Here is a 133,812-nt window from a genome sequence, read left to right on the forward strand (position 1 = left end):
AGGAGGTATGTTATAGTGAAGAAATAACTTATTTCTTCACAATAACATCCTACATTCTGTGATTTCAAAAAGTGTATTTGGGTAATTTCTTACATGAACATATTAAAAAAATGTGAATATCAGTCACGCATGAAATTATGTGTACAAAGTGTACATCAACGATATGTAAGGACATTTTTCCTATTAAATTTTTTTTTCCTTTTCTAATGTGTTTTGATGTAAGTTTATAAAAGATCAAAACTAGTATTTACAAATGTTGGACTTGATAAATTATCGATCATCCCAAAAACTTAAACTTACAAAAATGGTGAATTTAATCACTTAATTAATATTTAAACATATAAGAAATGATAAATTTCAACATTTAACCAATATTCAACTAAACCTTGACTTAGGGGACCAAACCCTCACTATTCTCTAAAATGGAGATAATTCATTTTAAGGTGAAGATTTATTATTATTATTTTTTATTTGTAGAGAAAATGGCAACTTGTTATTGCTAAAATAAAATAGTTACAAGAGAAAAAAAAAATGCTGAAAAAGAATAGTCTCTCATATAAAATTACAGCGAAAACCAAACCAAGATTTGAGGAGAAATAGCATCACAAACTGTAAACAAATCCTATGCTCTCCAAGAAACAGTATTATAATTTGATCCACCTCAATGACACCAAGTCCACACAGGAGAAAACCATATCTAGGAAAGAGAAGCCCACTCCACATTGAAGACACAAGAGTTCGATAGACAAGAGGAGGATATCACTCGATGCTTGAGATCCATTGTTTTTGTGCTAAAAGAGCTTAGATCCAGACTGTCGAGTCAAATCTGGGGCAAAAACTCCCACAAGAGCTTTAGAGAGTGTGACCTGACTGCCACCAACGAAGGACATGCATTCAATCTAGGCCAGTGTAAGACCTACGGTAGGGACGAAGAAAAGCACCACTAAGGGCAACGAAAGATCCATGAGGGAAATTGAAAGGCCTTATAAAAGAGAAGACTGAGACTTCACATTAGAAGTGGCGATCGTGGTAGAGGTGCTAACATGAGTTGAGAGCCTCTCTCTCTCTCTCTCTCTAGAAGTTCCAAAAATTTCCATCCACTAGTTTTTTAATTTATGATGGAGATGTAGTATTTCACAAATTTAAAAATGAATGTGATATCGTTTCTAAAATAAATAAATAAATAATCCAATATTGTATTTTTTGGTGGGATGAAATTTTAAATTGCATGACACCATATAAATTATTAGATTATGTAAAAGTAAAACTTTGTCATAAAATGGAAACACTGTTTTAAATCAAATAGAGAGAATCTTTTTTCTAAAGTGGTGAGAAGGTGAATAGAATTGAGATAGGTAAAAGTTACCAATGTTAGCCTAAAAGATGTATATTTTTATATATATAAAAAAAAAATTAAAAAAAAGAACAACAACAACTGCATACATGACATGTGTCATTCCCCTAATATGTGGCATAAATTTTATGTAAAGTCTTGTTTATATCGAAATATGTTTCTCAATATCATCCGCTTGGACAGTTGTGTAGGAAAGCATACGTTGAAGTTAAGGCTTTATACTTTTTTTTTTTTTTTTGAATATTACACATTACAATTTTAAACTTTCTTTTGCTAGATGAATAATATTTTTATAATGATGGTGATAAATTATTGAATATCTTAAAGCATAACTATTAAAATATTGTAGATTTAATCATTTAATCCAATAGATATTATTACCCTAATAAAACTAGAAGATCCTAACTCTGAATTACCATTTCAAACTTTCATAAAGTTCTGGCAAGCTAGCCATAGTTTAATTCAAGCTGATGTGATGATTAGAATGCACTAATGACGAAGGTAAGGGAATCTTTACCCGGAAGAACTTCCAATAGAAAATCTACTTTGCCAAATGTAACTTTTATGCTTTTGTTTTTGAGCAAATTTTAGAAAATGTAGCAAGCTGCTTTACACTCATTCCAAGTATAAGATACTCCTAAACATGCGTAGTTGATAGATTAGTGCTTTAATCCTAAAGTAATGAAGAAATCTTCTTTTTTTTAAAACAATTTGTGATCCTAACATATATGCTTTCGGCCCCATTATTACATGTATTTCATCAAATGCTAATCCCGATCAGAGCCCACCATATCTTGTTTGCTGTTTTAGCATACTTGGGGGGTGTAAATTTCATATTTTTATATTGGGAATACCTCCATCATTTCATTTGCTTTAATCACACCCATTTTATGCCTAATGGCCCTAATGGGTGGGTACATTTCTATTGTCTTTTACCTGTTTGAAGTTTGAACTTAATCGACATGCTTGCATGTTGTTTGGACTTTTTGATAAATGCAATCTATTTGACCTCATACGTGGCCCAATAAAATTTGCAAATGTGGAGGGCCTAAAAATGAAGAATATATATATATATATATATATTTATATATATAAAAAAAAAAAAAAAAAACACACACATCCATATTCGTAAAGTTTTGGTTTCAATTTTGACGAAAATGTTATTTTTGGTTCAATATTCTGGGATCATTGTTAATTTGGTTATTTTTATTTTCAACTTATAGTCAATTTAGTATTTACATTTTGGTAATAGTTAAATTAGTAATTGTTATTTTCAGTTTGTAGTCATTCTAGGTCCAAATCTTGGTTTTTTTAGTTGCTAAGTTGATATGTGTGTCTACCAGAGTTAAAATATTGGTAAATTTGATTTGTATTTTTGTGTTTGATTGTCAACAAAATGCAAGAAAAACTGTAATTTGGAGATAGTGACTAAATTGACTACAAGTTGAAAATAACATGGACTAAATTAATTGCTATCAAAATGCAGAAATGAAATTGACATTGATCCCAAAAATGTAGGGAACAAAATAGTACTTTTGGGCTGGAGAGGGTTCAAATAAAGGAGGAAAACCATACAATATTATTAAATCATAAGACTCATAGTGCTGTAATTTTATGAAATATGCACTTCTATATCTTTTGATTGATGGTAAAAATATTCATACTCAACAGTTTTTTTTTTCCCTCCCTTTCTTAAGATAATTTTAGCATTAATAATATTTTTTTAGCATTAATAACATTTTCAAAAAGAAAAAGTTTGGCTCCAAACTAATTTCAAATTATCTTATTCTAACCTACTATGTGTTTATGGTAATTGAATTGAGAATATCTATGTAATTTTAATCATGTAACTTTTTTAACGAGTCATATGACTTATATAAATAGTACACATTGATAATTTTATAAATAGTCATATAATGAGTTGGAAAAAATATCTCTAAACCGGTTTTGAGCCTATTTTTGTCGTTTTCAAAACATTATTTTTGGAAACCTTTTACAGGTATGGATGACAAGGGTAGGTTTGACAATTTTCACCATATGAGTAATTATCAGGAAGGAAATTACCATATGAGTGATATGACCCCAAATATGATAGGTTTAATATTTTTAAATAGTTTTTTTTTTTTTTTGGTAATCTTATTTTTTTTTTAAATAGTTATGGAATGAATTTGAGGTTAAACTTTTAAACCCAATAAAATTTGAGTTTTTTTTTCATTAAAAACAAAAGAAATTTGAGTTTTAACTTTTAACAGCCAATTTGATTATGCTTTTAAAATTTTAAAATATTCCTACTATTAATTATTACTTCAAAAAAAAAAACTTATTAATTATTACTTTTTTTTTTGAGAAGATTATTAATTATTACTTGAATTTGATTTAATTATATTTTCAGGGATGGACCCATGTTAGGGTAAGGTGAGGCCATGGTTCCTCTGCCCAAAATTATATATATATATATATATATATGTGTGTGTGTATAAAAATTGGGTCTCAAAAATTACATTAGGCTATCAATTTAATCAATTGGCCTAGCCCCTAGAGAGGCCTCCTTTATTTATTATTTATTATTATTTTTTTGTTGGCATTGCATTGCATTCTCTTGTTTTACGGACTTAATGAGATCTCTTCTTGACGATTCTATATTTCAACTAGGTTGGGTTAGGTTTTTAATTTTATTTCAATTTTTTTTTTGGTTCTTGTTTGTAGCTAAGGAATCCGAGGAAGACTTATTGTGAGATCTCACTTGGATCTTCACTTTTTTTTTTGAGAAGTGACTAGTGAGATTTATTTATTTATTTTTGAGGCTGAGAAATGAAGAAACTAACTTGGATAAAACTTAAAACTTAAAAAATTTAATTAAAAGTACTCCTTTTTCCTTTATCATTCCATTTTTGGTTTCGAATGGCGGCAATTTACATTGAACATTCTAATGGTTCTACTTATCAGATTTTCATTCTCAAATGAATTTTAGTGCTGAAGTAAATATGATAACAATTGTGGGGCTAGTTAGTCAAAAGGTACTGTTAAAACTATACGTATTGGGCCTATGGCCCAGTCCGAGGATATTTACTTGTCTGAAGATGGTCAAATAATGTTGTTATGGGAATGATAGAAGAGAAAGAGATAAAGATTGTACATAATAGTCCAAAAGACGTCCGAGGAGAAAAGTCATATCATAAATGTGGATCCGAGGTTAGTAGGAATGTCCTATCGTCCTGAACATCCTTCAAGGTTGCATCACAGTTAGAAGTCAGACATTGGATAAGAGAGGTGTAGAGAAAGGCAACAAATATCTACAAAAGCTGCTACCTCCACATTAAATGCATCCCAGCTAACTCTCTGGCCGCATTAATGTGGAGGTGATACCTGAACAGTGGTGAAGCAACCTTACAGCTGCTTGTTGAAGGTTCTGGGAGGTGTTGGATGGGACAAGAATGAGTTCCTAGAATCTAACCTACACGTATATGGTGGGGATGATGCCAAAAATTATAATATATAGCCTGAAAAGGAGAACAAGGGGGGGGGGGCATCGGAAAAACAAGAAATCTTTGTAATAACCTTTTGAACTCTTGTAACATTAATTATCAACTTGACATTATAACATGGCTCCTCAGATTGTGCCGAGGACAAATTTTCTTACCTTACTTGTGTTTGATTCTCTTAAATAAACAATTGTTACTGTATTTCTTACTAAATAGAACTAGTTCTTTCACCCACACTTTACAAATTCATTGTTTGGGCTCGTTGGGCTAAAACCCAATCCTAAATTGGGTCCAATCCGAATTCAGTCCTTACAATTGGTGCCGTCTGTGGGAAGAACTTAGTCTATTTTGAAAGTATTTCGGGTGCAACATTTAAGATGGAAGAAGCAGGTCCACACCAGGCAATAATAGGTCCACACCAGGTGGATGTGAATCTACACCAAGCAGAATCAAGGGGGTCTCAACATAGCAATCCGTGTAGGAGCCTCGATCGAAGAGGAGATCGTGAGGGAAGTGTGCACGCAGTGCATATTAGTAAAAGCCAATCTCGAGGGAAGAGCCGTGTTTCCTATGCAAAGAACAATAAAGATATGGAACGTGAGATCGATGAGTTAAAAAGGGAATTGCGCCACGCACGGCGAAGACGTTTATCACCCAACTCTGAGCTGTCCTCCAAGGAGGTAGATGGTGCTAGTTATAGACAGAGGTCCAGAATTCCGCCCAACGAGTCTTTCTCCTACGACTAGGAGTACCGCCATAGACATAGATATAAGAGCCCGCCTCGTAAAGGCCTGGGGAACGATGCCATGATTAAGGAGTTGAGTCAAATTTCTAAATCACCCTTCACACAAAACATAGTGAGGCTTCCTTGGCAATTCCATTAGCCCACATTCACCATTTATAATGGTCGAACAAATCTGGTGGAACATGTCAATCACTTCAATCTAAGGATGGTAGTTCATTCCAAGGATGAGGCTTTGATGTGTAAGGTCTTTCCATCTAGTTTGGGCCCCGTGGCGATGAGGTGGTTCGATGGTTTAAGGGTGAATTCCATTGATTCCTTTAAGAAGCTCACTCGGGCCTTTGGCGCTCGCTTTATCACTTGTAGTAGGGTTCCTCGGCCTTTGAGTTCCTTATTGTCTATGTTTATGTAGGAGGGGGAGACTCTGAAGACATATTCGAATAGATACTAGGAGATGTTTAACGAAATAAACGGAGACTATGATGATGTGGCCATTAGTACTTTTAAGGCCGGTTTCCCAGCCGAGCATGATTTGAGGAATTCTGACTGGTAAGTGTGCGCCAACTTATGGATTGAATTGACAAGTACAAAAGGGTAGAAGAAGACCAGCTGCAGGGGAAAGGAAAGGCTAAGGTGATCCCTCAGGAGAGGAGGGATTTTAGGTCGGACCGGTACAATAATAACTGACCTCGGAAAGACTTTGTTGGGCAGCTAGGATCTGCTAACACCTAGGTGGTTAATGCTGTGTTCCGAGAACCAGTACAACAGGTTATGGAGAAGATTAAAAACAAGCCGTTCTTCAAATGGCCGAACAAGATGGCAAGAGATCCTATGAGGCGTAATCAAAGCCTTTATTGCCAATATCATCAGGACCATGTACACACTACCGAGTTCAGAGTTTCGGGGAGATGCATCTTCAAGACTCCCTCTAGGCACGATAAATGTCATATTTGTTGCCCCAGGGAGGATCGGATCTTACCCCTCCAGAGTAATGTCAGTATCTCGTTACCCAGTTAAGGAATCCATTTCAATGCCGAAGAGAGTCAAGATGGGCATCCCACTGGTGTTAGGTTTTTCAAATGAGAACAAACTTAGAACCATACAGCCTTACGATGATGCTTTGGTGGTTACACTTAGAATTGGTGGGTACGATGTGAAAATGGTGATGATCGACCAAGGCAACGGAGTTGAGATTATGTATCCTGACCTATATAAGGGGCTAAATTTGAAACCTGAGAATTTAACAGCCTATAATTCTCCTCTGGTGAGTTTTGAAGGTAAAATGGTCATTCCAAATGGTCAAATCAGACTACCCGTACAGACTGACTCAGATGTGGTGGAGGTGGACTTCATTGTTGTAGATGCTTTCTCTCCATATACGGCCATTATGGGCAAACCCTGGCTTCATACTCTGGGAGCTGTCTCCTTCATTCTTGACCAAAAGGTGAAATATCCCTCTGGGGGCCAGGTTTTGGAAATATTAGGAAGTCAGTCTATGGCCAGGCAATGCCTGGTAGCGACCATCCAACATCGGCCTAAGGCTGAAATCTCGGCCACTACTGAGAATGGTTTATAGCAATTAGAAACTCCGGCGTTACTCTTCAATAGACCAGTCGACGAAGCGAAATGGAAAAGGTAATTGTTGGTGATGATCCGGAGAAGTTCTTTTAGGTTGGGGCTCAACTGCCTCTATAGGAGAGGGAACAATTGGTTGAATTTCTTAGAAAAAATGTTGATGTGTTCGCGTGGATCGCGTACGAAGCCTCGGGTGTGGATCCAAGTTTCATTTGTCATCATTTGAATGTTAACCCTTCCATCACTCCCAAGAGACAGCCACCTTGGCGTCCGTCTAAACAGCATGCCAAGGCTGTCAGAAATGAGGTAACAAAGCTCAAACAAGCAGAGGCTATTAAGGAAGTTTTCTATCCTCAGTGGCTAGCTAACACGATGGTGGTGAAAAAGAAAAATGGGAAATGACGTATGTGTGTGGACTTCAAAGATCTCAATAAGGCTTGTCCAAAAGACCCTTTCCCTATGTCTCGGATAGATCAGTTGTTGGATACGACGGTAGGCCATCCTCGGATGAGTTTCTTGGATGCCTTTCAAGGATATCACCAGATACCACTAACACTAGATGATCATGAAAAGACAGCTTTTGTCACTCTCACTAGAAACTATCATTACAAAGTGATGCCCTTTGGTTTGAAAAATGCAAGGTCTACTTATCAACAGATGATGACTAAAATGTTCGAACCACAGTTGGGCAGGAGCATTGAAGTCTATATTGATGATATGGTGGTAAAGAGTAAGGTGGTGTTTGAGCATGTGGGAGACCTCACAAACATTTTTGAAATTCCGAGGAAGCATAAGTTGCGTCTGAATGCTTCCAAGTTTCGTTTGGTGTAGGCTCGGGTAAGTTTTTAGGCTACATGGTGACTCATAGGGGAATTGAGGTGAATCTTGATCAGATCAAGGCCATTAACAGCTTGCAACCACCTTGGAATCCCAAGGAGGTCTAGAAATTGACCGGGATGATTGTTGCTTTGAATCAATTTTTATCTAGGTCAGCAGATAAGTGCAGACCCTTTTAACTTTTGCTGCATAAATGGAAATGATTTGAAAGGACCGAGGAGTGTGTTGTAGCATTTTAACAGCTTAAAGAGTACCTATCTCGGCCACCCATCATGTCCAATCCTGAGATGGATGAGGTTCTGTTTGCCTACTTGGCGGTAGCCTCTCATGCGGTAAGTTTTGTTTTGATACGAGTAGATAGTGGCATACAACGGCCAGTCTATTACATGAGCAAGTCACTTCATAAAGCCGAGGTGCGTTATTTAGCGCTGGATAAGGTCATCTTGGCAGTAGTGCATGCTACACGAAAACTTCCCTTTTACTTCCAGGTACACACCGTGGTTGTCCTAACTCAGTTTCCACTCAAGTCAATACTTCGGAGCGCGGATTATACCGGGAAGATTGCCAAATGGGACACGATTCTAGGAGCTTTTGATATCAAGTATATGCCTCGGACCTTTGTAAAAGGCCAGGTCCTCGCCGACCTAGTAGCCGAGTTTGCTGAACTTCCTGAAAAAGTAGAGGTAAAGCAGCATGGCATGGATGAAAAATCGATTGGCCTGATCTCCACACAAGACCTTTCACCCTGGAAAGTATATATGGATGGAGCAGCAAACCAGCAGGGATCAGGAGTGGGGCTGGTTCTGGTATCTCCTGAGAAGATCACCATTGAAAACAAGACCTTTCACCCTGGAAAGTATATATGGATGGAGCAGCAAACCAGCAGGGATCAGGAGTGGGGCTGGTTCTGGTATCTCCTGAGAAGATCACCATTGAAAAATCATTGAGGTTGGGGTTCTCGGTTACAAACAATGAAGCAGAATATGAAACTTTGTTGATGGGAATGGCGATGGTCCAGAAAATGGGTGGAAAAGCAGTAGAAATGTTTTCAGATTCAAGACTGGTTGTAGGCCAAGTAAAAAGGGAATTGGAAGCCCGGGATTCAAGAATGCAGGAATATTTGGGTCAAGTTAGGCGCATACAAACAGAATTTTAATCTTTCGACTTATTGCATATTCCTAGAAGTGGAAATATCCATGCAAATTCCCTGGCTACCCTTGCCACTTCCTCGACAAAGGATTTGCCCCGAGTAATACTTGTCGAAGACCTATGCACCCCTACCCCAATAAAGAGAAACTTGCTCTAAGTCCATCAAATCAGGGTAGAGCCGAGTTGGATGGATCCTATACTGCTATTCCTTGAAAAAGACATATTGTTTGAGGAGAAGTCAGAAGCTAAGAAAGTGTGAAGGAAAGCACTTCGGTTTTGGCTGTCCAAGGACAAAAAGTTGTACAAACGCTTTTTTTGTGGACCATATCTGCTTTGTGTACATCCCGAGGCATCAGAATTACTCCTGGAAGAACTACATGAAGGAACTTGTGGAAGTCACACATGAGGAAGATCTTTATCTCACCGAGCCATTACTCAAGGATACTGGTAGCCAGGCATGCAAAAGGAAGCACAAGAGTATGTTAAAAAATGTGATCAGTGTCAGAGATTCGCGCCAAACATTCATCAGTCCGGAGGAGTTCTTAATCCTCTTTCTAGCCCTTGGCCTTTTACTCAATAGGGCTTGGATATTGTAGATCCTTTCCCTAAGGTAGTAGGAAACAAAAAGTATCTGCTAGTTGGTACAGACTATTTCACCAAATGGGTTGAAACTAAACCTTTGGCTACTATCAGAGATGTTGATGTTAAAAGGCTTATCTGGAAGAATATCATTACTTGATTCTGGGTCTCCCATACTCTCATCTTAGACAATAGTCTTCAATTTGACAGCAAAGCTTTCAGGAAGTACTGTTATGATCTGGGGATAAAGAATAGATATTCCACTCCAGCCTATCCACAAGGAAATGGGCAAGCTGAAGCTGTCAATAAGGTTATAGTAAATGGACTTAAAAAGAGGTTAGACGATGCAGATGGAAGATGGGTAGAGGAATTACCACATGTCCTTTGGACGTATTGAACAACACCTCGCCGGTCAACGGGAGAAACCCCCTTTTCAATGACATATGGGGCCGAGACTGTAATTCCTTTAGAGACTGATTTCCCAACACTAAGAACAAGTGCATTCACTTCGGACGGCAATGATGAGTTGGTAGAAAAGAGTTTAGATTTGATTGAAGAACGAAGAGAGAATGCAATGGTCCAACTGGCCTACTACCAGCACAAGCTCAAGCAAGGTTATGATACCAATGTAAAGCTAAGGCCGTTAGCAACAGGAGATTTGGTATTAAGAAAAGTTTTGGGTACTGCTAGGAATCCAACCTAGGGAAAGTTAGAACCTAATTGAGAAGGACCATATCGCATCACTTCGGTGGCAGGAATAGGTGCGTACTAATTGGAGAATCTAGATGAAAACTGTATTTCATCTTTGGAATGTAAACAACCTAAAGAGATATTATTATTAATAATAAAAACAGCCCTGTTTAGTTCCTTTTTAATTCATTCCAATCATATATCATGTGTTTCCCTAAATAGAAACTAAGTCATGTCAGGTTCCTCAGACCACAGACTTAGTCGAAATTAATACCCATTGACATCTATTGAAGTATTAAACAGAAACTAAGTCATGTCAGGTTCCTCAGACCACAGACTTAGTCAAAATTAATACCCATTGACATCTATTGAAGTATTAAACAGAAATTAAGTCATGTCAGGTTCCTCGGACCACAAACTTAGTGAAAATTAATACCCATTGACATCTATTGAAGTATTAAATAGAAACTAAGTCATGTCATGTTCCTCGGATCACAGACTTGGTGGAAATTAATACTCATTGACATCTATTGAAGTATTAAATAGAAACTAAGTCATGTCAGGTTCCTCAGACCACAAACTTAGTGGAAATTAATACCCTTTGACATCTATTAAGTATTAAACAGAAACTAAGTCATGTCAGGTTCCTCAGACCACAAACTTAGTAGAAATTAATACTCCTTGACATCTATTAAAGTATTAGACAGATATAAACCGAAGTAAGTCCATGAGCATCACTTAAAGCATTTTAAGGTGCCCTGGACTTGACTGTTATTTGGCCAAACGTTTGAATATTTTCTCAAAGTTAGAAAACTTGTTAGAGTTGATAGATTCAAAGTATGTCTTAATAGTACTGTGGATTTAATAGTCTTGATCTACTCTGAGTCTCAATTAAAAATATGTAAAAACTGTGTTTTCCCTTGTGTAAGCAACTTCGCACTTTTATGGCGTATGGTTATGTTCAAACAAAGAACAATTAAAATGAAAATTGCATAAATAAATAAAAATAATAATAATAACCCATATAAATTTGGAAAAGTAAAGTGCACAATTCATTAAAACATATCTTAAAGAAAGGAAATTCCATTACAAAAATTGTAACTACTGATGGTTTTTAGACCCCTTAAAACTCAATTGAATTAACCTAGGTAATTAGTCAAGTTGTTACTTAGTCCAATTTAACAAATCTAGGTTATCACAATCACAACAATCATATCATGCATAGCAGCGGAAAGATAAATAACACAAAGATATGATCACCCAAGAAACCAAATTGGTAAAAACCTGGGGAATATTTGACCTAGTTATTCTCAAGGTAAACTTGAATCCACTATCTTGAAAGAATCGAAATTCATACAATAAGACTTACAAGCCCCCACGCTCGACTTCTTATTACTACCCACCAGTAGAACTTACTGACACGACCACGTGCAAGTTCCGAATCCACGGACTCCTTCTTTCTTGGATTCACCACCAGATACAAGCGCACCTGCTTGTGTTTTCTTTAAGCTTCAATGGCAGCAACCGAGTTGATCATCAAGGTGTAGATAAAATATCCTCATTGAAAACCCTAAGTTTGTGTAAAGCAAAGCTCCTCTAGATCTTACAAGAGATTTACACAAACAGCAATATGAGCAACACTAAAACGTGGTTAAGGTTTGTCTTTTATACTTAGGACAAATTAGAAAACCCTAAACATTTATAACAGCTAGGGCTAAGTTGGAAATTTGCAGAAAAACGCATTCTGCTCGAGATTCGATCAATCAAGCCAGGCCGAAATGCACAGTAAGTTCTGCATTAGCTTGATTCCAACTTTACATAAAATATACAACTTTGAGCAAGACTAAACACTTCTAAACACATTGTTTTGATCATGATTTGCCAACAATACATATTAGAGTTCTAAATACATAAATGCCTAAGTTTTTAGAACCTAACAAACTCCCCCTTTGGCAATCCGTGACAAAACACAACTAGAAGCTCAAAGTTTACAAAATAAAGCCCTTTACACAAATAGTGCTCATAAAACAAACTCAATCCAAACTACTATCCATAAGTTGCAAGTGTAGACAGTAGCTCAATTGAATTAACTTGTACATTTCCTGAAACACTAAACAAAATGCATAACCGCATGTGTGAAAAATTACAAGTAAACAAAATAAATTCTTGATTTCAAACAACACACAATAAAGACATATATTAATGAAAAAATCATAAATATAAATCAATAAACAGTTGAAAACAAGAAACATATAAAGCAATAAAAGAAACACTCCCCCTAACATGAATATCCCATCAAAAATATGGCAAGAGCCAAAAATATAAAATACAATGTGAAGTACCTAGATACAATCTAAACTCCACAAGCTCCAACAAAAAAAAAACTCTCCCCCTGAAAACAAAAACTTCACAATGTACTCTCCCCCTTTTTGTGACGGAATGCCAAAGGGCAAACAAAATCCATCATCAAAAGGGAGGTGGTGGTGAAGAACGTCTAATCTCTGCCAACTCCGCACGCAAAGCACGGATCTCATCGAGCACGTCCACCAAAATCTGTCCATGAGCCACTTGAACGGTCAAGATATAATCCAACGTACGTCGAATGTCTGAATCATCCGAAGTAGTCAGTGGAGGAACATCAGTATCAGCAGCAACAGCACCAAACGTCTTAGCAGAATCAGCACCTGTAGAAGAGGGAGGAGGGGGAACAGCACCAGATGACACACCTCTAGGATGCGAAGGAGCAACTCTTAAGTGAGCAGTCCTCTGTCTAAGAAAGGTGATACCTATGGGAGCAACAACATGAACAAGCTCACTAAAAGGGAAACCATCTAGACCCAGAAATAGCAGAATCCTATGAATGAAAATAGGATGAATAAGCGCATGCCCTACAACTGAACTCCTATGAACCTCATTCAAAGAACGAAGGAACAGATGAGGGAAACTGATAGACGCACCAGAAACGAACGCATACAAAAACACACATCGCTCTAGAGGGATGGTGTGAAGATGAGAAATAGGCCACAGCGAATGACACGCTATCCTAAAGAAAAGATAGACAGTCTCGGTAAGCTCAGCAGAAGTGATCCGAGGATCAGAACCCTATTGGATAGAAGACCCAGTGATGTATGACATGACAACATCTAAGGGAGGAGACTCATCATAGGGATGAACAGGCTCCCTAACGACCAGAACCCCAAGAGCCTCAACCACTACCCCAGGGGTAATGGTGAACTCAACACCTCGTATCCAACTCCGAATAAGGGTGTTAGAATCATAGATGTGACAAGAGAGATTCGAGAAGAACTCTCTAATCAGGGCAGTCAGGGGTGGATGATCTACCTCTAAGAGAGACAACCAACCTCTAGACTCAAAGTTAGCCCTAATGGCTAAATCAATCTCATCTAAAATCATAACACGCTCAGCCCAAATCTTACGTTTACAGTTCAAAGTTTCAAAGGCCTCTCTGCTTTCATCATTCCTAAATACCTCACTCCTAGAGGGAGACTCAGAGGAAGTGGAGGGGGTCCTATGGGCTCTAGTTTTCCTAGGCATGGTGCTAGGATAAGGACCAAAACACAAAGGAACAAAACAAAAAAAAAAACACCAAGGGTAAACTACAAGTTAGCACAAAAAAAATATAGAACAAAAATCTATATGATGCATGAACAAATTAAATGGCATGATGCATGTCCTAATGGAGTGCAATTAAGTTCAAATAAGTTCAAATTCACAAAATTGGCTTGAGCATAAAGTTTCTAACACAAAAACCCCAAAATTTTTGAAAAACCACTTGATCAATTTGAAAGATATTGACTAATTGATCATCACACAAGATAGATTTCAGAAAATAATGACCAATTATATCAAATCATCAAGCCAATTTCATCAATTTAGACAAATTTGAACAAAATCCCCAAATCGGGTTAATTACAAGCCCTAGAATTTTCAATTCCTCAAAGACCACAAAATTGATCAAATTAAACCACAAGGATCATGATTATAACATCCTAACAAAAACCCAATGATCAATTTCACAAAATACGGTTTGAATCATCAAAAACCCCAAAATATTGCTAAGTCCGAAAATAACCCTTCAATGCATGAAAAAATGCATGTAAATCAAAATAAATGAAAAAGAGAGGGTACAATGGACATACCGGCTTATGGAGAGAAAAACCTTGCAAAAAGATTGACCGAAAACGACAAAAAATCTCAGTGGAGCCTTGCCAAGTCGAAGAGAGAGAGGAAAGTTGAAAAAGTTTTGAAAAAGTAGTTTGAACAAGTCAAATCTGAGTTTTAAAAAAAAAAACTGATTCACGAGTTTCGATTGATCGAAAAACAGTTTCGATCGATCGAAACAGACAGAGACTCGTTAAAACAATTTAAAAAAAATTTCGATTGATTGAAAAATAGAATGGATCAATCGAAACGGGCAGAGACTCACTAAATTTGAGGAAAAACATAGTTTTAGAAAAAAAATTTAGGAACAGCTCAAAGCATTGAAATTGAGGAACAAAATGCATGAGTATGTGATGATATAATTTTCAAACACAAGAATTTAAGCCCAAAATTCCCAAAATTAAAATTTCTTGCATTCTCCATAAATTTTTCAAGCATCAAATTAATTTTGCACAAAATTCAAAGTATTTGCAAAACTTGGTTGGTTAGACCATAAACACACACAACAACATGTACAATGTTTAGCAAAGAGTAACTTGTGTAGTGTGTGCAACTAGCAAAAGTTTGAGATACATGTGAGGTGATATGTGAATAGCAATCAATCATAAAGTCTACAAAATTCATCACATAAAATTTAAAAGAGACTATCACCTAAAGAGTTACATCATATAACTCCCACATCTCCTAGAACATAAGCTTGCAATCATGTAAGTTTTTTGAATTTTGCCTCATAATATACACACTAATTTTAATTCATTCAAAAACTTATTAAAAAGTCAAGATAATGTACACACTAATTTTAATTATGTGATTTGGCATCAAGCCTAATAGTACATACCAATTTTAATTATTAAGCAATTAAACCGAGGCTACACCTTATGTTCTTTTTGTGCATGTGCTACACTTTCTCGAGCACAGAATCTTACGATATGCACTAAGGTGTTCATGATTGGCTAGTGAACAGTGGTAAGATGATTATTTATGCCTTTCTCTAAAAGTTCAAGTCCGACAGTCAAAAAGACATGTGACTTCAAGATCAAGACAAAGTGATCAAAAATCATAAACATCTTTCCCACACAACATGCACTACAAAACTTTAACTAGTAATGTGCAATAGGTAAGCTCATCAAACTAAACAAGGTACAAAAGACATGTTATGTGAAAATAAATTGACCAACCTTGTTCTCAAAAACCAAGAAAAATAGTACAAAACACAATTTGCTTCCTTTTTCCCTTTTTTTTTTTTTTTTTTTTTTTTTTATATTAAAAAAAACACCTAGAATGAAATGTATGAATGTTATGCAATGCAAATCCTAGAAAAGAAAAAAAAAAAAACAAAACCAAAGAACAATGGTCACAAAGGGTAGAGTAATGAAGCACAAGGACCAAGTCAGGAAAACTCAATTAGTTCGAATCTTTTGCATCCAAAACCTTTTAGATGCACCATGAGCATTGGAGTTCTTATTCATATGGGAATGATTACCAACTCCAGGATTGGAATAAAGGTTTAAAACTTTTACCAATTCACCAATGAGTACTATAGGATCTTGTGCTTGAGGTACAGGTACTTTTGGTTTGTTTACTCTCTTTGCAGCTTATAGCTTGTAACAATTTGGACGTATGTGTCCAGACTTTCCACAAAAATTACAAACCCATGCAGGTTTATCATGTGTTTTGTCCTTAGATAGGGTAGGCTTCTTAGGCTTAGACTTTTTCAGATCAACCCTAATCTTCCTAGATGATGAAATTTCTATGGGTTTGACAACCTCACTCACAGGGGGGTTTGACAGTTTCACTCACAATCTCACTCACAGAAAATTCAGAAGAAGATGAAGGGACAAAGTTTGTGGAATGGGGAGCAGACACAGAGATGCTTTCAACATAACCTAATCCAGATTTGTCAGAATGAGACTTTTGAACACTCAACATTTGATCAAGTTTAGAACTAGCAGATCTAGTAACAAATAAATCAAGTTCCAAAGATTTAACTTTATCAAGCAAAAGCATATTCTTAGTTTTCACATTGTTCAAAAGTTCATTAGCATCAAGTAGTTTTACAAGCAAATTTTTCTTATCAAGCTCAAGAGATTCAATTTTCTTCAAGCTAAGTTCAACATTCATAGCATCTTTTGTAGCAACTTTGCAAAGTTTATTATAGGTTTCTTGAAGATCTGCATCCTCAGAGAGTTCCCCATCAGAAGGGTTCTCTTCAACAGATATGCTCTCATTGACTACATCAGTAGCAGTGAAAGTAATGAAGTTTCCATCATTGTCACAATCAAACTCATTATCAGAAACTTCACCATCACTAAGGGTTACAGCCATAGCCTTACCCTTAGACTTCAAATAGGTAGGACATTCAGATTTCATGTGACCATACCTTTGACATCCAAAACACTGAGGACCCATAGAATTATTAGAAGATTGACCTACTTTTTCTCTAGGTTTATCATTATTGTTAACCTTAGTGGGATCATTCTTTCTAAAGTTTCTAGGTTCAGCAGTGTTCGTGCCTCTTGCCTTTCTGTTACTATTCCTGAGAAAGTTTCTAAAGTTCTTGGCAAGGTAAGCAATCTCTGTAGTAAAGAGCTCATCATCAAATCCACCACCTTCAACATCATCAACTGACTTAAGAGCCATTGATTTGGATTTGGTAGTTTTGGGCAGGTCCAACTCATAAGATTGAAGAGATCCTACAAGTTCATCAACAGGGATGGAGTCCACATCCTTGCTTTTAGTAATGGCAGTCACCTTGGGTCTAAAGTTTTCAGTTAAAGATCTAACAATCTTCCTAACAATTTTAGGTTGATCATAGATTTCACCCAAGTTAAAAGCAGAATTAACAATATCATTCAATTTAGCATAGAATTCATCAAAAGATTCATCATTAGATATCCTAATGCTTTCAAATTTAGAAGTCAATTGCTCCAATTTATTGATTTTGACAGCCTTTGTGCCTTCATGCATAGTCTGGAGGATATTCCAAGCAGTATGAGCAACCTCAACATTGGAGATTCTCTTAAATTCCTCCATAGAAACAGCGTTAAAGATAGCATTCATAGCCTTGCTATTGAACGCAGCTGCTTCTTTTTGAGAAGTTTCCCACTCACTAACAAGAGTAGTGGGCTTCTCCCATCCGTATTCAATGGAGTTCCAGACTCTCTCATCAATCGATTTCAGAAAAACTTTCATCCTTACTTTCCAATAAGCATAATTATTCCCATCAAAGTGAGGAGGAATAACTAGAAAGTGTCCGTGTTCCATGACAACAGGGGTTAATGATCAACTCAGTGATCAAAAGATCAACAACAAGAGAGCAACCTGCTTTGATACCACTTGATGGTTTTTAGACTTCTTAAAACTCAATTGAATTAACCTAGGTAATTAGCCAAGTTGTTACTTAGTCCAATTTAACAAATCTAGGTTATCACAATCACAACAATCATATCATGCATAGCAGCGGAAAGATAAATAATACAAAAATATGATCACCTAGGAAACCAAACCAGTAAAAACCTGGGGAGGATTTGACCTAACTATCCTCAAGGTAAACTTGAATCCACTATCTTGAAAGAATCGAAGTTCATACAATAAGACTTACAAGCCCCCACACTCAACTTCTTATTGTTACCCACCAGTAGAACTTACTGACACAACCATGTGCAAGTTTCGAATCCACGGACTCCTTCTTTCTTGGATTCACCACCAGATACAAGCACATCTGCTCGTGGTTTCTTTAAACTTCAATGGCAGCAACCAAGTTGATCATCAAGGTGTAGATAAAATCTCCTCATTGAAAACCCTAAGTTTATGTAAAGGAAAGCTCATCTAGATCTCACAAGAGATTTACATAAACAGCAATATGAGCAACACTAAAACGTGGCTAAGGTTTGCTTTTTATACTTAGGACAAATTAGAAAACCCTAAACATTTTAAACAACTAGGGCTGAGTTGGAAATATGCAGAAAAACGCATTCTACCCGAGATTCGATCGATCGAGCCTAAGCTTCGATTGATCGAGCCAGGCCGAAATGCACAGTAAGTTCTACATTAGCTCGATTCCAACTTTACATAAAATATACAACTTTGAACAAGACTAAACACTTCTAAACACATTATTTTGATAATGGTTTGCTAACAATACATATTAGAGTTCTAAATACATAAATGCCTAAGTCTTTAGAACCTAACAACTACATTATAAAAATAAGGATTCATGGTTTCAATTTTATCTGAAGCCTATCCTTGGAGGTCTTGCCAGCTTGATTAGTTGCTTCAGTAGGAATCACTTTTTCTTTCTCCTTAGGGGCTTCCTTGGCAGGCATGGTAGTTGAAGCTAAGACCATTTCAAAACCTTGAGAAGCTGCCCCATCTTGTGGAACTGTTGTAGCCTTATCCGAGGAGATTTCCTTGGGAGCTTCAGATTCTTTTGCTTGCTCCTGCTGACTGGGAGGAAGAGGATCTTGAGGCTGTGTTTCTTCAATAGGGTCAGCAACTATAGAGGCTGCTTCACCTTGAATGGAAGGAAGGTCTAAGGCTCGTATGGCTGGTGGGTAGTAGATGTTTTTTGGTCTTCTTAGCTCAGAAGAAGCCTTAACCCCAGCTCGATTGAGGGCTTCATCCCAAGTCTGAGCGCAATAGGTTCGACACACGATTGGAACCTCTGCCCTAAGGGTTTCCTCGATCTTAACTACTCCGACGTTGTAACCATGCTGCTCAGCCTCATCTTGAGCTTTCTCAGCCTCCATTTTAGCCATTTCAGCCTCATCTTTTAACCTTTTGGCTTGATCTTTAAGCTTTTAGGCTTCTTCTAATTTCTTTCGGAGGGCCGTTATTTGCTCTTTAGAAGAAGCCAACTGTTTCTTGGCATCACGCAGGAGCTGCCCCTGATCCTCGGCTTGTTTCTGGGCGCCCTCTAGAGCCGATTCAGCACTTTTTCTGGCCCTTTCCTCCATGATCAGCTTATTCCTTAGGTCCTTGTTGGATTGATCGGCAATGTTGAACGACTCCACAGCTGCCACACGCCTAGTCCTTTCGTCGTCCAACTGCCGGTAGCAGGAATTGGTTATCTCCTCAACCCTGAAAGTGGCTTGGACAACCTGAAAGAAAAGGGTTAGTAACCTTACAAATAACAATAAAGATGTAAAAAAAAAAAAAGGGATAGCATCATACCATGCCCAGATATCTTTTGAGGTTAAGGAAAACCTCATTCTTCCTGATAGACCGTAGCTCAGCCATATCAGTGGGGAGTAGTAAAGCCTCCTCTAAAGCCGAGGCCACATGGCATCCAACGCCTCCATGGAAATCCCTGATGGATGCATTATCCCTCAAGGGTTCACCATTCAGTATAGGAGCTGGAAGCCAGGCTTGAGACTCAAGTGGCTGATTATCTCCCCTCTCTAAGTCTCTCTGCCATGCCTGTCCAGTCTTCTGCTGCTTTGCAGCTTGTTGAATCTCATCTTTAGGCGTAGGGAGAGGTCTCCCAACCTCTAATACCTCCTTGCCTTTTTGCTCCCTTTTTCTCTTCGGGTCAACATGCTCAGGTCTGGACTGCAATGGTGGCTGAGAAGGAGGAAGAGGAGATTTGGGAGGAAGGGGAGAAAGTTTGGGCTGAGTTGATTTCCTAGGTGCATCCTTCCCAGGCTAGGACTCTATTAAGTCCAGCAAACTTCTTTTAGATTTTCTTTGGATGCCCATCTCGTCCAAAGTGATAGCACCTACTTGTTGTTGATGGTCAAGGTCAGCTGATGTACTATCGGGGGATAGAGGTTGGTTGAACACCTCGAATTTGTCTAAGGAGTCTGACAAATCTACAAATCCCTCTGGGTTTTCTTCTTCTTTTCCTTCTTTTTCTTCCTCTTCTTCCTTAAGAATGGGTTGGGATGAGGATGCTTCTACTGAAGGGATGCCCACAAAGAGTGGCTGAGTAAAGGGTGTACCTTCAGGAATTGGAATGCCCTCAGGAACGACGAATCCTTTGTAGGCCACACTAATACGAGGGAGACGAGGATCGTTGGCTTTTATCACACATTTAGGGGCTTGGAATGCAAAGGAAATAGGTCTGTACCTAAGGATTATGTGCACTGCTCGTAATTGACCGTCGGCTTCGTTTACGAACACCTCAGACCGTAAAATTCTGTCTAAGCTCTCTCTGTTGACTAAGTTAAGCCGAGGTTTGGTAGAATGTTTGTCTGCAAAATCATTAAAATGGAAGGAAATTTTGTCAGAAGCAGAAATAGTGTGAAATAAAAGGGAAATATAAGCCAAGGTGTATAAATTTATGACTATACCCCCACCTGGTGTTCTCCTTAGTCGGACAGGGTAAGCCATCATGCCATTCTCCAGAAAAGATTAAAAAATTCTCCTTTAGCCATTTGTTTGATGCAGGGAGGCATTGGATTAGCCTTACTTCAGGATACCTAGACTTAAGGTAATATCCATGCCCCCTCAAATGATGTAGGTTGTATACCCAGTTCACATTGTGGTGTGTCAAATTCAAGTTCATCCTCTCATTTAGGGCTTTTATACTCCCTAATACCTTGAACATATTTGGGGCGCATTATGTAGGAGATGGTCTAAAGAATCTAAGGTAGTTCCTCGTAATATTACCCATGGGAATGGTCATCCCTCCCTCTATGAAGGCGATCATTGGGATGACCACCTCTCCTTCTTTCCTACCATCTACCCATTTCCCTTGGGCAGCATATCTCATGCCCACTGTTGGTGGGATCCTATACTTAGCCCTAAATTTTTCTCTATCCTCCTTGGATTCAACTAAACGCTTGAACTTACCCATTTTCTAAGAAGTTTTGAAGAGAAATTAACAAGTTCGAAACGAAAAATAGAACTGAGAAGAAAAAAGTGTGATGAAAAGAGAATATATGGAAAGAAATGAAAACTAAGAGGGTTCGAGGAAACTTACAGGTTTGAAAAGAAGGTCCTCGGACAAATTTTTGGTATTTGTAGACGCACAGGGAAGTGAGAGAGAGTGACGGGTTCAATGTATGAACTCTAGGACTGTGTGATTGTTGAAAGTAGGAAAGGAAATTGATTTGAAAAGCTATTTATAGTGGCACAGAAGTTACAAGTGGGAAAATTCCCGCTCGTAACCCCAGGAAATCCTCCACCGTTGGATTTGCATCGTGCCGTTGAACGTGGGGGACAAAAGTGTCGCCAAAATTTAATGATGGCACGTTCTGGACGCCAAAGCGTCAGGAGCGTGCCTTGAGCAAGTAAAAAGGCATTTGGGAGTTCGGGTAGATGAGGTATAACCATAAACGGGATGGGCTAAGGATATCAAAATCCTTCTTTCCCCTCGAGGAGTCGAAAAGTAAGATTTTGAGGGGCTATTGTGGGGGCCAGTTAACCAGAAGGTATTGTTAAAATTGTATGTATTGGGCCTATGGCCCAGTCCAAGGATATTTACTTGTCCGAAGATGGTCAAATAATGTTGTTATGGAAATGGTGGAAGAGGAAGAGATAAAGATTGTACATAATAGTCCAAAAGACATCCAAGGAGAAAAGTCATATTGGAAATGTGGATCCGAGGTCAGTAGGAATGTCCTATCGTCCTGAACATCCTTCAAGGTTGTATCACAGTTAGAAGTCAGACATTGGATAGGAGAGGAGTAGAGGAAGGCAACAAATATCTACAAAAGCTGCTACTTCCACATTAAATGCATCCCAACTAACTCTCTAACTGCATTAATGTGGAGGTGATACCTAAACAGTGGTGAAGCAGCTTTACAGCTGTTTGTTGAAGGTTTTGGGAGGTGTTGGATGGGACAAGAAGGAGTTCCTAGAATCTAACCGACATGTGTATGGTGGGGATGATGCCAAAAATTATAATATATAGCCTGAAAAGGAGAATAGAGGGGGGCATCGGAAAACCAAGAAATCTTTGTAATAATCCTTTGAACTCTTGTAACCTTGATCATCAACTTGACATTATAACATAGCTCCTCGGACTATGTCGAGGACAAATTTTCTTACCTTACTTGCGTTTAATTCTTTTAAATAAACAACTGTTACTATCTTTCTTACTAAATAGAACTAATTCTTTCACCCACGCTCTATAAATTCATTGTTTGGGCTCGTTGGGCTAAAACTCAATCCTATATTGGGTCCAATCCTATATTGGGTCCTTACAACAACAATAAATTAAATTTTAACTCTTTCTCTTTGGTAAATTTATTTTTAACTTTAACACTTACTTGCATAAGCATTTCATCTATGGTACGTTTATTATTCTTGATGATTCATTTCTTTTCTTTTCTTTTTTTATACTCATTCTTAGCTACAATATGTTACTCTTTGGTTATTATTATTTGGGGAAATTTCACTTTACCCGCTTGTGGTTTGGCCCATTTTAATAGTGCCCGTGGTTTAAAAGTTATCACTTAACCCATCTGAGGTGACCTCCGTTAGACCCCTGTTTCCCACCTCTCCCTTTTCATCGTTAAAAATAGGGGTAAATGTGTCTTTTTCATTATATTTTATGTCTCTCTCCTCTTTTCTCTCCATCTTCTTCTTTAGATAAAACATAAAAGAAAACCAATACCCCTACAGTCACAAACAAAGCCACAAATCCATGTGAACATACACCCACAGATTCGCTAGCCTTCCATTGCTAACCCTCTTTCTTTTGTTGGGTTCTCTAAAAAAAACCCAGATTTGCAAGTAAAAAAAAAAAATATATATATATATATATGCAAAAAAAAAAAACCCGACAATCTGTTCAAATTTTTTGGGTTTAATGGATTTGTGGGTTAATGGGTTAATATTGCTACAGCCATAGATCCAACAGCAAACCCAACTCTATTCAAAACGGTGCCACTCTGAGCCGGTCCAGGAGCTTCAGCAGGTGGAGTACTGCTGTGTTGGCGACGGCGCTAAAGAAACAAATAGAGAATGAAGAAATAGAGAATGAAGAAACAAACAAATGTTTCCTTTTCTTCAGTTTCTCAACAAACAAACAGAGAATGAAGAAACAGAATTTCAATAATCTCTTCGAAATCAACTGAAGCAAGTAAACTAATCACATTTAAATTTCACTGACACAGTAACCTTTTATTCCTTTTCCTTAATTTTCTTAGGAAACAAACAGAGAATAAGGAAATAAAATTTCCAAAATCTCCCCATAAACTTTGAAGAAAGCGACCGAAACTAGTAAAGTAATCAAGCTCAAATTCTCACTGACACACACTAACTTTCTATTTTCCTTTCTTTCAGTTTCTCAGCAACCCATCAGAGAATAAAGACACCAAATTTCTACAATCTCTCTAAAAGCTTCTGTTATTATTATTTTTTTTTTCCTTTTGTTCAGTAAATTGTTTCCAATTCCATTAACACAAAAGGAAATTATATTTTCCTTTTGGTTTTCTCGAAAACCAAACAGAGGATTAAAAATGAGAGATAATTTCTAGGGTTTTAGGAGGTTTCATTTTTTTTTTTTTTTGGGTGGTTTATTCAGTGTTACCTGTAAAGCGACTCTAGTGAAGTTGCAGGAGTAGATGAAATCAGCAGTAAGGGCAATTTCATTATTAGATTCCAAGTCCATGGCTGAAGATCAAGTTGATATAGAGGAAATGGGTTTGGGGTTCTAAGGTAGAGAGAGGGAGAGAGCTCGTTCCTTTTTTTAGGGTTCTACTTGGGTTCTAATTTTGGCTTATATAGTAAAGAGAATTTTTTAACGGAAAGGGCAGAGGTGGGTAACGGGGGTCTAATGGAGGCCACCTTAGGTGGGTTAAGTGACAACTTTTAAACCACGAGTGGGCAATGTTAAAACGGGCCAAACCACAAGTGGGTAAAGTGCAATTTCCCGTTATTATTTTTTCCTTTTTTACTTGGCAAAATTATTTGATTTTTTTGATGAGAAGAATATTGGACATGTAAAAATCAAAACAAATATGATTTTATTTGATTTTTAGTTTATGGGAAAGCCAACTACAATATGTTAGTTTTATTCTTAAATCATGGTTTTTTTTTTCTTTTTTGGTTGTTGTTGTTGTTGCTTTGGCCTCTCAAAGAGAAATCATGCTTCTTGTCCTTTAATATTTTAGATTTTACTTTTAGGTTGACTCGAATTAACTTAATTGGTTTAAACCAACTCATGGTAAGATGAACATACGGGTTTAAACGAGTTTGAGTTTTTAAAATATGAATGGAACGTTTTTGAGATGAACTTTCTAATATTTAAATGGGTTTGAGATCGTAATGTATAAAACATTTAACAAGCTTAGATTTGAAAAGGATTTTTCATCCAAAATCCGGCATTTTCCCATCCTAACTTCATAGACCTTCTCAAACCAAAAAAAAAAAAAAAAAAAGCCTTCAGGTTTTCCAATATATTTATATAAAAGTTGAGTTCAAATTATATTTAGTGTAACTTTAAGCAATATTATACTATCCAATAACTTGTTATGTAATTCATATTTTGAAAATTCTATAGTTGAATTACATGTTATATATGTTCATTCATGTCAATTTTCATTTAATTGAATGTTATTTACCATTCGATCCATAAACTCATTTTCTATGCATTATTTTAAACTATAAAAACTTGAATTTAAACAATTGATTGATAACATTACCCTTAATCTTTGATTACCTTGAAATTTTGTAAGTATAGAGTATATACAGAGATATTGTAATTAACCGTGAATTTATCAAAATTTACATTTAATTAATTGGGTTTGATTAATCTGCAACTAGGAAAAATAATTTGGTTTAATTTATAGATTAAACTACTTAGTAGGTCAAAATAAAAGAAGAAAAGAAAAGGTTACAATTGCTACGAAGTGGACACTTTTTTTGTTTTTTTTTAAGAAGAACGAAGTGGACACTTTGCTGTGGAATAGACACCAATACAAATTTTACCCAATGAGTAAAAATAATATACAATATATAATTGTGGAGGACTAAATTTCTCGGTTCGAAATAAATCAAACAAGTAAAATAGTTTCACAAATGTGAATTTGTATTGATGATTGTGTGGTACAATTCTTTGTGACAAAAGATTGATCATCTGATTCGATCACATTGAAAGATTTGTTGATTGGGATTGTGATAATGTGATTTTGTTTTGAACACAAGATATCCTTCAATTTGGTTGAGGAATGGATCGAAGATCTTTGAAACAAAATTACAATGAATCTCTGGCTATGAGCTTGTTAGAAATTCTTTGTTCTTCGTGTTCTTCGTGCGTTCATCGTCTTCGAAGGTTTGTGGTGGAAGTTCTTCGTGGCTTTAGAGGCTTGAATCCGTGGAGCTTCACTAATTTGTGGTTGTTTGAGGTTTCTGGAGGCTTTTGAGCTTGATTCCAGTGAACTTTGAGATCTAAGAAGATGATTTGGATGATTCCTCTTCGAATATTCTTCGTATTTGAGGATTTGTGGTGGAAGTTCTTCAGGGCTTTGGAGGCTTGAATCCGTAGAGCTTCACTGATTTGTGATTTGTTGATGTTTTTGAACCTTTGAGCTTGATTCCCGCAAACTTTTGGATCTAGGCAGATGGTTTGGATGATTCTGCTTCGAATGTTTTCCGATTTTGGGGTTGAAGTTCTTGAAGGCTCTGAGGCTTGATTCTTGCAGAGTTTTTTCATTTCTGAATCTTGGTCCCTCTGAATCTTGGTCTCTCTGAATCTTCTAGTTCTCCTAAATGTCTTAGGAAGGCTTCTATTTATAGGAGTTTGGAGGTGAGTGAGCAACACGTGGTGGAGTCCGATTGGTGACACATGTCACAGCCTGATTGGTCTGCTTATGTCATCGCTTAGACGTGCTGGACTGCTTGTGTCATTGCTTACACGTGCGAGGCTACTTGTGTCATTGCTTACATGTACGCTAATGCGTGATTGGTTTTTGCATGACACTTGGCAAATTTCCGTTAGCTTTTAAATAGTGATAGCAAAACCTAGCAGCAATACATGATGCTTTGTAATTGGCTGTATTTTGTGGACTTGGTAATGTGACGTGTCAGCTTGTGATAGGTCGGGAATTTTCCCTCTCTACAATAATATAAGTTGAGTTTTAAAAGTAGTGATTGTGATGAGCAAAAAAAAAAAAAAATAGTGATTGTGCTAAGTAAATATTCTATCTTTTTTTTTTTTTTAAGGAAGTACTAAATATTCTATCTAAGCATCACATTCGCAGCAACTTTTACTATTAACTTAATATCTTTTAATATTAACTTTTGATTTACAGTTTTTAACACAACTCTTTTCGTTCTCATCAACTTTTTTTTTTATTGAATTATTTTTATCAATTTTTAAGTAATGAGTATTTTTTTTTTTTCAAATCTTATAACAGGTTAGTTATGCCATAAGAGCATTCGTATTAGTTTGTACAAAAATTTATGTTTGTTTTAATATAATAACTTACTTTTTCTATTTTACACAACCATTTTTCAAAAACACACACATTAAACTATATATTCTACATTCTACTTTATTTAAATAATCATTCTTCATTCTTTGTTTATTATTATCTTCTCAGAGAGAGAGAGGAATTTGATGAGACAAGAGGAGAGAACAAAAATTAAAATAATGATATATAAAGCTATAACAACCGTGTATATTTTTATGATACTGTAACAATTTTACAAATTTACACATTTTTAACTTGACTGATATGAGTGATTTTGAGACTCAAATGTGTAAATTTGACACCTAATACAAGTGTTCTAACAATTCTATAATAATACACGACATTGATTGAAAGAATTTTCTAAATTTCAGTCATTTCAGAGTTTGTGATGGGAAAGAGCAATATATGAATGAATAGACAAGCTCCAACAAGTTACAAGTCTCATCCTTCGCAAACTATCTAGGGTTTCTATGAAATAAAGAGTAATCTCATTTGCAAGTCAAGGAAGATTTGATGGGATTTTCGTAATATCACATCAAACAATGAACTTAATTATCAGCGTAAATTTGGTGCTACTTGATGAGAAGGCAAGATATGAAGCCAAATAATGAAATTTATTTTAGATCTTCAAATACAATTGAACTTTACTTCTAAATTAAGTTTGGTTCCTAGGTTGGTTCTAAAACTAGTATTAATTTTTATAAGATAACCTTATTCATCCAAGTCTTTGAAAGGATTTTATTGACCGTTTTATAGATATTATACAGGAATGAAAATATATAGATTTAAGTATTTCGTAGTTGATATACCATTGTCAATTTCTTTAAGAGTTTCTTTCCTCTCCCCATGTGTATGTGTTAAAATACTTAGTATTCTTAAAAAAGAAAAAGAAAAATTGTAGTAGTAGAAGAAACTAAAAAGGATATCTATGGTATTGTGATCACAAGTACATATTTAGATTTATGCAACATATGTAAAGTTGACAAGTATCTTCCTAATAATAAAAAAGTTTCAAGATATTTAAACGATCTTTATTATTTGTTTTAAATTATGTTATGATATAATTGGGTTTTGATAAAAAGTTGGACTTACGTGATGTGCATTTATCATTAATATAAAATAAGTTTTTCTTGTACATATAATTCTATATTTAAAATATTTTTCTTCCTTTCTCCAAAAAAAAAAAAAATTCTTCATTTATTTTGTAATCTATAATTAATGCTTAAAGTTTATATTTTTTAAAATTTACATATGATATTTATTACATGCTTTAAATCATATTCAATATAATAAAAGTTGGGCTCTAAAAGTCGTGGTTACTTCAAACTGATATCCTACCTAATTGTCACGCGTATTGCTTTTAATAATTATTTTACTATTAACATTATTTTAATCACAGTTTTTTTTTTCCTTATCAACTCTTTATTATTGTTGTTGTTGTTGTAATTATTGTTGTTGAATATTTCTTATCAACTTTTTAGTAATCTTTTTCAATTTTAGTTATTATACAAGTTTTATAGGTCGTGAGGTCTTTTGTTCTTATTTAAAAGAAGTACATCCATGCTTTATAAATCCAACAACCCTACTTCCGTTACAACTAGTGTAATAACTAGGAGTGTGCAGCGAACCCGTCAACCTGTTAGAACTGATCTGACGCAACCCAACCTATTGGGTTGGGTCGATTTTTAAAGGTTAGTGGGTTGGGTTGAGTCATGAATATATATATATATATATATATATACAGTGGGTCGGGTTGGGGGCGGGTCATGAGATTTACAAATCTGCCTAACCTGACCTGACTTACCTATAAAAAAACATATCATATAACGTTATTACTTACTTTTTTGACCATCTTCCTAAATAAAACCCAAATCCTAATTTCTTCTCAATAGTTTGTGCTTGTTTAGCATTATGCTCATGATTATTTGGTTATAAATTTGCTCTTATTTGTAGTGGTGTTGTTCTAATGCTCTATTTAATAATAATTGTAGGGATATTGGGCCCAGAACTTCTTTATCTATTTATATATTGAGCCTGTGGCCCAATCTGAGGATGAGAATTTGTCCGAGGATGAGATATCTTTATCAAAAGAGATTGCAATAGTAAATAGAGAGATCAGTCTAGGTCATAACAATTTAAAGGGTGGGCTGAGGATAAGCTCATCCTCGGCTAACCAATGCCGAGGACCAAAGGGGTTATTAGTCGTCCCGGGTAATGTTCCAAGAAGTTCCATTGGTGCAAATATGAATTGTAGTGAGATCAAACTAGGAGAAGTCTTAAAAATATCCTAGGAGAAAGTTGCTGCCTCCGCATTAAATGCATTGCAGCTAACTCTCTAGCCACATTAATGTGGAGGTAATGCCTGAACAGTGAATTTCAGCCTTACAGCTATTACATATAGATTTATGGGGAGTGTTGATGGGACAAGTATCAACACCGATCGTCTGGCATGCACGTGAAAGGTGGAGATGGAAAGGGAAGACAGTATAAAAGAAGAAGGAGGCAATGAGACTGGGGCATCAGAAAGGAGAGGAAAATTACTGTAGTATCTGGAATTGACTTTGTAAATCAAACTTGAAAGAAATACATAAGAACAGATCTCCTCAGACTTTGCCGATGACGATTTTCTTCATTATAAACCTGCTCATTCACATCTTCTTCTCCTTTAAACCTATTTTCTAGTTAGTCTAATTCATTAGAGCTCAGTTTTTCAACCCACTTCTCTACAAATTCATTGTTTTGGGCTTTTTGGGCCTAAGTCCACCAACCTTTGGGCTAGGGAACCTAAATCCGGTCCTTACAATAATAATAATAATAATAAAAACTATCCAACCCATGGGTCAAACCCGACCCAACCTAATCCACGTGGGTTGGGTTGGGTTGGACCCCTATGATGGGTTGGGTTGAAAAAACTTTTCAATCCGATTCATGCACACCCTTAGTAATAACTACATTCTAACTGTGGAACATGTATTTATGAAGGCAACAATCACCCGGGTAACCTATATAAGGACAACATGACCCCATTTACAAAGGTACAAGAAAAGCTCAGACTAATTTCATATGCAAGCATTTTCATATAAGTTCTGAGAGATCTTTGACTTAAACATCAGAGACACTTAAGCTAGTACCACACTAGTATCTTTCTATAGTATTTTCTTCTTGCAAGTCTTCCAACGCTCCGTGATTGGATGAATTGCTCACTGAATGGACAATTAATCACCATTCTTGTTATAATCATCCACACTTGGCTTGTCCACTTAGATGAATGACCATGCAGTTGGTTGGTCCAGATAAGGAAAATGTAACAATTGGGATACAATTAATTCATGATCATTCCTAACGATCATGAACTTGATGACTTGTATTTGTTATAATTAGTCTAATAATTTCATTCCAATTATGGAATAAGCATTTTTGAAGGCAATGGTCACCCAGGTAGCCTATGTAATGACAACATGATCCCATTTGTGAAGGAAGAAGAAAAATTTGAATTGATTTCATATTCGGGCACTTGCAACTAAGTTTTGAGATATCTTTGAATTAAGCATTGGAGACAATTAGGTCAATACCACATTGGTGTCCTTCAATAGGATTTCCTTTGTTAGGCTTTATGGAACCTAGTTGTGTTTGATCTGGATGACGACCCAACCCAAAATAATGTTGCGTGGTATAGAAACCGTGCACAGGATATAGAAACCATTGTTTTGGTGATTAGAGTTTCTTGATGTAGTTTTTGAAAGAGAGAAAAATTGTGCTGCCGCACTTTGTATTTTTCACTGATAATAGTGAAATCCCTGCAATTCCGTGGATGTAGGCAAATTGCCAAACCACGTAAATGTTGTCTTGTGCGTGTTATTATTTTTCTTTGGCATGTGTTTTTTTCTCTATTTTGTTTCTCACAGGTATGTGAAATTCGTATTAATTTTCCTAAATCCTTCATGTAGGTCTTCAGACACTTTTCTTTGTGTTCAAACCAGTAGCTTATTGAAATTTTTTGCATCATCAATAAATATGTTCAAATTTCATTTATGGATGTGTTTGCCTTGCAAGTTGTGCTTATCTAGAATTAGGGGTGAACTTACATAGCCTTCAAAAAAATGTAAATACAAGAGAATGTAACAATCATTGTTCCCCCACGGGATTATAACAATCATTGGTCTAGAATGTAATTTAACTAGATATAAGAGAACCTCAAAAGGCCCTTATTAATAGAAGCGATAATAAATTTTTACCCAAAAAAAAAGTGATAATAATAATATGCATAAACATTCTCAAAATAATAATAATAATAATAATAATAATAATAATACGCATAAAGGAAATTTCGATCCCGTAATGAAACTAAAAGGAGAAGTGGCAAGCATATAACTGAGATATTTTTTTCCCCTTGAATATGAAATTATCATAGAAGGATTTGTATTGGTTTATCGTTTGACTACTCTTGGATTCATAGATTTTGTCATTGTTGAGTCATGGAACTGTACTAAATGCCATAACTATTTGTTTCATTTTTATTCAATTGGACATACATTATTCCATTTTTATTTTACTGTACTAATCCTTACTATATTATTTTGTTGCTTACCATATCGTTAAATATAAGTTGAATTTTCTTCTTTGATTTTACTCTCCCTTATAGATTTTGGACATTGTTTCTTTTGTAGGCCTAAAAGTGTTACGGTAGTTGATGGATTTCTATAAGTTGGTGTTGAGTTCCAGGCTTGATTCTTAAATACAAACTTGGGTATAACAAGACCAATCAAAGTTTTAAATTCTATTCCGGAGACCGTTCTCAATTAACAATTGGAATGGAATATTTCGATGCCGGCGTGTTTCAATGCACCGTTTTGGGATTACGCACCAGATATATACACACACGTATATATAGAATTTATATATATTTATAACTTCATATTTCATTATATCCAATTAACCAACACAAAATTTAAAATATGATATGCGAATAAAATTAGTCAAATGAAGATCTTGGATTTCAATGTTTAAAAAAATCCAACATAGTCCGAAATACCCCGAAATAGGCCATAATTTATATATCAAAACAACCAGAATTCATCCATAAGACCAGAATAGTTTGGAACAAACTGAAATTTAGACCGAAAGAGAACAAGAAGGTAAGTGCACCAAATTAAGCACCGAAACGGAATATTCCGGCTGAAACGGCCGGAACAGAATGGAATTTAAAACATTGATACCAATCTTTCATCAATTAACACCTAACCACGTCCTAAGAAAAAAAATACCCAACAATAATTTTTATTTTACTGTATCATTCCTTACTATATTGTTTTGTCACTTACCATATCGTTTTATATAAGTTAAAGTTTTTTCTTTGTTTTTACTTTCCTTTATGGATTTTGGGTTTTTTTTTTTTTTTTTTGGCAGGCCTAAAAGTGCTATAGTAGTCTATAGACTTCTTCAAGTTGGTTTTGAGTTCAAGACTTGACTCTTAAGTACGAACTTGGGTATAACAAGATCAATCTCTCAACAACTTAACCACATCAAAAAAGGGAAAAAAAAAAAAAAAAACAACAACAACAATAATAATAATTTTTTTTTGAGAATCAATTAACTGAAATTTCTTTAGGTAGACACACAATTAACATTTTTCTCATCCATTTTTTTCATTTCTTAACTGTTTGTAGCTATGTGCAGCCATGTATTGTAATGTTGTGGGTAGGGGTGGCAAAATTGGATACTGTCCGCGAATCTGACACGACACGATACGAAATTAGCAAGTTATGGGTTAAGTCTTAATAGGTTCGTGTCATATTTTGGTTGACACGATTGACCTGTTTAATAAATGGGTTGAGTTAATGTTCAACATATAGAACCCATTTGACCCATCTAATTAAATGTCATTTTACCAATATACCTTTCAAACCCTAGATATATAAACTTATTAGTTTTTGTGGTTTATTTTCTTTGACATATAGTGATTGATTATTTGTGATATTGAGATATACTTTAATTTTGAATGACTATTTGTGATGCAATTACTCGTTAGTTTTGAATTTTATATTAAAAATATTTTTTGTTTGTTTTTTCATAAATTTTTTTTCTTTTCATTTTGAAAATATTTAATAAACAGGTCGACATGATTAATTTGTTTAATAAATAGATCGTGTTAGGGTTGAAGAATTTTGACTCGTTTAATAAACATGTCGGGTTAGTGTTGATCTATATAGTCAGATATTCATGAGTTGACACGATACGAACCCGACATGCAAACATGAATTGCCAACCCTAAGAGTATCTCCAGCAGATTAGGCAAAATTTTGTACTGTTTGGAGAATGAACAGTGATTTTTACCTTTTAGCTACCAACTTTTTCAAATACATTTTCCAATAGATTCTCTATCTCATTTAAATATTATTGCTTCATTCATTATTTATTCTTTTTTTAACAACTACATATCTTCCAACATTTTTTTTATTCAATACCTTATTATTATAATAGAAAAAAAAAACATTTGAAGAATGAACAGTAGCCCATCAGACTTGATGAGCTACTGTTCATGAGCCAAAAAAATTTATGAATATAGAGAGTTCATTGGAGAATGAACAGTAACCTATTTTGTGGATTTACTAAAATAGAAAGTATTTTGTGTTAAACTCTCCGGTTGGAAATGCTTTAATTATGGGTAGGTGTGGGGATTAGCATGAACCATGATGCAACCATGTGTTGTCATTGGGCTTTTAAGTCAGCTCCAGGCGGGTGGCTTCTAGTGGCTCTAATATATCTGACTGACACACCGTTTAGCCAATCACCACCCCCACACACGTCACTATTTTGATGGCTAAAAGTGGATTATGGTCAAGCACCCATGTTCTCATTCATGAACCTATTTGGATTTTGGACCTAAAAAGCTAGTCTTAAGTCTGTGACTCACGAGCCCACTTGATGATTGAAACAGTTTTATAGTGCTTTCAATAACCCAAAAAAACAAAGAGGAGTTAGGATTTAGATTTTTTTTTTTTTTAATGGAAAAGTTGGATTCAAATTCACTATTGCTTGAACTAATCTACATGATATATACTTTGATTCTCATTTATATTTTTCTTTTTAATTCGATCATGTCTCTCACCTTTTTTGGCTTTCGATATTTGATCAGAGTTGAAAGAGACCATTGATATCATTATCTTTGATTCTTTGTTGAATTGGCCTACAAATTGACAAATTAGCGGCAGATAAGTTTCAAATATCTATCTCTATAAAATTCAAGTCATTAGAATTCTATTAAACAAATTGAATTTTTAGTATAATGTTGCAAGCACGACATTAGAATTAAAGAAGACAGAGATAATATGTTTTTTTTGGTGAATAGAAATAAGTTGTGTTACACAATTAGAGGGCAAAACATATTTATATAGAAGGTAACAGAGAGTAGAGAGTTTTGGTATGGAGAGAGGGTAAAATTCTATGTTAAAATTGCACATACCATTTTAGAGATTCTATATTAAATCCATATGGATATGATGCATTTCCTTATTTCTTAAGTCATAAATGATTGACACATCTTAGTGTCTCTATCGGAAATATTTATTGTTCAAATCTCTGAGAGGTAACTCCATGTTGAAGACAGGATGATCGTAGGATGAAACTAACTTGAAAAAAAAAATCTTTATATATAAAATTTTAAAATTTTATGATTTGTCTACCCTTAGAAAAAAAATTATAACCACCCTAAAATTTTTTCCCTAAAATTTTTTTAAGCCCAACAAAATTAAACTTTAGTCTTCTTAACAATATATTCGATCCTTAAAAAAAGCCCAAAAAAAAAAATGTTATTGAACTAAAATTTAAAAGAAATATAGCTTGTAACATTGATAATGAGTTTATCATGCAACGATTTTAAAATATAAAATTGTAAAACTTTATATATTTGTATGTGTGTGAGTGTGCGTGTGTGTGTGTTTTTTTTGCCAATATATTTAGTTATATATTTATTAGATTTTGTATAATTTAAGTTTCTTAATGATCACACTGGAAAAAAAATTTCTAGAGCCACTACTAAAATCACACCTCCCGTATTATAACTATTGAATTATTATCATTTAAAAAAAAATCATTTCCCTACCATTTTTATAATTGTAGAATATCCCAACATCTTCCCTCCAACTGATCTAACAATTTTAATGAATGCACTCAGCCAGTATATATATATATATATATATATATATCCAATATAAGTTTTTTTTTTTCTTACCTTTCTTTTCTTTAATAAAATTTTATTGATATTTTTTAATTATCTGCCAAATTCTCAAAGCACTATCCAATTTTACTATATGACCATAATTGCTCTTTGTTGACATGAAGGGAAAACAAGACATTTGGACTTTCTACTGAAGTGATACTTCTGTTGCTTCATAGAATTGGTAAGTTCAAGATTTCAATCATGTGTAATGGAAGGGATGAGTTTTAAGAGTATGGTAAGGCCTACCCTCATTGTAGAGTCATAGTTGACATTTGATTATTATTATTTTTTTAATAATTTTTTTGAAAAAGGAGGTAAAAGGATAACACAACAAGAGCATGCTATCATTTCTGGACTTTTAGCTTGCATTTTCTTTATTGCTCTCAAATTTATTCTCTACTTTCCCCTAAATTACTCTCTCACACACCAACTACTCAACTTTCTGCTTGCTATATTACCAAATAAACCTCAAATTCCTTCCAAAACAGGAGGATTGTGCACACCTACAGGAAGATAATAACTGTGCTAATGCTCTTGTTAGGTTCGATTTTTCTTTATGATCATGTACTTTTACTGTTTTTGATAACTTAACATCTGTGATGGAGATTCTATTGTCTTTGGATGTAGAAGGTAAGGAGTGTAACAGACTTATTTCTATTTAGTAATGCAAATTCGTTTATGCACAAAAAAAAAAAAAACCCCTCAAATTCTGAGGGTGTTATGCTGAAAGAAAAAATGAAAAATATCTTCTAATGAAAAAGAAAGTAAACAAAAAAAAAAAAAAAAAAAAAAATTAAAAAAGAGAGAGACATATAATGCCAAATTAAGAAATTACTTTGTACAGCCTTCTAATTTTTCTGTAAAAATATAGCTAACATTTTGTTGTATTAGGAGTCTAATCCCATCACTCATGTGCGCACTAGACTCGTCTAAACATTCCTTATCATATTATAGAATTTTTTTCTCTCTCTCTAATTTATTATTAATATGAAAATCAGAGTTTACTTAACAAGATAATACGAGAGAATGGAGACAATACCCATGACTCATTGATTCACAAGCCTATATATCATTATATTATATATAAATCTAATGTTTTACCTGAGAAATAAAAATATTAACTATAATAAAGCCAAAAACAACTTACGAGATACATCTAACCACCTAATAGAGGACTTTCTATACCCTCTACAATTTAGTATAAAACGAGAGATCCCACCTACCGGTTTTCTACCTTGGCTGATTTGGTGTTAGAGCATTAGCATCAGGAAATTCCAATTCTATTCTATTTTACCATTCTAAAAAGCCACTTTATCATTATACCATCCCATTTTACAATACCTTCAGCATCCCAAACTTTTATTTTTCTATTCTACCCATTAAAATAATATATCTACACAATAAAATATATTTTTTCTTTTTTTCTACTCATTCATCTATCTACTGCCCACCAAAAAAAACCCACTCCGTGACCCACGCCGACCAAAACGCAGAACCCAGGCCTCGCCGACCAATACGCAGAACCAAACCTCGCCGACCAAGCACGACAAAGACCTCGCCGACCAAGCAAGACCCAGACCTCGCCGACCAAGCACGACACAGCAACCCACGGTCAAACACAGCAACCCACCCTCTCCGATTCAAACCTCTGTCAAACCCATCGGAGCCATCGGAGCCATCTCCAGCAACCCACCCTCTCCGATTCAAACCTTTGTCAAACCCGTCGGAGCCATCTCCAGCACACCCAGCCCGCCGATCCACGCCAATCCAAACCCACCATCAACCGATCCCAACCCACCACCATGCCCAGATCAAACCACGAACCCAACCCAGCTCCAGTGCAAGCCTTGAACGAGAAAGAGAGATGTGAGATGAGAGAAAGAGGGACTTTGCATGGAGTGGGAGACGGAGAGACAGAGTGGGAGTGAGAGGGAGAGAGGACTGAAGGAGAGAGAACCATGGAATAAAAAATTAATATTCAGTTTAGAATTGTGCTACAGTGCAATTCTAAAGATAGAATTGCACTGTAGCAGTATTGCAAAAAAATTTGCAATACTTGGGTTTGGCTTTCTCTGATGTAGAGTGTTTTGAAGCTTAAAATGTTAAATTTCTCTTACATATGGCATTAGCATTCTCCAATGCTAATGCTCTTTACTATCTAAGTTCCATTACCTTAGATGTGCAACAATTATTATCTTCTTCTACAATTTTTATTATAAGATCAGTTAAACATGATTTAGGTATAATTTAACCAACAATCTAAACCAATAAATTTGACACATGATTCCATCAAATGGCTAGCTTACGATCCTTTACTAGTTTTTTTTTTTTTTTTAATTAGAAACATATTACTAATTCCACAGTTTGAACCCTTTCATCACAAGACCCCTAAGCATTTTATGCACAAAGAAGTGTCAATTAAACAACAAGATTCTTGGCTGATCTACTTGCTTGATGACATATGGACCAAAACAAAGCCATGGTCAATTTGGGCAACCAAAAATCTCATTAGGGTATAGTCTTAAAAATTAATTTGATGCATAATTAACACACAATCTAGTCTTAATGACCCTTTCAAAAAAAAAAAAATCTAGTCTTAATGACAACACCATAAATAACACTAGTAATGTGGAGTTACTGGTGAGGGGATTATTCCAAAATTTAAGCTTTTTTTTTATGGGTCTATGAGAGGTCCATTGGACCTTTAGATTATATAATGTGAGATAAGCCAATAACCATTTTTTTTACCTTCTTTTAAACACTCTTTCCTAACATACACAGAATCCAAACTCTAGATTTTCTCTGCTATGAAAAAGATTTTTACTACTAATTAAACTGATAGATTGCCATAAATTCCAATAAATTTCAGGGATGGGTATTTTGAGCACTTTATTATTTTAGCATAGTTTATGGATATCCAATTCCATAAAAAAATTGAACATGACCATTGGTTTTACCGGAGATTAGGTCGATCTTCTGCCCTATTAAAGACGGCTTCTGTTTCAACTTTCAACTTTCATATTAAATTAATGACAGAACTTCCTGTGACTATGCACATGACTACAACCATGCACCTTAATTCCTTAGCTGGCCACGTGTCAGCCACAATAAATCCTACTTGATGGACCCTATAATGATATTAGGGATCTAAAGGATTTGACATTTTTGTTAAAACTCAAAAAATCTGAAATCCACTTCAACTAATTCATCATTTTCCATGTAATTACAATGTTAAGTGTAAGCTTTAAGGACGGGCTTGATGGACCAAACCACTATTTGGGCTCACAATCTATTTATTTGATGGGTCTAAGTATCTTACCTTGGATTGTCCTAAGCCAAGGGACCCAATGCAAACACTTTTCTCCCTTTTTCTTAACGTTAACTCCTATCTCTCTCTCTTTCTTTCTTACTCTCTTCTTTCCCTCAGAATTGCATCCCCCAACTATCCATTCATTTCTCCTATTTATAGCCTTTGTTAATGGGGTGATCATCATTATCTTCTCCCTTAGTGCAAAGAAGGGTCCAATGTCAATGGGCTTAAGTGGGTTTTTAGGTATGAGTGGCCTTGGAAATGGTTCCCACTTTAGTTAATGTCTTCGGCAGCGGAGTTTCCTAAGGTTCTGCCGGGCACGTAAACGGTGATGTGTCTAGGCAATGTGACCAAGCATGTGCATAGTTACCGGGAATGGTTTTCCGAGCATCCTGTAAGAAAGGCGTATGCGATTCGCTTTCTAAGTGTCCTGACAATACTCAGTCCACGTTGGTGGCTATTCGTGAGTCTGGGCCGGGGCCTTTGTCGATGTGAATATTAGATCCTTGGCCCATATCATTGATTCATGGTCCAAAGCCCAATATGAACTTGGGCGTTTAGGTGCCATACATTAAGAATCTAACTTTTTTTTTTTCATATTAAAAAAACAAATTGTAATTAGTGCAAATTTATTTTCACATGAATATATAGATGTTTCTTTTACTCTATACCACTTGTAAATATTTCATGAAAAAGTTATAATTAGACTTACTCTTTTTTATTAGAATTCTTTAAGGCCTTCACAAAAATACCTAAGTGGTGAGATAATTGACTTAAAATGTAATGTAAATCCAAATATAATTAGATTTAATTTCCCATATTATCAGTTCATGAGGTGTTTATAGATGCATAATAAAATAATTTGGCCAAAAGATTGCAACATTACTTCCATATATATTTAAGAAAAATACAAAGTATCCTACAAGTACTTATTACATGAAATATTTACACTCAAAAGGAAAACAATGAAAGGGAGGAAAGGGAGGAACTCGATCAAGGACCAGAAGTTATGAGCTCTGCCAAGGACCCACTAAGGAGTCTAACTATATATTTTATTTTTTTTCAACCTTAATTTAGTGTTTTAATTTTTGTTTTTCTTCTTTTATATATATGAGGTAATGGATGGCAAATTTTTCAGCAATTGCGTGTTGACCATCAATCTGGCATGTTGAACTAATTTCCACCCTTGATCATAACCAACATTGCGTTTCTTGAAGGGTTATCATAGCCAAATCTTCTTCTAATTTTTTATGTTATCACAAGCCAATTTTTATATACTTCTATGTTGATTCAACCCAAAACAGAGATATATATACTATGTTAAAGACAATTGTAGGATGCAATGACCATTTAAGAGAAGCTCATCAAGGCCAAATTGGAATATGGTAATTATTTTATCAAATAAAATATAATAAATTGGGCTCATCTAAAACAAATAATTTGATTGAATGAATGGTCTTGATGCAAAGATTGTAGTAAGTAAAAGGTATGAACAACACTATATAACAAAACAGGCAACAAATTTAATCAATATAATAACAAGTCATGTTACTTGGCATGACGTTTAGGATATTGACCTATTTTTTGGTACTCAAAAAAGATTGATGTGATTATCAATTATCAGCCGTTGATTTTGGGGAAATTTTTTTTCATGAGCTGTGTATCAGTTGGGTTTTAGATGCGTAATCAAAAATTATTTTTGATGAAAAGAAGCATCTATCTAATGGCTAGAATGTCCCTAGTCATACCTTTTTGGTGCAAAATTTCAGAGGTCGGAGAAGCCCACTTCTAAAACACATGGTAGGCAGACTTATAAATAAAAAAAGAAAAAAAAAACTACATGGCACCAAATGAGTCAAATTCATGGGATGCCCACTATGTACTATTGTCACATTATTGTCCTCTTTATTTTTTTTTTTTATATGGGTATTCACAATATATATATATATATATTTTTTTTTTTTTTCATTATTATTGATGTAATAAATCTTGATTACAACAGCATAACTTTTAGATAGGTTTAGTGTTTACACTATTTTTATATTTGTGAAGTATATTTTTGCGTTGAATTTTTATATTTATACTCAAAAGGCCTAAAATAAGTTGCTCAAATCACCCTTAAAACCTAAATTGAAACAATTTTCAAAAAAAGAAAAGAAAAGAAAGAAATACCCATAAACCTAAATTGAAAGAAGAAGAGAAACAATGTTAATCTGGTGGGGTATCTCTCAATGCTCTAATTGCAATTGCTAGGCAAATGAACGATGGCCAAGGGATTTGTAACATCCAATGGTCACAAGGGCGGTGACTTTAGGCTTTATTCTTTTCAGAAAGACCCACTAAATATTGATCAACATCATGTCATCACACACCTAAGAATATATATATCTAAATAAATAATATTTTAGGTAAAAAGGAAATAAAGAGGAAGAAGTCTAAGAAAGAAAATATAAGAAGCCAAACAAACTCTCTTTGTTTCTTTCTGCTTTTCTTTCTTGTTCTGTAGCTATAGCTTTTCATTTTTTTTAATATCTTTATCAAAATTTCAGCACTTCTATAATACCATATATTAGTTTTTTAGGAGAAAATTTTAAACCAATAAAAATAACTCAATTTCCACTTTAATTCTGTGGTCTTATTTATTTTTTTTTTCTGACTAAAAAAGTTTTATAGGGTTTTGAAAATTTACAAACACTGAGCTAGAAAAGTCTATAGTCAACAGGATATAGGCAATAATATTTTTCCAAGTTCTAATTCTACCCCTCACCCCCTTTTGTGGGTTAAAAAGAAAAAAAAAAATTTCTTGAAATTTTGCATTCTAATAAAAAAGAATTGAAATTTTTCAAAAAAAAAAAAAAACATCAAATTAAAGTAAAAGAAAGCTGAACATTTACTTCATATACAATACAACAAGAGGTCACATACAACACACACAGAGACCCTCTCTCCTTCTCTTTCTCTTTCTTCTCTCTCCCATTTCACCTTCCTTTTTTCACAACCATTTATGAGATTCCTCCAATGGTCTTTTCTTTTCCATTGGATTGTACAGATTCCTAGATGAAATACCCATCTTAATCCCTATATTTCTTGTTCATTTTTAGCTGTTCTTTGTGATTTTTCTGAGACTGTAAAGACATTAAAACTCTTCTGGGTCTCTTGGCTTTTGCTGTCTTATGCAAACTCTCTTTCTGGGTTGTTGCAGAAAAGCCTTTGTACCCAGTATTATTATTATGCCATACAAGGCTTGAAAAGAACAATTATATATTTTCACACAATTTTTTTTTTTATAAAAAAAAAAATTAAACTTTTGTCTATAAATTGGTGCTTTTTTATTTGCTACTTTTTTATTATCTATTTCTGGGTGAATTTTCTTTGAATATCTTTTTCTTCACTTGAGGAAAAGAGAGAGACATGGGCAAGCAAGGGCCTTGCTGTCACTGTGGAGTTACAAGTGAGTTCTTGTTTCTCCAATTTTTTTTTTATTATATATAATTTGAACATAAAATAAAAATTGGTTCTTCATTGCTTTAATTTTCAACTAAATCTTATGCAAATGGTTTTATATAAATAATTCTTTCATGGAAATGAATAACTGTGTAGGAAAGGGAAGATATTACCTGGACAAAGGAAATGAATTTACAGTATGTACTGCTCTTTGTATTGTTCTGTTTGCATATTCCAGAACCACAAGTATTCTTGTTTTCAGTTTGAGTTTGTTCATGAATTTATTTTTTCATTTTTGATTGTTTCCTTAACTCTGTACTTTTTATCACTTTGTTGGGGTTTCTCTCCTTTGACTGTCTTTCAAGTTTAAACTAAATCACCTGTTCAAAATTGATTTTTGAGTCTGTTGAATACTGGGTAGTTACAGAGTCTACACGTTACTTGTAGTGCTTTCCCATTGCTCTCTAGGTGTTTGTGAACTAAAATACCAAGTCAAACTGTAGTTTCTGTTGGTGTTTTTGCTAACTTAAGGATTCAACTCACAAAAATGTTCCCTTTTTATGATACCCGTGTGTCATTTCCTTTTTGCCTTGTACTATGTTAATGATAGGTTTCTTCCTGGTGTTCCTTCTAAACCATTTCTTGCTGTTTGTCATTGGAGTGTGTTTGTGCTACCATTCTCTCAAACTTCACTGGTCATGGTTACTCTAAAGGCTCATGGTTTTAATAAGAACTACTCCTATAAAAACCTACTTCTTTTCAATGTGGAGCTTTTGTTCCAACTCACATTTTCATTTTCATTAGGATGGAAATTGTTCTGAAGCTTAAACTGTTCCTTTATAATTGCAAAAGAGTTTGGTTTGTTATCACAAAACTTAGTGTCAAGTACATTATTTTGGGTGCTCACTCAACATTGAAGATGTTCTTACCTATTTTCCACAACTTCAATAGCTCAAGTCAGCTCAACAAGTTCAATTTTAATCATTTGAGTTAGTACTACAAGTATTCCTTTTGCTTATGAGTCTGTTGAATAGACGTAGAACAAAGAGGGTAAAAGCTTATTCACATTACCAATCATTGTTACCTTCTAGTCTGCGCTTCATCCGTTTGAGCTTAATGTTAAAGTGACTCGAAGATTTAACAATGCTTAATTGGTTTTGGGAATTGCCAATGACCTTTAAGTCAAATGGCATTTCCTGGTGTTTCAAACTGAGCAATTAAGTGTTCCAACCCCCTTCCCCACTTACAATGTATCAAAAATTGGTTTTGGGAACTACTTCTGACAAATGGTGCTGTTATGAGCAAAACCTCAAGAGCAATCCAATTCGTTTTGATTTGTTTGTTACTCAGTTAGTGCCCCTTGTCTCAGTCATTTGTTAATGGGTTAGAGTTCACCTGTTATATCAAAAAGAAAGTCCTATCTTCTTGTCTAGTCCATCTAGACTTATGCCACGGATTCCATCCCGTATTTCTTCCTGCATTAAGAGAAGTCCATATAGACTTATCCCATGGATTCCATCCCATGTTTCTTCCCGCATAAAGAGAATTATAGTAGTACCTATCATCCTAGGTTACATTGGGAGAAGTGGCAACCTGGGTTTACATTTTTAAGTATGGATGGGAAACTATTGTTTTTTGAAAGGAAATGAAGCAATGAACTAACAATCTAAATCCGCCACATGCTAGAAAAAGGTACTTGCAAACCTGACAAATCATTAGGTGCAGGTAATGTCCATGTGAAACTGCTAACATCCATTTGTCCCATTCATCTAATTGTAAAAGTGATTTTTTGTTTCTATCTCTTCATAATTGCCATGCACTTTTTCCTTTTTAAAATTTGTTAAGAATAAGTTGTGCTTGACAACTCTTTGATTAAAGGTCAATGCTACTTTCATTCCTGGTCTGAGCTTATGCTCAAACATTATTATATGTTCGGCTGACCAACTAGAGCTGAGCCATTTTCTAATTTGAGAGGTTTGGGCTTTTCCAATCCTCTTTTCCACAGTCCAGCTATTATTAGTTCCATGGAACCAGCTGCTCTTATATTGTTCTATTGTGTGATAAGAGTCATAGTTAACCATAATGCTATTTAACAGGCATTGCTTCTGAGCATCCTGCTCTTTGCTTGTACAGTTGGTTAAAATGCTGGAACCATTGTCTCATTCCAATCTGTCATTCAGCATTAAACTCTGTGGGTGAATACAAACTGTCATAAAATTGTTTAATCTTTGTCTTGCAGATAAGCTAAGCTCTGTCCATATAGTTTTGTAATGGCTTGTATGCACATTTTTCATCTTCTAGGCTTATCACTTCTTGATACATTGATGAGATGACATCAGTTTGTGGGGTTCTTTTCATGTTAACATGACAAATGAAATTGGATTAATTTGAAGTTTTAGATGAGTAATTGCTTAAAGTTCATCTGCTAATCTGTATTATATCTCTCTTGTGCTTAAAGTCATTTTATTGTACTGATTGCTGACAAACAAGCATTTTAACAGGCACTCCTCTTTGGCGCAATGGTCCTCCTGATAAGCCAGTCTTGTGCAATGCATGTGGGTCTCGGTGGAGGACAAAGGGAACACTTGCAAATTATACCCCTCTACATGCACGGGCGGAACCTGATGATTATGAGGATCACAGGTATTCCAGGGTGAAAAGTATATCAGTAAATAAGAACAAAGAAGTGAAACTGCTCAAAAGAAAGCAAAATAGTGATAATATGATGGTTGGAGGGGGTGCCCCCGATTACAACCAGGGTTTTCGTAAGGTGATAGATGAAGATACAAGTAATAGATCAAGTTCTGGCTCGGCCATTTCTAACTCGGAGAGCTGTGCACAATTTGGCAGTGCAGATGCAAGTGATTTGACAGGTTGGACACTCGCCACAACTAGTAGTCTTGGGGCCTGTTCCTTTATTGCAAAAAAGAGATTCTATTTTGTTTCATTAGAACAAAGAGTGATGGAGTTTACCTTATTTTAAAGTCAATGGAAGAGTTGTTAATTCGTTTCCAAATGTCTAATTGCCTGTTGCTATTATAAGTTTTATGTTTGGTATTAGGGAAGAGTGGATTCAGGAAAAAGGTTCCATAATAAAAGAGAAAAAACAGAGAAGAAGACACTATGATATGTAGTTTGCGCCTTTGCGGCAAAATAAGATTGATGTCTTGTTAGATACAAGTCAAAATAAAAGAAGCACCCTCCTTTCATTTTTCAGAATGCGAAACTCTGGAAGTTGGCTGCTATTCACATCATGTTCATCTATTATTGGCGAGAAATTCATGGTTTTATGGTACTAAGAAAAATTATTATGATAAATGCCTTATTTGATTAGTATAATTAACTCCATCTCCATGATTGTATTCCCCCTTTAATCTAATGGAGCCCAAAAGTAATTCAACACCATTGATTTTCCTTGATCAAAGTTCTAGTTGTGGCTGACAGTTCTAAGTGCATTTTTCCTGTATTCATGTAAGGTATTCATTGTTATAAATTTTTTCTGCAGGTTTTTCCTTGGGAAGTAGATCTTTATCCGAATGAGTTTTGGTTATGGACTCATTTTTAATCTGTTTTTTTTTTTTTTTTTTCATCATCATTTGATTATTTTACTGTACCTGCATGATTAAGTTTTGTTCTTTTATAATAGCTTAGTAAATCTGACAATATGTGTCATCCAATTGGTGTCCTTCCAGGTCCAGCTCAGTCAATGGTGTGGGACTCAATGGTGCCTTCTAGAAAGAGGACCTGTGTGAGTCGTCCAAAGCAATCTCCAGTTGAGAAGCTTACAAAAGATCTTTTTACAATTTTACATGAACAACAGTCTTCATATTTCTCTGCATCTTCTGAAGATGATCTGCTTTTTGAGAGTGAAACACCAATGGTCTCTGTTGAGATAGGACATGGAAGTGTTCTCATTAGGCATCCCAGCTCAATAGCTCGAGAAGAGGAATCTGAAGCTAGCTCACTTTCGGTTGAGAACAAACAATTTCCATCTAATGAGGCTTATTCCCACTATTCAATCACTTCTGTACATAATGGCAGCAAAGGTGTCAATTTCCCAAGTCCTGGGGTTGAAAAAATTAAGAATCATGCTGGACAAGGGATGCAACCAGAGCATCTTAAAAGGTAACTTCTTCCTGCACTAGTTTCAGAACTTATGCATAATTATGTATGAAGATACATATGCAGGTGTTGTCATTCAACTTAGAAAGGAAGTTTTATACTTGTTGACCTCCAAAAATTTTTAGTACAATAGAATTGTAATTGGTAAGCATAACTATAGATTCGTGTCCCAACATCAATACAGAGCCTGCAACTTGTTTCAAAAGAAATAATAGAAATGCCTTTGCTGTGTATTTTCCCTAGAACACTGATCATAAGTGTGACTGTGAGTCATGGACCATATGTGGAGAAACTGTTACTCCTTGGGCAGGGAAACATATTGAAATCATCTCTCACCATAATTAATATTTCTTCTGTTTGCAATTACAGGGACAAGTCTCAGAATGAAAACCTACAAATCCTGGCCAGCCGTAATTCACCACTGTGTAATATAGATTTGAATGTAAGTTTTGTTCCTATGCTTCTTCTTTGGTTGTGCCACTGAAGCTGATTTTTTTCAAATTTGATGTCATTTAACTAATAGCAAATGCAAATAAGGCCTGTGATCAAGTTATCCATTTCTTTAGGAAGCAACCTAAACCGTACATAACTTTATGCATAGCACTATATGTGGTGTTCACAAACTTCTGAATTTTTGTAATGGTTATGATCTCTTTAATTCTTGTCTTATTCCTGTATCCTGTTGCCGAGTGATCCTGGATCCAAATTAATTGATGTGTTGAGTGCTTATCATAATTGTAGTTCATGTTTTGTGTAGGATGTTCTAAACTTTGAGGAGTTAATGAGAAACTTGACAAATGAAGAGCAACAGCAATTGCTGAAGTATTTATCTCCAGTTGACACTCTTAAAGTTCCTGATAGGTTGGCATCCTTTTTGTCATATAATCTTGACATTTATCACTGTTGACCACAAGATACTTTTTCCATAAAATGTCATGTGCAACAATGAGCATTTATTTATTAATTTTGCAAGATGAAACACATTGCATGTGCTGTGTTTCATCAATATGTCCTTTGCAAGCATGAATACGTTAAATCCATGTTAGGTATGTTTAAAACCATTTCATACATACATTTGCAATTGAGTGGACAATCCAGTCTTTTGGAGTGGAGCAATATTGCTGCATGAGTTTAAGTTATAGCAACGCAGATAGATGCACACACTGACACACACACTCTTGAATCCTGATGCTTCAATTCTTTTTGAGAGTGTCACTTAGTATCCAAAGAGAAAGATTAAATAAGGTGAGCTATGGTCTATGGTGTTCACCTTGTTTGGTATTTACTGGGTAATGCCAAAGACTGTGGTGGAGCTTTTAGCATGTTGGCAAGAAAAGTTTGGCCGTCATCACAATGGTGTTATTTGGATGGCTGTCCCTAACTGCTTGATGTGGTGCATTTGGCGGGAGAGAAACAACTGGTGCTTTGAGGATTCAGAAAGGACAGTAGCCGATCTTAAACTTTTCTTCTTTAGAACGCTGACTAATTGGATGTCCATTGTTGGAAGCCATTCCATTTTTTCAATCTATGATTTGATGGATGTTTGTAACTTATGTACTTGATTGGTATGATCCCTAGCTGTATACGTCGTGTATAGATTTGAATAAATTTTACATTACTTATCCAAAATAAAGATCCTGCCCTCATGGTTGTTTTAATTGTTGCATGCAGCCTCAAAAGCACTTTTGATAGCCCTCAATTCAAGGAGAACTTAATTTACTTTCAGCAATTGCTTGTGGAAGGGGTATTTGACAACTCCTTCTCAGGAGCAAAATCTGAAGACTGCAAGAATTTGAAAAGGCTTGCAATATGCAATTCGTCGAAGTGCAAATGGGTTGAAAGCTATCATCTACTTAAGGTTTGAGCTGGCTTTTAAAATCTGAATGTCATTAGATGAAAATTTTAAAATTAATTGATTCTTCCGCCATTGTATGGCAACTAATTAACATCTTTCTATAGCTGCAGAAATATAAAAATAGTTCCGGAGGATCCGTTTTAGGACCCAATGCAACTGCCTCAAGTAATTTCATAAATGTCAAGAGATTTCATGACAGCCAAAGCCAAAATCTTCCAGGTTTGGTGAAGATTTTATTTTTGGCAGTAATTTGTTAAATGGCCTTGTTTTTTTGTCTGAATATATCTGGTGGGCATGGAAACACTTCAAAGGGTTTAACTCAACTTTTTTTTTTTTGATAACTCAAAGGGTTTAACTCAACTTGGATTTTCTTATGCTTGGTTTTTCCTATGAGGAGGAAAATTACTTGAGAAGCCTAAAAAGAGCTTCAAAAGTTGAGCCAATGTCTTTGCCTAATGACAACTAGGTGTTACTTGTACAACTGATGTGGTGAAAAGATAGTCTTCTTAACATCATCTGCAAGTTTTTCCATCCAGTTAGAAAGTGCATACAAACATCTTTTCAAAACTTGCGTTCTTCCATTGTTTCTGTTCTATCTTGTTTAAGTTACTTTTATTGTAATTATAAATTATATTAGTAAGATAAAATTTACGAATCACACAGACACAAGTCAAATACAATAACAAGAAGTCTAAGCCCCCTTTTCTCCTTGCACTTCTCAATTCCTCTTGTCCTGTCCACCAATAAGTTGTATTCCATTCTTGTGGTTCTATGTTAATTTGGCAGTTGGCACTACCTGGAAGTACACAATCCTCATAATCACCTTTGGACTGGACATGGGACACCGAGGGTTGTTCCTATTAGGCATTTTATGCACATAAGCTAAGGCAATATTCTCTCATATTTAAAATAATAATAGTAATTAATTAATTAATTAATTATGGGGCCTTTAAAGTGCTCTTGGACTTGGAACCCCAAGAAGGCATACTCATAAGACAAAGCAAATTTGAAGTTATTTTCACCAGAGAATGGATAATTACTGGAAATTTACCTCTCTCTCTCTCTCTCTCTCCAAACATTCAATTGCAGTGGTTTTAAAGTATGAGATTATGACTAGATATGCCATGGACAATTTTGTTTTGTAGATTGTAAAGTGAGCAGCATTATCACTTTAAAACTTCATAAAATGGTAATATATGCAATAACATTAATATACACTGGAATGGTTCTTAAAGAGTATCCTGCATCTTGCAGAAGTGAAGACTGCAATGAAGTGCCCAAAAAGGATGATTGTGAAGGCTAGCTATGAGAACAAGGAACTCATAGACAATGATAGTTCTTGCTTTAGTCCAAGAAGCCTATTTGCTTTGCCAACTGAAGGTAGCTCCCTCATGTTGGATTCTTTCAATTTTGTAGAAGAAAATTCTGATCAGGATCTGCTGCTGGATGTGCCATCCAATGGCTCTTTCCCACAGGCAGAGCTCCTTCACCCATCTTTAAGTTTTGATGGCCAACAGGCAAGCACTAGTAGTAGTTCAATATACCCACATCTTGTCCGTCGCTGACAATGTAAACGGTTTCCAATCACTAGGGCTATATTGTAGGTATGCCTTTGAAACCTGTGACTTGGATTCACATATTTTGAATGGTAAACGGGAAGTCTGTGAATGAGGTTTGCTGGTTGCTCCTTATTTCTTTTATCCTTTTTGAACTTGGAATAGTAAGGGTTGAATTTTGTGGGCTTTTTGTATAGGTTACAGCAGATTGTAATATATAGCTCATAATACGGAACTGGTAATTCCAGAGTTTTGTATGCAATTTTTAGTTTTTGTCTTGCATAGGAACTTAAAGATACCTATTGTAGGGTTGCTTTATTTGTACTCAATATTTTAGCCAAGAAAAAAATGAAAAGAAAATATATGTATTTAAAAAAAAAGGGTGTGAAAACTTTGTGGGATGCATGTGAAGGAAGTGGACGTTTAGCCTGCCTTTATGGCTTGTGGTGGAGACCTGCATTGTTCAATTGGCTGATTGCATCATAAGATTCATAACAATCTGTCTGCTATCCACCAAAGGATAAAAAATACAGAAAAAAGAAAGTGGTGCTTATATGATAAGCTTCAGAGTTTGACCTTAGTTTTAAATTTAATCTATAAGTTTTAATGTATTTAGTGTTGATGTTATTGTTTTCAAATTTGTTGCTATCTGTATCTGTAATAAATTATTTTCATTGAAAGTAACTAGGTACCACACAACAACACTTTGGTTAGGAAAATCTTTAGCTTCTAGAGGCTTAAATATATCTCCCTTCTGCCCTAGACTTGGCTCGAGTACAGGATTTATTGTGCATATGCTTTGTGGCATCAAGATTCTTTTGGAACAATTCGGGTATTCTAGGTTTTTGCATCTCCTCTTTTGGTTCACTCCCCTATGATTGGTTTCATGTCAATTGTAATTCTTTGATGATACTCTATAAACATATTGGTTTTCCACCCAAACAAGCAATTCATTGGGCCTCAAGCAAACTTTTTGGAGAATTGCTTTCATAGGGCCTTTAAATTTTTCTAGATTTTGGGGGTAGTTATTTATTTATTTATTTTTCAAATTTTTTTCAGAGAGAAGTTTCAGATTGCATTTATTAATAAAGGCTAAATTTGCGGTCTAATGGTACTATCTTCCATCCATGATAAAATTGCTTGTCTAGCTAAGGAATTGGCTACTGCGTTCCCTTACTGACGAACATGAGAAAAGCTAATGCATTCCCTTACCGATGAACATGAGAAAAGTTAGTACAATAAACTAAGACGCTGAGATCTTTGAATATCGGATTAAGTGACCGAACATGGTAAGAGAGTTTCCCTGATCTTTGGATTAAGTTCAATGAACTGAGGGGCCTCTTCTTTTGTTGGAAAACTTCAAACCATAGTAATATGCAGTCCAACTAATATTTATTGATTCTAAGAGTGATTTCAATTATGTAAGATTTTTTGTTTTTTCAACGGGTTTACTTTTATGAAGGGGGAATGAAATAAGTAAATTTGGAAGTTCATACTTCATAGCAATGTGAATGAAGAAGAGGAAAATAGAAAAGTAATTTAGTGTTCTATTTTATAGACAAAATATGGGGGGGGGGGGGGGGGGGAGTGGTGCAGTGATTTGATCATACTATGTGTTTACAAATTTGAAAAATTGTATAATAGATAGACATGTTTCATCCATTCAAGAATGTAAATATCGTTTTAAAGATAAATGAAATTAGTATTTATCTTTATCTATTTGGGAGTCTGTCTTGTATAAATTTAAATGTTGACAATGTATAAAAAATAGTAATGAACTTTTGAGCTACAAATTATTAGCCTAACGTGGAGGTATGAACTCTGTTGAAGTAGTCCATTTATCAAATTAGGAGATCTTGATTCTCTCAAAGCAACTAATAAAAAGTTAGGTTCTTAACACTTGCATAGAAGTCAAACATGTTTTCATTGGGCATTAAAATAGTCATGTGTACTAATTTGGCTGCTTTGGGAAGATCATAGGCTAAGGATTTTGTTTTGTTAAATTATCTTCTGGTTACTTTTGATAACTTGGTGGACTTTAGTCTTTGACTTGTTCTTATCATTTTTTTAGTATAATATACTTCCTTAATTACTGGAATTAGCCTCTTCAAAACAAAAATTTGAGGGTAAAGTTGTCTGCCACAACCTCTCTCAAACCCTACAAAAGTGAGAAATTTATGCATAGAGTGTGACCTTTTTTTTATTTTCTTAATTACCCCCAAAAACAACCTAAGAAAATTGAAAATTATTTTGGAAGTGCTTTTGGATCAAGCCTAATTGATATATGGTAGTAAGGATTTACATCACTATCTAAGAAGTTAGCATGCAAACCCATACCCATACAAGGAGAAAAATCACAAAGAGTATAAAATTAAGTAAATAATGGTCATAAACATAAACCAATACCCATACATGTCTCTTTAAATACACAATGCATTTTCATAAAGCGGATGGTAATTCAAATCTTAATACAAGCAATTGCAAATAGTTTATAAGCATTCAACCATTTAAAATTTCAACAACTGTTGAGCATTAAATCGAACCAAAATAGAAATCAACAAATGATAAATGGAACAATTAGAAATTTGTAATTTTTATTATTATTAAATAATTTTAATGAAGGGCACCAAAGGGTGCAAAAGAACATTAAAAGTATACACGAGACTTTATAAGGTTTGTGTATATCTATTTTATGCTAAAAATACGTACTCTCTAGGGGTAATAAAAAAATTTCACAAATTTCACCCATATTGGAGGACTGTAGGCTTCTGGCGTCCAGTTTTCATCAGATTCAGTTCAGCCACTGTTACCGCGAGGCCAACCGGTGTGCTGACATGTTAGCCAAAATAGGCGTTGAGCAAGAGGCTGAGTATATTTTGTTATCAAGTCCGCCTGTGGACTTATTTAAGGTCTTGGAGGATGATTGTAATGGAGTCTTCTCCAACAGACTTTGTACTGACACTATTATTTGAGTTTTAATGTTATCGTCTGGTTTACCAAAAAAATAAAGAGAATTATTCAAGTGGGTTTGAATTAATTCAATTAATAAGTCTCTGTAATTGAATAAAATATTTGTGTTCAAATTCTGTCTACATCAAAATTAATTGATGTTTTAACATAATAATAAACAATAAACAGCAGCACATTATAAGTTCAAATTTTATTATATTTAAAAAGAAAAAAGAAAAAAAAGAAAAAAAGTGAGAACCATTCAAAGATAATTGAAAGATAAGTGTTGCCCTTCGGTGCAAGTAGCAAAAGCTATGTGCATTTGTAATTCAAGTGGGCCAACCATTAGCTATTTGCTCGTGCAAATTCAAGGGGGAATATTTGCCTACATATTTGGAATCATCTTTTAGAGCCTGTAGAGCCTTTTTGGTGCAACTAAACCAGCACATACCTTGCTCAGGAGAAAATATACCATGCGTCGGATGCATGGTATACCTCCCCCTTGCCGAAACCATGAAACAGATGAGGATTCTTGGAAGTCAAAACTCAAAACTATACAAGATGTGACTATCATGGTTTCTGGACCTGCTGTGACTGATATCCTTCACTGACCACTAATGGCAGAAGCTAATTTAACAGAGGCCATGAATTGTGAGCCATTAACTTATGACTCAAAAACAGTAGGCAGGTTGACTAGTGTCTGTCTATGAGTCTATCCATGAAAGACACAAAATATAGTTCTAAACAAGATTCACTATACAAAATAGCAATTACATTGCATACTTTTTACTACCTCTACCTCCCTAATTTGAAGCCAATACAAAGTTCCTATCCTCTCCAAATTGCTTTTTGAAATAGCCATGGTCCATTTGAAAAACACCCTTTTTCCCATACTGGCTACCGCATCAACAGCTCCCGAAAAGTCAATGACCCCAAAACACTTCCCTTTTTTCCCATTTAGCATCCAAAATTTACAACCCCTAAAATTAGTCAATGCCCCACAAAACATACTACCACTTCTTCCACCATGGTAAAGACCAAAACTTCCATTTTTTTTTTCTCTCCAGACCTAATCATCTTCATCATCAAATGCTTCAAACCCCTTTTCCGGCCACCAACACGGCCGCGGAAAAGTCACTCCACGCCGCATACAAATCTCTGAAACACTAACACTCTTAAGACCATCATCCTTTTCTTCTTCATCACACCTTTGTTTTAACATTTTCAACACATCCAATATTGTAACCTCCTTCCCAATTACGCCACAATTATTCTTCACTCCCTCTGCTCTATTCTCCTCCTGCGCCATTGACGCCGGCAGCACGCGGTACCTCTCGCTACCATTCGCCTTTTCGCGCAACTTCTCCTGATTCCTCTCTTCACCTTCTTCCCAATCGTCTTCTTCCGATTCAGAATCAACAATTACGGTATCGCCATAAGGAAACTCCAGCTTTCTCTTTGTCGAGCCTTCCATGGAAAGTTGGGCTTCTTCGTCTTTGTCCTCTTCCTCCGCCATTTCTTCAATAATTTCAGTATCTTGATGAGTCAATTGAGCCTCAGAATCCGAATTTTTCGAAAGCCCTAATTTCTTCGATTGCTCCGGAAACCCTAGATCAGAGTCCTTCCCCAAATCAAAAGCCTCATCGCCGTCCGTACAATTGGGCTCGGGAGCGCGTGGTCCGTAGACCGCCGGATCATCGGCGGCCACCGGTGGCTGCTGTTCTTCCGAGCTGGCGATTAGGGAACCCTCGGTTGGGGTCTGGAACAGGTCCTGAGGGGTACTATCGTCTTTCTTCTGCTCCTCCTCCTCGTCGAAAGTCTCTGGCAGAGACACCATGACGATCCCTGTGGACTCCACTTCCATTTCCATGGGCTGGGTCGGGTCGTCGGAGTCTTCGTTGGCGTCGTGGTCGGAGCATCCGTCTCGTCCTGTGGCAAACCCGCAGTGGCGTAAGCGCTCCTCTTGCGAGGCCGAAATGTGGCAGAGCTCCGTAATTGAGGCAAATGGGTCGTCCATTTTTAGGGTTTGGAGTCAGAACTCCGAAATCGGAACCATACGAGGGTTTGACCGTTTTGTTTTGTTTTTCTTATATATATATATATATATATATTTATTTATTTTTAAAAATTGAGCGGAAATGTAAAACGGTTATTATTTTGCGTTTTGGGGATTTTTAATTTTATTGGGTTTTGCTTCCCGCCTTTTTTTTCTATTCTGGTTGATAAATTTTGATTGACGGTTGGGCTTTGGGCTTTCGCTTTCGCGGGTTTCAGTTTTTAATAACTTTCTCGAAGCGGTGTCGTTTATTGTGAACTTCTTGGGAGTCTTAAGAGATAGCAATGGGGCAGGGTGGGGCTGAAGGATATGGTCTTTACCTCACCCTGCATGGTTTTTTCTTATCCCATTTCCACCCTGCCCTGCATGAAGGGGAAAATATCTTGCCTCATCCCTGTCCCTTAGGGCCCTGCGATATCCTGTCTTATTCTGTAAAACTCTATTTCTTGTTAATTTGTCCTACAACTATTACAATTTTTTCAAATAATATTATATGTTTCAATAATAAAAATATATTTGAAATTATAAATAAATTTATCTCATCAAATCAAACTAATTTTTAGCAAAAACATAATAATATTATTTAAGTGTTTAATAAAACAATATCACAACAAAAATCTCATAGTATGACACAATAAAATAATCCAAACTCTTAATACATAACAAAAGAAAAATTGCCTAGTTCTTCAAAAAGAATCTCCACTTTCTTCCATCATTGTGACACCACTTTCTTCTTCATCATCATAATCATCAAAGATGTTTTAGAATGTATCTTCAATTCCATCTACGGTAGATGAAAAGCCTAAAAAAAGGTAAAATAAATTCAATCAAAAAATTGAAAAATATAATAAAGAATGCAGCAACATAAATCATTGCATAATTAAACTAGTAAATTTAATTACCATTAATTTTAGCCCATAACCAATTTTGAGCACACATTAATGCCTCCATAGTCTTTTGAGTAAGTTTACTGCGATGTGGACTTAACAATCGACCACTTGTGCTAAATGATGACTCTGAGGTAACAATTGACTTTGGAATGGCAAGGACATCCCTTGCAATATGTTTCAAAGTAGGATACTTAGGCCCATTAGATTTCCACCATGCTAAAATGTAAAAATCCACAGCTCTTGGCATTAAATCATCCTCAAGGTAATGGTCCAACTCCAATTTAATATTCCCACTCCTTCTTTCTTTTTCTTTTTTTCTTTTTCTGACTAAGATATCTTTCAAAGTCCATAAGAGAGTCATCAACTTGCGGATCCTCTCCCACACAAGGGCCATAGGTACTTTCCCTACCCATTCTCCCAGAACTATAGCCACGAATCATTTCATAACAAATATCTCTAACCCTTTGAATTTCATTATCAGCTTCATCACCATAAATTATTGGAAAATAATATTCTAACAATTCAATCTTATATCTTGGGTCTAATATGGTTGCCACGGCCATAACACCATGAATCACATTCCGGTAACAATCAAATTTTTCCAAAATTTTAAATGCCATACTCCTAATCACCTCACTTGCGCTTGTAAAACCAAGAATTCAAAGCTATTTTTATTTCACACACCTTAGGAAAGAAAAGATTAGTTGTAGGGTATGAGGTACTTGAGAATAGCTCTGTAACCTTGTGAAACACTACCAGTCTCTCCTATATACTACTTGTCATCTCCCATTCTTCCTCCGTTGGAATGCACTTATAAGATGACTCACATATGTTCAATCGATAAAAGACATTTTGATACTTTATAGCAATAGAAAGCATGAGATAGTTAGAGTTTCAATGAGTCTTACAATCAAGGGCCAGTTCTTTGGTGCATTCAACATGTGTTTGTCAGGCTGTTTCTTCAAACTTCTGCCTTCTCTTTGTTGATGCAGTTTAAAATCCCAAACTTTCTCAAACCTTTTCAATGCATGATCCAATTACATCCAAACCATCCTGAACAATCAAATTAAGAACATGTGTTGCACAGTGCACAACGCATATGCAACATTAATCCACGCATAATAACTGCACCACATTGAAGCTTATCTAAGATAATTTTTATAACTGCATCATTGGTATTGCTATTGTCCATAGTCACAATAGATAACTTCCTATCAATATTCCACTCCAACAAAGTATTTAGAAGGACACTAGAAAGCACTTCTTTTGTATGTGGATGTAAAATATATTAGCAACGCGCTAATATATCTAATATATCTCTAACAGTGGAAATGGCATATAAATAAACCTTAAATGAAAATTTTAAATAATTAGAACTAACAATGATATAAGTTCATAAAACATTTGAAAAGAATTTAATTAAAACATAAAAATAAATATATACTTCAAAAAAAGTACCTCATAACTCAGTTTTGAAATCTCCACAAACCATCAATGAAGTGTGTTGTTACAACCATAAAGTCTCGCCTTTTGTTTTGTGAAGTCCACATATCAGTGGTAATAGAAATTCTACCTTGATTCTTATCAATTTCATGCTTTGATTTCTCTCTTTCTTTCTCATAGATGCTCAAAATGTCCTTTTTGATTGTGTTCATAGAAACCGTCCTAAACAATGGTTGAAGAGAAGTTGAATATTTTCTAAAACCAATGTGGTCAACTATAGAGAAGGGATACTCATGCAAGATGATCATAAAAGCAAGTTCATTTCTTGATACATATTGATCAAAATGATAAGTATTCACACCTGCCATTGAATCCACTTTATTTTGATCCTTCGCCAACATTTTTTGATTCATATCCCTAATGTCTTGAAACTTTCTCCTTGGACATATTTTCACGTGGTCATGCAAATGTTTAGTGCCATAATTGGATCCCCTTACTAGTAATTTCTTACAATAACTGCACTCGGCCTTATCTTTCTCATCAACTCTCTTTCTCTTAAAATGATTCCAAACAATTGATTTGTACTTCCCCTCTTCTTCAATTATCTCATTGTTAGGCTGGACTGCCTAGACATCTTTTGGCATATTCAATAGAGGTGATGACGAGGTTGCATTATCTTCATCTACTATCAAAAGGAAATTGATTGCTGCTAGATGGATTGGAGCTACCAATGTTTTCATGTGAAGTCATTTTTTTCCTAATGTTAATTTAGCAACTTAGTAATGGACAAACTATATTTCTCCAAAAAAGATAATATAAAATAATGGGACAGAAAAAAAAAATTTAAATGAATAATATGAAACAATGAGTTTTAACCTAATTTGGAGCTTTTATTTTTATGAAAGAACTTTTATTTGTGATTCATATATAGCTTCAGACCCCTACTTTTATTTGAAACTAATCTAGAGCTTTTATTTTTTCTAACATATATATATATATATATATATTTATTTATTTATAGACCCGTACCTGTTGTTCCAATTTGTTCAAATCCTAAAAGCATTGAAATAAATGCCTTAATGCCAACAAAGATGACCCTTTAGAGTCTATAAGAATGAGACGGCTAAAGGAGGACACAATCAAATAGAAACAGAAACAGCATTCTATGAACAAGTCCCAAATAAGATCTCTCATAATAAAAACATTCTGCTGGGTGTGAATATTGTTAAACCATTAAAATATATTATGCATAACATTGAGCATAGTTTTCATATGGTTTTGATAGAAAGAACTACACAAATATATATCTATAGACCCAAACCAGTTCTAACATACATACATACATACATACATATCTCTCTCTCTCTCTCTCTCTCTCTATAGACCCGGACTAGAGCTACCTCAGACCTATACCTCATAACAGCCACACGCCCACACATAATGACACAAACACAAGCATTCAGACCTGTACCTCATAAAAATAGAAAACATTCTATTATGTTCATGATGAAATCTAAGTTGAGAAAGACGCATGAATGGAATCAATGATTCAATAGTATATAAATTTGTTTCTAATAAAGACAAAAGAAAACGTTAAAATTGGTACCTTATTTCCAACTTTGCTAAAGAGAAAAAAGAGGTAGAGAGCCATGTTAGATAGAATAAAATAGACTGATGATATTTTTGTCTAAATAGTAGGGTTTTAGGGTATGAAAACTTATAATTTAACCCTTATTAACGTGGGGTGAGGCGGGATGGGTCTAAAAAGTGTAAACCCATCCCCGCCCTACTATCTTTGCGGGGCGGGAAAAACCTGCACGGGTTGAAGCGGGGAGGGGCGGGTCAATTGGGGTGAGGCAAAATTGCCATCCCTTTCAAAGACTTACCGTTGTTCTATACAACACCAACCCTTTCCAAAAGATAAATGCGGATTATCAACATAAATTGCAATGAATAAAGCCACAGTCACAACAATTTCACGATAAAGTTTAAAATAACAAATTGTTAACGGTAAGTCGGTAAGTAAAAAAAGTGGTTAGCTCATATGAGAATCAGTAACAACTTAAATTTTTGTGTTCATAGTACTATTCATTTACAATTGAGTCTAGTCCTTACAATTATAAGATTTTAGCAAAAATGCATTTTTGGTTCCTACATTTTGGGTATATTCTCGTTTTGGTCCATATGTTTTACTTTTAGTCACGCCCACTCGAGTCCTTGAAAACGAAAAATCATGTACATTTAGGTCCCTGCCGTTAACCTATTATAAAAAAATTTAGATGTGACAAACAGAGTGCATCGTTAGCATGTTAAATGTTGATGTGGCTAATACAAAAATTTATTTGATTTTTAAAATTTTCCACGTCATCAAATAAATAAATAAAAATTCTAAAAAATTCTAAAAATATAATTTATAATTTTTTAAAAATTAATTAAAAAACATGTTCTTCCCCTAATCTTTGGTAACATGTTTAGACTCTCTCACTCTCTTTCAATTACAATTCCTAACCAAAACCAAACAAATCCTCTTCTTATTTACAATCACATCTTTTTTTCCTGGTTGGCATTTAGAAATAGAGTTGGTGTGGGTGAAAAGAAATTTGCCACCGCTGGACTTGAAAGAATGAGAAAACAAAGGGAGACAAGGTAACCTAAAGAGAGTAGGACACACTAGCAAGTGCCATCAATGGTGATGGTAAAGGACATCCTCTTCGCTCAGATCCAAGCTGATCTCCGCTCCAATGAACCCCTCGATGGTGGTGGGTTGTTTTTCTCTTAATCTTTGACTTTCTCTCACTCTCTTGATTGTTTGATAAGTGGTGTGGTGGTGGGTTTGATTGTTTGATTGGTGGAGGGTTTTTTCTGGGTTTTCGTGGGGGTGGTTGTTCGTTGGGTTTGTGTTTATGTTTATTTCATAAGAAAATTTATGGGTTTGGGTGGAAAGAAAATTGCCCAAAAAATGTTGTGCTGAAAATTTTAAGCATCAGTTTATTAAATGTGAGTTATATAGCGTTTGGTTTGAAAGAAAATCTTGATTGGAGAAAATGTTGATGATTGTTCAAGAAAAATTTATGAGGTTGGTTGGGTTTGTTGTTATTGTGAGCCGAATTGGTTGGGTTTTGTGTGTGTTTGTTTCATAAGAAAATTCTTAGTTATGGTTGGAAAGAAAATGTTGTGATGAAAATCTTAGGCATTGGCTTTTTAGATGTGAATTTTTTTAGTGTTTGGTTTGAAAGAAATTTTATGGGAAAGATGTTGAATGCCCATAAATTTTTTGTGTTCTTGAGTTCTTGTGATCTGGGTTTATGTTTTTGTGTATTCATGATCAAATCTGAATCTATGCATTTTTATGTTTCTAATTTTTTTTTTAATTTTTTTTTAAATTGATAAATTAATTTTTTTTTTAAATCAAATGTTGATGTGGTATTTTTTATTATTATTTTACTGGCCACGTTAGCATCTAACATATCAACGGTGCACTTTGTTTGTCACGTATGAATTTTCTATTAGTGGGTTGGCGGCAGGGACCAAAATAAACATTATTTTTTGTTTCCAGGGACTCAGGTAGGCACAACTAAAATGTAAGAATCAAAACGATAATTGGCCCAAAATATAGGGACCAAAAGTGCAATTTCGCCTAAGATTTTTCTTCTGCTTTCAAATGTACGGAGAAGGATCGTTGACACAAACATTCTAAGATAACAATAATGTTTTGACAGGAGAGGCCTAGTGTATTAGTTACTTTTGCATAAAGAACAATGTTTTCTATAGTCATTTCTCATTATCTCTGGACTCATGGATAATTAGGAATGTCGTAAGAATGAATGAGAGTGTCTTAGATCATAGAATGATTATACAATGAGGTTTACATTTAAAATAACAGCTTCTTATGGTTAAGTCATCATAGGAAGTATAACCAAACAGAAATACAATGGAATACAAAGCATCTCATTAACAATTCAGAACTTCTTCAATTTTATCCAAGAATTTCCAGATTGATCATCCATTCTTACCAAACGAAACTTATAAACTCAAAAACCATTGGATCCAAGTTCTTGCCAATACTCTCGCACCATGGGTCCGTTTGGATTGAACTTATTGTTGCTGAAACTGAAAACTGAAAACACTGTAGCAAAATAATTTTTAAATGTGTAAATAGTGTCGTGGGACCCATAAACAGTATATAAACATTATGTGAACAGTATTTTTTGTCCCATACACAGTGATTTTACTGCTCACGTGCATAGAAAAAAAAAAAAAAGCATGAAAACGCAGCCTGGTTTCAGCCACTTTCAGCCCAAAACAAACGCTCACAAAGGGTCCGTTTGGATTGAACTTATTGTTGCTGAAACTGAAAACTGAAAACACTGTAGTAAAATAATTTTTAAATGTGTGAATAGTGTCGTGGGACTCATGAACAGTACATAAACAGTATGTGAACAATATTTTTTGTCCCTTGCACAGTGATTTTACTGTTCACGTGCAGGGAAAAAAAAAAAAACATGAAAACGCAGCTTGGTTTCAGCCACTTTCAGCCCAAAACAAATGCTCACCATGTACAATCATGGGCGGAGCCATGTTGAAGGGTGGGGGGGCCATGGCCCCCCCAAAATTTTGAAATTTTTTTAAATATATATATATAATTATTTTAATGTTTTCAAAATTTAGTTTACAAAATTAAGAGTTGGCCCCCCCTAAGTATTTGAATTAGTCCAATGATGCTTTAAAAAAAAATAATTGGTCTAATAGTTATAGAGACAACTTTATTTTTTGCAATTCTATTTTTTATTATAAAATATACTTTTATATCTGTTAAATATTTGAAAAAGTTTTGCACCAAACATGTTTGAATTTATCTTTTTCAACCTGTTATGTGGTGATTAACAAGTCATTGACTCATTATAAAATTATTGTCACTAAAACTACACATGAAATGTCTCTTTAGTTGCCACATAATGGGTCAAAGCAAAATAGTTTCAAATATATTTGGAGCCTAATTTGTTCCTCCAAGTTTTGGATCATTCTTGTTTTTGAAAATAACATTAGTTCAATTGAATAATTTTACTTACATTAGTATAAAATTTGATAATTTTTATAGAAAATGAAACTTTTTAAGAATTTCACTATGAAAATTGTGAAAATGTATTTTATTAATTTTATGAAAGATAGCCATCAAACATAATTTTGATTAAAAATATTAAGCTCTTTTTTTGTTGGGTGTGTGTATATATATAACTTATCAAATAAAAAAAGTGTGTGTATATAATAAAAAAAGCATGTGTGTTTATGTGTGTATGAGGTTGTTTTGATAAATATATTAGTGTTGCAACTTGGCCCCCCCCCAAACAAAAATTCCTGGCTCCGCCCCTGTGTACAATCCATCATATATAAAATTTTCACCCATCACATTAGCTCTCACTGTATGGGATTTAAATGTGCGAATTACTCGAACAGGGTTCTTGGCATAAATGCTGTTCTTCAACGCAATATTTCCTCGTGTAAGCTTTTGATCTTCCGACGGCTTCTTCTTGTAAGCCACATTTCCTCCTTGACCCATATATATCAACTCCTTAGACCCCACCTGGTTTTCATACCCTCCTGAATCTACAATGCTTGTGGCTAGACTTTGCTCGTTTACTTTCATGTAGTCTATGCCATTTCGAGGTGGACGATGAAGACCTACTAGTTTCAGTTCTATTCGGTACTTGAATCTATCACCAACATTCACTCCTGGGATGTTACCAAATTGATGACATGAGAGATTGACAAAGTTTATGTTTTTCTTGAGAATATTATATGCTTCCATGTCGATCCTCCTTGTATATTTTTCATCTTGTATAAGCTTCCAACACGTAGCTCTAAATAATTTTAAAATCTCTTCCACCCTTTTGCGAGCATTACTGCTTTCTTCAGCGTCATCACTTTTACTATCCATCCTTCACTTTTGAACTAGCATTTTTACAACGTGGAGGAAAATCCCGAGTGGCTGAAATTTTCCTGTGTTTAAAATCTCTCTCTTCTTTGTCTTCCATAGTAAAATCGCTCCTCGTATGAAATCTAATGAAAAAAAAAATTTAGTATAATATAATTTCCTTTTTTAAAAATAGTTTAGCCAGTGCGAAAAGGGGAAAAAAATTTGTGACATTGCTATTTTTTTTTTTTTTTTTTTTCATGTGTTAAATCTTTTAAACATGGGCCAAATTATATGAAAAATATATGTATGGGCCAATTCGTTACTCCTACAATCCTACCAAACATTAAATTGTAATAGATAGTTGATGTATGACTCATTCTACGAGCCCATTTGAAATGTTTGTGTGTTTGTGTATGCCCGCTTTGTATTTTAACTAAAAAACATGAATCAACGAAGAACATTCTCTTCTTTATTAATATCAATTAATATCATCCTTCTAATTAAGTGGCACGACATGCTCTCCTTTATTAAGAAAACTGGGGTTTGAATTCTCCTTCTCATTGTATTTTTTGTTTGTTTTTGAGAACACCTTTCTCATTGTTGTAACTATCAAAAAAGAATTAATGACATTATTTTTCTAAAACTAATGTATTAAGAGGAAATCATCAACACGTAGATTCAACGAAATAACATCTTAAAAGTTAAAAGAATCATGAAAAAGTATAATATTGACAAAACACAATATCATGGTTAATTGTAAATCTATCACTTATAGAATACGTCTCACAACAACAAAATATACTTTTAGAAAATTTCCCATTTAGATCAATTTCTATAAAATTTCTATTGGTATATCTACATTAAAAAAAAAAAAAAAAAAAAAAGAAAAAAAAGAAAAAAGAAAAAAGGTTAACATCAAAGACGTCATTTAGAGCCTTCTATGCATTAAGCAAAACTATTCATCCCCAATATGACATGGTGAGCTAGCTATCCCATCCACAAGATTTGATTAAGATCACTATATCTATAATTTTTTTTTTCTAACAATACAACATCATAGAGACAATATATCACAATTTAATGATTTCATTATAAATGAAAGTGTTCACAATTTGGTTGCTGAAAATCATCCAGATCCCAAATTTGATTATCTTAAAAAGCTAAACAATTTATACGGAAAAAAAGATTAAATTACAAGAAAATTATATGAAATAATAAATAGATAAATGTACTAAAAATTTTTTTACTACATTTTCCATTTTAATATTCATGAAAAATATAGCAACTTGTTATTGATAGAAAGATATTAGAAAATATTGCAACTTCATATACCATAGATTTTTTTTTTCCACAAATATATCACAAAAGAGAATAATTTATTATTATAGTGGTAAAGAAAAGATGCACAGAATGTTGAGTCAAAAAAAAAAAAAAAAACCATACACCTCATATATTATACAAAGTAAACAACTATATTGTGATAAGCACCATAATATATTGCATGATAATTATAACATTCACGTTTATTTTGAAATGGTCACAAAGAAATACATTCAATATTTTCACTACAAATAAATAGGATTAAAAATTTTAAAGATTAAATATGCATTCTTTTTCTTAGAGTTTCTCAAAAACTAGAAAGCAAGTAGCATATACATTTGAACACAATTGATTGATTAGAAGTCAAAAGTGTTGTATCTCAATTGGTTTGACACCTCCTAATATGTCATCTAAGGATCAAATCCTCCCTCCCCTGTTATAATTATCAAATCAAAAAGAAAATAGATTGATAAGAAACATACCAAACAAAAGAAAGGACCAACAAGAGCTACCTCACATTCATGTATATGTATATAAAATAAAAATATCATTGTCAATATATAAAGAGAAAGACAAAGACATTGTCAATATATAAAGAGAAATACTATGTTTATAACAGTTTCACAATACTTGTACAACAAATTATAAGTATCAAGTTGTTACCGATTGTTATTAGTAGACAAAAAAGTAATTTTAGCGGTAAGTTTAAATTATAACTAATAATGACTTACTACCTATAATTTGTTATAAAAATGTTATGAATATATATAAGCAATAATTCTTACCCAATATATATATATATATATATGGGTTTGGATTCTGTCCAGTGGTCAATGCCACTAGATGCGCGACACGTGTTCAGTCTTGAACACGTGTTGCGTATCTAACGCGTCTAGTGGCATTCGGCCACTGGACAAAAGCTGAGTCCCATATATATATATATATATATAGGAGAATCCAATGGCTAGCATTGGTCTTAACTCTTTTAAAGCATGCAAATTTAGGTAACTGACCCTTTTAAATAGGTAATTATTAGGTAGTTTGTCCGGAAGTGATGGCCCTGGTGGCTCAAGACGCAGTTCATTTATGATATATCCAAACAGAATCCCACTATTAATTTTTGACTGAAAATTGTAATAAAAATAGAGTAATGCCACAAACACAAACCATTTTACAATATTTTTACAAAATGTTAATGTAGCAAATTCTTACTAGTTCTAATATTGGTCCATCACTAATATCACAGATTTATTTACAATAACTCTTTAAAAAATGCTAAAACTATATTAGCAGTTTGTAAAAATATTGTAAAATAGTTTCTGTATGTAGCATTATTCATAAAAATAATAATTTGTTATAGAAAATAACATTGATTTGGTTCTAACAGCTTGTTATCACTTATCGTATTAATAGCCAAACAAAAAAAACAATGTTATCAAATTGTTCATATGAAAAAAATTTGGAGATAGAAATAATTTGAAAATGTTTGTTGGCATGTTATAAAAAGTCTGTCAGTAGTGAATGGTATTAGGTTAGGACAGCCACTTATTAACTTCATTCAAAATTAAAGCCAGTTTTAACATTTAATTTTTTTTATTATACTGTAGAAGTCAGTTTTAATTGAACAATAAAAATAACTAAATTAGTAATAATTGTATGGTTTAAATTTAATACAATGTCCGTGGCAGGGCTTGTCTGTTCTGTCCGTGTATCCTATGGTACCACTTTGAAAGAGGGCATACTAATACAATTTTTTTTTTTTTTTGAAGCCCATATTAATACAAATAAAATAGGAGTATTAATTTTTTCTTTTTTTGAGAAACATAAAATAGATATTAATGGTTGGAGTCTTGGAGAAAATAATTATAATTTTTTTAATAAAAAATGTACCTGCACCTATAAAATTTTAATGTGATAATGGATGTTTGTCCTTTTTTTTTTTTTAATATAAATTTTGGTGGGAGTAGTTATTATGAGAAATGGGTTTGGTCACATGTATGGAATTAATGTGTCAAAAGGTGAAATTATATCGGACAATGAAAGTAACTAAATTGTAATAATTGTATGGTTTAATGGGATCTCCTTAGCACTTCTTTGTCTTACTCTTCCCTGCATTCTATGGCACCACTTTTAGAAAGAGGGCATATTAATACAAATAAAATAGATTTTTTTTTTTTGAGAAGGAAATAAAATAGATTTTTTTTTTTTGAGAAGAAAATAAAATAGATATTAATGGGTTGCGGAAAAGGATTCTAATTTTTTTTTCTTTTTAAAAAGGTTGACTTATAATTATAAAATTTTAATGTAAGTCAAGACTCTTGACTTATATTAAAATTTTAACTGTTTGAGATTTTTTGGTATTTTTAAATGAGATATGTATTCAGGGTTCAAACTCTATACCTCCAACTATCAAATTATTAACAACAACAAAAAAGTGATAATGGATGGATTTTTTTTTTTTTTTTGAGAAAGTGATAATGGATGGATTTGGTTACATGTATGGAATTAAAGTGTCGAAGGTGAACTTATGTAGACAATTTAATTAGTAAGAGAGAATCAAATTTAGGTATCATATTGGATATCTAAATTAGTGACAAGTACTACTTTAACTCTGTAAGGCTTTATTTGGTTGGGCAGATAGAAAAGTGAATGATGGAAAAAATTTTGTTTTCTCTCACTTGTGTAATTTGTTGGGAGGAGGATGAAATAGTGAAAGGATGAAAAACTCATATGTTAGGTTGATAAGAAAAACTCATTATGCCATTTACAAATTTCAATGTGATTGGTGGTTTTCAAAAACATAATAAACGAATGTTGACTTACTTTTTTGTGATTGGTGGATTTACAAAATTTGTAATATTTTTTAAATCACTCTCTTTTTTAATGTTTTTTATTTGATAAAAATTTTGTTTGTTTATTTATTGGCTACTATTTGGGGATTAGATAGACTTTGTTGATTAAAATTTGGGGGTTTACTTTCACTTGAGGGCTTTAGGTGATTACCTAACTGGCCTAATGCTTGAGTTGGCACTGCATTTTCCCTCCCAACCAAATAACCAAAATCCTTATTTTTCCTCCTATTTTTCACTCCTCTTTTTTCATCCTCCCTCAAATCACCCAAACCATAAATGAAGATTAGGGCTCTTTCATAGTAGAAGATGGTTCTTATGGTGCTTCAAGAACAAATTTTTGACTTTCGATTGAAAATTTGAAAGGCTAAACAACCTAAATTTAATCCTATGTCTGAATTGGTTAATACTATACTAGTCGTTGTCTCTTTGAGCACATATACTAGTCTCTTCACATGTATTATATTTTTGTTCAAAGATTTTTTTAATAAAATATATAAGATTAGTAAGTTATAATTACCAGCAATTATAAATTAGATGTAAAACATGTGTTCTAACTTTATAGAATTTGAAATTTTAATCATACTTTTCTAACATTTTGATGGACAATTTTGAACATGAATTCAAATAGAATAAAATGACGAAAAAGAATATATGTGACTGACTCTAATTAATCTATTGAAGATCCATAACCAACACCAAACTTTTGAGACTAATAAGGTTTTGTTGTTGATGGGAAATTTTTTATTTCTTAATTTACCATTATATCCTTTATTAGTCTTATTGTTAAATAAATTTTTATTAGGTAATAAGACTATTTTTGGAAGTATAAACTCAAAATAAATTTCCAATTATATATTTAGATACACTTTTCTAAATTGGAAAATTATTATGTAATTGCCTTAAACTTTTAAAGTAGTATATATATATAATATATGTGTGTGTGTTTATATATAGATTTAATTCAAGATAATTGCCTCATCAAAAAAATAATAATAATAATTCAAGATAATTGCTCTTTACTAATTGAACTAATTATAATTAATGGTTACGTAACTTGGATAAAGGAAAATCTTACTATTATTGAGGAGAAATATTATGTTCTCAATAGTTTCACAACAAATCCTAAGTGGTAGGCTGTTATTGGTTGTTATGAGTGGACAAAAAAGTAATTTAAGTTGTAAATTTAAATTAGAACCAATAACAACTTACCACATGTGATTTGTTATGAAAGTATTTTGAAAATGTTGTAAGCGTAGCATTTCTTATTATTGAGTCAGGTTTAATTCAAGATGTAATGTTTTTATCTTCTTCTTAATAAAGTTACGATCTTCTTATAAAAAAGGAAAAAAAAATTATAACCTACAAGTCTACAACTTTTGAAGTAATCCTTAATATGTTATTTGCAAATGTCAAGAGGTGTGGGTCTCGCTGGAAATCAGCCATAGGGCATCAGCCGGGTTTACCTTATAATATATTAAACTTGTTCGATAAAAAAAAAAAAATTATCTTAACTAGTTAAAGAGAGTTTTAGTGGGTGAAGAGCAAAATAAAAAAAAAGTTTCAAAAATTTCCTCAAAAAAAAAAAAAAAAATCCAAAAATGCTGAAAGTTTTGTATCAATATCTCTCAAAAAGGCTAAAAAATAAGATTAAGGCTTCTCTTGTGTGTGGTAGCACGAGTAGAGCTCTCTCTCTCACATTTTAATTTGTCCATGTTATGAATGGTTGCAATTATTGATCAGTTTTGGTATCTTTTTGCGTCTGATTTATTTGACAAACTTTTAGTTTTTAACTCTTATATACAGTTTTTTACAATCACACTTTTTTTTTTTTTTTTAAAGTATATTTTAGCACATTTTCAATTAAAAAAAAAAAAAAAAAGCAAAAAGCTATATAACCTAATGCCAAAAAACACACTTATTTGTTTTGAAGTAAAATATTTTATATGTAAAACATTTTCAATAAAATATTTTTAGATATTTGGTATGAAAAGTAAAACTATTTGAAGTAAACCACAAAAACTGATAGCTCAACGCTAAAATCACTAGTGTTGGAGGTTTGGTGGCTAGACCGTTGGAACCAGCAGTCAAAGTAGTAACTTTGGCAACCGAACTGCCAACGATCACTGCTGGAGTGGTATCTTCAGTGACCAAACTGCCAACACTAGTAGACAAAACAACGTCTTTGGTTATCGGACCTTTGGCGCCGGTTGCAATGCGGTGTCTCTTTCCACCAAACCGGTAACTCTAGTCAATAGTGCAGTGTTTATGGCCATTGAACCATCAACACATATCCAGTGAGGCATCTTCGGCCATCGAACTGCCAGCATCGATCGTCGGTATGGCGTCTCCTGCCACTGAACCATCGACACTGATTGGCAAGTGGAGCCTTTGAACATTGGATTGTCAGCATCAGTTGAGGAGTAGAGTCATCGACCACCAGACCACCATCACAGGTTGGCGGAAAGGAGTCACCAGCCACCGGACTGTCAGCATTGGTCGCTGGTGCGGAGTCTCTAGCCACCAAACTACCGGCACCTATCGCCAAAGCAATGTCTCTAGCAATTGGACCGGTGACCTAGCGATCAAATGGAGGAGGGGAAGCCATTGTGTGTTTTTGGAAATATTTTATCAAATTTTCAAAGGTAAAATATTTTACAACTTTTTATAAAAGATTTTACTGTCAACTGAAAATATTTAATAAATTTGACTATATTTTACCTGTAAACAAACACCTGAAAATAAGAAAACATTTTCTGTAAAATTTTATTTAAAAACAAATGGAGCCTTTATATTAGTTTCTTCATTCATGAGTTTACCGTCTTCACGTGGGTTTCCAATGCATTCCACTAGTTATCAGCAGTAACAAATGTTGATGTGAATAGTGTGTTTAGCTCTCCATCCTATACCCCTAGACCTGAGGTTCATTCACACATGAGACATAGCAAGGCAACGAAAACAACCAACATCTAGCATGAGCACTAGCATTTGGCGTTGTAAAAACCCTCAATTGCTATTTTAGAGCATTTGTAGCAGTGGAGCTAAAAAACTATAATGCTATTTTAGCTCCACCAATATGGCAAAAAGGGCTTGCAGCAGTGGAGCTAAATGTATAAAATTTAGCTTATTTGCTACAGTGCACATCTATAGATAGATGTGCACTGTAGCACTCATCTAAAAAATAATAATAATTTTTTAATCCCACTACCGAATAAAATAATAAAACTAATCTTATTTTTTTCATTCTTTTATTCCGTTTCTTTCACCGTGCACTCAGATCACTCATCTCCCTCAATCATCAAACACTCATCTCCCTCACTCATCTCTCTCACTCCATCAAGCACTCATCACCATCGCCGTCCCAACCCCAGCCCACGCCGTCGCCGTCCCAGCCCCAGCCCACGCCGTCGCTGTTGCTCCTTACCACCATTCTTCCTTTGTTCAACCTCACGAAATGCCTGTCCTCCTTCACCAGCCTCTCGTTCACGTCCTCGCCTCTGGCGAACGACACCGAAAGGCACCGCAGGAACACGAATCGACTAAACTGTGTCGGACTGGTGAAGAGAATCCACTCCCCGACATCGGAATCGCCTCGATGTCTCAGCCAATCCTTGGAGTGGCGGTGGAGAGCGAAACCTTGATTTGGGGTTTTTTTTTTTTTGGGTTGAGCCTTGATTGAGCCTTGATTTAGGTTGAGCCTTGATTTGGGTTGATGTCTCAGCCGGTCCTTGGAATCGCTTGAGCCTTGATTTGGGTTTTTTTTTTTCTCTGCTGTGGACTGGTGGTGGTGGTGGAGGAGGATGTTTGTGCTGTGTGGTGGTGGTGATATATTATTTTATTAGAGTAGAAATATTATTATTTTATTGTAGTAGAAATATTATTTTATTGTGATGAATATATTATTTTATTGTGTTGAAAGCTAAAATAGATCCACTGCTGTAGTATGTGTGTAGGTAAAATAGATAAAATAACTTTTGGTGGAATTAAATTGCTAAAAATTTAGCTCCACTGCTGTGGATGCTCTTACAACCCAAAAACATAAAAAACCTACTACATTTGGGTGGGAATACTCAAATTTTTTTTGCAACCTTTCTACTGATGGTTCTAATAAAAAAGAACCCACTGTAGCAGGTTGTAAAGAATTCTTTAATATAAAAACACTCTCTCTCTTTCCTGGTATTTGAGTTAAATTATATATTATTTTATTTTATTGTGTAGTTATATTATTTTAATGAATTGTATGTAAAAATAAAAAAATTGGGATATAAGGTGTATTGTAAAGTGTGTTGGTACAATAGATAAAATAGATTTTTATAAGGTAAAATACCAACTTTTATATCATTCTAGATGCTAGTGCTTAAATATTCCCACTAACAACAAATACAAGCCATTAAAAAAAGTAATTTCCTCGAAATAAGAGATTAAATAAAAGAGTAAAAATAAAAATCCAATTGAAAAAAAAATCAAATTCTGTAAAATTAGTATTCATATTTTGTATCTTTTTTTTCCTTGATAAGGTCATGTTTGTGTTTAAATTATAATTACTTTTGGTTAGAACTTATAAATATTATATCTTTTATTAAAACAAAAAAATTGAACATTCACATGCGAAGAGGCTAGTAGTATATGGCTACATGTAGTGGCAAAGCCAAAAAAAAAATATTTGAGAGGTCACAATTAACCTTAATCATATGGATATATAACATTCTATAAAGTATATCTAATCACTCTACACACTCTCTCTCTCTTTTATTTTTTTTAAAAAGATATATACAATAGGATTTGAAACTAATGCCGCCGTTATAATTTATTTGTAGAATAATTTGAAGAATTCTTTTTATATTTGTATCTTTAAAAAATATAGTTTTATCTTAAATTATTCTATTTGTATAATTGAGTTAATCACAATATTTATCTAATATACTGTCAACAAATTGTAGGGGAAAAAAGTGTTTTAATTCTTTTTATATTTTATGCTTTTATTTTTTATATTTTAAATTATTAAAAAATGTTATATATTCTCAATTCACATGTTATTCACTCTATGACTATAATTTATAAGCCTTATGAAAATTATATAAAACACTTTTTTCCCCTACAATTTGTTGACAGTATATTAGATAAATATTGTGATTAACTCAATTATACAAATAGAATAATTTAAGATAAACCTATTTTTTAAAGATACAAATAGAATAATTTAAATAATTCTTTTATATTTATGTTTCTATTTTAATATTTTTTAATAAATTATAAAGAATATTGTAAATTCTTAAGCCACATGTCATTTATTTATAACTGTGATTTATAGGCCATATATATATATATATATATATATAAATTTTTCTGAGAAACCATTCATAGGCCATATAAATGTTATATGAAATGCCCTTTTTCTCCTACAATATGTTGACAATATACTAGAAAAAGATATTGATTAAATCAATTATAAATTATAGACACATGATTAAAAAAATTAAAAACAAAATGTCATTATAAAAGAAACATATATTTGTTGATTAAAAGTTTAAAAAAAAAAAAAGTAACCATAGTTGGAAAGATATTATTACATTTTACATAAAAAAATTATATTAAATATATATTACATCTTTTCACTTGAAGATAGTTTGGGATGGTTATTTAATTTTTTAGGATATTATCTATAAATATACTTACACTAATTATAATTTTAAATAAAAATCTTGAGGAGACCAAATAGTATTTTTTTTTTCTAGGAACTAATTTTAAAAATAATTACACAATATGAATGGATAAATAAATAAATTTTAAAATTGTTTTACATAAATTTGGGACCTCAAGATCTTCTCTATTTCATTTAAAATAAAGAAAATTTATTTTTATAATTAATATTTAATTTCATGGATAATTGGATATAACCATTTATAGAGTTTATTGCCATTAAATAATGGGTACAACAAAAATGTATTATCCTTCTTTTGATAAGACAAAAATGTATTATCTTTTTTTATTTTTATAAACATAATGTATCATCTTATCAAATTAGCTTAAAGTCTATTTGGTTGCTCAAAAACGAGAGGAAAATGAAGGAACCGTTAAGAGTTTATTAGGTTCTTTTGTTAATACCTATGTTTATAATTGATTACATTTACTTCTATATTTTTTTTTTGCATTTCCTTCTTTTCTGATATTTGCTTTTAATTTAATTGCTCTGAGTCTGAGGATTAAGTTTTGTATGCATTGGTTAGGTTGATACAGAGTTCTAAAGTTTGAAATAAGGTGCTGATGTGAGAGGGCAGGTATGGGAAATAAATGTAAAAAGCCAGGGGTAAAATAGGGAACAAGGAAAATAATGTCATAGTTCCCAACTAGCCGTTATTTTTGAATGATACAAATACAAATCCCTCTGTTTTGGTCTCTCCGACTCAGAGTCGGAGACGGAGACGGAGACCGACTCTGCTTTTATTCTCCGACTCAGAGAAGGATATTATAATGTTTTTAATTAATATAAATACACTCGTATTTCCATACCCAAGAACAAACCCTCTCTCTCTCTCTCTCTCTCTCTGTTTCTAGTTTTTATCTCTGAAACTCACAGAGAAAACCCACTTTGTAGCCCACAATTGCTTTCCTTTTCTGAGTGTAGAAACAGAAATTAAGAATCTTGGAGGCCAATTCAACTTAAGAATTGAATTTGGAGTCTCTTTCTCGTCTCTGTTTTTTGCTTGTGGTTTTATCTCTCTGTAACTCACAGAGAATTGATCATCAAAACCATGATGACTTCCGGTTCCCTTTTTGTGTGTGAGTCATTCAATGAACTCAAAAGAGAGTGCACCAGAGATGAGAAATTGGACTTGGACTTGCTCACTCTTAGGGTTTTGAAGGACTTGATTCTATTGCTCCCTAAAAGACCGTCTCTGCCACTGGATTCAGAAGAGAAGAAACTGCAATATCGTTTCAAACCCACCTGGGGCTCCTTCCAAAGAAAAAGATTGAATCATGGTTCTTCCAAGCCTCATACCCGTTACCAATTGCCAAATTTGAACGTCAAAAGGAAAAGGTTTTCTCAACCCAAGATCATCACACGCCTCAAAATAATCCCACCCAAGAAACCCCATTTGGGAATCTCTGCTGCTTCATCCATTGATGTTCCCAACCACTGTGAATCTCCCAAACCCACGCCACCCAGAGTAATTGATGGCCTCAACTGTCAAGGTTTGAAGCTTGTTACCCAGAAGCGAAGAAAAGCCACCAAGGAAGACCAAATTGAAGAAAAGCCACCAAAGAAGCCCAAATTGAACCCAACCCTTCCACTCTTAAACCCATCACCAAAACTGCCTCAAAATTTCCAGAATATCATCGACACAATGGGTGGAACCCAACTGGTTTTGGTCATACAGAAACCTCTTACTAAGACTGACCTAAACCGACATAACGCTCGGTTGTCCATGCCTTTAAGCCAAATCAATGGCAGTTTCTTGAGAGAGGCAGAAAGAGTATATCTGGATCAACAGCAAGCAATGGAAGTCCCATTCATGGAGCCCTCCGGTAAGGTAAATAAAATTGTTTTGAGGCAATGGGACATGCCCAAGGAGTCAGGGAAGAAAAGCTCATGCTATGTGATGATAAAATCTTGGAATGAGGTAGTGGAAAAAAATGATCTTGGCAGAAAGCTTAACCAAGTGATCCAAATTTGGTCTTTTAGAGTTGGTAATGAAGATCAACTCTGCCTGGCTTTTGTTGTGGTCAACACAGGAGAGAACAATGAGGGAGCAAGTAGCTGCGGGCAAGGAAGAGATAGGGATTGACACTAATTTTGGCCTTTTCAATTGACCAATTTTCTTGTAATTAGATATTTTGTTTAGAGTTTATTAGAGAGAATGCCAATATGTTATGACTCATGACATATTGTTTATTAGTATTTTTTTTTATAAATTTTTAGATAGGGATCTATTGTCAATTAATGTAAGAGTCTGTTCATTGAAATTTTGATTAATGAAGTTCCTAGAAATTTTGATTAATGAGACTGAGCCACATTTTGATTTTGATACACAATGAACATGCGTAAATGTATTTGCGATTGATTTGGAATGCTAAAAGGTATATGTTATGGAATCTTTTGCAATATGTATGTTTAGTTGAAATATACATACATACATGCATAAAACGTTGGAGGAGCTTGAAACTGTGCATAACAAGTACCTGAAGGCTGAAGAGACAAGAGGTTTGCCGAAAATGGATCTTTTATTGTCATAAACAAATGCCTACAAGAACTTATTAATATTGTTGGCATGGTATATGATTGTGTCATTGCGAGAACCCTTGTTATATTGATTTTCAAACCATGTGCTAGCCACTATTTGAAATGACATGTCTGCATTGAATGTTTACTGAATTCACTTTGATCTTATTTGAAGGATCCACTATTTACCTTTTATTTTGAATAATTAGGAACTTGATAATCAACTCAGAAACTGTAAGGAAGATTTTAAGAATTTTGAAAGGCAGGATGTGAAATATCAGGAAGATTTGAAGCACATGAAGCAAAAGATCAAGAAACTTGAGGATAAACTGGAAAAGGTATGGGAAAGACATTGTTCACTTGAACTGAACATGGTTATCATTAACTTTTTGGCTTCCCATTTCAGGAATCAGCAAAGATTAATAACTTAGAAAATGAGTGTGAAAACTCAAAAAATCTGATTCCGGAACTTGAGGAAAATATTCCAAAACTGCAAAAGCTGTTGCTGGATGAGGAGAAAGTCTTAAGAGGAAATTAAAGAGAATTCCAAAGGTAATTTAATTTTAATATTATTATTTTTTTATCTTTTTGGTTATGAACAATAGGAATATGTTAGTCGTTGTGTTGCAAATCACACTTCAAAGAATTATGTGCATCAGTATTAAGTTTTTAATTTATAGCTGTTTGTGTATGTTTCACACCATTGTAAAATATTATTGTTCATTTTCTGTTTTATCTTCTAAAAAATAGTAGGGTTTTGTCATAAGCTATGCCTTCAATTAAAATTTTGGATTCTCATTACATTGCTTTGTGTTTCTTTAGGTCTATATACTAAGTATTCTCTAGTTGGATTTTTATTTTTATAAATATGGTGCCATCCCCCATGGTAGATGTAATAACATTGTAAAGGATGCCCAAATAACATATCATGGAGTTCTGATATTCAGAGTTTGTGCTATGATATACATGATTTATAAGGCTCTAATATGTGTGGCATAACTTAGTATTCCTCTACAACTGTTTTTGGAAAATTCTTAATTTATTTTCTAATTGAATTTGGACGTTTGATTTGGTCAATTTTAAAGAAATCCTCAATATCATTATATCATTATATCATTTTCAGATGGGATTAAGAACTTTACTATAAAAGGATTTTGAAATTAACTTTGCTTGTGCCTGAACATGTGAAAAGGTTCTCCCCCCCCCCCCCCCCCCCCGGGGGCTGAAATTTAGGCCTTTAATTTCTTTTTTCCTTTGTTCATTGTTGAGTTAAGCATGCACCTAGTGGTCTTGGACCTACGTCCTCACCTCCCATCCCATTATTATGGGAAAAGGAAGTGCTAGTTGAGCTATAGGTCTTAGGCACCTTTGATTTTTTTTTTTTAACGCATAAATCGCTCCTTGCTCAAAAAAAAAAAAAAATCACCCAATTCCATGGGGAGAACCAATGAGAAACCAAGAAGTTTCTTTTGTGACATTGGTGTGGATGCATACTTATGTTTATTTTGTTTATTCTTGGTATTGTATGTAATCTTTTTGTTGGTTGGGAAATTGATACCATTTTGTTAAAGAGGTAATCCCCCTTGAAATAATTAGTGTAATACTGTCTTTCTTCTAGCAGACATGGGCATGTGTAGCTAATTATTGGAAATATTACTTACCCCTGATTGGTCAATAAGCAATTGAAATTGAGATATCGTGCTGAACAAGAACCTTGGGAAAAGTAACTGATTGAACATAGGGGAAAACTTGAAGTTACATGTACCGAAAGCAAGCTTTTGAGTGAAAAGGTGAGTTTTGGTACTTTGATAGTATCTTTTTAATTAATTCTAAGGGATGAGAGCATTAGCTACTTGTTAGTGTCCCCTTATTTTTCTTTCTCACATATTAATGGAAAATTTTGTATTAAGCACTTCATTATTTGTCAAGCAATTCATTTCTTGTGTTGATTGACATTGTGAGAAGTAAAAAGTCCTATAATATGAATTGTGTAGCAGAGATTAAAATATAGTTGGTTGAAAGTGATGGTTGCTGTTTCAGCATGAAGCTGGTCTTGCAGCATTTGAAGATGCTCAAAAGCAGGTGGATGTTATATTGGGAAAAAAAAAAAAAAAAAAAAAATTGCAAGCATTGCAGATATTCAAACTGATATAAAAAAGTAGAAGCTTGAAGTATTGGGAGCTCGTAAAGTGGAACAAGTTTGTGTTTTCATCATAATTAATTTGAATTTCAAGTTCACTTATCGCTTTGCGATTAGGAAATATGATGATAGTACTTGACCCTTATTACAGGAATGCATCAAAGAACAAGATGCACTGATTCCTATTGAACAAGCTGCAAGACAGAAGGTTGCAGAACTCTATTTTGGATACTGAGAAGAGTCGGGATCAGTTCTAAAAGCAATCTTGCAGGCTAAGGAGTCCAACCAAATTGAGGGAATATATGGAAGAATGGGTGACCTTGGTGCTATTGATGGTAAGTCTTCTGCTTTGTTATTAGTTTATAATCTTTGTTTTCTAGCCATCTTTTCAAGATTAACAATGACATAAGTCCAATTTTTGTGACTTGTAATTGATGCCTTTTCTTATACCTGCATTTCCACAACAGTTCTTGTCCTAGGTATAAAGAACAATACATGTGATTTATATGAGTTGAGATTGGTGTTTGATGTTTGTGAAATTGTGTTCGGCTTTATTACTTTACCAACCCATTCCAATTATTGCCGTGTTTAATGCATTAATGAGCTCATCATTTTCTTTACCAAACAGTATGATATCAAATCCCATATATATTTTTAATTTTCAAATAAAGTTTGTCTATTAACTTTTGTGATTTTCTATCTGCAGCTAAATATGATGTTGCCATATCAACGGCTTGCCCTGGACTTGATTATATTGTAGTGGAAACAACAGGTGTAGCACAAGCATGCGTTGAGCTACTTCGGAGGGAGAATCTTGGTGTTGCAACTTTCATGATATTGGTACCAATTTCATATTACCGTCCAAACAGTTACTTTAATGTTTTGAGTATCTGAAAGACCTTGTTCACTTATAAGTTGGAATTTTGAGTACCTGAAAGACCTTGTTCACTTATAAGTTGGAATTTTGAGTACCTGAAAGACCTTGTTTGCTTATAAGTTGGAAAGTCGATTGGTTTATTTGTTTGATCCTAGGAAACTTGACTGAAAATTTTCAGAACTTGTGACACATTCTTTGAATCTTTTAGGCCGAAAGTTGGCTGAATCTTTGTGCATGAGTTTGATATCTCCAGTTTGTAGATCACTCTAGTTTAAAATTATGATAATATAGATTGTTCCCATTGAATCTGCTAGCTAGTTTTGAAATGGTAAGAAGAGACAATGTAGAAAACAAAGCAAATCTTTACATATTGTAGGATCTATGGGATTGCTGATTTGGGTTCAGGTTGCAAAAATCTTTGGTTAACTTTTTGGTGATGTGCAACCCAAACTTGCAGTAGTCAAAGGGGTTTTGAAATTTTAATATCACAACTTACTTAACAGGATCCTGGAGTCAATAAATTTAGAAAATGATAATTTAGATTTGGTGGCCACTTAATATTTAATGCCATACAGTAGTGTGTGTATCTTTTTCCTTCATATACGGTAGACTTCCATTAATTGAAGAGGACTCATAAAACTATGGCTACTTTATTTCTTATTTTATAAGTTTGAATTCCTCTTGCAGGAGAAGCAAGTTGAATTTTTACGCAAGTTGAAGGAGAAGATAAGCACTCCAGAGGGAGTTCCGCGTCTTTTCGATTTAATTAAAGTTCAGGATGAAAGAATGAAACCTGCTTTCTTTGCAGCACTGGGAAACACTGTTGTAGCTAAGGATCTTGACCAAGTAGTTTCCAGTTTCTTTATAAATGATTGGATTATTCTTATGTTTTAAAATTGTAAAAAATGCAATGTTAAAGTATTGCTAACTTGTTTCTAAAAGCAAGCTGGTGTTTTGATAGTTTGGTATTGTGCCTAAAAGGTTCGTTTTAGCAGCTTGTGCTTGGTTTATCTGGAATAGTTGCATGGAGTAATTAAAGTTGTCAGTTTATAAGTTTTTAATTTCTTTTTGCCTGTGTGTGTGTGCGCGCACGCACTTTCCTAAAGAAAATTTTGTGCAATCTACCTTGTGACAGATCCTTTTCAACTGGAATCCAAGACAAATGACAAGGAAATTTTAGATGCTTTACTGCTGATAGAATCTTAAGTGGAATATGTCACAATGTAAGCAAACATATTCTAAGAGATAAGAAATCATTTTTTAAGGCATTGAGCATCTTAACACTGCCATACATTGTATTAGAAACGTAAATCTGTTTATACCAAAAGGAATTATCATTAATGCCTAATTTGCATTGATCCCTTGATGAGGTTAAATCCTCAAGTTCCGTCTGTGCGTGGTTTCCATCTTATTGAGGGTAAAATAACCAATATTGGTGCAAGTAGAACTTGGAAGTTTTTATGGTTTATTGGAGATTTCGCATTCTTGTTGACTTGGGTCTGGCAAATTTTGAAATAGCTTCTATTTTCCAATTTTCAGGCAACACGTATTGCATATAGTGGAAACAAAGAATTTCGACGTGTGGTAACACTTGACGGTGCTCTTTTTGAAACATCTGGTACAATGAGTGGTGGAGGAAGTAAGCCTCGTGGTGGCAAAATGGGGACATCTATTCAAGCTTTTAGTGTGTCGTGAGAAGCTGTTGCAAATGCTGAGAAGGAACTGTGTCTAATGGTTGAAAAATTGAATAGCATCCACCAAAGAATTGCTGAGGCAGTGTGGTGTTCTTAAGTCACATGTCATTTATTTATCATTGTGATTTATAGGTCATATATATAAACGGTACGAGCATCAAGTCTAGGCCCAACTCATTAGTCCTCGTACGATTAAGAGGTTGGGGCCTAGTGTCAAGTCTAGGCCCAACCTAAAATCCCTCTTATGGTTAATAGGTTGGGGCCTAGTATAAGGTCGACAACAGCCTATCGGTCCTCAACTCGCCGAGACCAACTTCGGCCTAAGTAGATAAGAATGATAGTGCCGTGGGGGAAATTGCTTGCCAAGCACCATTCAGCGACAATTGCAAGTTTCAAGAAAGTCATGTCAGTCACAAGTAGTGGGTCCTATATGGTTAGGAATATATCTCAGAGAGACCCAACAATATAGAAAATCACCCTCTTATCATGACGACTCCACTAAGAGAAGTCTATAAATAAAGGCCGATGGTAAGAGGGGAGGGGGCTGGCATTTTTGGGAGGGACACACAAGAAAAAAGTGAGAAACAACCAAAGAGAAAGAGACAGAGATAGAGAGAGAAGGTTTTAGCTTAAGTCTTCTCAGGAAGCATACACATGGGTGAAGAGAATAGAGAGTGGACTTTAAGCACCTTCCCCTGGGCCATTAGATTGACTTAAGGAGGTTTTCCCATTATAGGAAATTTCATACCCATAAAAAACAAGTAAATTGGGAGTTTGACCGAAAACTTATCAAGTATCTTGGACTCAAGCACCATATATATATATATATTGAGAAACGACTTATAGGCCATATAAATGTTATATGAAATGCCTTTTTTTCCCCTGCAATATGTCGACAATATACTGGACAAAGATTATGATTAACTCAATCATAAATTATAAACACATGATTAGAACAATTAAAAAAAAATGTCACTATAAAAAAACATATATTTGTTGATTAAAAGTAAATTAAAAAAAAAAAAAACCATAGTTGGAAAGATATTATTACATTTCACACAAAAAAAATTATATTACATCTTATTACTTGAAGATAGTTTGGGATAGTTATTTAATTTTTTAGGATATTATCTATAAATATACTTACACTAATTATAATTTTAAATAAAAATCTTGAGGAGTCCAAATAGTAATTTAAATATAAGTACACAATATGGATAAATAAATAAATTTTAAAATTGTTTTACATATGGTTCTAAGGATTCCAATGTGATGGGATCTCAATTAGATGTCGAATTTGGGACATCCAAGATCATCTCTATTTCATTTAAAAAAAAGAAAATTTATTTTTATAATTAATATTTAATTTCATGGATAATTGGATATAACCATTTATAGAGTGAATTGCCATTAAATAATGGGTACAACAAAAATGTATTATCCTTTTTTGATAAGACAAAAATGTATTATCTTTTTTTATTTATTTTTATAAACAAAATGTATCATCTTATTACATCTAAAAGTCTCATATTTAATATTTTGGCCGTGAAGAGAAAATAAATTCCCCTTCACAAAGCTCTACTCCTCTAAACCAACACTAAAATGGTTCAACGCATTTCACCGTATTTACAATCGCGCCATCTATTCACGATTAGCCGTTGATTCCTCCGAAAACGCAAATTCAACTCTGCTTCGTCTTCGCTCCTCTTCTGCTGTTCGTTCGTGCATGAAGATTTTCTGGTAACTTTTCGATTCCGAGCAACTCAATTTGCCTAAAGTTTTGATGCATGTGCGGGGTTTCTTCAAATTTGAGCTCTAATTTCAATTTCTCTGAGGATTGGCTTAAAAGTCTGTTTGGTTGCTCAGAAATGAGAGGAAAATGAAGGAACCGTTAAGAGTTTATTAGGTTCTTTTGCTAAGACCTATGTTTATAATTGATTACATTTATTTCTATATTTTTTTGCATTTGCTTCTATTCTGATATTTGCTTTTAATTTAATTATTCTGAGGATTAAGTTTTGTATACATTGGTTAGGTTGATGCAGAGTTCTAAAGTTTGAATTTTTGTTTTTTTTTTTTTTGTTTTTTTGTTTTTTGTTTTTTTTGTTTTTTTGCTTATTGAGAAAATTTTGGTATAGAGAATGATTAAATTTCTTAATGTTATTAGATTTTGCATTTTTTGGGATCTAGGGTTTTGTTGTTGTTGTTGTTTGGTATGTCACTATGTCAGTGTGACCAAGAATCTGAGGTCTTATTATAGATTGTAATTCATACATTTGTTGAATTTTGCTTTTTCTGGTTGTCTTGGTTTACTGATACTTATTTGGAGTTTTTTTTTTGGGGGGTTGTTTTAGAGTTCTGTTTTGATTTGTTTTAGGAGTTGGAATGGGGGTTATGGAGAATATGCTGCATTCAGATTCTCTTAGAACAGTTACGTCGGTAAATGGTAGTTATTCTGAAGGGAGGTTGGGAAAATTGGCAATGGATACTGGTCCATCTAAACCTAAGAGGCGTTCAGTTTCTGCTGTTCGCGATTTTCCATCAGGATGTGGACCACTTGGTAATCAAATTCATTCTCCAGAGGTTTCTGAAACATTGGTTTCTGCAAAGAGACTGGAGCAAGAAAACGTTTTGACATCAGAAGATAAAGTGGTTGTCTCATCTGACCAGGGGAATGAACTTGAGTCCATGAAAGTTGAACCTGTGCAAATACACTCACCAGTGTCAGAAGCTTTGAATAATGCAGTGCTGAGTGAGCCTGTGAAAGTACACTCACCAGTGTCAGAAGCTTCGAATAATGCAGTGCTGAGTGAACCTGTAAAAGATTTAGAAGATGCAGCCTTTGATTTGTCGAAGATACATGTGGTAGATGCTTCTGATTCTACTTCAAAGGAAGAGATGGTTTCACCAAGTAGTTTTAAATTATGCTCACCATTTTGTGGTCCCAATGATGTTCCCACTGGCAGTGGTTTGAAGAAGACCATGGCTAAAAATTATGCTTCACGAAGAACAGTTTCAGCCATCAGAGACTTCCCGCTCTTGTGCGGTAGAGATGCTCCGCGTCTTAGTAAGGAAGAAAGCCTGGAAGAGCTTGCTTCTCTGAAGAACAAGAGTTTGCGTCAAGATAAGTCTGACATGGACGACAGGCCCTCGGAAGAGATGAGAAAAGCTGATGTAAAGCGAATGGGAGAGGATGTTCAAGATGGGGATGCAGAGAAGAGTGAATTACAGGGGAATGTTGCTTCTCTGAAGAACAAGAGTTTGTGTCAAGATAAGTCTGACATGGATGACAGGCCCTCGGAAGAGATGAGAAAAGCTGATGTAAAGCGAATGGGAGAGGATGTTCAAGATGGGGATGCAGAGAAGAGTGAATTACAGGGGAATGTTGCTTCTCTGAAGAACAAGAGCTTGTGTGAAGATAAGTCTGATATGGATGACAGGCCAGCGGAGGAGACTAGAAAAGCTGATGTAAAGCAAATGGAAGAGGATGTTCAAGATGGGGATGAGCAGAAGAGTGAATTGCAGGGCAATGTTTCTAGAATAACTGGAGACAAAATCGGAGCTGAATCTGATGGATGTGCTACTAAAGAAATCAGGAAGCAGGATGAATTTGGAATGGCTTCTGAGATGAAGGTGCGGCGGGATGATACAAGAGAAAAGTGCACTAGACCTTCTTCTAAAAGTGAAAGTAATCAACATCAGTCTGACCGCAAGTCCAAGACAACAGTTAAAAAAGAATCTAGGGACATTGGAGGATTGGAGGAAACAAAGGGGAAGGAGATTGTGGTTTATGGAAAGGACTCAAGTCTAAAGAGAAAGCATTCCGATATATCTGATTATCAGATCCAATTGCAGGAGGATTTTGGCAGTTTGGAACCTGAGTTGGAGAGGGCTGTGGTGCAAGGTCTGATGGCTGCACCACATTGTCCTTGGGGGCAGGGGAAAGGTGCCTACAAACCATATAAAGCTGGTGTTGCTGGTCAAAGCAAAGGAAAGACACATAATTCTCTGCATCTTGTAAAATATAAATCAGCTGTCAAGACAAAGGATAAAGCTGGAGGTTCTGGAGTGAAGTTAAAAAAGAAGTCATCTATCACAGGAAACACTGCTAATCATGGTATATGTCAAATGGTTAGTAGAGATAAGGAGGACTCTCTTGAGGAAGATGATGAATGTAAAAACTTTCATGTTGCTCCAAGACCACGTAGTTTTGGTGTAAACCTTCCTCCCTTTGAACAGAGTGCAAGTGTTAAACATCATGAAAGTGATGCAATTACCCGAAGCAAAGTGAGGGAGACACTGCGTTTGTTCCAAGCCATCTGTAGGAAGCTCTTGCAGGAAGATGAAGCAAATCCGAAGGCACGAGGAGGTGGCAATAAGAGGATCGATTTACAAGCATCACAGATTCTTAAGAAGAACAGCAAATATGTTAACACTGGCAAACAAATCTTGGGACCTGTCCCAGGTGTTGAAGTTGGTGATGAGTTCCATTACAGGATTGAGCTTAATATTATTGGCCTTCATCGCCAGATTCAAGGTGGTATTGATTATGTGAAGCAAGATGGGTTAGTCCTTGCAACTAGCATTGTAGCATCCGGGGGCTATGCTGATGATTTGGATAATTCGGATTCCTTGATTTATACAGGTCAGGGAGGAAATGTAATGAATGCAGGTAAAGAACCTGAGGACCAGAAGCTTGAAAGGGGAAACCTTGCTTTAAAGAATAGCATGCAGGAAAGGAATCCTGTTAGGGTGATCCGTGGATATGATTCCTCAGATGGAAAAATGTATTTCTATGATGGGCTATATGTGGTGGTGAAATGTTGGCAGGATTTAGGGCCGCATGGTAAGCTGGTTTTCAAGTTTCAGTTGGACAGAATTCCTAATCAACCAGAGCTTGCTTGGAAAGAAGTCAAGAAGTCCAAAAAGTTCAAAATAAGGGAGGGTCTCTGCGTAGATGATATCTCACAAGGGAAAGAGTCAATTCCCATTTGTGCTGTGAACACCATAGATGATGAGAAACCTCCTCCTTTTAAATATATAACTAGAGTGATATACCCTGATTGGTGCCGCCCTCTCCCTCCTAAGGGTTGTGACTGTACCAGGGGATGCTCAGATTCTGAGAAGTGTTTTTGTGCAGTCAAGAATGGAGGAGAAATCCCATTTAATCATAATGGGGCCATTGTTGAAGCAAAGTCCCTGGTCTATGAGTGTGGTCCTTCTTGCAAGTGCTCTTCTTCTTGCCCCAATAGAGTTACTCAGCATGGTATCAAATTTCAGCTTGAAATTTTTAAAACAAAATCTAGGGGATGGGGGGTGAGATCCCTTAATTCCATCCCTTCAGGAAGTTTTATATGTGAGTATATAGGAGAACTCCTTGAAGAGAGGGAAGCAGATCAAAGAACTGGTAACGATGAGTATTTGTTTGACATTGGGGATAACTACAATGACAGCTCTCTTTGGGATGGACTCTTGTCCCTTTTGCCTGATGCGCAGGCAAGTTCCTGTGAAGTTGTGGTGGGGGATAGTGGATTCACCATCGATGCAGCGCAGTATGGCAATGTGGGAAGATTCATCAACCACAGCTGTTCTCCCAATTTGTATGCTCAAAATCTCCTTTATGATCATGCGGACAAAAGAATTCCTCATATAATGTTCTTTGCTGCTGAGAATATTCCTCCCTTGCAAGAGCTGACATACCATTACAATTACATGATAGATCAGGTTCATGATTCAGATGGCAATATTAAGAAGAAGAGTTGCTTCTGTGGTTCCATAGAATGTACTGGTAGGATGTATTGATGTAGCGTCACAGGAGAAGGTTGGATTTATGTTGAAATAATTTTCTTGTCTTGTACTTGAAGATATCTCAGCGTTGTTTACATTGGCTCAAAATTTTCACTTGTAGTGTGCGTTTGGGAAGCGTGTTTCGCAAAACACGCGTTTTGCGTTTCTTTCCATTTTTTTTTAAACCAGCACTTCGTGCACTGTTTATGTCCACCAAGAAATATGAACAGTAAAAAATAAGTGAACAGTAAATTTTTCACACATTTAAAAATTATTTTGCTACAGTGTTTTCAGTTTTCAGTTTCAGCTAAAATAAGTTGTATCCAAATGGACCCATAGACATAAACACAAACCGTTTTCAGTAATCATATACTCATTTCTTGACTTACTTGACAATTAAGTTCAAAATTAAGTCTCGTAGCCAAAAGGCTCTCTCTCTCTCTCTCTCTCTCTCTCTCTCTCTCTCTCCTATTTGACAATGAGAACATTGTTGTGCCACTTTTACCAAAGAAAAAAAAGGGGACATTGTTGTGTCATTGTTACCACTTATGGGTGGTATCATTTTGCATTTGTACGGGTGTGTTTAGATACTGTTTATTTTGTTGAAACTAAAAAATTATTACTAAAAATACTGTAGATAAAAGTAAAAGTTAGCTGAAATAATACAGTGGGGCCTATAAATAGTGTCAAAAGTGCAGTAAGGCCCATGAATAGTAACAAAAATAAGCCGAATAGTAAAATAATTTTAATTTCTCATTTCAATCCAAATGCACACGTAGTATTTGAATGTTACTTAAGTAGTATTTAAATGTTAATTAAAAGGGCACATTAATAGGGTAACAGTGTTTTAGTATGTACGGTCATACAAAACTGCACAATCACTTATATATATATATATATATATATATATTTGGGATAATTCAATTGTTGCAAGTGGAGGAGGAGGGGTTGAACCCTAATTCTTTTTATAAAAGAGATCTCTTTTTTTTGGTTAAACTTAATAGGAAATGTTAACTAATGCTTGGTATTGGTTTAAGAACTATTTTTATAAATATTTTATGGGAAAAATGATAAAGTAATTAATTTTGTTAACAACTTTGAGTCTCATAATGTTAATGAAAAAGTATTTTATACCAAATGATATTACGTTATCTGTATCAAAATCTAATAAATAAAAGATATGTGTGCAAAATAACTACCCACTAACACATGTCTTTCATTTGTTAGTGGATTAGTTATTTTTTCTGATATATTTCATACTTATTGGATTTTAATACCGTTGACATGATATCATTTGATAACAAATACCTTTTCTTTTATGCAAAAAAAAAAAAAAAAAAAAAAAAAAAAAAAAAAATCTCATAGGAGTGGTCAGTGTCCTTGCCCCACTTAATCCCATATAGCATTATGACGTGGAATCACTTGGGCACTAATAAGGCTTTCCACTACTCGAGCTCACAGCTCCAGGCTGATGTGATGAGTCACAAGGACTTTTTACTGCTAGGTTACCTCCCTAGTTGCATGGTTAACAATTTGGATATTAATTAGTGGGTTTTTTTTTTTTTTTTTTTTTTGCTAAATATTCAGTTTTTACAAAATATATTATTGAAAATCTTTTGCCCCAAGTTATTTTATTTAGTAGCATGTGAGACTCAAGTTTAGTAAACTCGAGTTCCAAGTGAAAATTTAGTTTAGTGAAATCGAGTTTTAATAGGCGCTCACATAGATAATTTGATGTGGTATTTTAAAATAAAATATTCCATGTGGAATTATTCAAGTTTATGAAACTTGAGTTCCATTTCTTTAACTCAAGTTTACTAAATTTCAATTCCATTTCTTTAATTTTTCTTAAAGAACTCGAGTTTCATTTAGTTGCATTTTTTCAAGTGGAATTTGAGTTTGACAAACTCAAATTCCTTAAAATTTTTTTGCTAAAATGAAACTTGAGTTTACTTAAGTCAAATTCGATACATAGATTCACATGATCCATGTGTCTGTTTGTTTAGCAAACTTGAGTTCTAAAATGAGTTATATAACTAAATAACTTTGGGTAGAGGTATTTCAATAATATATATTTTTTCTTTTTTTGTGTGCAAAAACTGAATATTTGAAAAAAAAAAAAAAAAAAAACCTTAATTATTGCCAACAAGAAAAGTAGAAAAAGTTCCATTTTTAATCTTTTACGGTTTTACCACTCGGAAATTAATTTGGGCCGTTCACAAGGTCATCCCAAGTCCCAACCCAAAAATCTAGACTCAACTTACAAAGCCCACACGGCCCACTCAAAATTCCAATAAAATCCCCACAAACCCTAGCACATTTATCTCTCTCAGTGTGCCTGCCTTCCCTTCTCCCATTTGCAAAAACCACACACAGATAGAGGGATAAGCTTTCAAAGCTGTGAAAGATGAAGTACAACCCAAGAGTCACGAGCTCTCGCCGCAAGAACAGGAAGGCTCACTTCACTGCCCCATCAAGCGTGAGGCGAGTCCTCATGAGCGCACCCGTCTCCACCGAGCTCAGATCCAAATACAACGTCCGATCCATGCCGGTGCGCAAAGACGACGAGGTCCAGGTCGTGCGCGGCACCTTCAAGGGTCGCGAGGGCAAGGTTGTCCAGGTCTACCGTCGCAAGTGGGTCATCCACATCGAGCGGATCACCCGAGAGAAAGTGAATGGCTCCACCGTCAACGTCGGTGTCAACCCTTCCAAGGTCGTCATCACCAAGCTCCGCCTCGACAAGGACCGCAAGTCGCTTCTCGACCGCAAGGCCAAGGGTCGTGCTGCTGCTGACAAGGAAAAGGGGACCAAGTTCACTGCTGAGGATATCATCCAGAACGTCGATTAAAATCGGTCCTAGATTCTTCTTTATCATTTGTACTTTTTGCTTTCGGTTTCTCAGTTTTTAACATTTTACATTCGGATAATATATTTTTGTGCTTTTTGAGAATCTATCTATCTATCTATCTATCTTTTTGAAATGACAAAGCAGAAATGATAAATGACCTTTGGTTTAGTTGCGCTGCCCGAATGCAGTGGTATCGATTTTGTTTTCATTACTGTTTGTCTAATAGTTTGCTTAAATTCATAATTTTCACTCTCATAAAAATTTTACTATATATATATATTTGTTTGGAATGTTCTTGTGAATATTGCTTGATTTATCATTAGTGACATTGTATCCGAGTTGTTTTTGGATGCTCGATATACCATTAGAACCCGAGACCTTGTATTATACAATTCTGATGCAGTTGATTGTGAGTGGTGGGGTTGTCCAACACTCAGTTGTGGTCATAGTTTGGATGCCACCTGAGAAAATGCTTTTTTTTTTTTTCCTTATTTTACCTATGTATTACATCTTGAACAATGTGTATTTGATCTTATAGATTCTAGCATTTTTTTCATACCATATAATGCTAGCCTAAGTTAGCTTTGGAATTTCTTCAACTCTTTGCCTTTGAGATTGGCATTTGCCCAATTAAGCTCAACATTTCAATCATGAATTGGTCTTCTTATCATACATTTATCAAGGGAAATAGTCCATAATCGTTTATTGAACACGCAAGTAAAAACTAAATGATTACGACTCTTCTTTATGCTTCTAAAGAGAGAAAAACACACACCCTCATAGCATGTCTCTAAACTTGCAAGCCAATTCCTTGTTAAGATTGAATGACAACAGGATATTTAGGCACAACCATAGAGAACCATTTCCATTTCAACAATTTTACTTCAAACTTTTCTATTCTAATAAGTTTCCAGAGTCTTAGTACATGTGTACTCCTGATTTCAAAGCAGTCCCAAGAGATAATAGTTAGCTTGATGCAATTGAATGTCAAACAACCAACCATGAATCAACACTAAGTCCTCTAGTTACAAGTTGAAATCCCATCATGCAGAACACTAGATGGTTTTGGAGCACAATTATTTGCTGTTTCATAGATCACCAATGGAAAGTTTTCACCTTGCCTCAAACAATGCTTTATGAAAGGTCTAGCAAGTTATCTTATGCCAAGAGTTTTTCTTCTACTCCATGAACACTATGCTGGTATTGAAATGGTCAATAAGCTTCTATTCCCTTAGTATACTGCCTGTGTGCAAAATAAGCGTCTATTCCTTTAACAGACAGAACTCAGCAAGCTATATGTCTCGAGTCAAGCAAAGTAAAAATGTTCCACATATATCTTATAATAGAAGCCATATTCAAATTTTCATTTCTTTAGTCCTAACATCACTTCTTCTCGGTCCTAACCTCATTTCTTTCAGGAACATGTAGAGCATGCCAAAGCTGCTTTAGCTCCTATAGCTGTATCCATGCACCCTTACAGATATATGCATTAGATCAATGATCAGTTTGCCTGAACCTTTTATACTATTTACAGCTTGAACAATTGAAGCCTACCAACATAGGATAGATCCTCTGCACTATTAGAAAGATACATTGGCAGAAATCTTTTCAAAGGTTGAAAATCCTAAAGCTGCTTAATGCTGAAAGCTTCTTAATGGCATACGCAGTCTGAATTGGAGCATGTCCACCCTAAAATTCAGAATGGGGAGGACTTTATGTATCCGAAACCTCAACAAGGAATTGAAAGAATACTTCACTTTTGCTTTGATATGCCCTTGAAGCAAAAAGGTGTCTAAAACTCATTCAAAACTTACTGAATGGTATAAGTTGAATCACTATGAACAGAAAAACACAAGTTGGAAAGTTTAAGCCATTGACATTTTAGAAAAATCTATGTTATGTTTAAAGTTTAATCAGATGCTGGATAAGCTTAGAAAACACCTCCGTACCATTGATAAGAAGTTACTGTGATAGTGGATCACCCTGGATTAGACCTTTCCTGCCCTGCCATCAAAATAGGCTTCCAAAATGCCATTAATAGCTACTGAGTAGTATTCTGTATTTTTGAGAAGTTATACAAAGCTTGACCCTATTTTTGAATCTGTTAAAGCCTCTCTAAAGTATAGAAAATAAAATAGGTCAATGGAATCATACGTCCTAGTAGCAGACCTAGCAGAAGACCCTTCTCTATGGAATCATACTCGTGAAAGTTGTTTGAGTAGGACAATTGAAATCATTAAAGTGAGAGACTTTACACATAAGGTTCTAGATATGCAAGATGGTGCTACAAAGAAGATATTGGTTAGACCTTTTGTCTAACCAACATTTTGGGTTCAAGAGCGATGGTTGTGGGCCTTGCCCATCTCCAAACAATAAATTGACCTTTTGTCTCCGGCTTTATGCATTTATCTTTGCTTTTCGATATGGACATTACGGCCCAAACGGAGCCAGGATTTTTTTTTTTAAGGGAGTCAAATTAAAATTAAAAAAAAAAAACCTTTTTGCATATAATGTATTTTTTTATATATAAAAATATATTATAAGAATATCAAAGTTTGGTTACAGACTTGGTTGTAGTCGTTGGTTATAACTCTCACTAAAAAAACAACTATAACTCTTACTAAAAAAAATTAATATGGCTACGTATATATTGAAAATATAATCATTTTAGTGCATGTTTTTTATGTCTTTAATAGGAATGTCATTTTTGTGCCAATTAGATGTTATATATATTATTTGATCCATAAATTTATTTTTTATGCTTAATTTTAGACTACAAAAATTTGAAATTTAAATATTTAATTAATGATGTAGCTATTGATATTTGATCTTTTGGAAATTTCATAAGCATGAAAGGTATAAGAAGAAATTGTAATCTAGTAGTAGTAGATTTGTCATAATTCAGATCTAATAAAAAAATATCGAGTGAAATTGTAACAATTTTCTAAAATCAAATTTGTAGCTAAACTTGTAGCTACAAGTTTGTCCTTTGTAGCAATAATTTGAGATACAAATAAAAGCATTTTCTAATTCCGTAAGTGTAAATCAAACTGGACAATTGTGTGCTAAGATTAACCAAAAGATTGGGTAAGTAAAAAAGAAACTCATTCATTTTGTTGTGAAGCATATGACTTAATTATTTTCACAAGTGGGGGTCTGGTGGTTGTTGCAAAAAGCAAGGAGGCAAAGAAACTCATTACTCGTAATTTTTTTGGTAAGATTTAAATGAACCCTAGACTTCAAAATTTTAAATGGGTTTGGGTTAGCACTCCCAGGTATTGAAAGAGATATAAATATTGGACCTCGTTAAGTTGCATATCTGTAGATACGGATACCTTATTTTGCAATCATAGGAAAAAATAAAGGGCAAGGCTAAAAAATCTTCATTTACATGTGCGTAAATTTAATCTAGAGTAAAAATTCATATCATAATGGGTCATTATGGAATTCATTGACAAAGTGGTCATAAAATCTTAAGTTTTGACCAAGTCACATAAAAACATGATTTTCAATGGTTAAAATGATTTTAAAGTGAGCTTAAATGTGTGGAATTAAAATTGATTGATTTTGATGGGTTCTTAAGAGGAGTAATGGCCAAGAGTCTTGTAACTCAAATGGTTGGCACTTCGTGGTGTTTCTAATTAGATATCTAATGTTCAAATTCTCCAACTCCCAAACATTGTAACACACACACACACACACACACACACAAAGAGGAATAATGAAAGTCAAATAAAATCTTAATTATCATTAGTTTAATTGAAAGATTAATTATAGTCATGCATCATCCATTAGAAGATAACGCAAATTAGGGTCTGTTTGGTTGAGAGATGGAAAAGTGGGAGAATAGAAGTGGAGAAGGGATAGAAAAGTTGGGGGGGGGGGGGGGTGGAAGAGAATAGAAGAGATTTTAGTTTTGGAAAATGTAGTTTGTATACATGTACTCTTATGCCCCTATTAAATAATAAAAAAAGACAACAAATTAGCACAAAAAAAAAAAAAAAAATGATGAACCAAAAATAAAACCCTAAACATATGGGAAAAAAAGGGATGAGAATTACTAGAAAAAGGCAAAAACTAAAAAAGAAAACCAAAGAAAAAGAAAAAAGAAAAGAAGAAGAAAAGAAAATATTGGTAATAGAAAATGACAAAAAGGAGAGAGAGAGAGAGAGAGAGAGAGAGAGAGAAAATCTATGTGAACATTGCACATGGGCTTTTCAATCTACATGAGCAAAAATTTTATTCAGTGTTCTCTCTAGTTTTCTCCCTGATTTGGGAAGAAAACATTTTGGTGTGCATAAGAAGAAAACGCTCAAGTCTCACCCGTTTTCTCTTCTAAAATCACTTCAACCAAACACTCAAAAAATTATTCTCTCTATTTATCTTTCTCCCTTTTTTATCCCCCTAAAATCACCCCAACCAAACGGAGCCTTAATTGTGGAATTTCTTATGATAAAAAATTATTTATTTATTTTTCAAAAATAAATAATTAGAATAATAATTTGGAAGGGCCAATCCAATTGGAATCATTTCATTCAAAAAAGAGTTCATTTTGATAATTTTAAAAAAGGACTTATCCTTTAAATAGTAAAAAAAATTAGAATAAATTTGTATTGGGTGCCAAAAAAAAAATTGAAAACTAGGGTTAAATTGTTGATTGACACTTTGACCGAGCTTCGAAGTACCAACTAGACCCTTCTATTTCTTGAATGAAAATTTGAGAAGTCAAATCAGCACTTTGATTTCACACCTCCAAAAGGGGTGCATGGGCTAGAGGCAGAGATTTGTTAAGTCTAGTCCACAAGAGGATTAGTTTAAGTTTTCCTAATTTATCTTGGTTAATTATTTCAAAACTTGGTTAATTATTTGAGTTTTCTTTGCGTAGAAGAATTGTTTATTCCTTGTCAAAAGAAAGGTATTCCTTGTCCAACCCAAGGTAAATTTTATTCCTTGTCTTACTAAGAAAGATGTTCATTGTCTATCGAGAAAAGAAATGTGTTCCTTATCCATTAAAGAATACGTATTGAAGCCTTATATAGACATGTACAACACAAGGAGTAACTTTATTTTGTGGAAGAGTTAGAGAACAATGATTTGTCTAGTGTGAGAGATTAAGCCTTTTTTGGTGTGTTAATGAGAGGGTAACTTTAGGTGTCTTCCATTAAATGATTAAATTCTTAATTTCGTAATAACTTAAGTTTTTGAGATAATCGATAATTTATTATGGTATTAGAGTAAGATATCACGTGAAGCTCTTTGCTGTTTGAGTTATTTGTACACTATCTATCGGAGAAGCTAGACAAAATGGTTTATGGGAAATTTGATAGACATTTCCTGAATGCAAACATTGTCAATGGAAATTTGATGTTGATAGGGTTCAAACGTGGTGTTGAATTGTGATATAGATTCGCATACTTTTAGGCTATTATTAGAACTATTGACCTTGAAGATCTTGGATATCATGCTAACATTGATGTTGGAATGTTCAGACTTGAAAAGGAATTATAGAATGATTTCTGATTAGGAAAATCTACCCTGGCTGGAAAACATTTAAAGAGTGTTGATTGGGGGCCAAATAATTGGCCAAATTGTATATATATCAGAGAAATTGTAGAATTCACATTTTAATATGAATTAAAATTAATGAGTCACTACGACGTATGCATGCAGTCACACTCTTCTCTAAAAAGTTTCATAATTATTATTTTGTTTTGTTTTGTAGTTTTTTTGGCTAAATAAAAAAAAAAAGTGAAATTTTGGGAGCACGTTAATTTTTACCACGATGAGTTAATTAAACTCCCACGCTATATGGCCTTGCCAACTCCGATACTAAGGCATTTTTCATAACTCAAACTCAAGCGTTAATGCAAGGTGGACAAGGTGCTTAACCACTAAATTCTCATCATGAGGTCATAATTATTAATTTGTGGTTCCACTCTTGATTTGTAAATTAAAAGGGATGGACAAAGTGAAACTTTCGTTTTGTTTGTTTTGACATTAATATTTTCTAAAGAGTGAATCATTTTCTAAAAAGTATTTTCTAGAAAACTATCTTATTTTCTAATTTTTGTTAGTAAACTTAAAATGAGTTGGAAAACTATTTATTGACTTTCCTTCTTTAGCTTGGTGTGAGATAATATTGTTTTTTTAGAAAATTTTAGCAGAAAACAACTGTATTTCATGCTAAGCTAAATAAAGAAAGTTATGAGATACTTTTCCTTTTACTCAATTTTTTGAGAGATGCTATGTCTACAATATTTTTACAACAAATCACAAGTGGTTAGTTATTATTGGTTCAAATTTCAAACTAACGCTAAGATTACTTTTTTACCCCAACAATAACAATTTGTTACTTAAGATTTGTTGTAAAAATATTGTAGACATATCATTTCTCCAATTTTTTTTCTTGATACTATCAAATACAAGAATACGCATAAAATTTTTCTTACATAAGGTTTTCCAAAAAAAAAAAAAAAACAAAATTTTTTTCAATTACTAATCCATAGCAGTACATAGAGCACTTGCGCTGACAAAGCATACAATACAATCTTTAGACTAGTAGTAACTAATATAGAGCCGACGGTCCAGTGGCCGGTATCGGAGGTTTGGTTACTGAAACCTCAATTCGATTGAACCATTTGGTGGGTTAGCCATGTCCCACACTGTCACGTAGGCCCTACGCATAAGCCCTCCATTGCTGACCATCCTTGGCACCATAAAACAACAAGATCCATCCATCATTTTAATAATTCCATATGTAATCCATTTTTTTTTTTTTGGCTGACTAAAAAAGAGGTAGGAACTTGGAGGTAAATCACATCCTACCGGGCAGGATATACCATGAGATTCTCTCATTAGTTTGTGGTCTTGGTGCTAATGAGTCCCGCACTACTTGAACTCAAGTGTTATGGCGAGGTAGATTAGGTGCTGACCCCACTAAACTTTCTAACCGCGTTCATATGTACACACAATACCATTTCATAGCTCCAATTAGGCAATTACTACCTTTTGAATACTATTAACCCCCACCCCCACAAAAAAGAAGAAGGAATACTACTATCCAGAATAATACCTAATAGTATCACTTAAAAGGGATTAATGTACAACTAATATGTTAAAATCCCAAGGATTAGTTTCGCCGTTCTTAATCTTGTGTGATTCATGAAGTTATTGCTTTAAGTGTGAGTTGGATTAATTTTTTAGTTTATTTACATGTGTATAGCCTTTTAAAGGTTCACTTTTTCTTTAATGTAAACTGTACGTTTATCAATTTTCAAACAAATAAACAAATAAACTGTTAAAACTTAAAAGAAGTTAACCCTCCTTTTCTAGAAACAAACACGCACGCATATAAATGAGAGAGAATTATGAGATTCAAACACAAAGGTACAAGAAATTAACTAATCAAACACAAGTGAGCTAATTATATATAGGCATATAAAACCATATATAGAGGGTTTTTTTTTTTTTTTTTTTTTTTAAATTTATTTATTTTAATATCAGATAGAATTTCTACTTTAGCCTAATCTGAGTGTATATGTGTGTGAAATTCCTTTCTGAAAACTTGAATCCCGGCCCTTACCCCCCATCCTACAAACACTTATACTTGTAAAGTAACTACCGCACTAAGGATGCGTTGTGGTCATATATAAAAGGTGTTAGAGCAACTATAAAATGATTAATTGGAGGACTTTAACAACCTAATAAATGAATGTTTGAAATGCTTTTTTTCGTAATTGGTGACACATGTTAATAAAACTAGTTGCAGATATGTGCGTTGCCCATGATAATTTTTTAGGTAAAATACTATTTTAGTCTTTAAACTTTATAAAGAGTAAAAAAAAAATAGTTTATCATATTTTTCATAATCTTGTCTATAACGTTTTTTTACCATTATTATATATTTACTGGTTGATAATTTGCATAACATAGATATTAAATAAGAAGTAGAATTGTTTATTAGATTTTTTTAAGTCAAAGTATATGAAGATTATATATATATATATATATAATTAAGGTTAAATGAAATGTAAAAAAAAAAAAAAAAAAAAGAGATTATAAAATTTTTCAACTTTATCTCATTTTTAATTATGATAGGAAATATAATTTCCCTAGTTAGAGTTTGATTAGTTTTAAGTTTAAAATTTATATTATTATATTTAATTTTTGATTATTGATTTGATTAAGTGAATGTAATGGTTGATTTTATTGCACTATGAAGTTTTCAATGTCCTTTGTATAGTCATCTCTATTTTATTTTTTACTCCACTTGACAACTTTTTTATTTTCCAAATAACGGTTACTAATTGACGTTTAATTTTATTTATTTTTTTCTTCCTTTATTTATTCTTTATTACTTTGTTTGTTCCCTTGCTAGTTGTAATTTTTATGGTTATCAATAAGAAATAGATATCATGGATGACTTAAATAGTTATAGATGTAGTTACGTTGGTGCCTTAGTGGCATGTCAAATGTTTTTTTTTTTTTTTCCTTCTTCTGATGAATTTTCAAGAAAATATGAAAGGCATTTCTTTAGTTTGGTCTCAATCAATTAAGACACCCATAATATCTTAACAGAAGTACTGATGAGCCTTAAATTTTTTTTAATTTATGAAGTGGTTAGGTTAGTGGTATGTCAAAGTTTTTTTTTTTTTTTTTAAAAAAATCCCAAGGAAATGTAAAAGGTTTTTATTTATTTTTAAAAAGAAAAGAAAAGAAAAGAAATGGTTACTAATTGACCACTTTTTTATTTTCCAAATAATGGTTACTAATTGACATTTGATTTGATTTCTTTTTTTCTTCCTTTATTTATTCTTCATTACTTTGTTTGTTTTCTCACTAGTTGTAATTTTTATGTTTATCAATAAGAAATAGATATCATGGATGACTTAAATAGTTATAGATATAGTTACGTTAATGGTATGTTAAAAGTTTTTTTTATTTTATTTTAAGTCAAATGGTTTTTTTTTTTTCAAGGAAATATGAAATAGTTTGGTCTCAATCAATTAAGACATCCATAATACCTTAATGGACGTAGTAATGAGCCTTAATTTTTTTTTTTAATGTATGAAGTGGTTAGGTTAGTGGTATGTCAAAGTTTTTTTTTTAAAAAAAAATCCAAGGAAATGTAAAAGGTCTGTAAAAAAAGAAAAGAAAAGAAATGGTGACCTTTTGAATTGTAGAAATATGATTGTTTTAATTACCTTGTTATGGATTTCATTATTTAGTTATAAACATTTAAATTAAAGTAGATGAATATATAAATACAAAATTATATGTAAAGTTACAATTGCACAAGATAAATATGTATAGATAATATATATATATATATATATATATAAATTTATATGTATGATTTTTGATTATTCATGAATCATTATTTCATTGTTTACTTATAAATATCTAAATTAAATTTTTTTTATAAGAAAAATCTAATTAAAATAGATGAATATGTAAAGGTAAAATTATATGAAAAGTTAAAATTACCCAAAATGAATGTTTAACCACTGGTAGATATATGTAGGTGTGATAATTCGTGTTCGCGGGTTGGGTTTGTGTTGTGTCAAGTCATGAGTATTTGGCTATACGAGTTGACCCGAACTCGACCTGTTTGCTAAACGTGTCAGGAATCCTCAACTTGAACATGACCTGTTTATTAAATAGGTCAACCCGACCCAACACGTTTAACTCGTTTAATTAACAAGTTATATAAAAGTCAATACAAATGACCCATTTTATAATCTATTTAATTAATAGGTCATACTTAACCAATATAATCTTTATCAATTCCCATGTACATAAAATTAAAATACAATTACAACTATAAATATTAGTAAACATATAAAAACAACCATAAATTAAGTAATAATATCAAAATAACTAATAACTTTGTAAGCTAAATAGGTCAAATGGGTCAGACGGGTTCGCATGTTGAACACGAACCCGACTCGTTTATTAAACAGGTTAGCCGTGTCAACCCGAATATGACTCGAACTTGTTTAGCCTTAACCTATGACCTGTTTATAAAGGGGTTAGTTGTGTCAGGTTTGCAGGTTGTGTCAGATTTTGCCACCCCTAGATAGATGTTTTTTGAAGACTAAAAGTATGCTTGATTGCTTTAGCTAGAACTATATAACTATGCAAATATTGTTGCGAGTGGTTCCATCATTTACAAATTATCAAGTTTGGTAGTCTTACATAATAGATATTTCATTTAGCAAAAAAATTTACATGAACTTCTCTTTTGTGACAACTTTTTTTTTTTATTTATTTATGTTGAAACAACTCAAGAATATTAAGAATTAAGTTACTGCATTTTGTAGCTGTAAAATACGTTAGTGATATAAAAAATAGAAAATTTTTAAATATTTTAAAAACATTTTTAGTAGATTGTAATATAAAACATTTTTTTTTCTCAATTTTGTATGTAACTTTTCCAAGGCATGCTATGTAACATAGGAGCATTATATTATTATATATTATATGTATAATGCAGTAGAATAATATTTAATAATCAAAGAGAGAAAAAAAAAAAAAAAACTTAAAACACAAAACTAAATCACATCAACCCAAAGTAGAATTCTAATTAACACAAAAGTTCATCAACCTATAGTATGGATACAATAAAAAGAAAAAATCAAACAAAAAATGAAAAAAAATTGAGAGAGAGAGAGAAGTAACATTTTTTGTGTAAGAAGACTATGCATAGAATGGACAATAAAATGTCAAATTTATAGTAAGATGTTGAGAATAAGAATAGTCAAAATAAAATAAAATAAAAGGGTAGAGAGAGAATGAAATTAAGGTAGAAATTAGTTGGGAGATAAAATGGTAAAAGGAGGGGAGAGTTTGGGAAAATTAATAATATAAATGATGGTTAAATGATATTTTAATTTTTAAATAATGGAGTTTTTAAGCTACCTTAAATGAGAAAATGTTTAAACAAATATAGAAACAAAAAAGATAATGATGTGGCTGCTAATGTGGTTCAATTGGAGCATAGCAACAATAAATGCTACGCTTCAGTTTTTAGATATATATATATATATATATAGTTTAGTAAAATTCCTAGTATTACTACTATGATGTCGTTTTGTCCAGCAACATATATAACCACAATATATAGCTAGGTAGTGAGGATAATTGCTATTCACATGGACCTTAAAAGAGTAGGTTAGGTTATAGGTTATAAGGTTCTTCGGTGGTGGTGATGGAAATGAGAGAAAAATTTCAAAATCCGTACCTGTTGGTTGGTGTAAGAGATGAAGTGAAACAAATGATGGAGCAAAGACAAAAAGAAGTCTCTGGTTAGAACACAACAAATGAAAGGTAATTATGAGTAAAAGAAAGTTATATTTGTGGAGAATGTCACTTACAAGATTGTGGAGCTAAGTTCGAGTAAGAAGTTCAAGCATTGCTTGAACTCCATTATTGAGCTTATGTTTAGTTGAGGACAAGGTGTGGAGGGCCTCTACGGCTCTATCCACAAACTCGGCAAAGAGAACATCTAAAGAGGCATAAGTGAAGAAACCTCATGAGCTAGAGGCGGAGAATTTTATTAATGATGCACAAAAATCGTCAGTGAGTTGATCGTCTACACACGTGCCAATGGGTGTACCTGAAGAACAAAAGAGAAGAACTAATCAGAGAGCACTAGTGGGATGCTGGCCAAAAACCCTTCGTAGGTTAAGTCAGTGATAGAAGAATTTCCAAGAACTCAAGAGTGCAAGAGTTAGGGAGAATTCACCTAACTCAAGAAGGTTAGGGTTTGTGGAATATATAGCAGTGGAGAGCTGACTTGAATCCCTTGATATGAGGGAATTTCCTTATAGAGAGAAGGATCCCAAGATATTTGGGATCACCTTCCCATATATAAGAGATCTGATTGTGTGATAGAATCTTTGGTTGTGATGTGCAAGTAATTTTCATGTAAGGACATATGAGTGGACCTCATGTAAGTTCCATGGAAAACCCTAAGGTGATGGGTCGTCAGGATTGGAAGTTGGATTGTCAACCTGACCCGACTGCCCATGGGGTCGGTCATCCCTTTAGGATCAGTTTGGGTGTAAGGTTGATGATCAGACGAGGAAGGTTTGACACCCCGTGTCGATCAATCAAAAATTATCCTCATCATTTATGTTTTGTATTAATTTTTGTTTGTGATAATTTTTTTTTTTGGAGGATTTGTTTGTGAGAATTAGTGAGAATTGTAAGTATGGTTTTAATCAGTAATATTAGTTAATAGTGGACTTTAGTTAATGGTACCCATGGATATAAGCAGCAAATACAATTCTTTGCAACTCATGTAATGGCAATTAATGGTTATTCTAGAAACTCCAACAAGGAAATAAAAGCTCCTTGATCTTCATAAAATCTACTATTTTCACTTGAATTTCAACAATACAGAAATTGACTATATATCTTCATTCTACGAACCATATCGTTTAATTTCTTATGCTTGGAGAGGTATTGGGCCACTTACATTTAATAAAGGTAGATTCATACTTATCACTTATGTACACACTACATGCATGACCCGCTATAGCAGAATCCCATACAGGTTGCAATATCTGAGAACTTTGCTACTTTGGTTATTGGAATATATAATATCTGAAGTTCTTTGTTGTCTGAGTGATTTGTAACCTATCTATCGGGGAAGCTAGCCAAAATGGTTTATGGGAAATTTGATAGACATTATGCAAACATTGTCATGGGAAATTTGATGTTGATAGGGTTAAAATTTGTCATGTGGTGTCGAATGTGATATAGATTCGTATAGTTTTAGGCTAATTAGAATTGTTGACCTTGAGGGTTTTGGAAGTATCATGTCAACATTGATGTTGGAATGTTCAGACTTGAAAGGGAATTGTTGAATGATTTTTGATTAGGAAAATCTACCCTGACCGGATACAGGGACGGATCTAGGACTTGGAATTTGGGACGGCGATTTTGCTGCAGGCTACGTGTAGAGATTTAGCTTTTGGCTTTGCTGCTTAATTGCTAAGGGGTTTAATTTATTTATTTTTGTGTGTTTTTGATGTGTGCCTTGCTTCTAGGTAAGGACAAAATTATTTCATTAAATTTTTTTTATAGGATCGAGCTGTTTGTTTTTGGTAAAATTGATTGATTAAGCTTAATCGTTTTTATCTTTACTATTGGTAATTTTGTTGTTGGGTTAATTTTTTTGGGCTTGTATATTTTTTTCTAGATTTTAGATCAAGTTTTTTTATGGCATTTAAAAGGAGGAAAATGCTAGAACTACAAACATTTTTTTTTTAAATAACTAATATGGTGAGTAGTTATTGGTAAGTTAAAAAGTGATATAAGTGGTGGGCCTAAATGTAAACTAATAAGAATTTACTACTTCAATAATTTGTAAAAATGTTGTAGAAAATTTTGTGGCTATAGCTAGCATTACTCGTAAAAAAACTAATGATATTATTAAGGGGGGTAAAGTGTAATTTTATAGAATAAACTTGCTAAAATTAGTACCTATATAATACTAGTATTTTTTTTTAAAAACTTTTTAGGGGAAGTCATTGCCGCCCTTCGTCTAACTATGCCTTTGTCCCTGGCTAGAAAGCATTTAAAGAGTGTTGATTGACCAAATGGTACATACATAAGAGAAATTATAGAAGTCACATTTTAATATTAATGAGTCACTACGACGTATGAATGCAGTCACACTCTTCTCTAATAAGTTTCATAATTATTAATTTGTTTTATTTTGCAGTTTTTTTTGGCTAAATTAAAAAAAAATGTGAATTTTGGGAGCAAGTAACTTTTTACCGTGACGAGTTAAACTCCTATGTTAGATGGCTTCACCAACCCTGCTATCCTCACAACTCAAACTCAAGTGCTAAGGTGAGATGGATGAGATGCTTGACCACAAGACTCCCACCCTGAGGTCATAATTATTAATTTGCGTTCCACTCCTGATTTGTAAATTAAAAGGAATGGCCAAAGTGAAATTTTCACTCCATTAATTTGTTTTGACATTAATATTTTCTAGATTATAAATCATTTTCTAAAATGTATTTTTTAGAAAACTATATCATTTTCTAATATTTGGTAGTGATCTTAAAATTAGTTGAAAAACTATTTCTTGACTTTCCTTATTAAGATTAGTGTGAGATAGTGTTGTTTTCCAGAAAGTTTTAGGAGAAAACAACTCTATTTCATGCTAAGTTAAATAAAAAAAGTTAAAAGAGAATTTTCCTTTAAATCAGTGTTTTTTTCCTGATACTACTAAATATAAGAAAATACATAAAATTACCTTTACATGCTGGTTTCCATCAAAACAAACAATATATATATATATATATATATATATATTTTTTTTTTTAAATTACTAATCCACAGCAATACATAGAGTACTTATGCTGACAAAGCATAAAATACAATCTTTAGACTAGTAGTAATTAATATAGAGCCGATGGTCCGATGCCCAATATCTACGGTCTAGTTACTTAAACCTCAGTCCATTTGATTGAACCACTTGGCGGGTTAGCCATGTCCCACACTGCCACGTAGGCCCTATGCATGGCCCTCCATTGCTGACAATCCTTCCGCACCATAAAACAAAAAGATCCATCCATCATTTTAATACTTTCATATATATAGCAATTTATTTTTTTGCTGGATAAAAAAAATGGTAGGGTTATGGAGGTAAATCACATCTTTTAACCTGATATGATATTGTAGACACTCGATTTTGCACCTATAATTTAATCAAGGAAGATGGCTAGAGTGACCATTCATATACCCGAAAAAATCATAGTTGCTTTGCATGCATTAATTCATTCATTGCATAACATAAAAATGATCTTGAGATTCTAACGATTGCGATGGTATGACCGATTTCCAAATTGGACAGTTGGATTGAAAGATATCACATGATCAAGTTTGCATGGTCTGCATGCATTTTGTTTGGGTGAAACCAACCACACATGATTAATTTAAGTTAATTTTGATTGGTTAGACAATTAAAATTAATTAAATAATTTTGTGATTGGTTGTTAGTTAGTGTCAAAAATAGACGTGCTTGCATTGGAATAAAGTGGATAATCAGATAACAATGAAATTGTGGATAATTAAGACTTTTTGGAATATTTATCTACAAGATAATCATTACTTTAGAGACTTGAATATCCAGAAAAGGGGTTTAATTTTTAGAATACGGATTAAAAATGCATCTAAGTGCAATTTCCGGCTAAAAAATCCTTAAAAAAGTAGTCGAAAATGGACCAAAATTCAAACGTAGGTCCAGCACCCAAGAGGGCCATTCGGCACTCTTGGAGTGTTGATCGACACTTCCCAAGTGCCGATTGGCACAAACTCGAGGCCCAGCCTAGCGACTCCTGAATTGAGATAAGCTCTACCCTTTTCGATTTTTTAGAGATGATGATGCATCCAAATTCGTATTTGATCATTCAGCTAATTTTCGAAGCATTCCAACCTCTATAAATAAAGGATACCTCTCAAAATGTAACACACTTTTTTACACTTTCTAACCCCCCCCCCCCCCTTCTCTCTTTTTGGCTCTTCTCTTTAAAAAAAAAAAAAAACCCCTTACGTTAGAGACGTTTTGGAGGCTCTTGCCTTAGGAATTTCTTTTTTGTAAGTAAAGTATTTTAGGCTTCAAAGGGTTGAATAAATTTATTTGAATCCTAAAATATTCTTTTACTAGAAGAGCATGCTCATGCAAGAGGTATCTTCTTCTTCTTCTTCTTCTTCTTCTTCGTTTTTTTTTTTTTTTTTCTCCTTTCATTACTTTTTGTTCTTGTTTGATGCATGAATATTGTTTAGCATTTTTTTTTATTTTATTATTATGTTCTATTCTTGATATATTATTGCCATGCTCATATGTTGCTAGACTTTTCTTTAACATGTGATTGTTTACGGTAATTCTTTTTCTTGAGTTTCGAAATATGCAATGGCTAACAATTTTTTATGAGATCTAAAAACTGATTTGAATTTTCAGATATGATTTTTTAACATAAAACGGATCTGTATTTTCATTAAATACAGATATGATTTTTCTCTAATTCAAAAACAGATTTGTATTTTCATTAAATATAGATCTAATTTTTCTCTAATTCAAAAATTGATCTGAATTTCAGATCTGATTTTTTTTTTTTTTTAACATAAAAGATCTATATTTTCTTTAAATACAGATCTGATTTTTCTCTAATTCAAAAACTGATCTGTATTTTTTAGATCTTACTTCTCTAATTCAAAAATTGATCTGAATTTTCAGATCTGATTTTTTTTTTCTAATTCAAAAACTAATCTGTATTTTTCAGATCTGATTTTTCTCTAATTCAAAAACTGATCTATATTTTTCAAATCTGATTAAAAAAAAAAAAAAAACATAAGGCAGATCTGTATTTTCATTAAATACAGATCTGATCTTTTTTAGAAAAGATTTTGTTTGTTACAAAATTGCAAGTTTTGAAATTTAAAAGAAGAAATTGAAAGTTAGATTGAAATTTTGTTTTTGTTTTTTTGTTTTTAAATATGTGATGCATGCATAATAAATTCACTTCATGAATGTGGATCCTCTTTTAAAAAGTCTTTTTTTATTTGTTATTCATAAAAAATAGATCTTATATTTCTTGATAAAATCATTTTTTTAAAACAAAAACAGACTTGATCCTTTTTTACAAAAATCTTAATCTTTCTTTTTATATAAAAAACAGATTTGATTTTTTCTTTACAAATCAAATTTTCTTTTCTACACAAAACGGATCTGAATTTTCTTAAAAAAGGAGGACGCATCCATAAGGTTAATTTATTTGAATTAATTCTAGTCAAGTGTCTGTCATGTATGTTAAACATATCATTCACCTCATGCAAAAAGGGGTATATTTGTTATTAGAGTCTAGAAGACCAGACTCTATTTGGGCGGAATGGGTGCCTAATACCTTCTCATTTTGTAATCTAACCTCCGAGCTTAGGATTTTTGGATAGGTAGATTAGTGTTTTATTCTTTTTTAATTTTTGGTAGATTGTAATTAGAACCAAAAGTTTTGTATTCTTTTGCATAAATTGTAAGTAGGACTCAAAGCCTTGTAAGGTTTAATTTACCAAAATTGTACTTGTTTTCATTCATCAATGACAATGAAGCATTTTATTATGTGTTTTGTATTTTATTTTTTCTTATTTTTTTGTATAAAAAATAAGTGGCGGCTTCACACCATTTACCCAAAAAGAGAGGTGCCCTTAAAAGCACCAAAATCTCTTTTTTTGAGAGCACCCTCCTCAAGGACGTTTGTGGTCTCTCACAAATATACCAAGAGATTCCCTCATTGGCTTACGACCCTGGTGCTAATGAGTCCCACACTACTTGAATTCAAGTGTTATGGCGAGGTGGATTAGGTGCTTAAGCACTAGACTTCCATATTGAGGTTCATATGTACACAGTACAACATTTTGGCTAGCATTTCATAGCTCCAATTACTACCTTTTGAATACTATTAACCAGAAAAAGAAAAAAGAAGAAGAAAAAGAATACTAGTATCCAAAATAATACCTAGTAGTATCACTTAAAAGGGATTTGTAGGGTCACAATTTGAGGCCCAAGCCCAAAATATATGAAGTCTTGGTCCAATGAGCCCAATACAATGAATTTGTAGAGAATGGGTCAAAGAACTAGGTCCTAATGAATTGGACAACGACTAGTATTGAATTGCATGACATTCAAACACAAACCAAGGATGTTGATACCAATAAACTTCCAGTCCGAGGAGGTTAAATCTAGATATAATGTTCACTTAGAATGATTTAGATTGCTTCCTCTTTTTTCTCTCCCTTTCAATCTCTCTCTCATGGAGGGTCTTTCACATTATATAGCTGCTCTTAGATTATCTTGATCCTACACTTGTTGATCATCTGAGTCCCTACTTGAGTACCCGTCCCATCAGACACCCCTTTCAGCCTTCTGTGAGTTGTGGTAGCCAAGGCAGCACTGTTCAGTGGTTTTCTCCACATAAACGGCCAGAGAAATAGTTGTTATGCATTTAATGCAGTGGTAGTAGTTTTTTCTTAGATATTTTGTGAATTGAATCTTAGGTAATGAAGACTGACATGCATAGACTTATATCATGTGGAAGAGAATAAAAAGGGGTAGACAGTCTGTATATTGCGCATAAATACAAGTTTAAATTTGCCTTGGGTCTGTTTTGGCTTCAAGTCCTATTTAAACATTTACGTATATGCATTTGAGTATTAGTTTCATCCCTATATGTGGTTTGAAAGACCTGACCCATTTTAAGATCTGTTTGTTATTTGAGCAATGATCGAAGCAGTTAATTTCCCTTAAAACTATGGTCCGAGGAGCCATGTAAGACTTAGGTTCTGTTTAACACTTGGATTGATGTCAACAGTTGTTAATTTCCCTTAAGCCGGTTGTCTGAGGAGCCATGCAGGAATAGGTTCTATTTAATACTTGAATAGATGTCAAAAGCAATTAATTTCCCCTAAGCTTGTGGTACGAGGAGCCATGTAGGACTTAAGTTTTGTTTAATACTTGAATAGATTGAGAGACAAGAAGCACGATGCCTTTATACAACAAAAGAACTTATTTAGAAAGGAAATTTTCATTAATAATAGTACATTTTCAGGTTGCTTACATTCCAAAGGCGTGGTATTACATTCTCATCTAAATCTTCTAGAAAATATGCTCCAATACCAACAACTGAGTGATGCGATATGGTCCTTCCCAATTTGGTCCCAGCTTTCCCTATGCTAGGTTTTTTGCAGTGCCCAGAACTTTCCTCAACACTAAGTCCCCAGGCACTAGTGGCCTTAGCTTTACTTTGGCATCATATCCTTGCTTGAGTTTGTGTTGGTAGTAGACCAATTGAACCATTGCCCTTTCCCTTATTTCTTCGATAAGACCTAGGCTTTTCTCTAGCAGCTCATTGTTATTGCTCGGATAGAATAAACTGGTTTTTAGTGTTGGAAAGCTCGTTTCTAGAGGAATAACGGCCTCGGCCCCATAAGTCATCGAAAAATGGGGTCTCTCTTGTTGATCTGCGAGGTGTGGTCCGATACGTTCATAGGACGTGTGGCAGTTCTTCCACCCATCTTTCCTTCGCGTTGTCTAACCTCTTCTTGAAGCCGTTCACTATGACCTTGTTAACAGCCTCGGCTTGTCCATTCTCCTAGGGGTAGGCTAGGATAGAATATCTATTAGTGATTCCTAATTCGCAACAGTACCTCTTGAAGGCCTTACTATCAAACTGAAGACCATTGATCGAGATGAGGGAGTGAAGGACCTCGAATCGAGTAATAATATTTTTCCAAATGAACTTTTTGACGGCCATATCTCTGATATTCGCTAAAGGTTTAGCTTTTACCCATCTAGTGAAGTAATCAGTACCGACGAGTAGATACCTTTTGTTCCCTGCTACCTTGGGAAAGGGCCCGAACAAATCCAAGCCCCATTGAGTGAATGACCAAGGGCTGGCCAGTGGATTGAGGATCCTTCTTGGTTGATGTATATTTGGCGCAAACCTCTGACATTGGTCACACTTCTTCACGTACTCAAATGCTTCTTTCTGCATGTTTGGCCACCAGTACCCTTGGGTGATGGCCCTATGAGATAAGGATCTGTCTCTTGTGTGGCTTCCACAAATCCCTTCGTGTAATTCCTCCAGGATTAGTTCTGAGGCCTCAGGGTGTACGCAGAGTAAGTATGGTCCAGAAAAGGAACGTTTATACAGCTTTTGGTCCTTGGATAGCCAGAACCGAGAAGCGTTCCTCCGTATCTTGTTAGCCTCGGTCTTCTCTTCGGGCAAGATGTCTTCCTTTATAAACAGTACTAGAGGGTCCATCCAGTTAGGTCTCACTCTGACATTGTGGACATGGATTACCTCTCTGTTTGTCACTGAGGGTTTGTTTAAACCTTCCACAAGGATGACCCGGGGCAAACTTTGAGCCGAGGAGGTGGCAAGCGTGGCCAAAGAGTTGGCATGTGTGTTCTCACTTCTAGGGATATGCAGTAAGCTAAAAGAATCGAAACGCAACTGCAGGCATTTAACTTGGGTAAGTATCCCTACATTCTTTCATCTCTTACTTCTAATTCCCCATTCACTTGGCCAACGACCAGTCTTAAGTCTGAGAACACGTTTACTGCTTTCCTGCCCAGTTTTTGAACCATGGACATCCCCTCCAGTAGGGCCTCATACTCAGCCTCATTATTTGTGGCCGAGAAACCCAGCCTTAACGACTTTTCGATGGTGATCCTTTCAGGGGAAATCAGAATTAGCCCCACTCCGGAGCCCCTTTGGTTCGTAGCGCCATTAACATATACTTTCCAGCATGTCAGCCTCTGTACGGAGATTGCACCAACTGATTTTTCATCCATGTTCTGCGTCTTTGCTTCCTCTTCTAACGAGGGTTCAGCGAATTCAAGCACCAAATTTGCGAGGACTTGGCTTTTGACAGAAGTACGAGGCATGTACTTGATGTCAAAAGCCCCCAGAATTGGGCCCCACTTAGCAACTCTTCCTGTATAATCAAAACTCCGAAGTATGGACCTAAGCGGGAGCTGAGTTAGAATGATAACTGTGTGTGCTTGGAAGTAGTGGAGAAGTTTTCGTGTAGCTTGAACCACCGCTAGGATGACCTTTTCTAATGGTAAGTATCAGATCTTAGCTTTATGCAACGATTTGCTCACATAATAAACTGGTCATTGCACGCCGTTGTCCATTCGTATTAGCACTAGGCTTATTGCATGAGGGGCCACAACGATGTAGGTGAACAAGACCTCATTGGCCTCGGGGTTGAACATGATTGGTGGCCGGGATAGATATTCTTTAAGTTGTTGGAAGTCCAAAACACAATCCTCGGTCCATTCAAATCCCTTCCATTTATTCAACAAGAGGAAGAAAGGTCTGCACCTGTTTGCTGATCAGGAAATGAAACGGTTTAGGGCAGCAATCATGCTGGTAAGCTTTTGGACTTCCTTTGGATTCCGAGGAGGCTGCAAACTGTTGATAGCCTTGATTTGATTGGGACTGATCTCGATCCCCCTGTAGGTCACCATATAGCCCAAGAATTTTCCTGACCCTACCCCAAATGAACATTTGGATGGATTGAGACGCAGCTTGTGTTTCCTTAGAATTTCAAAAATGTCCCTAAGGTCTTTCACGTGCTCAGACACCACCTTACTCTTCACTACCATGTTGTCTATATAGACTTCATTGCTCTTACCCAGTTGCAGCTTAAACATTCTGATCATCATTCTCTAGTAGGTGGATCCTACATTTTTCAAACTAAAAGGCATCACCTTGTAATGGTAGTTTCCAATGGGAGTGATAAAAGCTGTCTTTTCTTGGTTATCTGCGACCAGTGGTATTTGATGATATCCTTGAAAGGCGTCCAAGAAGCTCACTCGAGGATGGCTCGCAGTCGCGTCTACCAACTGATCTGTCCGAGGCATAGGGAATGGATATTTTGGACAGGCTTTATTCAGATCCGTGAAGTCTACACAAACTCACCATTTACCACTCTTCTTCTTTACCACAACAGTATTGGCCAACCACTCGGGATAAAAAACTTCCTTGATAGCCCTTGCTTTTTTAAACTTCATCACTTCGTCCCTAACAACATTGGCATGCTCTTTCGTCAGGTGTCGAGGTGGTTGCTTCTTAGGTGTGGTAGATGGGTTAACGTTTAGGTGGTGGCAGATGAAACTTGGATCAACCCCTGGGGCCTCGTAGGTGTCCCACGCAAACACGTCCACATTTTCTCTGAGAAACCTAATCAGTTCTTCTTTCTCTTGAGAAGGTAGTTTCGAGCCGACTTGAAAGAATTTATCTGAATTAACGCCAACGGCTACCTTTTCCAGATCTTCGCATTTTGCCTCCTCGGTTGATTCATTACCGGGCAATACCAGGGTGGCTGATTGCTATAAGCCCTTTCCAGTAGAGGCCGAGGGCTCAGCATTGGGTTGGCGTGAGATGGTAGCCACCATGCACTGTCCGGCCATGGTCTAATCCCCCACAATCTCTTTAACTTAGCTCTCTGACAGGTACTTCACCTTCTGGTGGCATGAAGCCAAGGTCTAGCCACAATGGCCATGTAGGGTGAATAAGCGTCAACTACAATGAAATCCACCTCTATCACATCCGAACCGGTTTGTATGGGTAGCCTGATCTGGCCCTTTGGAGTAACGGTTTTTCCTTCGAAACTCACTAGAGGGGAATCATACGCCGATAAGTCCTCGGGTTTTAGGTTCAGCCCCTTGTACAGGTCGGGGTACATTACTTCCACGGCGCTGCCCTGATCTACCAGCACTCTCTTCACATTATATCCTCCAATCCTAAGTGTGACTACCAGAGCATGGTTATGAGGTTGGATGGTTCCAATCTTATCTTTGTTCGAGAAACCCAACACTTGTGAAGCTCCCTTCTTAGCCTTTTTGGACTCTCGATCGTTATCCTCGGTGGAAATCTGAGCCACAGACATTACTCTGGAAGGGCAAGAGCTGGTCCTTCCCGGAGCAGTAAGAATGACATTTATCGTGCCTATAGGAGGTCTTAAGGAGGTGTCTCTCCGGGACTCAGGATTCGCCTATCCTTGTTAACCACTGGAATGATGTAGAAGGTGCCTCGATTTTCCTTCTCGGACCAGTTGGTCCAAGTGGTTCCTTAAGTTCCTGCAGTTCTTAGTGGTGTGCCTTGGTTCTTGATGGTATTGGCAATACAGGTTTTAGTTGTGCTTCATGGGGGTCTTCTGCCATTTTATTTGACCATTTGAAGAATGGCTCGTTCTTAATCTTCTCCAGAACCTGATGTACCGGAGCGACAGACTTGGATTGCCCCGCAAAGTCTCTCCTCAGCCGGTTGTTGTTGTTAAATCGATCCGGCCTGAAGTCCCTCCTCTCCTGAGGGACAATTTTCGCTTTTCCTTTACCCAACTGCTGGTCTTCTTTGACCCTTTTATACTTGTCGATCCGGTCCATGAGTTATTGCAAGCTAGTGACAGGCTTTCCTGTTAGGGATTTTCTTAAACCATGTTCAGTTAGGAGGCCGCTCTTGAAAGTGCTGATGGTGATGTTGTCATAGTTACCCTCTATTTCATTGTACATCTCCCAGTACCTGTCTGAGTAGGCTTTCAGGGTCTCCTCTTCTCGCATGGACAAAGATAATAGAGAATCCAAGGGCCAAGGAACCGTGTTACTTGTGATGAAGTGAGAGCCAAAAGCCTGGGTCAACTACTTGAAGGAACTTACAAAATTTGGTCTGAGGCCGTCAAACCATTTCATCGCCACTGGTCCCAAGCTGGACGGAAATACTTTGCACATCAAAGTCTCGTCTTTGGAATGGATGGCCATCCTCTGGTTAAACTGGCTTACGTGCTCTACGGGGCTAGTTCGACCGTTGTACATAGTGAAAGTAGGTTGATGGAATCGCCAAGGAAGCTTTGCCCCTTCTATTTTGTGTGTGAAGGGTGACTTAGAGATTTGGTCCAGGGCCTTGCTCATGGCGTCGTTCACTAGGCTTTTGCGGGACGGACTCTTGTGGCTGCGTTTATAGTGGTGCTCTTCCTCATAAGAAAAGGTCTCACTTGGCGGAGTTCTTGACCTTTGCCTATAATTGTCGTCTCCTTTGTCACTAGTATTTGAATTAGAGGGGGAACGCCTCCGTTGCACGCGATGTAGTTTCTTTTTTAAATCATCAATTTCCTGCTGTAGGGCTTTGTTATCGTCCTGCCTTTGGGATACGTGACTTCTCACCCTAGAATGGCTTCTGCTTGTATGGGTAGTACGTACACTACCCTCTCGACGTTTGTCCTAGTCTCTTTCCCGTTTGAGGTTGAGAAAGTTGTTCTGCCATTGAGAACCTGCTGGTTCTGTTTGGTGTGGACCTGATCCCACCATGTTTAACCACTGCACTCACTAGGGCACAAGCTCTTCCTACAGACGACGCCAATTATTGGGTCACAATTTGAGACTCAAGCCCAAAATATATGAAGTCTTGGTCCAATGAGCCTATTATAATGAATTTGTAGAGAATGGGTCAAAGAACTACGTTATAATGAATTGGACAACGACTAGTATTGAATTGCATGGTGTTCAAACACGAACCAAGGATACTGATACCAATAAACTTCCAGTCCGAGAAGGTTAAATCTGGATATAATGTTCACTTAGAATGATTTAGATTGCTTCCTCTTTTTTCTCTCCCTTTCAATCTCTCTCTCATGGAGGGTCCTTCACATTATATAGCTGCTCTTGGATCATCTTGATCCTACACTTGTTGACCATCTGAGTCCCTACTTGAGTACCCGTCCCATCAGACACCCCTTTCAGTCTTCTATGAGTTGTGATAGCCAAGACATCACTGTTTAGAGGTCTTCTCCACATAAATGCGGTCAGAAAAGTAGTTGCAATGCATTTAATACGATGGTAGCAGTTTTTCCTTAGATATTTTGAGTTTCCTTCTCGCACGTTCACAGTGCACATTTAGTATATACTTGGACTACATTTGTCATATCTGAGGAGGTATTCCTCCTCGGATATCCTTCTATTCATACCCCACTTGTGAGATTTCAACTAGGAACTCCTTAGTAGCTATTCGTTCCTCCTTGGACTTGTCTATATCCTTGGACAAGGCCCAAGGCCCAATATGCTACTTTGGGCCCTAGTCCCTACAGGATTAATAAATAACTAATATGTTAGAATCCCAAAGGATTAGTTTAGGAGTTTTTAGTCTTGGTGAGTCATGAAGTTATTGGTTTAAATGTGAGTTGGATTAATTTTAGTTTATTTATGTGTGTATCGATTTTAAAGGTTCATTTTTTCTTTAGATAAAACTATACATTTATTGATTTTCAAAAAAATAAATTAAGTCGTTAATTTTTTTTTTGAGAGAGTTTCAACCTATGGTGTCCGCTCCTGATAATAGCTCTTTATTCTCAGATCAAGACATCAATCAGTTTTTGGTGTAGGCGGGGATTGAATCCTAAATCTCTTATGCAACTATCAGATACTTTACCAGTTGAGCTAACTGAAACCCACAATTAAGCCGTTAAAACTTAAAAAAAGAAGTTAACCCCCTTTTTAGAAACAAATACACACATACAAATGAGAAAAATTGAGGTTCAAACGCAAAAACACAAGAAGTTAACTAATTAAAACACAAGTGAGCTAACTACATATAAGCTAACCATATAAAATCATAGAAGGTGTTAGAGTGACTATAAAATGATTAATTGGCAGACTTTATCATCTAAGAAATGCATGTTTGAAATAATTTTTGTGGTGATTAAATATATGTTTATAAGATTTATGTAATAAAATTAGTAGAATTCCTAGTATTACTATTGTCAGTGATGTCGTTTTGTCCAGCAACAAATATATATATATATATATATATATATACTATATATAAAAGGATTTCCCTCATTCAACTGGACTTTTTTCATGTCAAAAATGCCATCATCAAGTATCCAATAACTTTTCTTACAAGTTTTTAAAAAATAGGGTCAATAACATCATATCAATTTCCTTTTTTTTTTTTTTTTTTACAAGTTTAGACTTGCTTTTTTTCTTTTTTCTTTTTACTTTCAAAAATAGACATCCTTAAATTTAGGTCTCATTTTTCTAATTTCTTTTCACATTCTTCAATTCTTTTTCTTTTTTTTCTTTTTTTTTTTTTGATATATTTTTTTCACGTTCTTTTTCATTCTGTAAGGATGAGGTTTTTTTTTTTTTTTTGGATAGAATTATTGATGTAGATTACCGTGGGATAAGGATATGGTTTTTTTAAAAGAAAATTCAACCTATCGGATGAGGTTTTTATTTTTCGGATAGAATTATTGATGTAGGTTACCGTGAGATAAGGATAGGGTTTTTATTTTTTATTTTTATAAATTTTTTCTTTCAACTTACAGTAGGTTTTGTTTTGATAAGTAGGGTTGTTTTGAAAACATGAGTTAGTGGAAGAGTGGTTTTAATTTTAATTTTTTTTTAAAAAAACCTTAATCCCAATCTTTTCAAAACACTTATCCTTATCCCAATCTTTTCAAATACTACAACACTTTCAAATACACATTCAAAAAGTAAATTATATTTACTACTTATTTGTTAAAACAGAAATGCACATTTATCTTTTTATTTGTTTGAAAAAAAAAAAAAAAAACAATCACGTACTACTTTCAAATATAGATATTAAAATCACATTTAAAAAAAAAATCTCACATTCATCTCTCTTCTTTTTATTTTTATTTTTTTATTTTTTATAAAATTATCTATACTACTATTTAAGGGGCTTTCCCTGTTTGGATTCCTCATTTTTTTGGTTAAAAAATGCCCCTACACCCCTATATTTAAGTAAAGACAAAATTAAAAGACAATCTGGTAAAAATGTAACTCAAACTCCCACTAAAATATTACTTAAAAATAGGGTCACTTTCCTATTGATTTTCAAATTGCCTTATCCACTTATAAACTAAATTCTCAAAATAAAAATTATATATAATAAAATAAAAACACAGATTTTTGTTTTGTTAAAAAATAGGACCAATAAAACAAAATAAAAAAAAGCTTTATTGCATGCGCAAAGCGCATGTGATGAGGCTAATAAGTGAATAAAACAATTTGAAAATCAACAGGAGAGAGACTCTATTTTTTAGGAAATATTTTAAGGGGCTGCCCCTATTTGTTATTCTCATTTTTTTATTATTCAAAAATGCCCCTACGCTCCTATGTTTAAGTAGGGACAAAACTAAATGACAATTCAGTAAAAGTACAACTCTAACTCTTACTAAAACAATGCCTAAAAAATTAGACTTGCTCTCCTATTGATTTTCAAATTGCTTTATCCACTTATAAATTAGATTCTCAAAATAAAAATATAGTTTTTTTTTTGGCTAAAAAAAAAAAACCTTATTGGACACGCGAAACGCGTGTGATGAGGCTAGTCTTTTTTATGTGGTTCCAAAGATACCCTCAAAAAATAAACCATAACTCCTCTTAGAATTAGGGTTAGCAATGTCAAACATCACTCAACCTTCCCCTAAAAACATAAAATCAGTGAACTCACTCAATACACAATCATTCACCTTCCGTCTCACACTATTTTTTCAAAGCCATTTTGTGAATGAATACTACTGAAAAGGTATGCAAAACCTTTAATTTTGGTACCACATGCTCTTTGTACACAATATATATTCATTGAATTTGTTTCCTGTTCATGTAGATTTTTCGCTAGAGCCATTTTATGATAGAATTGCACAATCAACACAGTTGGAAAGGAATGTATGCAACATTAAACCTTAAATTTTGGTAGTCATTAAATTTATTCTTACGTTTCATGAAATTTTGGTTGAGAAAGTGTTTTTTTTTTTTTTTTCCTTTTTCATGCAGATTTTTTGCTAGAGCCATTTTGTGATAGAGCTGCACAATGAACACTACTGGAAAGGAAGGTATGTAACCATAAACCTTAATTTTTTTTTTAAATGATATATTTTTAGATAAATAAAACAAAAAATCATATAACCGATATATATATATATATATATATTTTTTTTTTTTCGTTTTTAAGTGAGTCTGCAAATCTTATAGGGAAAAGTCTGCTCTTCCTCATCATTACGTTTTTGTTTGCTTGGTTTTCTTTTTTATTATTTTCCTTTTTCTTTTGTGATTCATGGTTTTGTATTTTGCAACAATATAGGAATACATAAGTTGTTTACTTCGAGTCATACAATTAAAATATAATTCCTTAAGTTCCCTCTTTTATCTGATTCATTTTAGGAAATAAAATGCCATTCATATTTATTTTAATAAATAAAACTATTGGCATGAACATAAAACAAATTCATTAAAATCTCTCTCTCTCTCTCTCTCTATATATATATATATATATATAGATCTCTTTTATGCTTTACAAATCTTTACGTAAAAAATGGTGCTATTCTTTAATGTTTTTGGTTTCTTGATCTTAATTTTAACTAGTATTGCCAACGGGAAAAATTCAAAAACCAGCATCACATGACTATACAAACGTGATAATGGACTCCACACTCCACAGTACTTAATAACAATGTACATGTTCATGATATTGTTCATTGGGAGATTTGGAAGAATAAGCAATCAATTTTGAAACATGGAGGCTATTGATAATAAGGTACAATTTTTTTTAATAAATTCTCCCACTTATTATTTTGTCCAAATTAATATTAAAACAAATGTCATGCCACCAATGAGTTAGGTTTGAAAATTGCAAATTTATTCGCCCGGCTGGGAATTTTCTATTAAAGCTGACAAAAAAGTGTTTTGTAAATTGGTGAGGCAAGTCTTAAGAGTCACAAGGTGTGAGGTACGTTATGGTATAATATTTTAAATGATATTAACTAATATGTAATCTTAATTTTTGTAAACCAATTCTTTTTCTTCATTTGAAAGTTTCAAGAAAAGAGACAAATAGAAAATGAAAGTAAAGTACAATGTGGTTTCCAACATCAATGAGGATAAAGGCAAACTGAAAATGAAGGTCAAGGACAATGTTGTTTTCAAATTCCTTACATTGGTCCATTAACTTCTTAATAGTAGATTCCATAAACATTTGCACACACTATTTTAAACGGCTTATAATTACAAAATCATATTACACATTTTCACTTGATGTAAATTTTTTATAATTTATTTTGATAGTAAAAAAAATTAACACTAATCACGCATTCTTTGTTATTGGAACATTACAAAAAACGTGGCTATAGACACCTTACAGCCACGTTTGATATAAATGCGGCTAAAGCTATATGCCTATAGCCGCATTTTAAAAAATGCAGCTATAGGACAGTTATGTAGGGCATACTATATTTTTCAATTAAAAAAAAAAAAAAAAAAAAAAACTTAGAAGTTTGATGAGTATATACATTTGTGGGTGAACAAAAAATTTTATAACACCTTTTGGTTTTTTTGTTAGAGGCTAGTATATATATATATATATATATATATATATATACACACACACAGAACGCAGTGAGGATAATTGCTATTCTCGTGGACCTTGTACGGTGGGTTAGGTTATAAGTTATAAGCAAAGTATTTGCATGCAATTCTTTTGTATTCAACGTCAATCACGCCGTAAGAAACAGCTGCAAACCCACGTTGGGACGCGTGCCAGCCTTGCATAGGCTCGAGGGCTGAGGATGACGCCAGTTTTGTCTCCATCACCATAGTCAGTCACCACTTCATCAACGCATGCAATATTGTGCTGCTGTGCACTTAACCTGTTGACTCATTAACAATTATGAATTTGGAAGAAATTCGATTTCATTAGCCTGATTGGATTTTTGGTTCAAATATTGTGGATATTTTACAAAAGGAAAAATTATGAAATTAAAATTGTTTAAGGTTCTTCGGTGGTGGTGATGCAATGATAGAAAAATTTCAAAATCCGCACCAGTTGGTTGGTGTGAGAGTTGAAGTGGAACAAATGATGGAGCAAAGACAAAAAGAAGTCTCTGCAGCTGGTTAGAACACCACAAGTGAAAGGTAATTATGAGTTAAAGAAAGTTACATTTGTGGAAAATGTCACAAGATTGTCAAGCTAAATTTGAGTAAGAAGTTCTAGCTAGTATTGCTTGAACTACATTATTGAGCTTATGTTTTGTTGAGGACGAGATGTCGGGGACCTCTACAACTCTATCCACAAATTCGGCAAAGAGAAAATCTAAAGAGGCACAAGTGAAGAAACCTCATGAGCTGGAGGTGGAGAATTGTTTATGTTAGTTTTTAGACTCCTTAAAACCACAATCATATTAACCTAGGTAATTAGCCAAATGATTACTTAGTCAAATTAACAAAGCTAGGTTAACACAAATATATCATATCAATGTATAGCAGCGGAAAATAAAAAATACAACAATATGATAATCCAAGAAAACCAAACCGGTAAAAAACCTGGGGAGGATTTAACCTAATTATCCTCAAGGTAAAAAGCAAATCCACTAGAAGGAATTGAGGTTTTATAATATTGACGTAGACCACTAACATCCTATTGCTATCCACCAGTAGAAACTTACTGACACGGACCATGTGCAAGCTCCGAGACCACAGACTCCTTCTTTCTTTGGCCTTTGCAAAACACAAACACCCACGTTTGTGACTTTGAGATCCCACTCAAAGGTTTAGCAATACAAACTCTCCTGTTTGTGACTCCAAGACCACCCTTGAAGGTTTAGATTATTAGCACCTTTAATGACTAGAGAAGGCAGCAACTTCTACAATACTGGATCTTGAGATTCTTCAAGGAATAACATCGGTAGAAGACATAAGAGAGTTTTTGGGTACAAAACCCTAGATCTACAAAAGAGGCACAAGATGCACTATAATCTCTCTAAAAAACTCTCAAAACCCCATCTAAGGTTAGCTTATAATGTCCTTTAAATAGTGGAGAAAACGGCTCATGATTTGGGTTTCAAATGGATAAGTTATGGCCTTTTTATGTTTGCTGATTTTGCTGATATGGGATTTTCGATCAATCGAAAATCACTAGCATCAATCGAGTATCAATCGAACCAACCAGCTTGTAACTCATTTGTTTTTATCCCGAACTTGAGTTTTTTGTCTTGGGCTTCAATGTAGACCATTCTAAACTAATGAGACTTAGTTTTTGTCATGTTTTGTAATGGTTTGCCAACATTACAAACTCAAAACCTAACAATCTCCCCATTTGGCAATCTATGACAAAACACACATACAACATAATGCCCATATACAATAAAATACCCAAATACATCACAAATCCTAATTTAAGACTCCTAACCAAGAAGTTGCAAGAAGAGATAGAAAGTCTTGATCAGAATGTACCTGTCTTTCCTGAAACATTCAACAAACACATCACCGCATGTGTGGAAAAAAAGACATATAAACAATAATATGAAACAGAATATAAAAAAAAAAAGTAAATTCTAACTCTCCCCCTAAGTTAGATACATCAAAAAGTTTTTATATTCTCCCCCTTTCAAAAACAAATTGGATTCCCACATTTCATTTATTTCTCCCTCTTTTTGTCACGTATTGACAAAGACAACTCAAACAAAGAGTAGAGTGACAATAAACAAGAGAGAAAAAAGAAAACCAAGTGAACATAAAGTAGATTAGCTTTATAAAAAAATAGAGACAACTCCCTCTATGAAGAACAAAGGTTAAAAACAAGCTTCTCCTCCTATAAAAATAGGAAACACAAAACAAGTGTTTGGGAAAAAAACTGTTTTGGGGAAAAATTTAGGAGGTGGGGAAAATAAAGACACAAACCAAACTTAAAAACTAAGTTGAGGATACACATGACGAAAAATATTCTCTCTTTCAATAAATGCAAACTTGACACTATATGACCCATAAATAGTTGCATGAGTAGAGAGAATATTTGCACATTGATTATCCATCAAATTTCTTAAGAAAAATATTTTTTGCAGTTCACACATAAAAATAGCATATACTAAAAAGTACATAACTTAAAAATTAATTAATAAATTTTCAAATCAAGTTAAGTACCCAATTTAGCAAAATGTATGCATGTTATGTGTGAAAACAATGAGAGATATGACTGCAAAATTACAAGATGGATACAAAAAACAATGCAATGCATGTGAATCTTAAACATAAATGATGCATAAAAAAAATTTGGTCAAATACTTAAAAACTAAAATTTTTCAGTTTCAATCGATCGAGCATCGATCAAATGCCAATCGATTTAGGCAGATTCAAACCAAAAATTTTTATCGCAATTTCGATCGGTCAAGCAACAGATTCGATTGATCAAAAATCTGGAAAAATCAATTTTTTGAAAAACAAAGCATTTTAATGCAGAAACTCCTCAAAACACAATGTTTTACGAATAAAATGCATGAGTATGAGATGAAAAGTTTTCCAAAAACCCTTGAATTTAACCCAGATCTTCCAAAAACAAGATTTTCAATCAATTTGTCCTCAAATCTCAAACTTTAAATACATTTTGCATAAAAATCAAGGAACTTTAATCTTGGATGGCCACAATAAGATCACACACAATATAATGTACCAAGTTTAGTAAAGAGTAACTTGTGTAGTGTGTGCAACTGGCAAAAGTTTGAGATACATGCGAGGTGATATGTAAATAGAAATTAATCACAAAGTCTACAAAATTCATCACATAGAATTTGAAAGAGACTATCACCTAAAGAGTTACATCATATAATTCCTACATCTCCTAGAAAACAAGCTTGCAATCATGTAAGTTTCTTGATTTGCCTCATAATATACACACCAATTTTATTTGAGCAGAAACTTATTAAAATAGCCAGGATAATGTACACACCAATTATATTTGTTTGATTTTACATTAAGTCCAATAATGTACACACCAATTTTAGCATTTAAACCAAGGCTACACCTTATGTTCTTTTTATGCATGTGCTACACTTTCTCGAGTACAAAATCTTATGATATGCACTAAGGTGTTTATGATTGGCTAGTAAACAGTGGTGTGATGGTTATTTATGTCTTTCTCCAAAGGTTCAACTCCGACAGTCAAAGTCATGTGACTTCAAGATCAAGACAAAGTGATCAAAAACTATAAACATCTCCCACACAACATACACTACAAAACTCAAACTAGTAAAGTGCAATACAAGAAACTCATCCAAGCTAAACAAGGTATATAAACTTGTTATGTAAAGATAATATGGCTAATCCTTGATTATAAATCCAAGATGTGAAATACAAAACACAATAATCTTTTTGGTAAAAAAAAATATGACCAAAAACAAAAAGCACACATTATGCTAAATGAACAATGCAACTGCAATGCATGACAGTGCTTAACTAAGCTATGGAAGGTACACAAACAAAAAATATTAATTTCTTAATTAACCCTTGAGTACATATACAAACTAGTACATACTCACACAAAATCAGAAATAACTTAGCACTTATATAACACATACTATTCAAGTTTCTCCACAATGTCAAGCATGTTCTAAATCAAGAGAGAGATATCATAATTCATGTAATCCTTAAGAAAAATAAAACTAGACACAAAATAAAATTGATGTGCATGAAATATATACAATAAAGTACTCACATATCTACATATTTAGCCTTACTTTTATGTTATTTTGTGACTGATTATATAATATCTTTGTGTTATAGGTAACAAGGGCTTTACAAGCAAAGTGGGGCTAGGCCAATTGAATCAAGCCAACTTACATCCAGCCAAGCATGAATTCAAGAAAAGATCAACCCAATTAAATTTAAGTCCAATTGGAGTAAGGAATCAAAAGAAATTTGTACCAAATCCAAGTCCAATTCGGATTAGGATTCCAGACTGTACATCAGTTAGTATTTTTGGCATAACTTTCGGATCAGATGTCAAATCAAGATGATTCAAGTTGGGCTGGAACGTTAACTTAAAGGGCTACAACTTTGTAGTTTACCAAAAGTCCAAATTCTGATGCTAAATGGGCCAAAACTGTCGGTTAAGTGAAGCCTAAAAATCTGGGATTTTCGCCAAACGGGAATTCAACTTGTAATAGGATTCCTTGACCTATTTAAAGGCTCTTTAGGGCAAAATTCAGGGAGGCGGAGGCGGAGGCTAGTGCTAGGGCTGAGGGCTGAATGTATAGAGAGTGCGGCTACTTCTTTGGTTTTCTTCTATGACAGTTAATTTTATTTTATTTTTCTAGTTTAATGTTTAATATTTTATTTTTGTGTTTTCTTTCAATTACTATGAGTAGCTAAATTTATAATTAGGGTTGAGGATGAAACCTTATTAAGGATTATCAGTTATATTTATGTGATTTGATTTTTCCCAATATAGTTGTTCTTTAATGATTTAAATTGTTCTTACTTCGTATCAATTGACTAAGATGGAATTCTAGATATGAGTTCAATCATGTTTTTCTCATGATTTAGGATTTATCTTAATTAATTGAATGCTTGGTTTATTAATTCTTGATCATAAAGTTAGATATCTCTTGTTATTTGTCTATCAATGGATACAATTTATGATTTGATTTTTAGAATTGGATATATCTTGTGATTTGTTTGGCTACGGATACAATTGATGATTTGATTTTATACTTAAGAAGCGAACAAGAGCATGCTTTTGATTTTTAAAATAAGGATTTTTATGATGATATTTTCCATGATAGCAAGATTGATTTTTAGATTATCATGCAGTGGTTGGGAAAAATTAATGATCATAAATATATGCTGATATGACTTACAAGGTGGATTCCAAAACCTTAATTCCTTTCCCTTGATTGTTTACATCTTTTTATTGCTTTATATTTTTTACTTAGTTTAACTATTTACTTAATTTTATTATTTGTTTAGTTTATTTAAACGCAAAAAAAAAAAAAAAAAAACCAGTTTTTATTAAACTAGATTAGGATTAGTTTGGTTAAGGTTTAATTAATTTTCCTACGTTCATTCAAGTCCCTGTGGGTTCGACCTCGTTCTTGTCCAACTATACTTTGGTACGGTTTGTACACTTGCGAGTATTTTAAAATTTCACAACAAAAATATTTTTATCTTTTTGAAATTTTTCAATGTTTTTGGATTTTTTTTTATTTATTAAAAAACTAAAAAACAAAACAACAAAAAACAAAAAAAAAAAAAAAAAAACATGTCCACAAACAATTGAAAGAATTAAATCAGGGACAAGTCAACAACACTCACCTTAAAGAATCTTTTCTCATCCATATAGCACGAGTCTTCGGCTTTGTAGGTGAAAATCCATGAGTGGCAGAGTACATTTGAGGGATTATACTAATCTTCTGAGAGAGACTGAAATCCAACAAATTCCTTTCACAAGCCAACAAGCATAAATTTTTCAAAAGAATATGAAACAATTTATATGAACTTATGGCAGGAGAAATATCATCACATATCCTAGACTGAAACACAAAATGCTTAAATTTCAATTTATGACAATTAGGACAAATGTGATCGGAGACACCACAAAAGTGACAAATAGGAACAAATTTAGGAACATCAGTATTCCTAACAACAACTCTAGTCTTAGATTTTGGTTTTTGCCTCAACAAAGAACAATTTGGTCTAATATGACCAACAACATCACAAAGGTAACAGGTAGGCACAAAAACAGATTTATTATGCTCTCTAACAGTAGGTTTAGACTTAGGTTTAAAAACTTTAGCGTCTACATCAGAACTTTTACCTTTGTCTAACCTAGCAAAATAAACCTTTTCTTTATCATTCCTTTTAAAAGGAGGGATATAAACTTTCTCAGTTTTAGGCTTAAGAGAAACAGAAACACTTCTGTTATCAACAGCAGGCTTGGTACTAGCCAAATTTTCAATTTTAGCTTTAGATTCAACTAACTCTTGTTCCAAGCTTTTCATCTTCTCATCTTGAGAGGAAGTTTGATTTCTCAAAAATTAGTTCTTTTTATTAGATTCATCTAATCTAACAACCAATTCCTCTTTTTCAAGATTAGCCAATTTTAACTCTTCCTCGAATTTCTTAGCAATTTTCATAGATTTCAATAATTTCTTACGAAGAGTTTTACAGGCATCAATAAAATCAACAGAATCATGAGCAGAAACATGATTAGAGAAACACTTCAAATTATCCATGAAAACAGGGGTCAAGGATTAGCTCTTAGATCAAAAGATCTAAAACAAAAGAGCTACCTACTCTGATACCACTTGTTAGTTTTTAGACCCCTTAAAACCACAACCAGATTAATTTAGGTAATTAGCCAAGTGATTACTTAGTCAAATTAACAAATCTAAGTTAACACAAATATATTATATTAATGTAAAGCAGCGGAAAATAAAAAATACAACGATATGATAAACCAAAAAAACTAAGCCGGTAAAAAATCTGGGGAGGATTTAACCTAACTATCCTCAAGGTAAAAAGCAAATCCACTAAAAAGAATCAAAATTTTACAATAGCGACTTAGACCACTAACATCCTATTGCTACCCACTAGTAGAAACTTACTGACACGACCAAGTGCAAGCTCCGAGGCCACGGACTCCTTCTTTCTTTGGCCTTTGCAAAACACGAACACCCATGTTTGTGACTTTGAGATCCCACTCAAAGGTTTAGCAACACAAACTCTCATGTTTGTGACTCCAAGAGCATACTTGAAGGTTTAGATCATCAGCACCTTTGATGACTAGAGAAGGCAGCAACTTCTACAATATCGGATCTTGAGATTCTTCAAGGAATAACATCAGTAGAAGACATAAGAGAGTTTTTGGATACAAAACTCTAGATCTACAAAAGAGGCACAAGATGCACTCTAATCTCTCTAAAAAACTCTCAAAACCCCACCTAGGGTTAGCTTATAATGTCTTTTAAATAGTGGAAAAAACGGCTCGTGATTTTGGTTTCAAACGGATAAGTTATGGCCTTTTTATGTTTGTTGATTTTGTTGATATGCGATTTTCGATCAATCGAAAATCACTAGCATCAATCGAGTATCAATCGAACCAATCAGCTTGTAACTCAATTGTTTTTATCCCGAACTTGAGTTTTTTGTCTTAGGCTTCAATGTAGACCATTCTAAACTAATGAGACTTAGTTTTTGTCATGTTTTGTAATGGTTTGCCAACATTACAAATTCAAAACCTAACAGTTTAGTCCAGCTCATGAATAGTTCAGAATTAATTTAACTTGATTAGTTATTTGAGTTTAATTTCTATATGTACTAGTCGCTAACTTGTGTGATGCACGAGATAGTTAAATAAAAATAAAAGGTATTTATTTTGCTTAAAATCAAGGACTTGACTTAAAAAAATGTATAACTTAAAATGAATGAAATTAAGTAATAAAATGAATGAAAATAAGTAATTTTTTTGTTCAAGATAATGATTTAGAAAAATTATTTTTCTTTCATATCATTAGTTCCATATAAAACATTCTGAAATGAGCTATTTTATGGTGATGACTTCACACAATACTCAACTACAATTAAATCTATCATCCACCACCAATCTAATCTATGTTATTTTGATAGTAGATCTACAAATTGCATTCTTATATCCTCCATCATTTAGAAGGTAACTGGAGTAATGATTATATATAATGTATAAATTTTATTCTTTTACAATATAAAATTATTATGATAGATTATTAAAATAATTAAAATAAAATCTAATGTTCTGAAATTTTTTTGAAATAGAATTTTAAATTTCTTAAAACTTTGTTAATAGAGTTTCTATTTTATCTAAAAGTGAACTATCATAATTAATGAGAATTTAACCATTTTTTGCAAAGAGAAGATAACCATAGGCCCAATTTTTATTTTAGAGAATAAGATGTTATAGTTAGATCTGTACCATGTGTAATACGTTAGTCCATTATGATAGTTCCAAATAATATCCTAATACCAATTGTAAGGACTAGATTAAGTCCTTGGCCCAAGGTGTGATTGGATCCAAGCCCAATAGGCCCAGTACAATAAATTTGTAGAGAGTTGTTGGAGAACTAGGCTATAATGAATGACTTAACAGTTAGGATGGACTTCAAAAGATAATCAAACAAAGATGGACTGAAGTTCTCTAAGTAAATTTGTCCTCGGCCCAATCCGAGGAGGTCTATTCCAGTATATATTGATTGAAAAAGGTTACAGATCTAGTTCAAACTGTTACAGTACTTTCTCTTATAAATTTCCGATTCTTTCTCCATGAAGGGTCTTTTACATTATATAGTTCCCTTTTGATGATCTTGACCCTACACTTGTTGATCATCTAAGCCACTACTTGAGTACTTGTCCCATCGGACATCCTTTTGGCCCTCTATGAGTTGGGATAACCAATGCAGCACTGTTCAAGGGTCTTCTCCTCATAAATGTGGCCAGAAAGTTAGCTGCAGTGCATTCAATGCGGTGGCAACAACTTTGTCTTAGATATTTCTTAGCTCCCATTCTTTCAGTATGTTCGTAACACACGCCCCCAACAGTGGAGTTTCCTGGAAAGTCACTTTGAGTGATAGGGTATGCATTCAATCTGTACTTGGCTTATTCGATGAGATATTCCTCCTCGGATCACCTTTCCACTTGCATGTTACTTAGGGGACTCTGAACTTAACACTCTTATTACTGTTTATTCGTCCTTGGACCAATCAATGTCCTTGGCCAAAGCCCAAGGCCTAATATACAATTTTGGGTCCTTATCCCTACACTTATCTATATGAGTTTTCTTTTTAATGATGCCATAAATGATGAAGTTTAATATAAGTCATTTAGGATCCAACGTATCCAATAATTTTAAAAAAAAAATTTAATTTCAAAAGTCTTTTAATTGTAAATTTTTTTAATAATAAAATAAACTTTATCTAAATTTTAAAGGAAAGCATTCGGAATGATCACATCGTTGATGCCATAACATAATGGTTGCAAATAGTAATATTATTATTCATGATTAATAGATGAACAATGAAACTGTGAATTAACAACATTTTAACAATTCAAATACCAAGTTTAAACTACAACAACACATATACAGAAAACTCCAAATATTGGAACATTCTTTTTCTGCCATTTTCATTATTCAATCAAAACAAAAGTTTCAAAGATAATTTTAATTCAATTAAACCTAATATATATATATATACACATGAACGTAAAAAATTTCAAAAATAAAATCAACAATCTCTAAAAGCCTCTACCTAATACAGTCACTATTTTTTTTTTCTTCATATTATTGACCAAAGTATCTCTCATATATGTTAACATTAAACCCGATAAGAAAACTTTACATACCAATGAATAACCCTCATTGGCTGGGTATCAAAGTTAAGACATAGTCATATTATCTAAAATCATATATATCAATCAGAGTTCAAACAAAAAAATTATATATCATCCAAATACATATATAAAATCATATTTTTGGTAATTAAATATATTTGTGATAATCCTTTATTTTTTACTTTAAATTAGTAATACAATTGAAATAAATTGTTACAATGATAAACAATTTTCAGTAGTTAAGCTACATTAGTATAAGAAAAATAAAACCAATTAGGATAAAGTTACTTACCTTAATTAGCTTAACACAAAAAAACTTTTCACTAATACATTCTCTAAAATTTTTAGATATCACCTAAAATAATTTTTCAAATACTAGTTACTTAATAATCAAATAATTTAAGAAAACTTATAATGGTAACCGACTAAAAAACAAAATTGCTAAAAATATATAATAATTTTTCACTATTATCTCGCACTATAATTCCACATATTCATAATATATATATATATATATATATTTTTTTTTTTCCGCCACTAATAATTCCTTAGGATAAGGCCTATAGATTACATATAGGGTCAATGTCAATTTTGTATAGGATCCCCACCTAGACCCCATCTTCTTCTATGCGTGTGATCCTTCTTTTTTTCTTTTTTTTTTTTTCCTGCCACCATTGATTCTCTTTTGAGATGAGGACAAAACCAAGTACAAGTAAGGCACATGGGCACTTACGGTATGCATCAAATTATTTATTTATTTACATCTGATAGCTTGTCAGACTACAAGCCTACATGACTTTCCTATTCACCAAATTCACAGTTTGGTAAAGCTGTGCAGAACCAGACCCATTAAGCCTAAAAATCTGCAGATTTTTTTTATACTCCATCTTCAATTACCAAAATCAATGCAAGAGGCTATATAGTAGAGTGGTGTTGGAAGCGTAGAAGTAGTTTTCTTAAATAAGAGAGAATACGGATCGGGAAAGAGTGTTATTGTATTTGGCTAGAAGTCAAACTTGCGTTGGTTTTTTTTTTTTTTTTTTTTTTTTTTCCTTATAAATAGAGAGAGTATAAGGGGTCTAGAGATGGTAGGAGAGTATTGTAGAAAGTAGTGTTTGTTTTATATTTTGTAAGTTTTATTTAAAAATAATAATAATGATGTGGCAAGTTCTAGAGAGGTTAACAAAAAATCAAAGACTTTGGTTATATATATAAGAAGAGTTTATTCATTGTCAAAAGAAAGGTGTTCCTTCTCTATATGTATAGAAAAAAAAGAAAAAAAAAAAAAGAAATGTGTTCCATAATCACCAAAGGATAAGCTTTGAAGCAATATATAATGGCATGTACAACACGGAGTAATTTTGTTTTGTTTAAGAGTTGGAAGATAAAACTTTGTCTAGTGAGGGAGTGATGTAGGACAGAATTTGCAATTTAGTTTTTGTTATTTATTAAATTTGAATTTGAATTGTAATTTTTGGAATTTTAGGTTTAGGATTTTATTTACTTGATTTTAGTTGTTTTAATACTTTTTAGGTCAAATTAGGTTCCCATAATGATTAAGTATTAATTAGGATTTATTTTATAATATATTATTTTATTTTTTAAGTTTCATGGAACCTTTTAATAGGTCTCCAAGTTTATAAACGTTTTTTCACTTTTAGATTCAGTTTAATAAAAGTAATTTTTTGATGGATTCCAGACTCCTTTTTCTTTGTGGATTCAAGGTTATCTTTTAGAAACAAACATGTTTTGTTTCTTGCATTCTGAAATAGATGTGTTCTATTTCTCGTAGGCATTTCACTACATTAGTTGGTATTAGAGCTATGACTTATCTTGGTCTGATGGCTACTAAATGTGATGGTAGCAGTTCTGGTAACTGAAAGGTTAAAGCGTAAGTTCTTAGGAAGGAACACCTTCAACTTTAGTAAGATGTCCAGCAAGTATTATGCAAACTATAGCTAGTAGTCACTATCCCCCTTACCAGGAAATCTTCCCATGACAACACCAATTAATATACTCAAAGACACACTCCTAAGTTGGAATTTATTGCTTGTCTTTTTTATTTGAAAGGGTATTTTAATTTTTTAGAAGATTTGTATTGAAGAAACAGTATGACTTGCATTTAATTAATTAGATGGTGAAGTAGATGAATGGTGGAAAGACATTCAAATTGATAGAAAGCATTGAGATAAGCATCTAATTCACTCTTAGCAAAGAATGAAAAAATGTTAGCTGATTTATGGTTTTTGCAATACTATTATGATATACTAGATTATACAAGTGTGAGTTATAGATTTGTATATTCATATGAAGAGGAATATGTTCAAAACATGAAAGGTCAAACAAAAAACAAAATTTATCACATCCAAGTTCATGTGACAAGAAAAGAAAAGGGTTTGAGGGTTGACAAGATGCAACCAATTTCTAAATAAAATATAGAAGTTTAAGAGGAAGCTTGTGAAGATCTCATTATAGAAAAAGATAATAAAATTGAGATTGTGGAGGAGATTAATGAATATCCTAATATAAAGAAATTTCTTGAAGTCGGGATGGTAGAGACCGTTAAGGAAGAAATTGAAGATAAAATTTTTAAAGATCTCAATGTAGTCAATATAGTTGACTGCATGCCTTGAGCTTCTATTATTTTGGTGGGAGGTAGCGGACCAAAGTTTATTGATTTCATTGGGTTTGAAAAGTTTGACGCAATTGTCGACTCTTATATAGTGAATCCTGTCAATTATATGAAGTCCAAGGAACAAGAAGTCCAAGTTGCTTAATTGATGACTTTCAGGTTTTGCAAGAAGACTAAAAAGATGAAGTACTCAGGGTATTTATTCGCTTGGCATGAAAGATTTCAGATCTCAACCATTAACTCAAGGACACTGTTTTTTTTCTTCTTCAAGTGGAGGGGTCTAATGTAAGACAAAATATGCGATTTAATTTTGATTTTTAATTTTTGGAATTTTAGGTTTAGGATTTTTATTTGCTTTATTTTAGGTGCTCTTAATGCATTTTAGGTCAAATTATGGTTAGATATTAATTATGATTTATTTTAGAATATATATTTTTTGTATGTCAAGTTTTACGAACCCTTTTAATAGGATTTTAAGTCTATAAATGTTTTTTCAATTGCAGATTTAGTTTAATAAAAATCGGAGTTTTTCTCTATTATTTTATGGGGGATTTCTGACCCATTTTTTCCTTGTGAATTCAAAAATCCTCGTGAATTCGAAGTTATCTTTCAAATAAAGCAAACATGTTTTGTTTCTTGTTTATTGAAATAGTCTTGTTCTATTTATCGTAGATATTCCACTACATTAGAGAGAGACTAAGCCTCTAGTGTGATAATGAGAGGGCAACTTTGGCTGTATAAGGTTTTGTGTTGATTTTTGTTTGTGAGAGTGGTTGTAATATTTATTATATATAGTGGATCATGGTTAACGGTAGTACGGTACATATCATAGATATAAGTATAGAGCTTGCCAACCACGTTAAGTTTTGTGTGTTATGGTTCTAGATATTTTATCATTTTACGTGTCACCGCTAGCAAACCCAAATTCTTTCTAATGGCAATAATTAATAGTTATTCTAGAAACTCAAACAAGGAACGAAAAACTCCTTGGTCTTCATGAAATATACCATTTTCAATTTAATTTCAACAATACAGAAATTGACTACCTTCATTCTACGAACTATGTCCTTTATTTCCTTCTGCTTGGAGTCTTGGAGAGGCATCAGCCTATCAGGCCACTTACATTTCATACAGATATACTTATGTACACACCACCCCTTATTAACAGGTTTAGAACTCGTCTATGAGGTGTCGAATAGTGATGTAGTGTTAGGCTAATTAGAAGATTAGAACTGTTGACCTTGATGGTTTTGGAAGTATCATGCATTCGTGCAAAGCATTGATGTAATTGGAATGTTTGGACTTGAAAGGGAATTGTATAGGAATGATTTCGGATAAGGAAAATCTACCCTGGCTGCAAAGCATTTAAAGAGTGTTGATTGGCCAAATAATTGACCAAAGCATGTTCATTGAAAGTTGAAACGAAAAGTCATTCTTGATGGCAGCAACAAATGGTGTATATATATATATATATTAGAGAAATCGTAGGAGTCACATTTTTGTACTAATGTGTCACTACGACGTATGAATGAAATCACACACTTCTCCATCAAGTTGCATAATTTATTAATTTGTAGTTCCACTCCTGATTTGTACATATAAGGAATAGCCAAGTATTTCCAAAGTGAAACTTTATTTATATTTTTATTACTGGTCCATAGCAATACATAGAGCACTTGTGCTGACAAAGCATTAAATACAATCCCTAGACTAGCAACTAAATGATTAACAAACTGTTCCAATCATATACTAATATTGGAAGCTAATGAACAACAACCCTATTATTTATTGAGCAACACGAATTAAGAGCTAGCACTACTTGTGCTGAGAAAGCATACAATACCGTACCCTAGTTACTAAAAAGAAACCATTATCAAACTGTTCTAATAACAATCACACTTCAAATATTATTGGAATCTAAAAAAGAGAGCTTCAAGTGAGCTGAATGTATGAGTCATAAGCGGCCCCAGCCTTCCAATCACCAGGCAGATCATTTTTTGACTTAACCCACTTTATACCCGAGCTGCCACTCACTTGGAACCTCAATTTGATTGGACCACTTGGCGGGTTAGCCAAGTCCCACACCGCCCCGTAGGCCCTACGCATGGCCATCCATTGTTGAAAATCCTCCTGCATCATAAAGCAACAAGATACATTATTTTAATAAGAGTAGTGTTTATTATACAACGTGTGTGAGTATACTCATTACCCAAAATAACTGAAATTGTGACTTAAAGTCACAATTTTAGTTATTTCAAGCCCGGTGTATTGTGTGCACAACAAATATTAATAATTTTATATATGTACACCATTCTAGCTATTATTTCATGGTTCCAATTATTACCTTTAATTTGAATGCTACTAACCAAATAATACTATAGTAATATCACTTAAAAGGGATTAGTATAAATAATTTATTAAAATCTTAAAGGATTAGTTTAGTAGTTTTTTGTCTTGCGTGATTCATAAAGATATTAGTTTAAGGGTGAGTTGGATTAGATTTTAGTTCACTTACACGTGTATAGTTTTTTAAAAGGTTCACTTTATTATTTTAGATAAAACTGTACTTCTATCAATTTTCAACGAAAAATCAAATAAACTGTAGAAAGAAGTTAACTAAACGAATAAACAAATTAAACTTGTAATATTTTCAATATCACTCTTTTTGAAGTGCACATACCTGCCACAGTTCAACGGCAGTGATGTCGTTTTTTCCAGCAACGTACATTAATACTATAGCTAGGTAGCTAGGATAATTGCTATTCTCATCGACCTTAAACATGAGGTTGTAACCAGAGTATTTGCATGAGATCCTTCGGTATTCTATATCAACCACACCGTAAGAAAACAACTGCGAAACTACGTTGGGACGTGCCAACTTTGCATAGGCTCTTGGGCTGAGGATGAAATCAGTTTTGTCTCCTTCACCATAGTCAGTCACCACTATGTTCGCCCCTTCATCAGCGCAATATTGTGGTGTTGTGCACCTAACCTGATGATTCATTCACAAACAATTACGTGTATGATTATGGATACTACAGCAAAGGAGTCACTTTTTTTTAGTGCCTAACGCAATTATTGCCCTTGAACTTCATATAATATTCATATGAGTAGTGTTATATGGTTCACTTATCTACGGTATCATTAAATAATGAACAAAAAGTAATTATATCTTCATAAGTTGAAATTCTATTGTATTTATAAAGTATTATTCTGACTGCATTTTGTAAGTCAGTTAAGCGGCTTCAATTTTACCTGATAGCATGCACCACAACCAGTTCCATTCCTAAACAGCCTAGACACTCCAGCCACGCTGCCATCATTGACAGTCCTTCCAAACTCGCGAAAGCCACAAGCTCCACCTGTCACCATCTATATTATGAGTTCAACTATAACATGATAAGCCAAAATTCTACGTACTGCTTGGTTAGCGATTGTTAATAGAAAAAGAAAAGAAGTCCAACACACATATTTGCATAATATCTTAAACGTAACAAATTAATGCACGTACTTGGAGTCCCATAGCAATCAGGGCTACCATAATAGGTTGCTCTTGAGCGGGTAAAAGTGTCTTCAGAGTAACACAGTACTGCAAGCAAGAGTGCCATGACAGAAAGAAGAAAGACTTGGTTTTTAAGTGCAAATCCCATGTCTTAAGGGACCAAGTTTCCTAACACTAGGAAGATACTATATATGAAAATGGGACTTCAGTAATAAGAAGCAGAGGGATTTAAATGAGAATGAGGTAGGCTATGAGATGGGAAGCCAAGAAATGACAATCCCATATTTATAGTTGGGGTCTTGAGGGAATTTGTTGAGATAAGAAGCAGGTATGGCTACTTTCTTCCACTTAGGAATAGGGAATGTGAAGTGGGGCTCAATATTTAGATTAATAATTTTACATGTACACGGTACACCCTCTTATTGACCCCTTAAGACCATTCTATAATGACTGCTAGTATCTATTATTCTAAGAAAATGATTTAGAAGAAATCTGATCAACTTTT

General features: G+C 34.0%; 7 protein-coding genes across 10 annotated transcripts; 5 read left to right on the top strand and 2 right to left on the bottom strand.

Annotated features, from left to right (window-relative positions):
- Nucleotides 1–41,387: 41,387 nt before the first annotated feature.
- On the top strand, nt 41,388–49,735 carry LOC126707900 (GATA transcription factor 26). 3 transcript variants are annotated; one of them, XM_050407633.1, is made up of 9 exons: nt 41,388–41,931; nt 42,081–42,121; nt 44,426–44,797; nt 45,617–46,049; nt 46,416–46,488; nt 46,804–46,907; nt 47,718–47,904; nt 48,006–48,120; nt 49,156–49,735. In XM_050407633.1, exons 3-9 carry the CDS (start codon nt 44,647–44,649, stop codon nt 49,464–49,466), a joined length of 1,374 nt encoding a protein of 457 aa, XP_050263590.1. In that variant the 5' UTR covers nt 41,388–41,931; nt 42,081–42,121; nt 44,426–44,646; the 3' UTR covers nt 49,467–49,735. The 3 variants fall into 3 exon arrangements, with proteins under 3 accessions (XP_050263590.1, XP_050263588.1, XP_050263589.1); XM_050407631.1 differs by lacking the exon at nt 42,081–42,121; XM_050407632.1 differs by lacking the exon at nt 42,081–42,121 and having other exon boundaries at nt 48,012–48,120.
- A 23,565-nt stretch (nt 49,736–73,300) lies between these two features.
- On the top strand, nt 73,301–74,821 carry LOC126709354 (putative B3 domain-containing protein At2g27410). Its single transcript, XM_050409566.1, has one exon. The coding sequence runs from the start codon at nt 73,631–73,633 to the stop codon at nt 74,663–74,665; it is 1,035 nt and encodes a 344-aa protein (XP_050265523.1). The 5' UTR covers nt 73,301–73,630; the 3' UTR covers nt 74,666–74,821.
- Nucleotides 74,822–77,408: 2,587 nt separating this feature from the next.
- LOC126708438 (structural maintenance of chromosomes protein 4-like) lies at nt 77,409–79,811 on the top strand. The gene is made up of 4 exons (XM_050408232.1): nt 77,409–77,574; nt 77,946–78,079; nt 78,804–78,962; nt 79,656–79,811. The coding sequence occupies exons 1-4, from the start codon at nt 77,550–77,552 to the stop codon at nt 79,809–79,811; spliced, it is 474 nt and encodes a 157-aa protein (XP_050264189.1). The 5' UTR covers nt 77,409–77,549.
- A 1,526-nt stretch (nt 79,812–81,337) lies between these two features.
- LOC126708588 (histone-lysine N-methyltransferase, H3 lysine-9 specific SUVH6-like) lies at nt 81,338–85,705 on the top strand. Of its 2 annotated transcripts, none has more exons than XM_050408385.1 (2): nt 81,338–81,550; nt 82,165–85,705. In XM_050408385.1, exon 2 carries the CDS (start codon nt 82,196–82,198, stop codon nt 85,610–85,612), a length of 3,417 nt encoding a protein of 1,138 aa, XP_050264342.1. In that variant the 5' UTR covers nt 81,338–81,550; nt 82,165–82,195; the 3' UTR covers nt 85,613–85,705. The 2 variants fall into 2 exon arrangements, with proteins under 2 accessions (XP_050264342.1, XP_050264341.1); XM_050408384.1 differs by having other exon boundaries at nt 81,339–81,550; nt 82,188–85,705.
- Nucleotides 85,706–87,905: 2,200 nt separating this feature from the next.
- Nucleotides 87,906–88,613, top strand: LOC126709373 (60S ribosomal protein L26-1-like). The gene has a single exon (XM_050409585.1). It carries the CDS (start codon nt 88,005–88,007, stop codon nt 88,443–88,445), a length of 441 nt encoding a protein of 146 aa, XP_050265542.1. The 5' UTR covers nt 87,906–88,004; the 3' UTR covers nt 88,446–88,613.
- Nucleotides 88,614–110,489: 21,876 nt separating this feature from the next.
- On the bottom strand, nt 110,490–110,921 carry LOC126708439 (uncharacterized). Its single transcript, XM_050408233.1, has one exon. It carries the CDS (start codon nt 110,919–110,921, stop codon nt 110,490–110,492), a length of 432 nt encoding a protein of 143 aa, XP_050264190.1.
- Nucleotides 110,922–131,421: 20,500 nt separating this feature from the next.
- Nucleotides 131,422–133,574, bottom strand: LOC126709153 (expansin-like B1). The gene is made up of 4 exons (XM_050409265.1): nt 133,317–133,574; nt 133,061–133,167; nt 132,486–132,797; nt 131,422–131,935 (listed from the first exon to the last, which is right to left on the bottom strand). The coding sequence occupies exons 1-4, from the start codon at nt 133,453–133,455 to the stop codon at nt 131,738–131,740; spliced, it is 756 nt and encodes a 251-aa protein (XP_050265222.1). The 5' UTR covers nt 133,456–133,574; the 3' UTR covers nt 131,422–131,737.
- Nucleotides 133,575–133,812: the final 238 nt, after the last annotated feature.

The sequence above is a fragment of the Quercus robur genome, chromosome 12 (assembly GCF_932294415.1).
Source record: "Quercus robur chromosome 12, dhQueRobu3.1, whole genome shotgun sequence".
NCBI lineage: Eukaryota > Viridiplantae > Streptophyta > Magnoliopsida > Fagales > Fagaceae > Quercus > Quercus robur.

Coding starts and splice junctions, on each gene's coding strand:
- LOC126707900 (XM_050407631.1), top strand. CDS start 41,892: ATGGGCAAGCAAGGGCCTTGCTGTCACTGTGGAGTTACAA. Junction 41,932..44,425: donor CTGTCACTGTGGAGTTACAA/GTGAGTTCTTGT, acceptor GCATTTTAACAG/GCACTCCTCTTTGGCGCAAT. Junction 48,121..49,155: donor CCAAAGCCAAAATCTTCCAG/GTTTGGTGAAGA, acceptor TGCATCTTGCAG/AAGTGAAGACTGCAATGAAG.
- LOC126709354 (XM_050409566.1), top strand. CDS start 73,631: ATGATGACTTCCGGTTCCCTTTTTGTGTGTGAGTCATTCAATGAACTC.
- LOC126708438 (XM_050408232.1), top strand. CDS start 77,550: ATGGGTGACCTTGGTGCTATTGATG. Junction 78,080..78,803: donor TTGCAACTTTCATGATATTG/GTACCAATTTCA, acceptor TTCCTCTTGCAG/GAGAAGCAAGTTGAATTTTT. Junction 78,963..79,655: donor TAGCTAAGGATCTTGACCAA/GTAGTTTCCAGT, acceptor TCCAATTTTCAG/GCAACACGTATTGCATATAG.
- LOC126708588 (XM_050408385.1), top strand. CDS start 82,196: ATGGGGGTTATGGAGAATATGCTGCATTCAGATTCTCTTAGAACAGTT.
- LOC126709373 (XM_050409585.1), top strand. CDS start 88,005: ATGAAGTACAACCCAAGAGTCACGAGCTCTCGCCGCAAGAACAGGAAG.
- LOC126708439 (XM_050408233.1), bottom strand. CDS start 110,921: ATGTCTGTGGCTCAGATTTCCACCGAGGATAACGATCGAGAGTCCAAA.
- LOC126709153 (XM_050409265.1), bottom strand. CDS start 133,455: ATGGGATTTGCACTTAAAAACCAAGTCTTTCTTCTTTCTGTCATGGCA. Junction 133,168..133,316: donor TGATTGCTATGGGACTCCAA/GTACGTGCATTA, acceptor AGATGGTGACAG/GTGGAGCTTGTGGCTTTCGC. Junction 132,798..133,060: donor GTTGTGGTGCATGCTATCAG/GTAAAATTGAAG, acceptor ATGAATCATCAG/GTTAGGTGCACAACACCACA.